At 46.9% G+C, this 140,039-nt stretch overlaps 7 protein-coding genes across 8 annotated transcripts in view; 2 read left to right on the top strand and 5 right to left on the bottom strand.

Moving 5' to 3' along the window:
* Nucleotides 1-4,900: 4,900 nt before the first annotated feature.
* Nucleotides 4,901-8,534, top strand: ARF6 (ADP ribosylation factor 6). Its single transcript, XM_039698103.1, has one exon. The coding sequence runs from the start codon at nucleotides 5,057-5,059 to the stop codon at nucleotides 5,582-5,584; it is 528 nt and encodes a 175-aa protein (XP_039554037.1). The 5' UTR covers nucleotides 4,901-5,056; the 3' UTR covers nucleotides 5,585-8,534.
* Nucleotides 8,535-26,586: 18,052 nt separating this feature from the next.
* On the bottom strand, nucleotides 26,587-33,264 carry VCPKMT (valosin containing protein lysine methyltransferase). Its single transcript, XM_039698111.1, has 7 exons — nucleotides 33,222-33,264; nucleotides 30,713-31,016; nucleotides 30,469-30,579; nucleotides 29,934-30,006; nucleotides 28,903-29,022; nucleotides 27,571-27,675; nucleotides 26,587-26,944 (listed from the first exon to the last, which is right to left on the bottom strand). The coding sequence occupies exons 1-7, from the start codon at nucleotides 33,262-33,264 to the stop codon at nucleotides 26,930-26,932; spliced, it is 771 nt and encodes a 256-aa protein (XP_039554045.1). The 3' UTR covers nucleotides 26,587-26,929.
* On the bottom strand, nucleotides 32,653-80,188 carry SOS2 (SOS Ras/Rho guanine nucleotide exchange factor 2). Its single transcript, XM_039698100.1, has 23 exons — nucleotides 80,048-80,188; nucleotides 68,528-68,653; nucleotides 66,009-66,140; nucleotides 64,516-64,680; nucleotides 63,555-63,758; nucleotides 62,206-62,349; nucleotides 57,390-57,500; nucleotides 56,135-56,233; nucleotides 52,099-52,226; nucleotides 50,663-51,318; nucleotides 49,156-49,237; nucleotides 48,064-48,186; nucleotides 45,624-45,727; nucleotides 44,083-44,302; nucleotides 42,126-42,245; nucleotides 41,708-41,870; nucleotides 41,137-41,254; nucleotides 40,882-41,054; nucleotides 40,504-40,620; nucleotides 36,862-37,123; nucleotides 36,001-36,042; nucleotides 35,028-35,137; nucleotides 32,653-34,409 (listed from the first exon to the last, which is right to left on the bottom strand). Exons 1-23 carry the CDS (start codon nucleotides 80,132-80,134, stop codon nucleotides 33,900-33,902), a joined length of 3,996 nt encoding a protein of 1,331 aa, XP_039554034.1. The 5' UTR covers nucleotides 80,135-80,188; the 3' UTR covers nucleotides 32,653-33,899.
* A 5,050-nt stretch (nucleotides 80,189-85,238) lies between these two features.
* Nucleotides 85,239-96,428, bottom strand: L2HGDH (L-2-hydroxyglutarate dehydrogenase). The gene is made up of 10 exons (XM_039698101.1): nucleotides 96,297-96,428; nucleotides 95,202-95,317; nucleotides 93,534-93,685; nucleotides 91,624-91,755; nucleotides 90,846-91,008; nucleotides 90,282-90,316; nucleotides 89,036-89,203; nucleotides 87,386-87,543; nucleotides 86,373-86,504; nucleotides 85,239-85,667 (listed from the first exon to the last, which is right to left on the bottom strand). Exons 1-10 carry the CDS (start codon nucleotides 96,365-96,367, stop codon nucleotides 85,472-85,474), a joined length of 1,323 nt encoding a protein of 440 aa, XP_039554035.1. The 5' UTR covers nucleotides 96,368-96,428; the 3' UTR covers nucleotides 85,239-85,471.
* Nucleotides 96,429-96,454: 26 nt separating this feature from the next.
* On the top strand, nucleotides 96,455-99,477 carry DMAC2L (distal membrane arm assembly component 2 like). The gene is made up of 5 exons (XM_039698102.1): nucleotides 96,455-96,506; nucleotides 96,677-96,774; nucleotides 97,328-97,536; nucleotides 98,295-98,466; nucleotides 98,917-99,477. The coding sequence occupies exons 2-5, from the start codon at nucleotides 96,683-96,685 to the stop codon at nucleotides 99,029-99,031; spliced, it is 588 nt and encodes a 195-aa protein (XP_039554036.1). The 5' UTR covers nucleotides 96,455-96,506; nucleotides 96,677-96,682; the 3' UTR covers nucleotides 99,032-99,477.
* Nucleotides 99,478-100,632: 1,155 nt separating this feature from the next.
* CDKL1 (cyclin dependent kinase like 1) lies at nucleotides 100,633-112,439 on the bottom strand. 2 transcript variants are annotated; one of them, XM_039698133.1, is made up of 9 exons: nucleotides 112,176-112,439; nucleotides 109,835-109,956; nucleotides 107,996-108,068; nucleotides 105,793-105,883; nucleotides 104,913-105,113; nucleotides 103,347-103,429; nucleotides 102,925-102,981; nucleotides 102,274-102,429; nucleotides 100,633-101,456 (listed from the first exon to the last, which is right to left on the bottom strand). In XM_039698133.1, the coding sequence occupies exons 1-9, from the start codon at nucleotides 112,341-112,343 to the stop codon at nucleotides 101,349-101,351; spliced, it is 1,059 nt and encodes a 352-aa protein (XP_039554067.1). In that variant the 5' UTR covers nucleotides 112,344-112,439; the 3' UTR covers nucleotides 100,633-101,348. The 2 variants fall into 2 exon arrangements, with proteins under 2 accessions (XP_039554067.1, XP_039554068.1); XM_039698134.1 differs by having other exon boundaries at nucleotides 103,374-103,429.
* A 1,430-nt stretch (nucleotides 112,440-113,869) lies between these two features.
* The window catches only part of MAP4K5 (mitogen-activated protein kinase kinase kinase kinase 5), a 63,405-nt gene continuing 37,235 nt past the window's right edge, over nucleotides 113,870-140,039 (bottom strand). The window contains exons 10-35 of the mRNA XM_039698084.1: nucleotides 139,428-139,559; nucleotides 138,119-138,181; nucleotides 137,567-137,648; nucleotides 136,837-136,953; nucleotides 136,613-136,691; nucleotides 135,926-135,984; nucleotides 135,461-135,522; nucleotides 132,841-132,885; nucleotides 131,909-131,951; nucleotides 131,152-131,362; nucleotides 130,565-130,662; nucleotides 130,426-130,467; nucleotides 129,656-129,740; nucleotides 129,453-129,532; nucleotides 128,180-128,240; nucleotides 127,281-127,283; nucleotides 127,075-127,189; nucleotides 126,884-126,942; nucleotides 125,443-125,546; nucleotides 121,664-121,752; nucleotides 121,153-121,241; nucleotides 119,810-119,878; nucleotides 119,305-119,397; nucleotides 118,673-118,743; nucleotides 118,331-118,386; nucleotides 113,870-116,934 (exon numbers count right to left, since the gene is read on the bottom strand). Coding sequence (XP_039554018.1) covers nucleotides 116,847-116,934; nucleotides 118,331-118,386; nucleotides 118,673-118,743; nucleotides 119,305-119,397; nucleotides 119,810-119,878; nucleotides 121,153-121,241; nucleotides 121,664-121,752; nucleotides 125,443-125,546; nucleotides 126,884-126,942; nucleotides 127,075-127,189; nucleotides 127,281-127,283; nucleotides 128,180-128,240; nucleotides 129,453-129,532; nucleotides 129,656-129,740; nucleotides 130,426-130,467; nucleotides 130,565-130,662; nucleotides 131,152-131,362; nucleotides 131,909-131,951; nucleotides 132,841-132,885; nucleotides 135,461-135,522; nucleotides 135,926-135,984; nucleotides 136,613-136,691; nucleotides 136,837-136,953; nucleotides 137,567-137,648; nucleotides 138,119-138,181; nucleotides 139,428-139,559 — 2,095 coding nt within the window. The 3' untranslated portion in view covers nucleotides 113,870-116,846. The remainder of the gene's footprint in view (nucleotides 116,935-118,330; nucleotides 118,387-118,672; nucleotides 118,744-119,304; nucleotides 119,398-119,809; nucleotides 119,879-121,152; nucleotides 121,242-121,663; nucleotides 121,753-125,442; nucleotides 125,547-126,883; nucleotides 126,943-127,074; nucleotides 127,190-127,280; nucleotides 127,284-128,179; nucleotides 128,241-129,452; nucleotides 129,533-129,655; nucleotides 129,741-130,425; nucleotides 130,468-130,564; nucleotides 130,663-131,151; nucleotides 131,363-131,908; nucleotides 131,952-132,840; nucleotides 132,886-135,460; nucleotides 135,523-135,925; nucleotides 135,985-136,612; nucleotides 136,692-136,836; nucleotides 136,954-137,566; nucleotides 137,649-138,118; nucleotides 138,182-139,427; nucleotides 139,560-140,039) is intronic.

Genomic DNA, 140,039 nt, shown 5'->3' with positions numbered 1-140,039 from the left:
CACCTCACTTCTGAAACATTCAACTGGCTTTTGAAACATTTAACTCACTTTTACAACACTCACCTCACTTTTAAAATGTTCACGTCACTTTTAAAAAAGTTCAGCTTACTTTTAAAACATTTAACTCACTTTTAAAACATTCAACTTACTTCCCAGTCCCTCTGCAGCTCTCCTGGAGCCCCTTCAGGCCCTGCCAGGGGCTCTGAGGATCTCTTCCTCACTCCCACAGGGGGCTGGAGACCAGGACAGGGCTTTTTCCTGATACCTGTGGGATTTTGTTGATTCTTCAGGATCCTCAAGGCATCGTTTCAGCACACTTGGTTCACAGAGACCTGTTGCAGCCAGGATATTTTTTGCTCAAATTTCATCTGTGATGACAAATTTCCACCTCACAGTGGCTTAAGTTGCTCTCTTAAAAATAAGGGCCTGTCTTTCCAAACCAATTCCCATATTCTCCAAAACCCCTTCCCACCTCCACTCCTCAACAGGATGGGAAGATCCAGGGATGCCTCTGATGCCACTGCCTGTAGCACAAACACCTTTGGAGGTTTCAGGTTCAGCTTCCTGCCAATCCCGGCTGCTGCTGCATCCAAAATCACAGGAAACAGGGCTGAGACATCCATGGGAGCCATCCCCAGCCCTCCCTGCCCGCAGGGAGGCAGGAGCAGGGCCAAGTGCTCTGGGAAAGGCTCCTCTCCCTGACTCACCCCAGCACAGGACACTTGGCCCATTGTGTCAGATATCTCCATGACAAATCTGCCCCTGGAATGCCATTGTTGTATCGAGGATGTAATTTGTTTTCACAACAGGAGAATTTATCTAACACAGATACTAAAGCCAGAGCTGTTATTATATTCCCTTTTCCTTCCTTGGAAAGCCACAAAGGTCTTTGAAGGATCAGTGAACAAAGGCTTTTCCCATCTCTGTCAAGAGGGCAGCAGGGAAAGATGGGCTGCACCCCATCAAAACAGGTTTGGCCTGATGGTCCACAGCGACTGGAATTTGATTTATATTCAAACAGATAAAAATGCTGTGATTGATGAGCATCAGTTCCCTCGAGGCTTGGTTAATTTGGTGTTTCAGTTGCTGTGACAGCACCTGGACCTCTGGTGGAGGGCAGAACATGGAACCCATGGAAAACAATAAATGCAAACCTTGGTACCTGCACTGCCCAGGGGCTCCTCCTGGATAAGGGAAGATAAGGAATGATAAGAAAGATAAGGAGCAGCCAGGCCCAGCTGAGCCACACAAGGTGCCACAGGTATCTGCTGCCCTTCTCCCCAGGCTGTAAGCCCTAATCACTTTATAACCATGATTGCTTTTTACCCTCTGGGCTGTAAATCCCCATCCACTGACACAGCATCGCACAGTGCTGGCTTCTAAAACACTCACCTCACTTCTGAAACATTCAACTGGCTTTTGAAACATTTAACTCACTTTTACAACACTCACCTCACTTTTAAAATGTTCACGTCACTTTTAAAAATGTTCAGCTTACTTTTAAAACATTTAACTCACTTTTAAAACATTCAACTTACTTTTGAAACATTTAACTCACTTTTAAAATATTTAACTCACTTTTAAAATATTTAACTCCTGCAGGCTACCCAGTAACTCACTAGGGGTTGCCAAGGACCTGAGAAGGGTTTTAATTCTCAAGCAGGTGTGTGAAACTGAACTAAGAGCTCACATTTTTCAGGTAATTTAGGATATATTTGGGTATTTTGGGTGCTGGTTTGGGGGGCATTTTACCTTGAAAATCAGTCAGCAGTGTAAGGCTGAGCTATATGGAGTAGCCAGTGCCCAGAGGTGCATTTATTTCCCTGAGGATGTAATTTATATTCATCCTGAGGTGAAGAACCTGCTTTGCTCAGACCCTCACACTTCATCTGTGGTGACAAATTTCCACCCCACAGCACCTCTGGTCTCTCTCTTAAAAATAAGGGCCAGTCTTTCCAAACGAATTCCCATTCCAAAGGCTGTGCTCTCCCAGGGACTGGGATCCCTCAGACAGCAAAGCCTTTTTTTGCTTTATAACTGAAGTTATTTCCATTTGCTTCCTGTTTACCCTCCTTCCTGTGCACTCACGGAAACCAACAGGACTCTCCACTGAAATGTTCCAAAAGTAGGTGGTGCTCTCCCTCCAGCTTTCCCCCCATTCTCCAGGGACTGGGAAACGTGAGCTGCCAGGGCTGACTGCACTGCGTTCATTAGTGACTAATTTGAGATCTTAACTACCCAAAGTGCTGAGTGCTCAAATGCCTCCCTGCTATCTATCCTCCTCCAGAGCAGGAATACTTCCTTTAAAAGCACAGCCAGGCCGTGGCAAACCTTCCCCGGGTGAGGCTGGGAAGTTTTCCTGAAGAGCAGGGAGGATCCTTGGGAATAAAGCCCAGCACAGGTGGAAAAGCATTTGAGTGAATCCCATTTCTCTTCTGAGGAAGAGCTTGTTACTGTGCAGCGAGCAGGCGCTGGAGCAGATTGCCCAGAGAGGAGTCTCCAGTGCTGGAGGCATTCCAGAAGCAGCTGGACAGGATCCTGTGCCCTGTGCTGGCCCTGCTCAGCACGGAGGTGGCACCAGGTGACCCCACTGTGGTCCCTTCCAACCCGAGCTGCCCAGGGCAAGGAACCACATCCCCCCTTCAGTCTGGGGGTTCTGTGGGAAGAAGTGCAGCTCATCATTCCCCTCCGGTGGGTTTTGGGCTGTGGATGATCGTGGGAAGATCAGTTTTGGGTGCTCTCAGTGTCACCCAGAGGCAGAAGCTGCAACCACAGCCCAGAGCAGCTCAACTCAGCCATGAGCCCTGCCAGGGATCCAGGGAAAGGAAAGATGCCTTGAGAAGCTGTCCTAGAGCAGAGGGATAACAGGGATTGGAGCAGGGGGCACTGGGAGGGCTCATCTCCACAGGGCTCCAGTGCAGGAGCAGCTCAGAGAAACTCTGGCAGGCGTTGCACTGGTCCCATCACTTTTCCAGGAGGGAAAGGACAGAAGGAGTTCAGAAAAGCTGTTTGCCAGGTGAAATGGGCAAAGCCAATCCCCAGGGATGACGGACAATGCAGTCTCCAACAAAGCAAACAAAAGCCAGACACCCGAGGAACAGCATGGCTGGGTGCAAAGCGGGGAGCAGATAATGGAAAGGGCACTTCCCCACCCTGCAGGTGCCCATTCCGTGGGGTTTCATGGTCCCCAGAGCGGGGTGACACAACCCTGAGCATCCCATGCTCCACCTCCTGTGCTTTATTCTCCCCTAATCCCTGAGATCCACGCTCCTCACCTGTGGGAAATGGGAGAAAGCCCCACAGGAGCCCCTCAGCTCTTACAAAGGAAAGCAGAACAACCTCAGCACGGTCACACCCTCTCCTCAACGCTTTGCACTGTCAGAACAAAAGCACCAAAAGTCATTTCCTGACAGCACAAAAAGCTGCTCCAGGGAGAGGGAAGAACAACAGATTCCGGCTCATGGGCAAAGGAAGGATCTCAAAGCTCCTGGCATCACCTTTCTGTGCTGCTGTGAACACTCGTGGGCTCGTGCTGCCTGACTGAATGAACTCAGCAGCATGGAAATGCTCACAGCGAGCAGAGCCAAGTGAAAACCCACCAACATCCACAGCCTGAGGTTAATTTTAGCCCTGCAAATATTTAGCTCTGTTTAGATAAATATCCCATGCTAGTGAGAGCAGAGACTGAGCCAGCTGCATCCAGCGGGAGCAGGGCTTGCTGGAAATCCCCATGCAGTGTGCTAATTAGCAGCATTATCTGCTGGTTTAATCAGCAGAGCGTGAACCCGGCCAGGCAGGGACACTGCTGAGCCCCGGGGTCAGCAGGACGTGCCCTGGCACAGCCTCTCACCAGGAGAGGCCGTGTTTGCCTGGCATCCTCCCTCCCGGCTCGCTGCAGGAGAGAGCAAAGCCTTGCTCCAAACCCCTCCTGACATCACAGAGCCGTGGAAGGTCCTGAGCTGGAAGGGACGCCCAGGGACCGTGGATCCAACCCCTGGCCCTGCAGAAGAACCTTTCCCTGTCTCCGAGCCAAAGCTCCCTGCACAGCTCCAGCTGTTCCTGTCCCTGTCACCAGAGGGAAGAGCTGATCCTTTATTCATTCTGCAGCCTAGGAGACCTCCCGTTCTCCTAAAGACACCAAAGCTTCCCCTGGCAGCTCCAAGAGATCGCTTTCCACGTGCCAGGCCATCAGCCACAGAAATCAACGCACAGCTTGGTGTTTCTGAAGGGAATGGGAAGGTACAGTTCACAACATCCTACACAACCCCAAGGGACAGCAGAGGACCCCAAAGCCACCAAGTGCATCCCGTGGGAGGTGTCCCTGCCATGCAGGGCTGGAAGGAGATGGATCTGAGGTCCCTCTCAACCCGCACCACTCCGGGATTCCACGGTTTTGTGGGATTTGTGCTCCAGGTGCCGCTCCCCCCGTTCAAACCACGAGCTCGGAGCAGCCACCGGCACAGGCTGGCTCCCACGGGCCCGGCAGCGTTCCCGGGTCCCGCTGTCCCGGCACGGCCCGGCGTGTGCGTGCAGGAGCCCGCGGAGCTGGGCGTGCCGGGGCACGGCTCCGGGCACAGGGCAGGGCCGCGCCCCGAGCGCTGATCCGCGCAGTTTCACCCGCCCCGCTCGCGGGGAGTGCCCCGGGACAGCGCGGAGTCACACGGCCCGTGATGCAGCGCTGAATCACGGCCGGCCCGCTGGCAGCGACACCTCCCGCTGCGCCCAGCCTGGCCTGGGACACCGCCAGGAGCCCGGGGCGGCCGCAGCCCTGCAGGGTCGCGCACTGGGGCCGGGCCCATCGCTCGTTCCGGGCTCGCTCCCCGCGGGTGCTGCCCCTTTAAGGCGCGCCCCGCGCTGACGCGCCATCGCGTGGCGCCGCGCGCCGCCCCGCCCCGCCCAATCAGCGGCGAGGCCCCGCCCCTCCGCGGAGAGCCCCCCCCCCGTGGGGCGGGGAGCCGCCTCCCCGGCGCCCCATGCGCGGCCCGCGCTGAGCCCCGCCCGCCCTTCCCCGCCGGGCCGGCGCTCGCCCTCTCGCCCTCCCTTGGATGCCGCCGAGATGGGCAAGGTGCTGTCCAAGATCTTCGGGAACAAGGAGATGCGGATCCTGATGCTGGGGCTGGACGCGGCCGGCAAGACCACGATCCTGTACAAGCTGAAGCTGGGCCAGTCGGTGACCACCATCCCCACCGTGGGCTTCAACGTGGAGACCGTCACCTACAAGAACGTCAAGTTCAACGTGTGGGACGTGGGCGGCCAGGACAAGATCCGGCCGCTGTGGCGGCACTACTACACGGGCACGCAGGGGCTCATCTTCGTGGTGGACTGCGCCGACCGCGACCGCATCGACGAGGCGCGGCAGGAGCTGCACCGCATCATCAACGACCGGGAGATGCGGGACGCCATCATCCTCATCTTCGCCAACAAGCAGGACCTGCCCGACGCCATGAAACCCCACGAGATCCAGGAGAAACTGGGCCTGACCCGGATCAGGGATAGGAATTGGTATGTGCAGCCCTCCTGTGCCACCACGGGGGACGGACTCTACGAAGGGCTGACGTGGTTAACGTCCAATTATAAATCCTAATGGGAGAGGAACTATTTAGTCTACAAAGAATTAAAGAAATAAAACAAAAAAAAATTTAAACAAATTTAAAAAAAGATACAAAAAAAATTAAAATAACCCACGTGGCTTTCCAGAAGAATGATTCTCTACTGAAAAGTAAAACCAGAACCGCATCCATAGGATTATGATCACCTTTCTCCAGTGGCCACCCTTTCCTCCTGCACCCTTGGCTGGATTCCGGTTCTAACTCCTCCTGCTTGGCGTTAGGATGCTCTAACCTCCGACTGTGACACGAACACAGGCACTAGATGCTATGGCAGACTTCCAGCAAACAGGGGAAGGACACATTATAGACTTGCTAAGTAACTTTTTTTTGGTTTTTTTTTCCCTTTTTCCTCTCGTTAGCCCTTTGCTGGTTTGATTATTTTGGGGGATGTTGGGGGAGGGGGTCCATTTTCAGTGTATGCTTTCTGGGTCTACTTTTTTGATTATATATATTTTTTTCTCTCTCTTCTCTCACTTTGCTGTAGATTGCTACTTTTTTGCATTCTTGCAGGATATGTTGCTAGGTCGACTTCATCTAGTAAACTGAAAATTGTTGCTTAAAATCAAACTGCAGTCTGTCTTTTTATATTAAGGACTTTTTTTTTTTTGAAAAAAAAAAGTTCTGTTAATCTGTAACTAAACAGTGACTCAGTCTCGGCTCCACGGCTCAGGCTAACGAGGGGAATTCTTGCCTGCAGTGGCAGAGAGTGGGAATTCCACTGTAACGCGTTCAGAGTGCGTGTCGGGCGCTGGGAAATGTAAGAACTGCTTTGGAATGTCAGCTGGGAACTTCTGCCCCATACATCATGCATGAGCAGGGATGCAAAACCAGCTCCCCACACCACACGGCAAACAAGGCATGGCCACGCTGCAGTTCCAGGGCAGGCACTGGGCAGGTTTTTTGACTTCAGTGAGGTTTAGTTGCTGTTTTTTACTCCTTGGTGTCGGTGCTCGGGCCGAGGCTCTCTCCAGCAGATGCAGCAATAAAATGTTGCAATGAGTTTGACTTTAAATCAGATGTTTTGGCAAAAGTCCAGCTCTGACTTGCCTCCCGCTCCCATCTCAAGGCAGCTGGAGACACCTAAACCTGGAAAGGATTCCTGTTTCTCTCCAACAGCCAGAAGGAAATTGTTGTTATTATTGTTAATTACTGTTATTCCTGTTCTTTTTCCATGCTGGAGCCTGGCGAGGGGGCGAGTCCCGCGCCCAGCTCTGCTCGAGCCCGGCGTTTCTGGCCTCAGGAATGGCCATTTTGAGGAAATCACTGCTCGCTTTGGTTTCCCGAGGCCGGCCTGGGCGGCTGGAGCCTCCTCCCGTGCCCCGGGGCTGCTGCAGTCCTGCGGGACAGGGAACCGTGCTGGGCGCCCGAGCCCACTGAGGAGCTGCTCTGAGAGCGGCAGGGCCGAGAGGGAGAATCGACGCTGAATGTAAACTTCCATAATTAGTTCTTAAAGGGCAAAGCAGCTCGTTAGCCATGTCACAGCCTGTAGCTGGACTGGCCAATCAAAAACCCCACCCAGAGCAAGTATTTGCATAAAAACTCAATCAAGTATTAATTAACGCTGGGTGCACAAACTGTTAAAGCAGCTGGTTCTTATTCAGCCTTAAGGATTAACTTCAGATTTCCTCAAGGAGTTAAAACTCCCTTGGGGAATTCTAGGAATGTATGCTACAAAACCAGAAGAAAATGGCTTTTATTTTCCTTTTTTTCCTTAATTGTTTTCTCTTTTCAAGAATCTAAGTTTTACATGGAATTAGGGGCATTACACTACATTGCTGCAGTGGTGACTCTGCATGCTGAGTACCTTGTACATGGAGCTCTTACCAAAGATGTATGGGAAGATGAAAGTCCTGAATTCACTTCTGAAATCCAATGCTTTGGAGCACTTCAAAGTCCTTGTAGAGTATGGTTCCAAAAAAAAAAAAGACTTTTCTGGATGTGGGTTGCAAATGGGACTGGATGGGTTCTTGGTGCTAGATGATAGAGCATTGATGGACTTTGTGAATTTGAGAGTCTGCAGAAGCTTAATGTAGAAACAACCGTTCCATCTCAGCCCTAAAGAAGAGGAAGTGAGATTAGTTTATTTTAATCCAAGGCTTTTTGCCATTGGAATATCATTGCTCTATTTTCTAGCTTTTCTTTTTCTTTTCCTGTTGCTGTAACTTAATGAACAGTGTGGTGGTATAAAAACTTAAAATCACAACAATATGGTTACTGTTTTCTTCTGGAGCATCAATAAAATAGCCAAGCACAAAGTAAATGCCTAAACTGGAAAACTTGAAGCTCTATTAATGGTTCTTGAACTTTCTTAAAGCTATTCTCAGTCAACATGAAAACTTCAACACCTTCATTTTTTGTCTGAGTTGTTTTCCTGTGTTTCCAAGCGCTGGGGCAGCCTTTGCATTAAGTTGACTTCGCAATTTTGTATCCCCTTAGAAGTAACTTTGTAATTCTGTTTTGTAGGTGAAAGGAAATCGCTTTTGCTTCTGGATTTTTAAATTTTTTTTTTTCGGGGGTGGGGGGGGAGTGGGGAGGAAGAGATGGGGGAGAAAAAAGTTACTGGAACGTGTGGCAGAGCCGTCAGAAATAAACGGCTGCGGCCGCCGAACAAAAACCCACAGGTTTCACTTCCAACACGTCCTTTCCAGGCTGTAGCTGGACCTCAGCACGAGGGAGTGGCTGTCCGTAGGATAAAGTGGGAATTCTGTACCAAACCAACCAGTCTGGAATTCCAAGTGCATCGATTTGTGTTCGTGTGAATTTATGGAGTAAGTTTTGAATGGCGTTCAATCGTGTCCGACCAAGTGACTGAGTTTGTGGCCTGTGATCTCCCTGACTGAAGTACCCAGGAATTTTGTGTTCTCAATATGGCTGTAGTGTTGGTAAAGAACTAATAAGCAGAAAATAAAGCAATTATACAGTGGAGCTCTCCTGGTATGTTGCTTGTATTGAACGATGAGAGAAGCAGAAAGGGGCAATCTGGTGCCGGACTCGGGCGTTGTGCTGGCATAAAGAGGGCTCTGTTCTGGATCTCCCAGACTGGAAGCCTGGCTGTAATTCCTTTGAGAATTAGATGAGAGACTGTAAGTGGAAAAGGAGGATGCTGCTTTAATATTGCCACTTGAGCAAACTTTATTGCCAGGGTTCTCCAGCCTCGGTGCCAGCCCCACCTAACTCGGGAAGGTGAGGGCAGGGAGGGGCTGTCCCTGCCGTGTTCCAGGGAGGGAATTCCCTGGAAAGGGCAGCACGAGGCCGCTGTGAACACGCAGGGATGGACAAAGGGGCTGATGAGTGACTAGGGGTGCTTGTGGAGTGACAGATGTGACGTTGGTGCCTGAGCAGGACTCGAGTGAGCTGACAAAAGGACTTGGGCAGGTGCTGGGGCTGCGGGGGGCTGGGGAGCAGCGGGACATGGATCCTGTGACAGCTGCCATCCCCTGGGACAGGCAGCAGGGTCACAGCCGGAGCTCTGCTGGCAGAGGGCACGGCCGGGGCTCCGCTCCGAGGCTGCTCCCACAGCTGCAGGTGCTAGGCCAGGTGTCAGCCCTGGAACTGCCTCCTTGCTGCAAAGCTTTGGGAATGCTCAGGAGCCTCAGTACCTGCTCTAGTGGGCAGCATCCCTGCCCATGGAACGAGCTGGGCTTTGAGGTCCCTTCCCACCCAAACCATTCCTTGATTCCATGAATATCCAGCCAGGTGGGTGCAGGAGCCTTCCCCTTCCAGGGTGTTCAGGCTCTGCCTGGCTGTCAGGCCAGGGTGTGGCTGTGTAAATGAACTTACTCTGACTTAATTAAACTCCTCGGAGCTGGGAGACAAGCAGGGGAACCGGTGTCTCTGTGGCTGCAGCAGTGAGTCACATTTCAAAATGCCGGCGCTTATCGCGTCCCATCGGAGCCCCGAGCACGCCGTGACTCAGCCCCAGCACCCAGCAGGGCTCTGCCCCCCGCCACAGGGCCTGTCCTCATGGGCAGCCTTGGAAAAACTCCCCACCATTCCTAATTGGAAGTTATCCCTGTTAGTGCAAGTCCTCCCAAAGCAATGTGTCTCGCTTTAAAAGTGTTGTCAGAGCAGCTGGCGCAAGGGCTGGGGAGCTGAGGTGATCCTCAGGTTTGGGGATGGGACAAACCCTCCTCAGGTTTGGGGATGGGACAAAAGGGACTGCCAGGAGCAGAGAACTTGCTGTGGATGTGGAAGCAGCCTCGGTGTGAGCTCTGTGACTCGGACTTCCCTCAAACACACGGCCGTGCTTTTATCTTGGATTTGCTTCTAATATCTGTCCAAGCTGACAGCTCGGTGTGGGCAGTCTGAAATCCCCTCGGCTCTGGTGCTTTCTGGAAGTTCAAATAAAAACTTTCCCCTGCTCTCGTGGGGAAGCATCGGCTCGCAGGGGCTGTTGGTGAGCGATGTCAGCCCTGCTGACTGCTCAGTTCCCCTTCTGAGGTCCTGCGCGCCCGTGTTTCGGAATTACGTCTGAGCAAAGGCTTTGGGGGCTTCAGGCCCAGCTGGAGCCCCACAATCCATCTCCCTTTCAGGAGTGGGAGCACCCAAGGGTGTCGTTTCACCCTGTGTCAGCTCTGGAAGGCGCAGGGTGAGTCAGAGGCTGGAGGGTGGTTTGTACAGGCGGGAAATGGGGTGTGCTGGGGGTTGTCCAGGAAGTGGCTCTGCTCTTGCTTAAGAACAGGTATCTCTGGCCTCCTTAAGAAAGGAGGGGAAAAAAGTCAAGATGTGAGTCACTGCTGAGTCTCACAGTGGTTTAACAGGCTCTGGGCCCTGCTTTGCCTCAAGTGTTCCCTTCCAGAGGCTGCACTTCGCTCCTCTGTTCCTGGTTTCTTCAGTTGCATCTTCCAAGACAGTTTTAGTTAGGAAAAATGCTTCAGCGGGGTTTCATGGGTGTCCTGTGAGATGGAACTTGGTGATGCTTGGAAATTGGTAACACTTAGAACACTTTGTTTTCCTTAGGAGTTTTCAGGTGAGAGCAGCCCTCAGGGGTGCCACCAACAGCTCCTGGATCCGTACAGGATCCTGGTGCTCCAGCTGCCTTTCAGTGGGTGAAAACTCCCTTGGTGCTTAAACAGAGGAGAGGAGGGAGCCAAGGTGTGGAAAAGAGCCTGAATTCCTGGCTGGGAGGGTGGGCAGGCCCTGGCACAGGGTGCCCAGAGCAGCTGTGGCTGCCCCTGGATCCCTGGGAGAGCCCAAGGCTGGATGGGGCTTGGAGCCTGGGATGGTGGAAGGTGTCCCTGCCATGGCAGGGGTGGCACTGGATGGGCTTTAAGGTCCTTGCTCAAACCATTCTGGGATTTTATGATGCTGTGAACTCCTAAAATTATCCCCATGCTTGTGCCTAGAATGGATTCCTTGTTTGATTTTCCACTGCATGGACCAGGCACTGGCTTCATCTGAAGTTTCTGATGCAGCAGGAGGGGAGGTTTTCTCTCTCATCAATGCAAGGCATAAAAACCTGTGGAAAGCTGCAGCAAACGCTGCACTGCATCCAGTGATTCTTGAGCTGTTGTGTGAGATTGCACTTTTATTTCACATTTTGGGGGGAAAAGGGGAAAACCTCAAGCAGCCTCTGTAGTTACAGGAGAGTAGGACACAGGGTGGGTTGGATGGGAGACCTCAGAAGCAAGGGAAACTATTTCCCAGGATTACCCTGGATTTTTGAGAAGACCACATTGCTTTTTTCGTGGCTGAGCTCCAGCAATTCTCATCCCACGAGGGTCCCTCAGAGCATGCCTGCATCATCACTGCAGGGGACAGAGAGGAGCAGAGGGAAGCACCCAGTGCCAATCCTGCCCCAAAACACCTCTGCCATTCCTGCAAAGCTGCTGTAGGGGAAGGAGCTCATTCCATGAAGGCTGGGAGTTGCAGGTGCCTGGTGCTGACAGCTCCTCACTGGCAGCACTGCTGGCTCCGTGTGCCTGCTCCAAGGGAGACTTTGCACTTTGGGAGTGGAACGTGGGATTGCAAAGTCCCTGGGCTGCTGATATTTGTTATTTTTGCCCTGAGGAGCATTGTACATTTTCCCCTAGGAAGGAAGGGGCTCCTGTGGAGCAGCAGGACCCCGTGGCCGGGCACTTCCCACCACGACGTGCCGTTGGAGCGGGATGTGCCCACAGTTATCCCATTAGCTCAGCATCTGCCAGGATGCCTTTCCCCACGGGGGCTGGATTAGGCTGGAACTCACCCAGCTCTCCAGGAAGCTTTTCCTATCAAGTTTTTGTGGCTTTCAGGCTGTAACCAAGCCCAGCACCCGCCTCACACCGCCAAGAGGGAGCTTTGGCAGGCCAGCAGGGAGCTGGCTTTACCTTTGCCTCCCAAGAATGTCTGTTTAAGTGTTCAAATTCCATCCTGTATATTCTGGAGCTGCTCATATTTTCAATATAACGAGTTTTTTGGGCTGTGATGACTCAGAATGGCCCAGGTTTCACATTAGCACTGAAAATAGAAGCATTTGGGAAGGGAGGTGAGGGGCTGCAGCAGGACAGACACTGCTGGTGTGCTCGGTGGCTCCTTGCTGCCTGACACAAAGGTTTGGGATGATCTTCCCTGGCATCTGCTGGCTGGAAGAAGAGCCAAGCTCAGCAAGGGCTGCTGTGGAAGCCGCTGGCCCCTGGTGCTGTGGAAGGAGCTGGATGGCTGCCAACGAGCTGTCCCTGGATCTCTGGCTCATCTTACAGCCTTGGACCCGTTAATGAATCCAAATCCTCCAGCCCTTGCCTCCAAACATTTTGAGTGTGTGGCATTTGAGAGTGGGTCACCATCCAGGCTGGGCTCTGGTGATGCTCCTGGGCTGCTCCTGCTGCTCTCCTGCAGCTCTGCTTTGGATCTGCTCCTGGCCACGCTGGCTGCAGTGCTCTGGCCTTTCCAGGGTCACCATCCAAGCTGGCCCTGGTGATGCTCCTGGGCTGCTCCTGCTGCTCTCCTGCAGCTCTGCTTTGGATCTGCTCCTGGCCACGCTGGCTGCAGTGCTCTGGCCTTTTGGGGAGGGCTGGGAATGTTGCAGGGAGTAGGGCAGAGGTCTGTTCTCCTTTAAGGAACAGTCCTGCAATCTCAGGATCTGCTCCTGCCCTGCCTGTTTGGCTGATGCCTCATGGAGAAATCCTGCTCTGTGTTTTCCCCTGGATGTGAGGTTCCACTTTTAACCACAGCACCAGAACTTGCCAGCTTTTCATGTCATCATGGCCATCGTGATGATTTTTGGCAGGGGATGCATCTCCCCACCAGGATGAGCTGCAGTTTTTCCACCTTGTTTGGAGTGACCTGTGGGTTACCCTGACCCAAGGCCTCCAGGTCAAAGCCTGGAACCTCCTGCTCTAGTGCCACACTCACTTTTTCACTCCTCACCCTTCCAGTGTCCCCCAGCCCCGCTCTGCTGTGGGATAGAAGGGGCTCCACAGCTCCTCCTCGCCCTCTCCAGGCTCTCCAGCTCCCGGAAACGTTCCCAGTAGTGAAACTGGTTAATCACGTTGTCACCGGAGGAGTGCTGGCACCCGAGAGGGATCTGTGGATTAACTGGTTCCGGTGTTTGCCAATTTCTCGGCAGCCTGATGCATTATTCAGCAGCGGGGCTTTTGGGCCTTCGGAAAATCTGGAGCTTCCCAACACTTGCGGGTTTATGAATTGACGTCTCTCCTTGCAGCTTCCTCCTCCCTTGGACTGCCAATTAACCGCGGGCAATTAAACACCAGACCCGGAGTGTTTTGCCGCCGGTTCCGCAGCCTGCAGAGGAGGCTGGGGGCACCCGCAGCTTCCTCCTGGGCTCTGTCCCACCTCCCAGCACCCGCCCCGGGACACCAGGTGCTATTTGAGGCATGGCATCGGTGGACTCGTTTAACATCTGCCAACTCCCCGGCATTCCCAGGTTGCCAAAAACGTGCACGGCGAGGGCTCGGGGACAGGCGCAGCTGCGGCTCCGGAGCAGCCCTGTCCCGAAGCTGCCGTGCAGGCCGGAGCACTTGCAGATGGCAGACAGGGAGGGAGAGGTGACTCACGGAGATTAAATATCCTCGTGGGCAGCGACGGCTCAACGCACCAACGGCACTCACAGCCGGCCCCGCCATTCCCGCTTTTCTTTTGCCTCCAGGTAGAGGGGAAAAGTGGAAAAAGTGGGAAAGGAAGAAACTGGGATGGCCCTGGGGGAGGCAGGGGGTGGAGGATGAAGGGACAAGAGGACAGAGAGGCAGAGCAGCGCCGGGGGGAGGCTCGTTCTTCCTCAAACACCTTTATATCCATTGGTTTCGATGGCAAAGCCCGGCTGCCGCATCCTTTCCCACACCGCGATCCCGCCGCTGACTCGGTGCCAGCAGAAGGCACTTGCGGGGCCATCGGGTCCGGGACAACTATTTTCCATCTTCTCTGATTGTTCGAGGCACTGCAGAGTTGTCAGAGCCTGTTCCCCTTTTGGAAATATAATTGGAATTATGCAAATTCCGGTGCGGCACCGGTGAGTGACTGACGCGCTCTTCGCCCGCAGCTGGGCTGCTGGAGCAGGGAAGGCCGGGTCCATCCCGGGGCAACCGGGGGCTCAGCCCCGCTCCTGCACAGCTCCTGAGCATCCCAGCCCACTCCTGCACAGCTCCTGAGCACCCCAGCCTGCTCCTGCACAGCTCCCGAGCATCCCAGCCCGCTCCTGCACAGCTCCTGAGCATCCCAGCACTCTCAGCCCCACTCCTGTCACACTGGGGCAAAGCACAGAGATCGCTCCTGCCCGAATATTCCATGCTTGGACACCATTGCTCGGCCATGCTGGTGTTGCCAAAATTCCTGATGGTTGAGTGCTGGAGATGTTTTTGGGATGCTGAGCTTCCCAATGGCAGCTTTGGTGGGAGCAGAGTGGGATTTGGAACACAAGGCTTGAGGGACTGAGCAAGACTCCTTGTGAGGGTTGGGACTCTGCTGCTCTCCAGACACGGTGTAGGAGCATGGGGATGGCGCCTGGATCCAGCTGCAATTCTCTCCTGGAATGTGCTTTGGGCATTGCCCCGCTGCCTGGGAGCAAGCTGGGGGGGAGCTGCTCTCGGGCTCTCTGTGGCTCGGTCCCGGGCCCAGCCCGGGCTCCTGGGAGCGGGATCCTGGGAGGGGCTCGGCCTCACGGACAGGGCTCGTGCTGCACACAGCCCTCCCGTGAGGAGATCTGCGTGAGGAAAGAGGGATTTTGCCAAAATAACAGCACTTCCCCCCCACACCCATCTCAGCCTTTCCATCCGCGCGTCCCGCAGCAGTTCCTCTTTTAGCACCACGTCTCCTAAAAAAAAAAGTGTTGACTGCAGCTTTTCTGGAGGCTGCAGCGCTCCCGCCCCGCTGACTGCACAGCTCTTCCCAGCCTCCTTCCCGCTGCGGCTCCCGGGCTGAAGGCAATCTTTTCCGGTCTGATCGCATGGCCAAGGAATGTACGTGCACACACAGCGTGTCTGGAGTCAGTTAAGTGCCAGCAGCCAGGCTTTTGGGAGCAGCAGCAGGAAAAACGATGCCCAAGCTGCTGCTTCCCCGGGTCCCTGTGGGTTTGGGACGTTGCTCCGGCTGCCCCGACCTCGGTGTCTCTGCCCGTGCTGTGGGGGTGTGGCAGCGATTTCTGCCTCTGCACGGTCTATAAAGTCTTGGCCAAGTGGAACAAAAATATTCAATCCTGTTAGTTTGGAAGGTAATTCCAGCTAATAAATAAACGGGGTTGGGAAAAAAACCCCGGTGATCCGGCGTGGCCAACAAGCGCAGCATCGGCGCTCCCCCAGAGACGCTGCCAGGGGGATGAGGGTAATTAACAAAGCAATTAATGCAAGATATGAAGCTGCTTCCCAAACACACAAGGAAATCCAGACTCCAGCTGTGCTGGCATTGCTTGTGCTGGCAAAGGCCTTGTCTGGGCTGGAAGGGGGATGCACGTGGCGTGTTGGTTTGCAGGATCCATTACCCAGGAGAAGCAGCAGGTTGGGGATTTGGAATCCTCCAGCAGGTCCCAAACCTCTCCTTGAGCTTTGGTGGGATCTGTGCTGCTCCCTCAAAATGAAGCTGGAAAAGGCCAACTGGAGCAGGAGGACCAGCAGCTCTTCCCAGCTGCCAGGGCTGGGTGATCCAGGGCTGGAGCTCCCTGAGCATCTTTCCAGGCCAGCTGCTTTGTCAGCTTGGAGCTCTTGGAAAGAAGAATGGGATGATGTTTCTGCAGCACAGCCAACATCCAACACGCTCAGCTTGGCTGCAGTCCATGCGTGGGGCCGTGCTCAGGCCTGGAGCTGGATGGAAATGCCTTTAAATGTGGATCTAAATTGGCTCTAAATCTATTTCTGTGCTGGGGGTGAGCTCAGGGAAAGGGGGAAAAACCCCAAAGACTGCTACTGGCTCCAATTGCAAAGATTCATATGTATTTACATATATATAAATAAATGGAAAAGTTTATCTCCATTCATGTAGAACGAATCCCAGATTTTTATGGATCAGATAAACCCGATGACACCACACGTTACAGATTCCCAGAATGGTTTGGTTTTGAAGGAAATTCAAAGCTCATCAGTTCCACCTTCCACCATCCCAGGCTGCTCCAAACCCTGTCCACAGCGGTCTTGGACCCTTCCAAGGATCCAGGGGCAGCCACAGCTTCCCTGGGCTGCAGGGGGCTCATGGCAAGGAAAAGAAGGCTCTGATGTGGCCCTGAGTGCTGCCATGTGATTTTTGGGCAGACACACCATCCTCTTTTGGTTTGTGGGAGACGCAGGAAGTGGATCTGGGCATTTCTGCCCTTTCTTTACACAAGTGTGAAGCTCTGGGAGCACCTCCCCACCATGTGTTCCCGGCACCAACTCCCCTCTTCCCAAAATATCCCTTCCACAAAGCTCTCACAGCTCAGGCTGCCCCAGCAGCATTTTCAGGGCGTTGCCTGCGGGCCTTCCCACTGAATTATATATAACACTTGGGTTTGGGGTGGGATTTTTGGGAAGGAAATCTGTTGCCAAGCAATGGAGCTGTGGCCTGGCTCTCTCCTCCCAAACTGAGACTTAGAAGTGTGTGTAAAATATCTGAGACATCTCAAGTGGGGTTGCAGGAGGCTGGATCACGGGAATGTGGTGGAAAAGCTGCTGCTGGGGTTGGGAGAAGGTTTTCCTTTCACTTTCCAGAGCCAAAGCTGGAAGTGGAGAGTTGTTTGATCCCAGAGGCAACAAGAGATATGGGGGATCATGAGAAATCCCCCAAGGGTCCTGTGGGGAGCTCTCCCCATGGATTTACACCCAGGACAGCATGTATAAAAAACATTGGGTTTTCTCCCCAAAAGGAAGGTGGGATCAGCCCCAGCACGGAGACGTTGGGGGCTCAACCTCAGCACCACAAACTGCAGCATGAACTTCAGAACCCACTCATCAATCCATGGCACCCACAGTGGGTGTGGATGAATCAGAGGGTCAATACTGACCCACATCCCGCAGCTGGGGGGTTGGCAGTGCCCGTTGGCCTCCCTGGGAAAGCTCCAGTGGGAATGGCAGTGCCAGTCCAGGGACTGACTTCATCCCCATGCCCAGGAGCATCGCCCACGCCGCAGCCCCACGTGGGAGCCCCTGGTTTGCTCCAGGCCAGGAGCAGCCCACAGGAGGGTGTCAGCTGACAGCAATCCACAGGGATACAAAGTTTTCCTGATGTTTTCCCCAGCTGCTCAGCTTGGGAGGGAAATCCCACCGGCGTGCTTTCCTCATTAACCGCTGTCACATTTTCCAGGCAGAGCCTCGGTGTGCCAGGCGCTGATTTGCATCACCAGATCACAAGGATGTGACCTAATTAAATTTCAGCTCTTTTCAATATGATTTTCATACTCACACAGGGGTTTTTTTTGGGACCTGTGGAACCAGCTGTCTCGGCAGGGATGTTTCAGGCTTGGAGTGGAAGTGGAGAAAACATCTAATTTCCCACTGGGAGCAGCTGCGGAGGCGAGCTCTGGGGTCTCTCCAAAGCCTTTCCCTGCTCCCAAAGTTTGATTCACAAGAGTGAGTTGTGTTATTTTTTTTTTAGGGCAGATTGTTTTATTATTATTTATGCAGAGGGGAACATGTTAGTCCCACCCCTCTTCCCAGGCAGATGGATTTAGGTCACGCTGGGAAGTGGGGTGGGAGAAGCTGGAGTGAACCACATCCCTCCTGGAACAAACAACCTTCCCAGGGCTCAGCACTGCATCTTGAAGATGCCTCCAGTCAAGACAGGTCCCATCAAACCCCACCAAGGCCCCTCAGCACAAGGCAAATCCAACCATTAAAAGACTCCCCAGGAGTCTTTTAATCCCAAAAAAATATTATTTGGAGTCTTCATTTTCCCTGTGAAGGGCGTGTTCAGCAGTGAGGGTAACACCGGAGGGTATCCCGGCTGCTTTTTTGGCTGAATGAGCAGAATCCCCTGAGTTTTCCCGTTGCTATGGCAAGGGGGAGAGCCGGGATTTTTGTGCATGGGTTGGTAAATCTGGCCCGTTCTGCACGGCTGATTTGCCCTCCAATTAATTAAGGGCATTCTTCACTTCCCCTCGCAATTAACATAAAGAAAACCCAATTAACTCCTGCACGGTGGACGCTGAGCTCTGCCTTGGGCGGTGTGAAACCTCCCTGCTCTCCTGCAGGAGAAACCAAAGACTGTCAGGCTGACCACAGACCCACAGCAGAGCCTGTCCTGCTGCCATCCCACCCCTATGGAATCACCCGGTTTTCCCCGAGTGAAATCACATTCCTGGCTTTGCCAGACCTGTTGATATTTGTTGTGAGCTGGGAATTGGGGTGGAAAAGGAGATTTGGCTGGAAAAGGAGATTTGGCTGGAAAAGGAGATTTCTGGCCACCCTCAGGCAGGCTGGTGCCTCTTCCCACAGCTCCTGGGCTGTGATGGTACAAAGGGCACTTCTCCTGATCCCTTGGTCACTCATCCTCTTTTTTTTATGGCTGAAGCCACGAGTCCGGGAGCAGTCTGGGAGCAGAGTCTGGGAGCAGAGTCTGGGAGCAGAGTCTCAATCCGTGGCATCCACGCCCCCTGGCCACGCCCGTAGTCCCTGCCAGGAGGTGCAGCAGGTATTTCCTGCTCCCGGGCTGCCCCAACCTGCCCCGAGCAGCTCCCGGCGCTCCCAGGTGGATCTGGGTCCTGCAGAGCAGCGTGGCTGCAAGGACGAGCCGTGCTCTCCCCAGTTTCCCAAAATAAATATGGGAGGAGGGAGGGGATGGCAGTGCCCTGCCAAGATAAAGGGTGACACTGTCTGAGCTGGCTCCTGCTGCCTCACCAAGTCCTCAGGATTTGACCCCCGGGGTTGCCTCTGGAATTCCCACGCTGCCACAACATGAATTTGTCTCATCCAGGGGATGCCTGATGAGCAGGGAGGTGACTTGGTGCCTTCCATCTACTGTCCTACGTTGCTTCCTCACTGACACTGGCTTCTGAATTTTGGGTTGGTTGGATAAACCATGCTCTGGCTGGTTTATCAGCTCCCAGATGGCCTGGAGCAGATCCAGTGTCCTCCCCAAGCTGGGAATTGCCAAAAATCCCAAGTGCTGGCACCACCGAGCTTTTTATTTTTCTTTTTTTTTTTTCTTCTAGTTTAACACTTTTCCAGTGTTTGTGTCCAGTGCATTGGGCAAGCCTGGGTTTGGATGAGGACAGAGCAGCCTCCTTCCCACAAAGGAAGCATCCTTCATTTCCAGCACCGAGCTCTGATCCTGAGGACAGCTGCAGGTTTGTCCACGGAGGGGGTCAAGCCCATGTCCCCCACACCCTGCCCAGGGCCACCCACGGTGCTGTGACAAAGCCACCACACCAACCACCACCACACGACTGCAATTCCTGAACATCCAGCCCCGTCCTCTGCCCCTGCCAATAATCCCCGGGGACAAAAGACCCCGCGGGCAGCTCCCGCCCCCGCCGGTAATTCCTCCCCTTCTCCCTAATCCCCGGCCCTTCTGTCGCAGCGGCCAAATCCAATTAACCGCGCCAGGATCGGCTCCAAGGAGCCCGCGGGGCGGCAGCGCTGGGGCTGGAGGAGCCACCCCTGCCTTGAGCGGGGTTTATTCCCCCCAAAAAGACCCGAGAGAGAGCAGGGAGCTGTGTCCGGCCAAGGAGTGAGGGAGGGGAGGTGGTCTGGAGCTCGTGGCCATCGCTCTGCTGGGAATGACTCTTTTTTCCCAGGTTCCCAGTTGGCTTGGTTGTGGTACCAGCCTCCAAACACCCTGTGGGTCCCACTCGGCCTCCAAGACTTAATTTCCACTTGCTCAGGGTTTGCCATGAGCCTCTGAGCTCTGTTTCATGTCTGGCTGCAGAGGAAGATGCTCTAGTCCAAATCCAACCTGGCATGGAGGATGGCTGGGGATTGGAAGGATGTTCTCCAACCTGGCCACGCTCCCAAAGGTCCCAAGTTTTTTTCCCATGATCTTGTTTGCCAAGAAGAAAAAAAGACTCATGGAGGTAGCACAAATTCAGGATGGTCCCAGTGAACCCCCACCAGAACCAGAGTGAAGAAAAAGAAAAAACAAAGAAAAAGCCAACAGTTTGCATTTTCAGCTTTTGCCAGGCTGAACTCAAGCTGCAGTTGGGATGAGAAATCAGATAATTTTGGGATGGCGAAGCTCCTGGGATAGAAAGGGGACCTGGAGAGTGCACAGGCAGCAGAACAATGAGGAAGGGCTTTGGTGGGGGCACAGAGGATGTGCCAGGGAGATGCTGCTTTTCCAGGCACAGATTGAGTAATTGGTGAATAAATGATGGTTGGCCCCAGGGGCTGCAGAAGGACCAGGCTGGGCCTTAAATGAGGTGGAGAAACACAGGGAAACAGAGGCTGAGTGCCAGGGGACGAGGTCCAGCCAGCCAGGGGAGGCTGCGGGCGGCACACTGACCACTGGCTGCTGCTCCCACACCTGAGCTAATGTTTAGCTTTGGACTTTGCCAAGTTGTCCAAGGGGCAAAGGAGGAGGAGGAGGATGAGGGCAGGTGACCTGAGAGGGGCTGAGGATGGCTGTGAGCTGGGCCAGTGCCTAGGGCTGTGACTCCTGCATGAGCTCCAGCTCAGAGGGAGCCACTTCTGGGTGTAGTTCCTGCTGGTTTGGTCCTGGTTCAGCAGGACATTCCCTGACAGGGCCTTGCTGAGCTCCTCCATTTAGCTCAGCCCTTCCTGATGCATTTTATTCCCAACACATTGGGCTCCAGACAGCACTTGCAAGGCCTGCACTGATGGGACATTGTCGTGGACAGGGCGAGGAGCCTGGTGCCACCACTGACAAGGCTGCAAACGTGTCCCCAGCACTGGCCCAGGGCTGAGCACGTCCCGTTGGCCTGGATAACCCACCCTGGCAGGTGCCTCATCTCTATTTAAACCCCCTCTCCTGGGATGTAATTAAGGACATGCCTATTAATTGCTGTGTCACAGCAGCACGGATCGTCCCTGTCACCACCGGTGCTCCCGGGGCAGCTCCCCCTGGACCACTGCCATGTGTCTCCTCTCCATCCCCACCACCTCAACCCTGCAGCTTCCCAAAGTGACATTTTGAGTTCTACCTTCCAGCAATATTCTCCAATCCCAGATTATTCTAATGACACCGTGGAAGAGCCAAAAATAGCAGCAAGGCATTTTGTGCCTCTCCCCCAGCAGCCGCTGTCGGGAGCGCGGGGACGGCAGCAGGAGCCTCTGAGGTGTTTGCAGGGAGCGTTTGGAGAGTATCACACCTCCCCTTTCCCTTCCCAGCCCTGCATCTTTAAATATCTGGCCCAAATCCACACAAGCCTGTAGCTGCTTAACTCTTTCCTTGCTCTCCAATCCAAGGAAATTGGGCACCTGGATGGGATGGAGGCCATGGGGTGGTGGGTGGAAAACACTCCCGAGTGTGCCAGACCTGCAGGAGTGACTCAGCCCTGGTGTGGGTGGTGGGATCCTCCTGGCTTCCCTGGGCACCTCCTGGCTCCAGTGGGAGCCTTCCAGCTCCTGTGGGATTCACAGAGCCCACCTGTTCCATCCCACTTCACTTCCTCTCCTCTCAGGGCTCCTGGATGTCTCAGGGTCCCGCATGTGCCAGAAAATGCTGTGGGAAGCAACACCCAAATCCATGCTGCTCTCCCTAAAATGAGCATCCCAGAATCGATGTACTCACCCAAAAATGGTGCATTCCCCAAAAAAGTGCTGCCCTGTCCCCAAACCAGCCATGCTGGATTTAGCACCTGAACATGCTTGGCAGGGTGAAGCAGCAGCCTGGGGGCAGCTGTTCCAGGTTATTTCTGGTTTTTATTTGGGTTTTTTTATTATTTAAGGCATCCTATGGGATCCTGAACTCAGCAAGGGTGGCTGGAGTTTGGGAATCCACAGGGAAGTGTGGACAACATTCCTCCACACAGCCCTGCCAGCCCTCAGAGCCCACCAGGTATCAGCTGGGCTGGGCAGAGGGAGCAAAACCCACAGAAACTGTCACCAACTTCATCCATAGCTTGAGAGCAGACTCCCAGAGCCTGCACTGGGAATGGCTCCGGGCACCACTGTGGGCACGGATGTGTGCGGAGAGGCAGGGAGCAGGCAGGGAGACACGCAGCCCCGGCACGGGCACAGCGGCACCGTTTGCCCTAGGGATGCAGAGCCAGACCGGAGGGGTTTGGACGCAGGGATGCACAGCAGGGCAGAGCCCCGCTCCGAGGGCGGCAGGCCCGGGCTGCGCTGAGGCGGAGCGGGAGGCGCCCGGGCAGAGCGGAGCGCAGCAGAAGCGGCCGATGGCTGCCCCCCAGGGGGACACGGACGCCGTGAGCCGCTGGCTGCGCTGGAGCGGAGCAGACACGGATGAGCCAGGGGATTCGGGCACAATGGGAAGCGCGGGCTCAGCACGGCCGGGGACACGCAGGGACAGGGACATGCCGGGATGGGGCACCACGGCTGCCAGCGCTGCATCACCCTGAGCAAACGCTCTCCAGAGGGAGAAACGTGGCTTTTTTTCCTCTTGGTCGCAGGGAGAGGAGGGAAGTGGGTGAACTCATGGCAGCGTGCAGAGGGCTCTGCCACGCGTCCTCCCCTCCTGCTGGCAGCTGGGCACGGGGCTGTCCTGCACTTCCAGTGGGGCTGGCAGGGTACCAGGGACCACATCCCAGCCCGGCTGCTCCCCCGGGGCACCCCCACTTCCCTCCTGCCCACCGCTGCCTTCTCACTTCCACAGCCTTTCCTGTTTTATAGATTTCCTTACTTTATAAACCCAAAAAAGCAAATCCAGGAGCACAAGAGGATTAAGAAACAGCCACACCAAAGCAGGAGCCCTGTTTCACCTCCTGATCCCAGTCACCCCAATAAGGCCTTGGCTGCTCCCACATTCCTCAGGGGAGCTGGTGAGGGCAGGAATAACAGGCACAGGATAATTACAGGGCTGAAGATGGAGGTGCTGCCCAGGCACGAGGTCCCAAAGCTCTCAGGGATGGGAAAAACCTCCCATGGCAAATCTGGGCTGGACCCAGACAACCATCCCACAGGGGAATTTGGGAAACATCCTCCAGAAATGTCTCCACAGGCCAAAACAGTTTGTCAGAATTTCAGTCACTTTCTCTGCTCCTTGTCATCCTTCTTCCACTTCACACGGGGTGGGTGCTGGGAGAAGCTGATCCTCAGAAGAAGACACTAAACTTGGACACAAACGTGTGCCCCCATCACCCTGGAGGTCCTGGTCACTCCCTGGGGCTCAGGGCTGGAAACCACAGCCCTGGCTGCCCACGGCTGCAGGAACAGGAGCTCCCAGGCCCCTGTGCTGCACAAACCTCATGGTTTGCATGGCCTCAGAAAAGAAACATTCTTTTTTTTTGTTTCAGGATGTGAAAGGAGACCACAAGACTGCGGTCCCACGGCTTCCCCACCCCGGGATGACAGGACACTGCAGCAGCAGCAAGCAGATCAAACTGACACCATTTCAGGAGAGGAAGGCTGGGATCCCTCTCCTGGCACGCCCTACAGGCACTCGTGGGGCAGTGCCAGGCCATGGAGCCACATCCACACCACCACTGTCACCAAGGAGTGTCCCCATCCCCCAGGCTGGGCTGCCAAAACACCTGGGGTTTGAAATCATGAAATTCCTGAATGGTTTGGGGAGGAAGGGACCTCAAAGCTCATCTTGTTCCACTCCCAGACATGGGCAGGGCAACTTCCACTACCCCAGGGTGCTCCAAGCCCTGTCCAAGCTGGCCTTGGACACTTCCAGGGATCCAGGGGCAGCCACAGCTGCTCTGGGCACCCTGTGCCAGGGCCTCCCCACCCTCACAACCAAAAATTTCTCTCTAATATCCAGTCTAACCCTGGCCTCTGGCAGTGGGAAGCCATTCCTCCTGGTCCAAGCCCTCCATGCACTGCCCACCTCCCAGGGCCCCATGAGGTGGGGGCAGGTGCAGCAGGGATGGGAGAGCCCCTGGATGTGACCTCCTGCCACTGAGCTGCTGAGTGACTGTCACCTGCCATTGTCACTGTGCCGTCTGCTCCTTGGCTGGGGCTCAGGAAGTGGCACAACAGCAGCAGCAGCCACACCATGAACCAAGGCACCGTTTAACGGACCGGGAGCCCACTGCAGCTGGGGGGAGCGAGAGCAGATCCACAGGAATAAAAACCCTCTTCCTCAATGCTGCACGCAAGAAGTGCCATTTTCTAAGAGGAGAATCCATTTGTCCAGGACCACATACCATGGCAAACGATTACACAGCTGGGGAGGACATTTTCCCAAGCAAAGCCACCAGCCCTGTGGGATGTGTGGGAGCAGGTCCCAGCCTCACACAGTCCCAGGGGCTCTGCAGCAGCACCAGGAATCACTCATGGACGGCCAGATCTGGACACCAGCACTCCTCCTGGCAGCTACCCTGCATCTCCTGCTTGTCCTAGAAAAGGGAAAAATACCCCTGGAGCATTGAGGGTCCTGCAGTTTGTGACTGACACCATGACAAGAAGCCATCAGTGACTGATGTGGCTGGTGCTGAGCTGGCATTGCACACTGTGCTCCCTCCTGGACAGCGTGCCCTTGATCCAAGTGGAGCTGGAACAACTCCACTGGCTGCCACAGCCAGGAGTGAGCAGCCCTGGAGAGGCACCACAGGATGGTGGCACTGCCACTGCTGTCACCAGAGGGACAGGGCAGGGCTGTGGGCTGAGGCAGCACAGGAGCACCACGGCTCTCCCAGGAAAATCACCCATGACCTTGCACCCACAGCCCACACAGTTTCCCATGGCTTGGGCTGGTGTTGAAACCATGCCAGAAAATTATCCACAATTTAAGCATGACTTTAGGCAAACTCCCAAATGTGACACTAAAGCAGCTCCCACAGCAGCAGCACGGGGAGGTTTCTGCTCTGTCTTGTGAGGACACAACCAAATCTCAGCAAAGTGAGGCACAGGGTGGGTACCCAGCTGGGATGTGGTGGATTTGGTGCTGCTGGTTCCCACCACAGCCAGCCTGGAGGCAGTGCCCAGCGTGAGCTCTCTCACATGGAGAGCTGGGACAGATTTGGGCTGGCATGGCAGGAGGAACTGCCAGGGATACGAGTTCTCCAGAGCACCTGCTATGCCCCAGAGGCTGGGCAGAGCCTGACTCTCTTACAGCCAGACTTCTCCAAAGAGCCTGTGTTTAATGGAAGAGGCACCAAAACACTCTCCAAGGAATCAGGACAAGTCCAACTGGGACAAACAGGACAGGTGAGAGAACAGAGAGGTTGGCAAGAGGCAGGATCACCACCTCCCTCGCATCCCATTTTCCATGAGGGCTCCACACCCTCTCCTGGCTCAGAGGAGGCAGCCTCCCAGACACAGTGCAGCTGAGCCCCAGTAGGATCTCATCCCCTTTCCCAAAGCCCTTTTTTCTCCCCAAAAAGCAGCCGTTTCACGTGGTGGCCCTGGGGACAGGGGGCCCCGCCCTGCTGCCCTGGTTAGCGGCGTTTCCTCTCGCAGCTGCAGAGCAGCAGCAGCAGCTGGGTCCTACATGCCCTCGCCGGGTGCAGCCGGTGACAGGAGGTGACGCAGGGGGTGACACGACCCAGCCCCCTCCCACGAGGCCCCTGTCACTCAGGGACAGCCACAGCCTGGGTGACGCAGGCCCAAAGCTGAGGACACAGCAGAGCAGCAGGGAAGAAAAAGCACAACTTCTTCCCTTTTTCTTCTGAAGAAGAGATCCGAGCCCTGTGCAAAAGGAAGTGCTGATACCACATATCCTGTAGATAAAACTCAGTTATTCCATCAGCTCCAAACCCTTGGGAAAGGCTGCTCCCCTCTGCATCTCCCCCACCACCAAGCAGGGTGCCAGAGTGTCCCAGTGTGACATCATCCCTTTGTGCTTTGGGACATCATCCCCACCACTGCTGAGATTTGGGGATCTTTTCCTCATTTTTCTGGAATAAGAGCTTCCACTTGGGAAGCCACATTGGTATAAACATTCCAGTAAATCCCTTCCTGCAGGCCACTGGGTAATTAAGGAGCTCTTTTCATAACGAGGTAACAAATAACACGTGTGGTTTGACAAATTAGGTTCTCGCGCTCGCTAATCATCGCCGCCGCGCTCGGCAAGCCAGGACAGTGTTTTAGGATGTGGGAACTTTGCAAGGAATTCTTACTGGAGATAAAGAGAGCCTGAACTCAGGGCAGGTGCAGGAAACTCCTGGGAGCCTGCAAACAAAGCTCTTCCCAATCCAGCAGCTTCTTAGAGAAAACTCAGCCACAGTAACTCGTGACTCTGTCACAGACCCAACTTCCACAGCTGCTTCCACCACAGAAGAGTGAGAATTCCTGCAAAAATTCCCCCTCTAAGCCACCACTGAGCTCCAAGAGGCAGAAACACCAACAGCCACAAGGAACCCGCTCACCAGAATAACCTGAAGGTGTCAAACCTGAACACTGCAGATCTCTGCACCGGAAAAGCACAGGTGAGAACAGAAGGCAGAACGATTTTGCACAGGCACGTTTTATCTGTGCAGGAACCACCACACGACAGCAACGAGCCTCCCAGGAGGGAATGACACAGGAGGCACAGGACGAACGAACAACCCACCATGTGAAACCCAACTCCCGCGCCACAGTTTTATTGCCCGGCCGCTGCAGCCGCTCCCAGCCTTGCCCTCCCGGCGGTGTCAGCGCGGTTTCCTCGGTGAGCGCTCGGCAACGCCGCTCCCGCAGCCCAGCAGAGGCACCAGCGCCGGCCCCGCGCCGCTCCGGCTCCATTCCCCGCCTCCCCGGGCACACACACGGCCAGCCCACAGCTGTACTGCCGAGCCGGCCAGCCAGGAGCTGCTCGGCGCAGATGAGTCACAACCACACCGCAGACAGTCCCTCTGTGGTGCCATCCCATCCCCGCTTGTCCAGAGCTCTGCCAGGGGACAGATCCCGTGCTCAAAGATCTCACGATGGCAAATTCTGTCAAAGAGATTTTCACAAAGATGACAGGTTTTTAAGCGGCCTGGTTTTGTTCAAGAGCTGAGCCCGCACGTTGTGTCAGCACAATATGCAAAGTATTTTCTTCACGCTTCATCAGTTAACCCCAAAATGATCAAAGCAATCCTGGCAGCTGCTGAGTATCACATCTAGAACCTGGTTCTGGGGAGAGGGTGGCACTGCAGAGCCCACGGTGCCAAAAGCAGCACCAGGCATTTTATTTTTATCACTTTGGTGCCTCTAAACTCCAGTTTGGAGATCCCACCCCACCAGTGCATGGAAGCAGAAGTGTGAAGCTCAGAGGTAGTGCTGAAAAGGAAGGCTGGCACCTGGAGCACCAGGTTTGGGAACAAAGAAGCTCCTTTGTACAGCAGGGCTGTGCTTCCACAGGGTCCCAAATTCCACAGTCAGTCTGGAGCTCCACCCCTGGAGTGCTCACGCTGTGCCAAGGAAACAGCAGCTCTGGCAATTCCTGGCAGCGGTTGCTGTGCTGGTGCCATGAACCATCCCAGTGGAAGGTGTCCCTGCCCATGGCAGGGGGTGGAATGAGATGAGCTTTAAGGTCCCTTCCCAACAACCCAAAGCATCCTGGGATTCTGTGCACCTACCACTTGCTTCCTGTGGATGCTCACGATGTGGATGTCCTCGCTCCGATACTCCTCGTCGTGCCGATCCAGGGGAATCTTCTCCAGCTCAAAGTCCCTCTGAAGCAGCTGTTCCACAAAGATCAGTTCCACAAAGATCAGCTCCACAAAGATCAGTTCCACAAAGAACAGCTCCACAACCACTCCAGACATGCCCCCTGCAGCACTTCACCCCCATTTAAACTGAGTGTTTCCACAAGGATCAGCTCCACAAGGATCAGCTCCACAACCACCCCAGACATGCCCCTGCAGCACTTCACCCCCATTTAAACTGAGTGTGGTGGGTTCAGTGCTGGCCAATCTCCAGTGCACTCACTGGGAGCCCAGGAACCAGGACACTGCTCCAGCACCAACCTAAAGCTACAGACTCCAAAAATACTCCAGAATACCCCAGAAAAATCTATTCAAACTTGTGGTAAAACACTCCTGGAGGGATTTAAAAGATGTATGGATGTGGCACTTGGGGACACGGCTTAGTGGTGGCCTTGGCAGTGCTTGAGGGATGGTTGAACTTGATGATCTCAGAGGACTTTTCCAGCCTAAATTATTCTGTGAATCCATGATTCTACTTCTATCCCTAAAATGCTAAACCAAACCACAGCACGTGCCTGTCTGCCAACCTCTTAACTGGTTGGGAGAGGAGAGAAAAAAAGTCTCAAATCCCTCAGCATCAGCTCTGGGGGCTTTTAGATTCTAAAATCCCCCAGCATCAGCTCTGGGCTGTGCTCAGATTGCCTGGGCTGAACCTGGCAAACAAGGAAATAAATCACAAAAATCCACAGAAATCAGCCAGAAACACCAACCCCTGTTGAGTTTATGGTGGGAGCAGCACCCAGCAGAGCTGAGCACAGCCCTCCTCACTGCCAGGGCCCCACAAGAGTGTGAGGCACTAATTACCAAACAGGTACTTTAATTAACACCCATCAATCCCCTGGAATTCTCACCCCTTCCCTTTCTTGCAGTATTATAATTATTATACATAATCCTGCACAAGATCTGCTGCTCAGCAGCCACCACAGGTGCAGAGTTAAACCTGCACTGACCATCATCCCCCCCTCAGGTGTTCCCTGTGTTGCTTTTCCTCATCTGCACACAAAGCACAGCTGGAACAATTAAACACTTATTTATTTATTCAATTAAAACACTTATTAATGGGCTCTCATTAGAGAGAAGGATTTTTTTCAGAAGCACCTCTATCACTCAGGAGAGAGTTTTGAGTTCCTGAGCAAAACTTTGTAGTTTCCCTCTGCTTTCAATGGAACAGCCTAAAAGAAAATGTACTTAAAACTCACTTACTTCAAAGTATTTTCTCTCAATTTCAGGGTTCTTCCCCACAGTCCTCTGTTCATAGCAGCACAGGACACAAGTGTCAGGGCCCGTCAGGTCCTTCAGGGTCTTCAGCAAGGGCTCCAAGGACTGCCCAAAAAAGGTTAAACATTTCCCACGTGGATTTCAAGTTCACTTCACTCTAGCTGAAGTCTTCACCCAAGAGAGAACCTCCCAGTCTCACTTTTCAGGGAGTTATTTTTAGTGCTTTAACTGGGACAAGAAGAATATGGGGGAAAAGCTGGGAAGCAGAGGAGAAAAGGGGACCCACAGGAGAACAATTTCCCAGAGTGACCAAGAAAACTGAACTGGAATCCAAGCCAGAAACATCCCACACCGCTGAGTGGGCACTTCCTTGAGGCACACAGCGATGAGTATTCCTCAGTGTGTTTAAAATGAGAGTTCTCTCAATTATTCCTGGAGGATGGCTCAGATCCAGACCACAATGAGGGGAAATGGGACCAAGAGGCCGGGACACAATGCCAGGGGCTGGTAAAGCCATTGGAAGGGCACTGGGACATGGGGTTTGTCAGGATATTTCCCTTTTCCTGCAGCTTCCCTCAGCTCTCTGTGCACATCCTACACGCTCCAGCTGAGGACACGAGGCAGACAACAACAACCACTGAGCTGTGGCAGGATTTCTCCTCTTGCCTTCCCAAGGAAAGTGTGAGGAGAACCCAAACAGCAGATGTAGCACTCTTAAATTTCATTTACCAATGATTTCAACAGTCCACATTTTGCTTCACCCCTCCCAATGTTAATAAAAAAGGATGGGGGGAGGCACAAATATTCAATTTGGGATTTTAGTCTCCAGTTCTACGTCAAATGGCCTCATATCTATCAAAAATGCCTTTTCCAGTTTTGTTCTACATATTCCTATAAACCACAGGGACCATGACACGAGCACAATATTTATCTGAACACCTCTCATACTGAACACACTGATCCCACCCCCTTCCCAAGAAACCTTCCTGCAGGGGTTTAGCAAAGTCCTCGTTTACCTCCTCATAGTAAATGCAATCAGCCATGAGTATATAATCGGGGGGAGGCTGAAATTCTGTTACATCTTCACCCCTAAAAACAACAAACAAGAAAATAAAACACCAACAAAATATGAAAACAAGTTTTAGTAATAACACATACTAAAGGACTGAGCACGAAGTTAACAACTGTGTTTTCACATTAAGCTTCCCTCTCACAGCGGTGTTTTGAAGTTATTTAGCAATTTAAGAAGCCAGTGCAGAATCACAGGATCCCAAACTGGTTTGGGTGGGAAGGGAACTTAAATCCCATCCCATTCCTCCCCCTGCCATGGGGGACACCTCTCACTGTCCCAGGCTGCTCCAAGCCCTGTCCAGCCTTGGACACTTCCAGGGGCAGCCACAGCTGCCCTGGGCACTTGTGCCAGGATCTTCCCATCCTCCCAGCCAGGAATTCCCAATTCCCAACATCCCCTCTAAACCGACTCTTTTTCAACCTGAACCCAGAATCCCCGTTAAAGCTGAACAGAGACATTAAATAAAGGCTCATACAAACCATTTCAGTACCTTGGCTCGGACGGACCCTGTGACCAGGTGCTTGTTATTCTCAATATTGACCATCAACAGCTCCTGCAGCTCCTCCAGGTCTGTGACCGTCACGTTCGCCCTGTAACACACACACGCGGTAGAGAGTAACGCGATGGCAGGGGGCACTCCGCACAGCACAGCAAATCTAAAGGGTTTAAAGGAGTCGCGAGGGTCTGAGGGAGCAGACAGCGCCGGGCAGGGAATCCGCTCACCCCAGCGTGGCTGCCATGATGCCGACGGCGCCGGTGCCCGCGCCCAGCTCCAGGACGTGGCGGCGGGCGAGAGGACAAGCGCCGGTCTCCAGGAACTTGGCGAGCACCAGCGCAGCGTCCCACACCACGCAGCCCACGCCGCCGGCCGCCCGCTGCTCCAGGCGCAGCGCCGGCCCGGCCCGCCGCTCCAGCTCCCTCCGCCCCGCCGCTCCAGCTCCCTCACGAAGCCCGCCATGGCCGCGGCTCGGAGGCGGCGCGGCCCCGCCCCGCCAGGAAATGGCGGGCGGGCCGTGAGGGGACGGCGCTGGGCGGCGGGAGAGGCTGTGATCGGTGGGCACGGAGGCTTTTCCAGCCGGAATGGTTCCAGGATTCCGGCAGCCCTGTCCAGCCGGAATGGTTCCAGGATTCCGGCAGCCGCGGCCATGAGGGAGCGCGGAGCCCTCAGGAGCCGCTCCCTCGTCCCTCCTGACCCGCTCCAGCCTGAGCCCTCCTGAAGGTTCTGTTACAAACCGCCCTCACGCAACTTGAAAAAGGTCTTACAAGCCTACAAAAAAGGTCTTAATAAGCTTACAAAAAAGTTTTAATAGACCTACAAAAGTCTTAGTAAGTTTACAAAAAAGGTCTTAATAAATGTACAAAAAGGCTTTGATAAACTTAAAAAAGGTCTTAATAAATGTACAAAACCTCTTAGTAAACCTACAAAAAGGTTCATAAACCTATGAAAAAAGTCTTCATAAACCTGTGAAAAAGGTCTTCATAAACCTACCAAAAAGGACTGAGCTTACAAAAAGGTCTTAACAAACCTACGAAAAGGTTTTAGTAAACTCACAAAAAAGGTTTTAATCAAGCAACTGAATATGAGTTGATTCTGCGTTGACATCTTGAAATGCGAATGTTTTAGATTTCTTTCTTGGATATGTGGAATAAAGATTTTTACTACTTTATTTCTCCATTTCTTTTAGACCAATGGGAGGCCTCTTGGTGGTCGGCAGATTCCCCTTTGGAAGGCATTTTCTGAAGGAATTGCCTTTTCCCACATGAACCAACTTCAAACCCAAATGTCACATTTTTCCACTCCAGCAGTTTTTTTGTTGTTCTTTTTACCTACCCCTCTAATTATGAAGTAACTGAAATGTTATTTATTGCTCTCCTGAGCCATGCTGGTGGGAATCTCACTGCCTTTGACCACTTTCCATGGCCATATTATGATATATTTTACTGTGGAATATTCAAAAGGGTTCTGGCATAAGCACTTGTACAGGAAGGCATAAAGCTGACATCTGTATATTCTAAAATGCGGGAGAGATTTTTTTCCTCTTCATCAACACACAAAAGTCTGAAAAAATATTATTCTTGTTTAGCAATAGCTGCTGGTGGGGACTTCAAAAAAGTTAATGCAAAGAACCTAAGAAAGAATTCCACTTTTCCAAGTCATTCTTCATTTCCTACCTGCACTCCCAGTCTGTGCATCTCAAATTTGGGACTTTTTGTACCTTATTTTAGCAAAATGAAGCAGCTCTCCTATAAAAAGTGTGGATGGATTCCAACTCTCTATTCTTCCTCAAGGAAGGAGCATGGAGGGGACAGGCAGTAAAAAAAGTGTTCAAGAGACAGATGGAAAAATACATCTTCCCAGGAAAAAATGGGGGGTTCTTGTTATGATCCTGTACAGGGCCAGGAGTTGGACTCCTGATGGATCCGTTCCAAGACAAGGTATTTCTAATTAATATCCCTCTTCAGTCATATCTCCTTTCCAAAAAGGGGAATTTTCCAAAAGGAATGCCCAAGACAATGGGAGCAGCTTAGGCAGCCTGATGAGAGGCCAGAGTGCAATTTGGAAGCCTGGGATGAGACAAAGCATGGAAAATTGGGCCATTTTGTACTGTCAAAAATGCAATTCCCAACCTTGTCCTTGCAAGGAACACGCACTGCTCAAGCTCTTAAAAATTAAGACTGGGGTGATTTATTAATCTTGTTAAGAACTCTGATACAAAGCACAGTAAAAGGCCACAAACCAGTAAATAAAATGTGGCTTGTGAAGGCCACTTTATAAATGCTGCTACAGAACTACCAGTAAAACAGACTCACTCTCACACCAGTTCAAACACGGGCGTTTGACTGGCAAAGAAAAGTTCCATTCGCTTATCAGTTTAAAAGGTTTAATAAAGCTTTAAGTGTTTGCTGGTTTAAATGCTACCAATTTCCAAAGTGGATCCACGAGTTAAGTGTAGCTCTAGAGGAAGTTATTAGGTCTGGAAGGCAGGACTGTCCCCAGGCCAGAGGAAACGCTGCTGGCCGGACCCAATCCCAGGAGTAGCAGACTGTGTTATAGGCCTCCAAGTCAACTTCAATTTATACATGTCATTAGCATATCTGTAAATATACAATATAAACAATTGTACAGGCGCATAGCTTTGTTCTCCACAACAGCAGACAAACTCTTTAGCTTAAGACACCTTCGCCTACCAAAACAAAAAAGGCACATCTGAACAGGATGCACGTGAAGTACTCGGGATCCTCCCCGGTATCCCAGACGGGTACTCCTCCTTCATCCTTTCTCCAAAGAACCAAGACCAAAGGAATATTTTGGTATTTAGATTTCAACCTATTTTTTTCTTTGTCTTCAGCAGCAAATCAATGGCAATTAAGACATGGCATGAGAATATTCCAGAACAGGAGCTGTCACTCAGGAACCTCAAGGCAAGTGGTCAGAGGTTTCAAATCTGTGACGCTCTGTATCCTCATGTTGTTTGATCATCCCATTGCTGGGTTTCCTTAATTAAAAGAAAAGGCCACTAGTGCTCAAATTTAAAAAAAAAATTTCCACAGACGCACCTTTTTTTGGCTCAGTGCAATTAAATGATGTCAGTTTAAATTCACTTAGTGTAGTTTACAGTGCAAAAGGTCTATTTTGTGTCCTGGCAGAATGGTCGGCACTGAGGATGTGAACCAAGGCAATGCTGCTGCTCACCTGAGGGTAATGCTGTCCAACCACACAGGCTGGAATGTGTGTAGGCTGAAATTTTTTTCCAATTTAAACCTTTTTTTTTTTTGATCAGCAGCACTTTAAGAGCATAATTTGTGAAAATACTAAAATACACTGCCTTTTTTTTTTTTGAATAAATTAAAAAAAAAAAGAGGAACTTTACAAACAGTATTCCAGTGTCAATGACTACTATGGCTAAGGTCATTGAGGAGTTTCTGCATTTTCTAGCAAAGACAGTCTGTGCAAAGGAGGGTGGGAGAGCTCCCTTTTGTAAGTCTTTGGCGGCAGTTTTGGTAGCTGGGGGCTGGAGTTGTGCCGGGGCGGCACGGGGGGCACGGGCGGCTGTGCCAGGTTGTTGTGGCTGGCGCTGAGGACGCAGCAGCGGCGCAGCACCCGCGGGGAAGGGGTGCTGGGAGGGGTGCCCGGGGAGCTGGGGCCCGAGCCCGCCTCCCGCAGCCGCTCGGGCTCCCGGGGGAGGCGGCCCAGCGGCGGCGGCTGCAGGCTCAGCGGGCAGTTGATGAAGTGCTCGGGCGGCCGCAGCGGCACCGGCGGCGGCGTGTCGGGGACGGGGTCCCGCGGGGGAGGAGGAGGAGGGCTGTGCAGGGGCTGCTCCAGGGGAGCGCTGTAAGCAGGAACGCGGGGCTGGATCTTTGGAGGCGGCGGCTGCCGAGGTGGGATGGCTGGAGGATCGTCATCCGGCTTGGAATTTCCCTGCGGCGTCGAGGAGACAAGGGAGGTGTGAGAAATGGAGAGCACGGAATCCCAGAGCGGTTTGGGTGGGAAGGGAACTTAAATCCCATCCCATTCCTCCTCCTGCCATGGGCAGGGACACCTCCCACTGTCCCAAGCTGCTCCCTCCAAGCCCTGTCCAGCCTGGCCTTGGACACTGCCAGGGGCAGCCACAGTTTCTCCAGGCGTGCTGTGCCAAGGCTCCCCACCCTCCCAGCCAGGAATTCCCAATTCCCATCTAAACCTACTCTCCTTCAGTTCAAAGCCATTTCCCCTGTCCAAATGTTTGGATAAAGAGCAGTCTTCATTCAGATGAGGAATTCTGACCTCTGCTAGTGGTGCTGTCAGAAGCACAGCAGCTGTACCCTTGATGGGAATGTGAACATTTTGTTCCTGAAATTCCTAGCAGGGTTTGGACACTGGGAATCCAAAACTTAAAAACAGAAAGCTGGAGCTCTGCATCTCAATGTCTTGTAGACTGACAGAGCCCTGTTTGGATCAATGGCTGAACCTGATAATCTTCAAGGTCTTTTCCAAGAGAAATTATTCTAGATATTCCCCAATTTATCACCAAAATTATTCAATCCAGGACAGCAATACCTTAGCATTGGAAGCATCCTGATCCATCTTTTTTCGTGGAGGAAGTGGAGGAGGGTTCTGAGGCTCATCACTCAGTTTAGGGAAGCTCCCCCAAGAGCTGAAGAAAGTCTCTGGAGAGGGAAAAGCAGATCTTTTACTCCTTGTGCAATATCTGAGGAACATATTCTGGAATATCAAGCCAAACTCAAAGCAACTCAAGTAAGGTCTTTGTGCTCCACAGCAACATGAACCAGTAACTGCAGCAGCACAAAATCCTTTAATTCACTGCTTCAATCAGATCTTGGCCTCACAAAGTGTTCTCCTATGTCCAGTATCAAAAAAAGGCATCAGCAGTCAGCAGGCAATGTGAGAGACAGGAAAATAAATCCAGGGAACTTCAAGTGAGTTCTTACAGAGGGAGGAAAAAAACCCTCAAATTAAGACACAACACAACCCCTGACTTGTACTGGTGATTTCTGTCACACCTTTGCTTTTCCTCTTAAGAGTGCGCTGAGCTCTGTGTCTACATCATGCCTGTGCTCTCCAGCTGAAAATCAAATTATTCATATTTTAAAAAATGTATGTGGAATAAATAAAAAGAACAGCTGAAAACACAGGTGAATGCAGGATAGCCCTCACAGGTGTGGCACAAAATGTGTCTCTTCCTTCCCAGCAACAGAGCAGTTGTTTTCACCATGTGGAATTAGGAAATTATCAAGTTGCTTTATTGGTAGCTTTAGTCAGACAAAACAATCATCAAGGACATTCAAAATAGAAGGAAAATCCTGTGAGAGCCTGGAGATAAAAACCCAACCCAAACGAAACCAGCAGTTTAAGTTTTAGGCTTTACATTCTTTACTGGACATCTGATCTGAAAGAAGCCCTTCTGAATGCAGCCCACATTCTCATCCCAGATCTCAGATTTTAATCCCCACCGAGCTCTCCTGAACCCAGGGAAGGCAGAGTTAAAATTTAACAGAGTTCCAACACTCACTCGACTGAGGCAAGTTCACAGGAGCGAAGATGCTGTTGTTACCTGGGAAATAAAAAAAATCCATTAAACCATTTCCAGACAGAAGCACTGCACTGCAGCACGTAACAAATGCTGAAATAACCTGAGAGATCAGAAAAAACCAAGTTTACCTACTGCAAACGTGAATGAGAATTTCCTGTGTAAGACCTTCCTGAACTGGAGAATTTAACTCACTCTGGGAATTAAATGCTGTAGCCATGATATTTTATGAAAAATCCTTTCCTAGGATTTTTCCCATCCTGAGGAGCTGAGAGCCTCAGGAAAGAAATGTAAACAATAACTGTGTGCTGCTGTGGAATGCCACAGGTGCATCTTCCATTGGTCCATGTGGATTGTTTTCAATTAGTGACCAATCACAGCCAATTGTGCCAAGGCTCTGAGCAGTCACAAGATTTTGTTGTGCATTCTATTCTATTCTATTCTATTCTATTCTATTCTATTCTATTCTATTCTATTCTATTCTATTCTATTTCATTCTATTCTATTCTATTCTATTCTATTCTATTCTATTCTATTCTATTCTATTCTATTCTATTCTATTCTATTCTATTCTAATGTCTTTGTAGCCTTCTGATCCTTCCTCTCTCTGTTCTTTTAGTAGAGTTTTAATGTAGTATTTTAGTATAATATATAACATAATAAATCAGCCTTCTGAGCAAATGGAGTCAAGCCTCATGTCCCCACACCTGGAGCATCCACCGCAACAAACTACTTCACGTTTTGCAATTGATTTTTTTAAATCCTGGCACACACCCCCAGCACACGTGGGAAGCCTGAGGGACAGCACCAACCATTATCAGCCCACAGTGAGTTCTTCCTTACCGTAGGAGCTGTTGAGGTCGATGTCCAAGAAGACGCTGAACTCCGAGGAGGCCGACACGGGCGGCGTGGAGGGCGTGTTGGGGGAGGTGGGCGCCGAGGCCGCCGCCTCCTGCTCGGCCTCGGTGATCCTGCTGAAGCTGATCTTGCTGGGCTCCTTCTCCAGGGGCAGCGGGTGGCTCCTCAGCGTGCCCGACGTGGAGCCGTGCCTGCCCGTGTTGGGCCGAATCCCGGGGGATTTCAGGGGATACGTTGTTTTCCTGGGCTGGAGACAGGGCAGCTGTTAGCACTGCAAGGTTCCACACTGCAACCTTCCCAACACTGCAACGTTCCAAGCTGCAACATGATCCCAACACTGCCACGTTCCCAACACCGCAACCTTCCCAACACTGCCACGTTCCATACTGCAACATGGTCCCAACACTGCCACGTTCCCAACACTGCAACATTCCCAACACTGCTGTGTTCCACACTACAACCTTCCCAACAATGCAACAACGTTCCATACTGCAACATCGTCCCAACACTGCCTCGTTCCATACTGCAACATGATCCCAACACTGCCACGTTCCCAACACTGCAGCATTCCACACTGCAACCAACGTTCCCAACAATGCAACATTCCATAATGCAACATAGACACAACACTGCCACATTCCCAACACTGCAGTGTTCCACACTGCAACGTTCCCAACAATGCAATGTTCCACACTGTGACATGGTCCCAGCACTGCAACATGGTCCTAACACTGCAGCATTCCACACTGCAACCAACGTTCCCAACAATGCAACATTCCATAATGCAACATAGACACAACACTGCCACATTCCCAACACTGCAGCATTCCACACCACAACATTCCCAACACCGCAGTGTTCCACACTGCAACATTCCCAACACTGCCACGTTCCCAACACTGCAGCATTCCACACCACAACATTCCCAACACCGCAGTGTTCCACACTGCAACATTCCCAACACTGCCACGTTCCCAACACTGCAACATTCCCAACACTGCTGTGTTCCACACTGCAACGTTCCCAACAATGCAACGTTCCATACTGCAACATGCTACCAACACTGCAACGTTCCCAACACTGCAGCATTCCACACTGCAACATTCCACACTGCAATGTTCCCAACAATGCAACAACGTTCCATACTGCAACATGCTACCAACACTGCAACGTTCCCAACACTGCGGCATTCCACACTGCAGCATTCCCAACAATGCAACATTCCATACTGCAACATAGACACTGCCACATTCCCAACACTGCAGTGTTCCACACCACAACATTCCCAACAATGCAATGTTCCATACTGCAACATCGTCCCAACACTGCAACGTTCCCAACACTGCGGCATTCCACACTGCAGCATTCCCAACAATGCAACATTCCATAATGCAACATGGTCCCAACACTGCAGCATTCCACACTGCAACTTCCCAACACTGCAGCATTCCACACTGCAATTCTATCAAAACGGCAACATTCTCAACTCTGCAATATTCCCAACACTGCAACATTCCCAACACTGCAAGGGTTCCAGGCACTGCACATTCCCAACACTGCAATGTTCCACACTTTTTTTTTAAATCTGCAGCATTCCCAACACTGCTGCCATTCCCCACTGCAGCATTCCCAACACCGCAACATTCCCCACTGCAGCATTCCCAACACTGCTGCCATTCCCCACTGCAGCATTCTCCACACTGCTGCCATTCCCCACTGCAGCATTCCCAACACCGCAACATTCCCCACTGCAGCATTCCCAACACTGCTGCCATTCCCCACTGCAGAAATACCAAACACTGCTGCCATTCCCCACTGCAGCATTCCCAACACGGCTGCCATTCCCCACTGCAGCATTGCCAACACTGCTGCCATTCCCCACTGCAGCATTCCCAACACGGCTGCCATTCCCCACTGCAGAAATCCCAAACACTGCTGCCATTCCCCACTGCAGCATTCCCAACACTGCTGCCATTCCCCACTGCAGCATTGCCAACACTGCTGCCATTCCCCACTGCAGCATTCCCAACACTGCTGCCATTCCCCACTGCAGAAATCCCAAACACTGCTGCCATTCCCCACTGCAGCATTGCCAACACTGCTGCCATTCCCCACTGCAGCATTCCCAACACTGCTGCCATTCCCCACTGCAGCATTCCCAAACACTGCTGCCATTCCCCACTGCAGCATTCCCAAGGCTCTGTGGGGTATTTTTGAAGCATTTCTCAAGGAGCAGCACGGGGGTACACCTGATGGGAGGTGCAGTGTTATTTACACAGCAGGAGTTTGCTGGCAAGTTGTGGATGCAGTTGAAGAAATCTTTTTTTTCCCCACAAGCATGAGGAATGAAGAGTCCAGGTTCTGCTGCCAACCAGGACAAAACACTGGGAAAAACAGCCTTGGGAAATAGAAATGGACTTCAAGAGCCCCTCAGAGCTGCAGCAGAGCCCCAGAGCAACACCACAGTCACAGCAAAAGCACAGAGGGTCACCGGCCCTGCACACATCCAGGACCAGGGACACACTTGGAAACACGTTGTCCCTGCCCTCCAGTTTGTCCAGGACAAAATTCCTGCGCCAGGTCACCGTGTGGACAAACCCAGCCTGGTTAGGCCTGGGTGGAATCCAGCACAGATCAAAGCTCAGCCTTGCACAGTGAATTATGTCCCCATCTTTCAGTGGTGTCCAGCACATCACAGCACCCACAACTGGATTTTCCTGAAATTCCAGTAAGATTCTCTCTGGGGAAATCATGAGCTGTAAAGAATTCCTGCCCAGCTGACTGGACTCCTATTTTTAGATGAGATTTTAATAAAAATACTGTCAAAAGCATTTTTGCAACAGCAATTTCTCGTGTTTTCTTGCCACATTTGTAACATCATCTTACTCATTCCTCTAAAAAGAGATGGCAAAAATGATTTATAGCTCTCCCAAAAAATTAGACATGCCTCCAGTTCCTCAGGCAATTACAACATATACATAAAAGTGCTCTAAATTGTGATTTTCATGCTTAAAAAAGAACCCTGAGCTCCAGGAGCTGGGTTTTTTAAACCCAAAATTGCTACTTCCTTTAAATGGAACTGTATTTTCTTCAGCAAAAAGGGTTGCACCTGGTAAGGTCTGCAGTTTTTGCAATAATATCAAATATTCAGAAAAAACAAAAATAGAAATTATCTTAAAGAAAACTTATAATATTATGTATAAAAGTAATACTTTAATTAGTATTAATATAAGCCTTCTTGGTATTGTGAAATGAAAAATATTACTCCACATTTTATCATATGACTGTATGATAAATACAAATTTAACAGCAATATTTCAAGTTTTGGGTGGAAAAAGTGAGTTTTAAAATCAGAGAAAGGTAATATATTTTAATAGTGACAAACATCAGGAGTAGAAGTATTTTTAAGTCAAGTTTAGTTGGAAAATCAGTTCAGGATAAGGAATTCTGAAGAAAGTAGATCCAGCTTATTGAGGTAATTGTGTGTTATTTTAATAGGGGTCAGTGAATTTTAGCTATTTAATTTTAATTACATATTAAATTTAATTAAATATTGCAGGAATTGGACTCGATGATCCCTGTGGTTCCCTTCCAACTCTGATCCCATGAAATGTCAGAAAAACTCACAAATCGAGGTGGTTGCTTGCAGTTCCGAGGTTCAATCTCCAAGGACTTGTTGAACAGATAATCTGTAAACTCTTTTTCTGGTATCTTCCCCATGGGATTGAGATTTTCAAAGAATTTCTGAATGAAACAAGTGGCAAGAATATTTTAAAAATAAGCACACAGAGAAAATTTTAATGAAATACTCTTAATTCAGTGATTCAAAATGTCATTTTTCACCACTTTTGGCTGCTCCTTTGTGTGGTTCTTTGTTGTCTACCACCCACTGCTCCCCCCTCGTTTGATAATCACTATTCATGCAAAATTAGGTCCAGTGCTAGAAGATTATTTGGCATTTTTCCCCCTCCCCAGTCCCCAGAGAGATATTTCATGGCTGCTTACCCGGATTTCTGGCTCAACCCGTAAGCAGTAGGGCTGGTTTTGATACTGCTGAATTTCTCCTGTAATTTCAGCCACTTTTCTCCTCTTACTGAAGTTAATTAATTCTTTCCCTTGTCTTTTAAGGAAGTCAGGATTCCCTTCTTCTGTCTTCAAGATATTTGTTAGGTATATTCCTGATTAAAAAAAATTCAGTTTTAAACCTGCAGCAAACTCAACTTCACAGTGACACCACACAAAAAATTTGATGTCACTTACCAAAAAAAGGCACACAGGGAGGGTTGATTGACTTGAGCTTAGCTAAATACTTCTTAAAATGATCTTGGCTTAATTCTACTGCTTCATCCAAAACTCTTTTTTTCCTTTCCTGGAGTGCCTGAATTGTCAAAATAAAAATAAAAAATAGGGATGGAAATGCTCTCAACAGCATGGTTAGCAAAGGCAAGGCAATTCCCTGGCTCTCTGAGCAAAATTTGGGAATTGAAATGAAGGTTTCAAAGAAGCTTTTGTGGCAATGGTTTGCTCTGGATTACAGCCCCCAACAATTCAGTCATGTGGGTCCTGAAGAAAAGATTCCAGATTACTGAAAACAGATTGTTACTTTAATTTTAAAAATGTGGTCTTCAATAAAAATTAAACATTTGATTTTAACTTCAAGGCCTTGTGCTGCCTTTCAGAGCCATACAAAATTCAAATTATTTTATTCACATTCTTCTTTTTCTGTTTCACTCCAGGGAGGCTTTGCTGCCAATAATGGATTTCACTCCAGAACCTGTGGGACTCAGCTCTGGATTCTTATTTCATTTCCTTTTCTGTGCCCTAAACTCACCTCAAATGTGTGATCCAGCCTGTAGACAGAGACAGAGTTCACAGCACTCACAATCTCCAGAACACCATTGAAATTGTTGAGGTCTTGGAAAACCTGCAGGATTTCTATGATCCTGCTCAGCACAGCCACTCTCTCCTCAAAGTTCTCTGTTTCCACGATGCACCTGATAAAAGATGGCATTTGAGAAACACTGAGAAATAAAACCTGACACTTTCTGAGTTATTAAATCAAATTTTTCCATGAAAACCCATCCAGCATGCAGATTTTGGCTCTCTCTCCAGAATCTCAAGTATGTATTTATGCAATCACATCTTACACATGCTCGAGTTGGAAAGTCAAGGGAGGATTTGCAGAAATAAACCAGCAAACCCCAAGCACATCCAGGTCAAAGTGGCTAATGGCACTGCACTGCACTCACTTCTCAAACCACAGGGTGAGATTTGTCGTGTGACGAATCATTTTCAAGAGATTTGGGGAGTTCATTTCCTTATCTTCCTTCGTCCACACGCTGCCCACGAGCTCAGAAGGCTGCACAGCCCTGGCAATGACAAACAGGAGGCAAAATGCTCAGTACCAAGAAGAACTGTAATTTCTGTCTTTCAATTAAAAGATTATTTCTCCTATTAATCACGACCTGATTTTTCACAAATCCAATCCCACCTCATCTACTACAAACAACAACTTTTTGAGTGCTTGAGTACAGAAGGAAATACATTTTTATCTTAATTGAAATTGGATAATTCTGAAGAAACATTTTCAGATAAGGAAATTACAAAGGAGTGAAATTTTCTGAAAGGCCAAGAAAACAACTTCAAAAGAGTTAAAAACTGAAAACAGAAAGGTGAAGCACTTGCAGCAAGTGGTTGGTTTCAACACAAAACCTCCTGTCACTGAAGCAGGAATGGGATTTTATAATTTGAATTTTGTAAGACTCCTGAATTATCCCCCCTGCATTTCTGTTGTCACAACTCTGATATGGCCATAAAAACTTTTTTTTTCACTCCTTTGCATATTTTAACATAGAGCACACAGCAAAGAAACCCCTTCCTGTAGATTCTGGGAGTCACAGGGCATTTTTGACTGATGGTGTGAATGAGGAGCATTTTTTTGGGTGAAATAATGACAAAAAAGGTGTGAGAGTGCTGGAACCCTGGATGCTGAGAATTTTAGACTTTCTGTGTTGAAAGACACTGACCCCCAAACAAACACAACATTTAACCTGAAGCTGTAGAGAAGGCTCCCAAAATTATACAATAGCACTAAGATTATGAGTGCAGAGTTTAAATAGAAGTGTGTAATATCACATAGCAGAAAATTTGAAGTTTTAAAAGATAAAAATACATATAAGCAAGATAGAAGTTTTAAAGTGGTAGTTAATTCTTCTCCTTCATGAGTTTAAGTAGTATTGTATAATTAGAAAAATTCATGTTTCAATACAAAAATAATTAGTTATTAAGTTAAAAGTAAAAATAATTTAAGTGTCGTTTCTTAATTAAACAGTTTACCCTTAAAAAACCTTGTAGAAAGAGCTAAACAAAGCTAGTGTGTAAATTATTAGTGAAGTACTATAAAACTCAAGACTTGTAACACCATAATGTAAATAAAATAATAAACACTTAAGCCCAAACACAAAAAATACCATCTCAATCACTTTTAATCCCAACCCTAACACAAAAAAAAAAGCGAAAAAATAATTTAAAAAAAGTGTCTTAGGTTGGAAAAGGGGGTGTGTATTCCATTCCTATCTGATGGGGCAGTTCTCTCTGTCCATGGGGCAGTTTTTTCTTTATCTCTCCCACAGCCAATCCTCCCTCCAGGAGCCCCTTAATTTCAAAATTACAACAGTTTGGAGGGAGGGTGTGGCATTCACATTCTCTGCAAAATCCCTTCGCCCAGGATTTCTCTCCTGGGAAGCTGAGAAGCCTCAGAGAAAAAGAAAAACCATTCTTATCTCATTTGCTTCTCCTGTGTTGTGCTCACATGTGGAATGTGGTTGGAGATTGTTTACCCACAGGTGATTGTTTCAGTGGATTGTGCTGAGTTGTTTTCACTCATTGGCCAGTTAGGGCCAAGCTGTGTCGAGACTCTGGAGAGCGTCACGAGTTTTCATTATTATCTTTTTAGCATTGTCTAAGTATCCTTTCTGTATTATCTGGTATAGTTTAGTATAGTATTCTTTAATATAATATAGATCATAAAATAATAAATTAGCCTTCTGAGAACACGGAGTCACATTCACCATTCCTCCCTTCACTGGGGCACCCCGCAAACACAACGTTTTACATTTTCCCTTCCAGGGGACGCTCCTCCCTTCCTGAGCAGCCCCCTGAGTTTCCCAACCCAGCCAGGAGCCAAGCAGAGTGGGGTGGGCGTGCCTGTAGAGGTCGGACTCGAGCAGGGTGAGCTGCCGGGCGATCTCGATGGGGTGCAGCGTCATCAGCTCCAGCGCCTCGCTGTGCCCCACGCGCCACAGGTGCCACTCCAGGGGCGGCGGGGGGCTCTCGAAGGTGATGTTGTGGCTGACCCCGTCTGCCTGCGCCTTCTTCCTCTTGATGATTTTAGCAATGGACTCCACCCACTTCTTCATGGATTTTCCTGCAGAAGAGAAATCATTAAAAAAAGCCCCCCGTACACAAGTTTTTTAATGCTGCTGTAGGTGCGGCTTTCAACTGACAGAGGGTTGCAAGTCCAAGAGAGGGGAAAAGTGCATTGATCTTGCTACAAGTGTTGCTTTTTAATAAATTCATGTTCTTTCATAAATGTTGATGTTATAGAGCAATCTCTGGGGAGAGAATATTTTGAGTTTGTAAATAAATATATTTGGGAACCGGAGCTCAGGCTGGAGGGATTTGGACAAGGGATGGAGGGACAGGCCAGGGGGAAATGGATTCAAACTGCCAGAGGGCAGGGTTAGGTGGGATATTGGGAATTGGGATTCCTGGATGGGAGAGTGGGGAGGCCCTGGCACAGGGTGCCCAGAGAAGCTGTGGATCCTTGGCAGTGCCCAAGGCCAGGCTGGACAGGGTTTGGAGCAGCCTGGGACATTGGGAGGTGTCCCTGCCATGGCAGGGGGGGAACTGGATGGGCTTTAAGCTCCCTTCAACCCAAACCATTTTGGGAACCTCTGATTTTAAAGAACTTTTGATAATTTAGTGAAATCAACTCCCAAAAATTTGAATGTACACTCAGAATTCTGCATTTCTGCATGTAAATTAATCAGCTTTGTATTTCTCTATTTTTTCCTTATGGGTTTTTGCACCTGTATCAGCTGACAAATAAACACATGTGAAACCAGTTCTATTTAACCACATCCTCTGACAGTTTAGGTGTGGAAAAAAAGTGACCCCGTGTCCAGGGTCTTTTAATTGTCTCAGAATTATGTTGCCCAATATAAGACCTGGCACTCTGAAAATGAAAACCTGGAATTGCCAGGATAAGGATTAAACATGCCAACACTGCTGCCCTCCACAGAGGCTGCCAGAAAGATCTAGTTCATAAAGAAGAGATACCAAATGGGCCCAATCTCCTCTTCTAAAAGATTAATGATTTTCAGTTGGAACTTTATACAAATAGGAAAAATTAGAATGGAAAAACTCAGTAACCTAAAGAGAAGGAATTCTCTGTGGAGAAGGGGAAGGTGACAGCCTGAATTACAGAGTCAGGCAAGGATGACCATCCTGTCCAGAAGGAAATATATTTGAAGTGTTATTATCCTAATTCTTGAAATCATTTTTAGGAGCTGCTTAGGCTGCAGGCCAAAGCTTCCTCATGTAAAGGGGAGACTCATAAACAGCTCAATTAACGGCATTAAAATTACTCATGTGTGTACAGGGATTCTCAGGCCTAAAATCCACCAGGATCAGACTGGGAAGTTGTACAAAACATAGAAAGGGAGCAGAACCCCCCCTTACTGCACCTCTGACACTGGAAATGAAGGTCTCCAGCCTCTCCAGCAGCTCCAGATCCCTCTCAAAATCATAAAAATGGTGCTCGACCCAGTGCCGGAAAACATTCAATATTCTGAGGAAAGAGGAAAAAATATTAAGTTTCTCTTAAAGAACTTACATGGCTTATCCCATAAAAATGAACCACAATCCCACAAAACTCAAGTTCCAGATTCATGTAGTTGGTGACTCTCAAAAAACACATGGACAAAGGAGCAGAGCAAAGACTGAGCTTGGCAGGGGTTTAAAACCAAATTTATAGGTTTTAAAGAATAGTTTTAGCATAAATATAGCTTGGTGCTGTTTTCAAATCTAATATAAAAATGCTAATATTGAGATGGTTTCAGAAGAGGAAGAAACTTAGTAAAATCAGATAAAATTGGTATTTCTAATTTTCCTTGCAACTCCTTTTTTTTCTTGGTGTGGATGAAAAAGCTAATTAGGATCTCCCACTCATTAAGAAGCAAATTTGTCATTCTTTCTTTTCTACACACCAATTTCAGCTTCTAAGTTGTTGTTATTGCCCTGCTTATACAATTTTTAATGACCCAAAAGGCCTGATTAGATCCAGTACATACTTTAAGGATAACACTAAACTTCCTCTTGATTTTTCTCTACTTTTTCTTAGACAAATCACTATTAAATCAGTCTCTAAAAGTGAACTCCAGCTGCTTTTCAGCCTTCTGCACTCAGGATAAATCAGAATAAAAAACTGGTTTGTCTCTTCTTCAGGTAAACAAGCTGAGCTCACACCTTCAACACTTTGATTTATCCAGGTGCAATTTATCAGCCCTACATTGAGGACAAATGAAGGACACATGGAAAATTCCTGAACTCTCCTCTTCCCAGTGTGCAAGGTAAAAAATAAGGTTTATCCCATAAAAGAATTGCTGCCCAAACAGATCATTCAGGCTGGAAATCAATGCCACATTCCAAGAGGCAAAGTTTTAATCCAAGTTTCATGTAACAGGATCTTATCTAATCCATCTCTGCCCTTGAGATCCCGTGGTGAAAACTCTGGGAAAGCCAGAGAGTGTTTGGATCTGCTGACTGCACTTCCAGCTGAGCTCCTCCTCGTTCCCATCCCCTCACAGTTGTGTCCAAGCCCTTTCCCTGCCTGGGCACTGCATTTTCTACAAGATGGAGAGTGCAGGGAAGCAGGGAAGGAAGGGATAAACACCTTCAATTCTCCACCTTCTTCCCAAACTGCAGTCTCTGAAGCAGAGGTCAATGCTGTTAACAACACTGGAATGCACAAAGTGCTGAGTTTATCCACCAACAGCTCACAGTCACTCATTTGCAGCTGTAAAACAGCTTCAAGCTACTGGAAATACACAGCAAGGATCAGAAACAGCTCCCAGCAAACAGCAAAACCAGGGAAAGCACGAGCTGAGAGGCAGCTCTCCCAGGAACTGATAACTGTGGAGACTTCTGGTGCTGCTGAACCCCCAGGAGCTGATAAAGTGGGAACACCAAGGGCCTGATAAGCTGCCCAAGGCCAGCAGCATGCAGGGGAATCAAGGTTACACTGAGGTTGTGTGCCTTGGATCATGTTCAAGAAGGTGGTGGCAGCTCTGTGTCGAGGAAAACTACAGGGTTACCCACAGAATTATCTTTTTAATCTTTTTTATATATATATGTATGTGCACATGGGTGTCTGATAAAAATGGGACCCCTGAGTGACTTTCTGAACACCTTGGATGTACTGGCATGCCAGTGTGTCCCTTTGAGTCAACTGCTGTTGCTCCAACAGAAATGTGTGGTAGCAGAGTAACTGAGGGTTCTCTGTGTGTGTAATTAATAGTAATAATTACTATTAGTAAAATTAATGTGCTGTTAATAGGAACATCTTGATGTTACTCATCAGTGTAATGACTGAAAGTTGCTCAAGCAAACACTGCTTGTGATCTGTGTCTCCTCCTGTCTCGATCCCCAATCAGGGCAACAATTACTTTCATTCATGCTAGAAACGCTTAATTGTTCCCCAAATTAGCTTGGTCAGCAAGACCTTGAAGATTCCCTGCAGCCCACTGCAATGTGCAGCACAGACAAGAGTCTCCCTGTCTGTGAGCAAACCCATCCACGGGGCTGGGAAAGGGAGTGAAACACCAGCAGGGCTGGAAAACTGGGAACAGAGGAATTATCTTCCCAGGGCCTGGGAACAAGGAATGCTTTGAGAGCGTGGCCAGCCCCGCTCTGAGCTCCACATCCCTCAGCCACAGGCGCCGTGGGTGGGGATCCCAGCTGGGCCAGCTCCAGCTCCGGCAGTTGCTGGGATAATCAGGACACCATTTGGGATATTATGCTGGCAGCCGTGGCTCGAGTCTGCAGCAGGGATTAGAGCGTGCAGGGGCTGTGGCAGCAGGGCAGCCCAGGCTGGCAGTGCCAGGGCAGGGCTGGGGGCACACCCACCTGAGCTGCACGGGCTGCACGTACTCCTTGCGGAAGCGCTTCAGGTCGGCGCCGATGGGCTGCTCGCCCTTCTCCATGGCCTGCCTGTCTGCCTCCGTGGGCTCGGGCTCAGGGATCTCAAACCTGGGGGAAACACCACACAGGGATGGGAACAGGGCAGGACACAACCCCTCCGTGCACACGGTGCAGTTCAGAGAAATGTTATTTACAGAAATTCAGAGTGGGGAGAAGCAGGTGCTTCTCTGCCGTCCGGTTTGCCCGGAATTCCCTCCTCCCCAGCTCCACACCCTGCTAATTCTCTGCTTCTCTGCTCATCACACCATGTCTAGACTGGGATAGAAGGTTTTTAAGGATCTGCTGGCATGATTAAGGGAAGATTAGATGAGAGCTTAAGAGCAGCTTTACCACGCTGCATTAAAATGCTGTTTACCTTAATTCTGTGCCTTCAAACAAACTGCCTGGAACATTTCTGTCCTTATTTCCATCGTGCACTCAACTCTCTCATGAGCAAATTCAGCAGTTCACAGCATCACCACCCACAGCCCAGGCACACCAGGTGCTCCAGCTCCTACCTCATTCAGGTAACTCATTTTAACTGGGAAAAGGAAGCTTGCACTGAAAACCTGGATCGTTGTTTTAAAGTTCCTGGTTTATAAACTTCACTAGAACACTGAAATTTGACACTGGGATCCTGAGCAGGAAAGGAGCACTTGGAATCTCTGATTTTTGTGGGTCCCTTCCAACTTGGGATGTTCTATGATTCCAAATATACAAAACTCATCAGAAACTGGGGTGACAGGACAAGGGGAAAGGCTTCAAACTGACAGAGAGGAGGCTTAGATGGGCTTTGAGGAAGAAATTCCTGGCTGTGAGGGTGGGGAGGCCCTGGAATAGAATTCTCAGAGAAACTGTGACTGCTCCAACCCTGGAAGAATCCAAGGCCAGGTTGGGAAGGGCTTGGAGCAGCCTGGGATAGTGCAAGTGTCCCTGCTCATGGATGGGGTTTTAAGGTCCTTTCTCAAACCATCCTGGGATTTTATTCTGTGATTCCAAACCTTTTCCATGCCTTCAGAAAGGGGGATCACTGCTCACCTTTCTATCAGCAGACTCAGCAGCTCCTGGGGCTTGCAAAAGGAGCGGTAGGTGGTCAGGAAAGTCCGGACAAAATTGGGATCTGTAAGGATTGAGTAAGGAAATGACAGCAGTGGGTTTTATCCAGTTGCAAAAGATCAGAAATAAAATACAAAGAGAAAGTTCAATGTGCAGAAAAGACACTGAGGTTGTAAGGCAAGCATCTGTATTTGAAAAACACCAGAAATGACAGGGCTTGGGAAATTTTCACTCAATTATTCAGTGCATTTCCCTGAAAAATAGTGAACTGCACATCCAGTATTCTTTTAAAACCTCTGTCTCAGCCTCCCCTGAGGAATGACCCTCTCTGATCAGCTATTGGGGAAATTTAACAAGTGAGACCCAGCGTTTTCCTTGGCATCAGCACTTCATGGAACTCCTTCCAGCTTTCACTTCTGAGCCTTCCAGACACTGAAAGGCTGAAAAATGCTGATGGTGACTGGCATCACTTCAACCCAGATACTTCCCAGAGTGGTGGACTGAATGTAATAAATATAAAAAATACGGTATATATAATAAATATAATCTTCAACCCAGATACTTCACAAAGTGGAGGACTGAATGTAATAAATATAAAAAATACAGCAAAATAAAAAATTAAAAAAATATATAACCTTCAACCCAGATATTTCACAAAGTAGTGGGCTGAATGTAATAAATATAAAAAATACAGTAAATATAATAAATATAACCTCCAACACAGATACTTCACAGAGTGGTGGGCTGAATGTAATAAATATAAAAAATACAGCTAAATAAAAAATAAAATAAAATAAATTTTAAAATTAAAATAAATATAATAAATATAACCTTCAACTCAGATACTTCACAGAGTGGTAGGCTGAATATAATAAATATTAAAAATACAGTAAATATACTAAATATAACCTTCAACCAAGATACTTCACAAAGTGGTGGACTGAATATAATAAATATAAAAAATACAGCTAAATTAAAAAAAAATAAAATAAAGAAAATAAATATAATAAATATAACCTTCAACTCATATACTTCACAGAGTGGCAGGCTGAATGTAATAAATATAAAAAATACAGCAAGATAAAATAAATAATGAAATAAAAAAGAAAATTAAAATAAATATAATAAATATAATCTTCAACTCAGATACTTCACAGAGTGGTAGCTGAATACAATAAATATAAAAAATACAGCAAAAAACCCAAAAACCAAAAAAAAAAAACCCCAAAATGTTCAACTCTTTTCTTCCTTCACAGAGCCTCAGCTGTAACAGCTCCATTGCTTTGACCATGATGAAACATGGAAACATATTTTTGTGGTTTTTTTAGGGGACGAAAGGTTTGCATACCCAGAATTTTCTTACAGCTTTGCCTGCAAAGCCAGGTGACTTAATGACGTATTTTTACTCCCTGCAGATGTTATTTTACATTTCATTACAAGCAGAAAAAACCCTAAAGATAAAAGCATTACAAAACAAAGCTCGGGATACCTGCATACATATGGTAGGTCAGCCTCTCGATGAGCTTCACCACCGTGCCCCCTTTGATGATGGGAATCCCATTCCTGCTCTGCAAGTTGTCCTCAAAAACGATGTTCTCCTCGGAGTCCTCCACCACGAAGCGGTAGACGCTGGGGCTGGGCAGCCTCAGGGGCTGCTCGTTCTCCTCCTGCAGCAGCACCGAGTCCAGCATCCTGTCCAGGGTGCTGCGGTACTGCAGCGAGATCAGCGCCGCCATCCACGTGCTCTTCTCCTCGGCCGACCTGGCGGCGAACAGGACGCTGCTGTCGTCCTTGGACACCAGCTCGAAGGCGTGCTTGTACTCTGCGGTGTCCTCCTTGTCCACCACCTGCATCTTCCTCATGACGATCTTCTCCTTGAGCCTGTACTCGGCGCTGCTGTAGCCGGGCAGCCGCGACTGCCCGTGGTTGGTTTTGCAGCTGATGAGCAAACCGTCGAAGAGGAAGATGTGGCGCTCGTGCTTGGCCCCGATTTTGGTCAGCCCTCCTTCCATGATGAACTCGTTGCAGCACTGCCCGATGTCTTTGCCCTCCCAGCCGTCGATGTTTTTCTGGATTTCGTTCATTTTCTTGATGGCCAAGTGTTTGCTTCTGATCTGCCGGTGATAGAAGCGACACACCGGCTCCCTGCAAGGGGGGACAGAAAAGGTCACAATGGGCACCTTCCAGATTTGCCATCCCAAGAGACTAAAAATAATCAACTGAATTAATTGCTTAAATAATTATTTTTTTCCCTCAAAATGCCCTAATCAAGTTCCAAATAAGCCACATGCACTGCTTTGGCTGGGCAGGAGTAGAATATTGTCCTGGGTTGTAAGATGTGGACACACCGGCTCCCTGCAAGGGGGGACAGAAAAGGTCACAATGGGCACCTTCCAGATTTGCCATCCCAAGAGACTAAAATAATCAACTGAACTAATTGCTAAAATCGTGATTTTTTGCCCTCAAAATGCCCTAATCAAGTTCCAAATAAGCCACATGCACTGCTTTGGCTGGGCAGGAGTAGAATATTGTCCTGGGTTGTAAGATGTGGTTTAGGGGTGTGTGTTCTGTCCCATCTGTCAGAGCTGGGCAGTTCTCTCTGTCCATGGGGCAGTTTTTTCTTTATCTCTCCCACAGCCAATCCTCCCTCCAGGAGATCTCTGCTGTCCATGGCCACTGAGTGTCCCTGCAGGGCTGATCGAGCAGGAGTTTACATTTTCCAATTCAGGAGAGACTCCTCCCTTCCCTAACACACACCTGTCTTTTCAAACCAAGACAAATATTCACATTATTCTTACAAGTGGGTAAGATTTTGAGCTGCTGCTCCATCTACAAAGAAAACTGGCAACAAGACATGCCTTGAAAAGGAAATACAGAGATTTTCTAGCAGGAGAAGGGGAGTGCTCTCCCTCCCTGGCAGCTTACCCAGGCCGGCGCCGCGGGGAGTGCTTGCTGTAAATGCGCTCCATGCTGCACTGCAGGTTCAGCAGGGCAGTGATGGCCTGCTTCAGGCACTCCCTGTCCTCTTCATCCTCACTGCATTCCTGCAATTGCTGGCACACAACAAACATTGATTTCTTTTTAGAGTTGCCTCATTTCTAGCAGGGTAAGAAGACTGAAAGATCTTCTCACGTGGTGTTATCAGCAGCACTCGGTGAAATTTTGGTGATTTCAAGTCTGACTTTTTACAGAGCCCCAACTCAAAGTAGATGTGCATGAAATTAAATATATTTGTCAGAGGTTCAGGAAAAATCACTGGATATTCACCAAGTTTAGAAACCTCTACCCTTTAATTACCCACGCTTTGCCCTTTAATGTTAATTGTCAGGTGTTATTTTGCCTGTTGCCTCATCAACAATCTCCTTTTTCAAACTGGTTTGATTCAAGAGTTTCAAGGTTTGAAATAGCCAAGGATTCAGAGCTGGTTTATGGAACTCTGTCTGGCTTCCTTCCATGAGTCCACCTCAACAATTCAAACTTAAGACAAGAAGGAGCAAGATTCTTTGCTTCTTCTCATCCTGAATTCTGCCACCTTCTGCAAACTCAAGAATTTTGCACAGAGCAAACAGTGAAAGCAAGTCTGAAATTCAAGATTTGCTACTACAGAAAAATGTAAAGACAGTGAGAACAAATGTATTGCCTTTGTATAAAGGCTAAATCCATCTCCAGCACTCAGCAGAAACTTCCTGAATTAGGGAATTCCACAGATTTTCATATAATCTCTTTTCATATAATTATATAATTCATATAATCATCCACCTGGTAGCAACATACTTTGAGCAAAACCTAAAAGTTCTTCTTTTTGGTTCTTTGAGGTGGTACCTAAAAAATCTGAAAAATCTGAAAAAATAAAAGATTTTTCTTTTTAGCCCTTTTCACATCCAAGATCATCTGAACTGCCCAGGGCAGGGGCTGGAATGTGATGGATTTTAAGGTCCCTTCCAACACAAACCAGTCTGGGATTCTGTGAATTTTTTAAAGGAAAACTCAAGCTCATAAACTGATGGGCAAAATTATGACAACTCGCCATGCAGTTTGGGATAAACTGTGTTTCACCTCCAGACTTGTACAGAAGTTTTCCTTACACTGACTGGCATGGCAGAATCCTTCTTTTCCTTTCCCCACTACATTCCCTCAGCTGGGATCCCTCAGTTTATTCTAAAACGAACTGAGAAAACAGGATTTGTTTAAATGACTGAATTTTTAGTTTTCCATGCCCAAACAACCTCCATATTCAAGAAAGGAAGAGTTTTGTGGCTCAACATTTCTGGGAAGCTGAGGAAGGCACAGGGAAAGGAAAAATCAGTTGTCTACCTCTAGAAATTCTACTTTTCCTTGCTGCCAGCCATGGAAATGCAAAGAACATGGAAAGGGTGTGAAATGCAGAATCATGAAGGTGAGAGATAATTTCAGCTGAGGGATAACTTCAGATGTTGCTGGATGAATCATGAGCAGCAGCCAGGGATAATCCTGTGCCTGTGGGAAGGAAGGATTCCACCAGGACCTTGAGCCCTTTGCTCAGCAAGAGGAGGCTCTGATGCAGACCCTGAAGGGCTTTCCACCAAGGAGGAAAAGTTCTACAGCTTGAAAGAATTTTCAGGCTTCTCACGCTTTAATTTTATTCATTTCAGTTTAGCTGTTTTGCAAAAAAAGCAAATATTTAGGGCTGTGTTTGTGTAAATCATTATTTTATCCACCTCCCAGTTCAGAAGGGGTTTTTGGTAACTTTCTCAAGCAGTAAAAGTCTCAATCTGAGCTTTTCTCCCTGCTGAATCTGTGAAAATGTGAGTGCTTTGTTGCTTTTTTGCTTTCATTTTGGTCTTCTTCAGCCATAATCCCTATAGGCAAATGCAATGGTAACAGAGAAGTTTTTAATGTTATGTATTAATAACAGTTCTATTATTATTATTATATTGTACATATTACATAATTATATAAATAACAGTTTTTAATGTTATATATTGTATTAATATAAATATGTTATGTAATTAATATAACATGTAATAATAATGTAATATAAGAGTATATTATTGTAATAATATATTGGAATTGTTGAATAAATACATTTTTATCCCCAAAACCTCTCTGTTTTCTATAAATCCCTGCTGTAAATTCAGGATTTTTTCAAAGTACAATATAAAACGCAAATTAGAAACCTGTAACTAATGGGACCACAACAAAATACTCTGGACTGACCATTTCTCCAGGGTGATATTTCAGATTTCTGTTCTGTGCTCACAAGGCTGTGAGACAGCCAAGTGTCAGATTCTACTCAGAAATCTCATACACTGTGGATAAAGGTCAAATTTAAATGTTTTCACTGTTAAAATTACCATCTTCCATGCTGTATGATCCTTTAAAATAAATAAAAACACAACAAAATGATTTTGCCAGGCTTCATTTATCAAAAACAGGAGAAAAACTCTGCTCTTTAGGGCACCTGTGGTAATGTTTCCCTAAAAAGGGGAAAACCACAATATATTTTACACTTGTAAAACCAGCTCCAGGCTCAGAATCCCCCAGAGCTGTGGCAGCACGTGATTTAATCCTTAAATTTCATCCTTAAATTTCATCCTGATGCACGTTCCCAGCTCTGAGACACAACAGGGCATTAATTAGCCTGACCTGCAGCACCAGGCAGGTCCCTGCCCAATTCTGGCTTTTCAACCTGGAAGATTTCACAATTTCCACAGAATTATCCCATGCAGGTGATGATCAAGGAGAGGGAAGTTCCATTATTTTGAAACGGACATTTCTGATAAAGAAATTTTCCCTGATATCCAATTTAAACCTCCCCTGGCAGAGCTTGACTCTCCTGTCTCCCACCCTCCTGTCAGGAAGTTGTAAAAAAATTTTAATTGTTTGGGTTTTATAAAGTTTCTTTGAGCAGTTTTCTAAACTGACTATCACTAGAAATGCTTAATAGTTGAAAATGTACTGCAATCACACATATTTAAGTGTATTGGAAGGTGTCCCTGTCCATGGCAGAGGAACCAGATGATTTTTAAGGTCCCTTCCAACCCAAACCATTCTGCAATTTCAACTTTTCTGCAAAATGTTGGCAATCCATTCATTGGGGATAGGTAAAAAAAATTATCCCTTGTTTTTACTTATTTAAATCAGGATATGCAAAAAATCACAGCAAACATGAGGAAAACAAGAGTGAAATTAAGTAGAAATAAAAAAAAAGGAGCTTGTGTTAAATATTGATTACAGACCTGGTATTAACACAACTCCTAGAAATATTTAGGCTGGATTATAGATAAATTCTATTTTTCCCCTTCATACAAGTAAATCCCTTAAAACACAAAGGAAATCCCTGTACTGACCTGCACAGCATCAGGTTTTACACTGAGAACCTCCAAGAGTAATTTCTGTGCTATTTCCAAATGTCAGCTGTAGCCACAGGGTGTTTTACCCATTTAATTGAAGTTCATCCCTGTTAGTTAATAATTCATCTACCCTTAAAGCATTACAAACCTTCCCCACACAACGGGGCAAACAGAACCTTTTTTACATTATCCTCAGCTAATTCCAGCTAGGACTCAGGACAAGTGGTTGAATATTAAGAATGGATTATTCTGAAATAATAAACTGAGCTGCAGCTGAGTGTGAGCTGAGACTGAGAATTCAGACTGAATCCTGCTTAGCTTCTGAATGGACAAAAAATTCAGAACTCACAGAAAGAAGAAAATAGATTTGTGTATTAAATTTTAAACTATATTAGAACTCAGGTTCAATAAGGATTTGTTTAATAAAATGTAGTTTAAATGTTCATAAGAGAGCAACAGATGCTTTTTAAGATTTTTAATATGTTTTTACTTTTCAGAAACCAAGTAACAGTGTCAAATAATTTTAATTTTCAGAGGGAGTAAGTAAAATATAACCAGCTATTTAAAAGCTCAGTTTTTCCACATTACTAATTATTTTCAGTCAGAAATGAGAGTGTGGCTCCATTTACCTGCAGCAACTCAAAGTAGTGCAAGCAGTGATAGACTGGGATCAGCATGAGGCGAGGCAGGACATACTGGACAGCCTCCTTAAATCCTTCAGCTGTGGACTGGAAAGGAAGAAAACAGGATTATTTACACTGAAATACTCAGAATATTCACTGTGCTCCCATCATGTCCAATATCCCACAGAAACATGGAGGCCTCATTCTGTTGTACTGCACTAAATAGTTTATTCAGTTGTTGTTTTGCACTGGGTGATTAGAGATTCTCATTGGGTACTGAAGAAATCAGTATCACCCTCAGAAACTGAGAATCACTGGTTTATCACTTAAAAAAATGAGAAATATTTTCCATTCCCAGAAGTTACTAAGGCAGTAATTCAGGGTGTGAGATGAGAAGAGATTTTTCCAACCAGTGGTGAAATTCCTGCCACCTTCCATCTGAGGAGAAACTGAATTACCTCAGGGACAGAAAGGAGGCCAGATTCACCACCTGACTGAAATATCAACTTAATCTGGAATAAAAGAATTCAATTCCAGCTTTGAGCTTTAAATTTTGGAGGGCAGGAGGCCAAGAGCCTTCCTTAAGGAATACTGAAGAGTGAGATGATCCAGCTCAGCAAGGAGCTGCAGAGGAAACACCCCTGAAGGAAGGGCTCAGAGGGATCTCGCCCTGCAGAGATGTCCCAGTACCACTAAACTGGGCTTAACTGGGAGCACCAGTGCTCCATCACCTGCTCAGCAGCTTCTCTAAGGGCATTTCTGAACACCAAGCCAGCCTGAGCAGCATTTTTAATTAATAAATCTGCTACCAAGGCAGAAAGAAGCAATAAACCAATAAAAGAATCACAGATATCCTGCTGGCCAGCAGTGACTAAGGAATTACTGCAGAATTATTCCAGAAAAAGAAGCAGTCACAGCCTCAGGGCTGAAGGAGGCCTTGGATATGCACAGGAGAAAATGAAAATATGGTGTTTGTGTGCCTGTGCTTGGCTTTAAAAGGTAAAATCAAAGTGGCAGTGTGAGAATTCACCCTCTGTTCTCATTCAGGACGTGAGGAGGAAAAAACCTGCAGAACACCCATGGTTGGGTGAGAGCTGTGCCCTGTTCTTACAGCAAGAGGCAAAGTCAAAATATCCCACTCTGAAGGAGGGAAAGGATCTTGAGGATTTCTTCCTTAGTTGGAAGCAAAGAATTACTGACAGAATTCCAACCTTTGAAATGTGAGAATTAAAGCCACTCAGTATTTCTCATTTGCACTCACCTGGAAATGGAGAGCCACAGCAGGTTTGGCCATTAAGTTGTTAAAATGCTCATGAAATTGTGGAGAGAGAATATCCTGGGACAAGGTTTCATATGGATCAAAGGCTTGCTCCTAAATAAAAACAGAATTAAGCAGAAGTGAAGGATCCAAGCTATTTCTGTGCCAGCTGCTACAATAATTTCCTTTAATAAACTGATGGAACTTCTCAAGAAAATATTGATTTTACAAAATAAATACTGAGTAAACCACAACTTTATTTCACTTCCAGCTTTTAAATGCCCATAATTTTCTTGGAACTCCTCAACCTCCCCATCTTTATGGACAACACAAACTTTGTTGTACTGAAGCAGTGGGAACCAAAAGAAGTTTTTGCTTTTCACACCATTTCACATGGAATGGCAATTTTACCTCCCCTCTCTCCATAAAGATGGACATTGTGGAAAATTGGGACACTTTTCCAGGGAAAATCTAATCTGGGACAAAGCAACCGGTCCCAGGGGAAAGTCTTCAAGTGCCACCAAGGGTTTGGATGCAAAAATTATGGTTTTGTTTGGAGTGTGACTCCAGAGCATCAGCTACAGCAGGATGGGAGGGAAACCTGGGGGCACAGGGATCATTTCTGATTGCAGGAATCATTCCTGGCTGTACAGGGATCATTTCTGATTGCAGGAATCATTCCTGGCTGTACAGGGATCATTTCTGGTTGCAGGAATCATTCCTGGCTGTACAGGGATCATTTCTGATTGCAGGAATCATTCCTGGCTGTACAGGGATCATTTCTGGTTGCAGGAATCATTCGAATCATTCCTGGCTGTACTGGGATACCACAGGAATCATTCCTGGCTGTACAGGGATCATTTCTGGTTGCAGGAATCATTCCTGGCTGTACAGGGATCATTTCTGGTTGCAGGAATCATTCCTGGCTGTATCATTTCTGGCTGCACAGGAATCCCACAGGAGTCACTTCTGGTTGTAGGAATCCCACAGGAATCATTCCTGGCTGTACAGGAATCCCACAGGAATCATTCCTGGCTGTACAGGAATCCCACAGGAATAATTTCTGGTTGCAGGAAGAAAATCTGGTTGCAGGGATCATTTCTGGCTGCAGGAATCCCTGCAGGAATAATTTCTGGTTGCAGGGATCATTTCTGGTTGCAGGGATCCCTGCAGGGATCATTTCTGGTTGCAGGGATAATTTCTGGTTGCAGGGATCATTTCTGGTTGCAGGGATCATTTCTGGTTGCAGGGATCATTTCTGGCTGCAGGAATCCCTGCAGGGATCATTTCTGGCTGCAGGAATCCCTGCAGGGATCATTTCTGGCTGCAGGAATCCCTGCAGGGATCATTTCTGGTTGCAGGGATCATTTCTGGTTGCAGGGATCATTTCTGGCTCCCAGCTGGGCTGTGCCAGGACATGTCAGGCTGATCCCAGTCCCTGCAGGGACTGATTCACTCCTGAGTCACTGCTGGGCTCAGCACATCCCTCTTTTCACCCCAGTGCTTGCCAGGCTGCTGGATTTGGGAATGCCAACCCCACAAAAGGCTTGTTTGAACATTGGTGAAGTCTCAAGTCACAGTGGAATCCACAGTGCAAACCCACTGCAGGAACCAGCCCAGTATTTCCTAACTCTGTGCTGTCTTCTGGAATTATTTTATATTTTTACTGCATTTACAAGTGCTTTTAGTTTCTTCCACTTAGACTTCAATCAGTGTTTCTATGTTTTGGGTTTGTTTTATGAACATGAGATTAAAATGAACTGCATTAGGGATCTTCCCAAAGAGATTAATTATTTAAAAAGGGTTTTCTGCTTGCAATGCTGCAAAAGTGACTGAAATATGGAATTTTGGAATATTGAAATGGATGGCTTTTGGCTGAGGGAGGGCAGGGTTAGATGGGATATTGGGAATTGTTCCCTGGGAGGGTGGGGAAGGGCTGGGCTGGCATTGCCAGAGCAGCTGTGGCTGCCCCTGGATCCCTGGCAGTGCCCAAGGCCAGGCTGGACACTGGGACACCCTGGGACAGTGGGAGGTGTCCCTGCCATGGCAGGGCTGGCACTGGGTGGCATTTAAGGTCCCTTCCAACCCAAAGCTGGGATTCTATGGAAGCATCACCCTGATGTCCCTGTAAAGGATCCCAGTGCAGGATATGGCCCTGGACTGGGGTTTGCCCATTGCACCCCTTGCTCTGTGCACTGCTTCCCACCTGCATTCCCCTGTGGATACTCCAAACTCCTCTCATGGCAACACAAACACCAGGAAACAAATTTACAATCCACTGACAATCCCCTTGCTTTACCAGCTGCCCTGTGAGGATCCCTTCAGAAACCCTCTGCCCTGTTCTCAACCATCCACCTCCCACTTCTGGGTGTCAGTTTCTGAATTTCCTCCACAGCAGCAAAAAATATTTTATTTTCCCCATACACAAAATTAGTGTTTTATTTCCCCCACACTTCCTAATCTCAAAACCACGACAATATTTATGTTTTTAAACCTTCCAGGGAGCTGATGCAGAAACAAACAGACAAAGCAGGAAGATTCCAGCTTGCAAGGGTTGTTTGGTTTTCATTATCCTTCCCAAGAAGCTGCAGGACCTTTTTCATGGAAACACTAAACGAACAAGGCTGGCAGTGAGATAAGCAGAGCAAATAAACACTTCACTTTCCTATCTCCCTTAAATGATTCCTCTTGCAAACACTGACACAAAGATGATCTCACCCCGGGAGATGATCAAATCAACAGCTCACTTATTAAGCAGGTCTTGCCCCATATTAACTGAATTCATAAATTCAAATATATTACCTTCATTAAAAGCTTGGGAAAATAATCTGGACTTCATTTCCTCTTCAAGTTTTTCAGTGAATGAAAAATCAGATGAGATTTTCACTCATTGAAAAGGATTTGTTTCCATTAAAGCACTGGATGATTCAGAGCAGCTTTTGCAATAAAATCTGATTTTTTTTCCCAGGATAATGCTGCTATTTCAAATTTAAGGGCTTTTTTTTTCAGTTTCAATATATAACTACTTTAATCCATTGATCAAACACTTCTCCTTATCATTATAAAGCAATTATGCTTCAATAATTGCTAAGACTTGGTCAGCTGGACTTTCCTACATGAGTGGTTTATTGAAGCAATGCCAAGAAAACTTTATGGTCTATTCCTAAATGAGTGGCACCTGTGCCCAAAATTCACTATTTTTTATAGCCACAAAAATGTAATAATTCTTCAGGTGGTGCTGGGCTGTTCATGCAATCCTCAGATCTTAAAAATGGAAGATATATAAAAGTAAAATTAAAAGTTAATGTATAAAATTTTTTAATTAATATAAACATATAAAATTATATAAATATAAAAAATATATAAATATATAAATTATCTATAAATGAGAAGTCTGATTTTTTAAATAAACACCATAATTTTAAGATAAAAGCAAAAATTTGCCATTCACCACGGGGTTCACCTGATACATTCTCTGTCAGCTCAGAACAATTAATTTCCTCTCTAACAGGTGTTTATTTATATGACTGCTCTCATGTTTTAGGGCCAAAAACTGGGATTAATACACATCCCAAAGAGAAGCAGATTCCATTTAAACCATGTCCAAGGACAGCAAAACTTCCATCCCTACCTTGGTCATTCACTCCAAGAGTTTCCTCTCCAGACAATTAAAATTCTGTGGTTTATTCTAAGCTGAACTGTTCTCTTGCCCTGTGCAGCTCCCTGCTGAATTCCAGAGTCATTCTGCACCTATTTTCAGGAATTCTGACTCAACTGAGCTCTATCCCTCTTCAGCTTTGAGACTCCCTTCTCAAAGTATTTCAGAATAGAAATATTTAAGAATAATATTAATATTAAATAAAATATATAAAAGTATATTAAATATATAATATACTAATATAGTATTATTAATAAATGTGATTATTTTAAAGAATTAATATTGCTAATATAGTATGTATTAAATATATTATTATATTTTCATACATTAAAATATATTAAAATATAATAATATTTAAGAATATTTAATAGACTAATTTTAATATGGAGTATTTGAGAATTCAAAAAAAGTTCCTAACAATATTTCAGTGCCCATTCAAAACAAATTGAGAAAATAATGAATAACCTTCCAGTAGGAGCCACACCCAATCCCAGTGCAGTGTTTTTCCTTATTCCTGCTCTTTAATACCCACTTTAGAGCTCAGGGAATCAGCAGCACTTCTGCTACAATCCTGAGCCATGAATTGCTGCTCTGATTTTCATTCCCTCCTGGAGTCCCTGAAGATGTTTCCCATTCCAGATGGGAATTTGGAATGAAAACCCTGGGTCGTGGCTTTGCATGGGAGGCATTCAGGGAAGTGATGCAAAGCTCCCAAAGTGAACTGAAGAAAAGATTATTCTAGAGGTGGGACACTGACTGAAATTTTAGGTTTTGTTTGTTTACATTGTCAGTGGGAAAGAAAAGGTTGTGGGGGGAGGAGAAGTGTTCTGAAGGTTTTGTTCTGATTCTTATTACTCTTTCTTTTAGTTACTGTTAATAACTGTTTAGTTGAACTGTTTCTTCACTGTTAATAGAATGTTTTCTTTATACCCTTTAAGGTTCTGAGCTGTGCCTTTCTCCTCATCCTCCCTCCCAGCAGGAAATGGGTGCTGGGGAAGGGCCAGCACTGAACCCTCCACACTCCTTGGTGCACTGGCTGGGAAATCTCAAAACTGGCCAAACCTCAAACTGGTGAACCAAAACCCCTACACCCTGCTTTGAGTGATTTCATAAAAACAAACATAAAGAGCCCCCCTAAACCAACCAAATGAAACACCAAACCTCTGCCAGGTCCTCAAAGCAGCTGCCAGCCAGAGGGTGAGGGCTGCTCTCATCTGTCATTTCCACAGTGTCCTCAATCAGTCCCAACAGCTTCACTGTCAGCTCGTGGATGTCTGAAATGTTGCTGAATATCACATCAATGTCCTGCAAACACAAGACAGGGCTCAGTCCTGCCTGGGAGGATTTATTTGGAGCATGTAAATATTGGAGTGGCCTTTGTCTGAACCAGGAGGTAAAATAGTTCTTATCCATGTCACAGTCTCACAAGCAGCCTTCACCCTAAAACTTCCATCTTGCTTTATATTATTACTCTATTCTAAACCCTTAAACTCTGAGTTTTCCACCCTGTGGTATCACACACTTCTATCCAAACTCCACACCCACAATCCCAGTTCTGTCATTCCATTCTGGAAGCTTCTCCACAGGCTCAGGTCAGTGCAGAGTTCTCTTGGGGGTCAGAGCTGTAGATTTTCAATTCCCCACACTCAGTGAGGGAGCTCCTTCCCCAGTTCAGTGTCCTGGACTCCCCCTCTGAATTCCCTGCTCAGAAGATTCTCTGCCTCAACCTCCCACTGAGCTCCTGCAGTGCCCAGAGCATGGCAACCCTCTTGTGGGAACATGAAATCCTGAAATTCCCCCTACCCATTCCCAAAAGAACATTCCTCAGCTCTCAAACATGGTTCTCTTCTCCTCCCATCATCTTCACTGGAATTCTACCCCCACATCTGCACAATTCCATCAGCTCCTGAGGTGTCCCACACCCAGCTGGGATGGGAATGGCTCCTGCTGCCTCTTTTGAACATGCTGGTACCACCCAGAAATCCCAGTTCGGGTTCTGCTGGCCTGTCCCCTTCTCCCTGCCCACGGGAAGGATCCACCAATCCTTCCTCACTCCTCCTGAGAACAGAATTTGCCACAAGGACAATCTCAATCAAATATTTCAATCATTTCTCAAACAGAGGTTCCCTTCACAGTTAAGAGAATCCACAGCCAAAGGCTGTTTTAATTGGAATTTCTAAAGATAAGGGGTAGCCTGTAAATGTCAGTTAAAGCATTCACTGCACATGCAGATAGATTATTTGATTTTTTTTCTTAAGCAAAAGTGAAACTGTTACCTAAATGACCAAAATAATCCAGCTACTGCTGGCATCTGACAGGGAATTGTGTCCATTAAGCTCCATTCCCATTAATGGCAATTCCCCCACTGGATTTCACACACAGACAACACTCATTATTCACTGACAGACAATAAATCTAATTAGATTTCATCTCCAACACAGTTAATGCAAAATGGGTAAGTTCGGGCTGCTAATGGAGCAATTAGCACTGCTGATCAATACAGGACTCACATGAGGTGTGAAGAGTCTCCTGTTGGACAGAAAAGCCTCCCGAAATACTTTGATGATCAGGTTGAGCTCCCTCAGGTACTGCCTTTCCTCTGCAATCTCATTTCTCACCAGGTCGTAGTAGTTGAGCTCCCCAGAAGACGAGGGCTCATCCTCACACAGAGAAACCAACCCAATCTCATCCTGATCAAACATATCCATCAAAACCTGCCAAAGAAATCCAGAGAATTACACCCAGCCAGACCTTCACACGTGGCTCCAGCTCAGCTATTTCAATGTGTTCAGAGAAATCCTTGGAGTTTTTAATACAATCCTTGCTGTGTTCACTTTCACAAGGGAGTAATATTTCAACTTTGGCAGCAGGAGGCTGCAGCAGTTGCCAAAGCCATTTTCCCCCTTGGAAGTGAGCACGACCTAGAAAACAAGTTACAATTCATGCAGAATCAACTTGGAAAACAAGGAATCTTGCATAAGCCTTGGACAAAACCTCCTGCTGAAGATAAAACTGAACAAAAATGTTTCTCATTTTAATGGGCATGAAAACTAAAGGTCTTTTCTGTGTTAGGAAGGAGAGCTGCCATGACAAAGTGACATCAGGAGGGTGTGACAGCAGAGAAATGAAGGACAACATCATTTTCTGGCCTTACAGTGCTTGTAAAGGCTCCTGCTGTTCCAAAATTTATGCAGGCTCAACTTAAATTTCTGCTGTGACAGATCTGCCATGAACAAGGAGAGAAGCTTTGCTTTTGACTTAAATTTTTGCTGTGACAGGTCTGCCATGAACAGGGAGAGAAGCTTTGCTTTTGACTTAAATTTTTGCTGTGACAGGTCTGCCATGAACAGGGAGAGAAGCTCTGCCTTTGAGCAAAACCAGGCTCCCCCTCTGATCCTCCTCTACACACCTCCCAGATCAAATGAAATTGAACAAATCACTCTAAATACTGCTTTAATCCCAACCCCTCACCTTATCAGCACACATTGATACTTTAATGTCCTGCTGGGAGATCTCAAAGTGTCGGATATTGAAAACATAATTTCCAGCCAGCTTTAAAATGTCAGCTGAGATGTATTCCAAGACAGCCACGATATAGAGAGAGACATGGTAATCCACCTTGTAGCCCAGGACCTCCTGCAAAGTGAAAACAAGAGAAAACAAATGGGTTTTATTCCAGAAATTCATCTAGAATGACAATAAACACATTGAATTTTCCACTGAAATAGATTTTGTCTGTGGTGGTAATTTACAGTAATGGAACACCCAGGGCTAAGGCCATCAAATGGAAATTGGAACATCTGCCTGGAAGGAGATGCTTGTAAATACTTGTGTTATTTTGCAGTATTTTAAGAGAAGAAAAGCTACAGAACTTGAAATAATCCCTCCTCTAAAAATGACAGTCCTAAAAATAGAAATCATTTAAGGAAGGGACTTCGGTGGAATTACTCCTGTACTTAAATTTCCATCTCTGTGCTTATTGCAGGACTCTGACCCTAATGTGGACTCTTGAAAACAGAATAGGTTTCACTTTCAAGGAATCTTGGAATGGTCTGGGTGGGAAGGGACCTTAAAGATCATCTCTTCCACCCCCTGCCATGCCAACTGAGCACTCCATAAAATAATGGAACTTTACTAATGAGAGTCTGAAGAGACAAAACCAGGATGAATGTAGCACGTTATCCCTGGGAACATGCTCCATGTCCTGCACAGCTTGCACCACACAGCCTTTCACCTGCCAGTAAATGCAGGTGGCTTTGTGCATTTGAGTAAGGCAGACTTGTTCTCATTATGTGCTGCTGCATCCTCTAAAAATCAGATTCTGGGCCTGTTTTCACACTTCTAACCAGATTTCACCACAGAACATCACTGGTGTTTAGGAAGATCTTATTTAATGCTGTTTCCTCTGTTGACATCCCTCCCCTCTCACTACCCCTCAGGAACTGAGATGTGTATGTGAACACAACAAGGAGACCTAAAAAAGTGCTTTCATTTCTGCTTATGTGCCAGTAAAGTTTTCTCAACAGCTGGAAACACCTCTGCAGATCTCTTGATTTTTAAACCTGAGGCAGCAGTGACATTCAGCAGTGACTGAAAGGACACTGACACATCTTGGTTGACAGTACACAAGGAACAGGATCTGCTGTTCCCTCTTCTGTTTTGGCTTCTGCAGCATTTTGAAACAAATAAAGGCATCAAAGCAGTGCTGCTGAAGTAGGGAAGGTATTTCAGTTTTGTTTATGTTAAAAACTAACTAATCCTATTTCAAAGTAGAGTAATGGATTAACACACTGAAGTCTTGAAGGTGATGAATTGAAGAGTTTACTTTTACTGCACACTGCAGTAAATTCAGCTTTGTGGTGATTCTTTACCCCCTCTGCCAAGAAGAAAAACTTCTTAAATTTCATAGAAATTAAAGAAATACATTCAAGGTCATGCTAGGGGGCAGGAAAGGTGAGAGGTACCTTCAGCAAGGGATGGATTTTGTCCACAGGGAGCAGGAGGGGGTTCCTTCTTTTCCTCTTCTCGATGGCCGACTGAGCATCAGCGATGGCCCACTTGTCTATGGGGTGGGGAAACGTCTTCTGAACCCGCTCCTGCCCAACACACACAGCTCTGAGCACCCACAGCCACCAGGGAGGTTTAATGAAACAGCACAGCAAATTACTTCCCCTCCAGGACAGGCAATTATCCTCCTCCTCAGTGTTTGCAACACGTTTTCCTAATTGTTCTCTGCTTACTCAACTCGACTTCTCTCCTTTCAGCAATTCTGAGCAAGCTCCCTTCCCTGAGCAGCAAGAACTCTTTCAAATCTCCTAAAATCTATGATCTTTGCACGAGCAGCAAGGAGGTTTCAGTCTCCACTTCCAGTGGAAGATGTTCCTGCCATGGTAAGGAGTTGGATATGGATGGTCTTTCAGATCCCTTCCAACCCAGATTATTCTGTGAGACCAGGATCCCAAAATATAAACACTATCAGGAAGTAATGAACAGTTTACAGCCTACAAAAAAAACACCCCTCAAGCTGATATTGTTCCTATTTGAGAAAAGAGTGCAACTTGCCCTACATCAGATCAAGTTGATGGCAGGAATGAAAAGCTGAAGGATGAGCTGGAAAAAAATGATGAAATATTTGTGTCGCTTTGATTAAAAGATTTTTGCACATATTCCAAGAGCTAACAGGAGGCCCTAACAGAGAAGCAGATTTTCTTAGAGACAGCTTTTAAACCTTTGCAGTGGCCATTTAATGCCCAGCTTTGTGACCAGCTCCCAGGCTAACACAGGGTGACATTCCCTCCTGGAGAGCAGCCCCCAAATGTCCCTTCCTTGGGATCCCACCAGGAGATGCTCCCAGAAAGGGAGCTAAGGTGGCATTCAGCCATCCTGCAGCTTAGAACCATGGAGTTCCACACTGGTTTGGGTTGGAAGGGACTTCAGTCCCATCCAGTGCCACCCCTGCCATGGCAGGGACACCTCCCACTGTCCCAGGCTCTGGGAATTCCATCCCAGCCAGGAATTCCTCATTCCCAATATCCAACCTAACACAAGCCTCCTGTGCTCCAGCACTGCTTCCCACTGTTTCCTTCAGGAACAATTTGAAGGGCTGCTTCTATTTACAAAATATTTTTGAGATTTTTAGACCTTGATCCTGTAAATACTTAAGGAACAACATCCTGGACCAACAGTTCCATTAGCTCCAGGCTGTTATGTAAATATGACAAACTTCAGAGATCACAGCTCTCATGTTGTCCCTTTCCAGCTAGAAACAGCTGAGGAACACATCCAATCCCAGGAGCTATTAAGGAACTATTAAATTTTGCTTTTAATTTAGTGATACAATAATCTTCATGCATCAGTATTAAAAAATCCCCATAAATTAATAATTAATGTTGAATAAAGGACATCTAATAAAAATCTAAAACCCTTTGGGCAATACACACACACACACACACACACACATATATATATACACACACACATATCTATATACATATAAAAATTATTTATACATATAAAAAATATATAATTAACAAAAATATATACATATATATTATATTCAAATATATAATTATATACATTTACCTGTATATAAAATTTTCTTTCATTTCCATGATGCACATATATAATTTATATTAATATAGACATATAATAATTGTAACACACACATAATTTATAATGTGTAACATATATATGTTTTATATACATATTTATGTAATTCTTTTATTTTCCACAACAGACATAGAGAAGTTATCCCATACAAAGACATCATTCTGGATGAGGCTGAAAATCCTGGACCTACAGATTGATGTAAAATTAATGTTCTACAAAGCTCTATTGGGGCACAGCCACGTGGAAGCATTTTCTTCCTCCAGACTCCATTAAACCCTCATTTTGGAATGATGACACAAAAACTGACAGCTGCAATAATACAAGAGCCTCAGTGAGCCCAATAAAGTCCCAGGAACATCCAACTCTATTCCCTCAGCTGCACAATCCAGGCCTGATAGCACTAACCTTTCATTGAAATATTTAATTTTTTTTCTTGCATATTGATGCAAAAAAAGTAGGAAAAATTCTTAAATTCATTGTGCATTCAACAGCAGAAAATCCTTGGAAGCATTTTCCATTTATTAAAATATTACTGAAAGGAAAAATTCCCACAATTTCTATCCTGAAGCACTGGGTAAAAAAAAAAGTGCTTCCAGTTAAATTACTTTTAAAAATCTAAATATAATCAGAGAATCCCAGAATAGTTTGGGTTGGAAGGAGCCTTAAAGCTCATCCAGCTCCAATCCCTGCCACGGGACACCTTCCACTATCCCAGGCTGCTCCAAACCCATCCAGCCCGGCCTTGGGCACTTCCAGGGATCCAAGGACAGCCACAAAGTGCTGTCAGGAAGCTCTGGGCTTCCAGCCTGCCCAAAACACCCCAAACAAAGTCAGGAATTGCAGAGCAAAGGCTGTTTCTGCAGCCCCACGGTACCTCCACGTCCTGCACGGTGCGCGGCTGGGCGATGCACAGCTTGTGCAGCAGCTGCAGGATCAGCTCCTCTATGTAGTACAGGGAATCCTCCTTTGCTGACAGGTTGGGGTGAACCTGCTGCTGCACCTGGCCAATGGAATGCAAAAAAATTAGAATTTTTTTTTCACTAAAAAGGAATCCCAGCAAAAGCAGGATAGCTGTGGATTGCAGTGCTGCAAACCCACACGCTTTTCATATTTGTCACAAGTGTTCCTCTGGAGTGAAGGTGGTAATTCCTATTCCTGCCAAGCCAGGGCACCTCCGTGGAACTCCAAACTCTGTTTTGCCATTGTGGTGGGGAGGAGTGTCAAGCCAAGGCAGATTTCTGCCAGCCCTGCAGTGAAACCACCCCTGTGGGTACCTGGAGTTACTCATGCCCTGGATGAGTAAGGGCACACCATGAGTGAGGGATGGAGCCACTGCTGCAGCAGCAGCTCTGCCTGAGGGCAGCACACAGCCACCAGGGAACAGCAAGGAAAAGCTGCCTCCCACCTCTCTCCAAGGCAAGGCAGGATAATTCCTTTTATCTCACCTCATGGAGATGAATCCCAGCTTTGGTTTCCCTGGCTAAACTAGACCAGACAACCCAACACAGGCAAACTCAGCATGTGCCCACACAGAAAGGGCTACAATTAACTCATCCTGGGTCAGCAGGGCTCTTTTGCTACTAAAAATCCCCCCAGTCAAACCACCCCATCTTAAAAAGAAAAAAAAAGCACTCAGGGGTTGGTCTCCATACTCAGTTTTCCCTGGCAGCCTCTCAATCAGGAAAGTGCTCACTAGATCTCAAACTATAGCCAAAAGATTTGTAAGGAAGACAATCCAGGGAAATTCCCTCCTCTCCCCATATAAATTCCATGCAAATCACCTCCAAAATGTCATATGACAGATTCACATTGGTATTCACAGGACAAATGGGGTGGCAGCTCCTTGGGACAAGATAGAAACATCTTTTTTGAGGTTGAATTCTGATGCTCTGAAAAAAAGGTACATCCCCTTCCAAAGCTCAGGGAGCAGATCCCAAACACTGGGGGGTTCTGAGGGCTTCCTCCAAATTAAGGAGAATCCCAGAATGGTCTGGGTTTGAAAGACCTTCAAGTTCTCCTGTCCTGGGCAGGGACAACTTCCACTATCCCAGGCTGCTGCAAGCCCTGTCCAGCCTGGCCTTGGACACTTCAGGGATCCAGGGACAGCCACAGCTTCTCTGGGAATTCCCTTCCAGGGTCTCCCCATCCTCCCAGCCAAGAATTCCCAATTTCCCATCTAACCCTGTCCTCTGTGAGCTTGAATCCAGCTGCCCAGTATTGTTATAAAGTTTTTTTTATAGCCCTGTAAATGTAATTTTCCCTTCTGTGCCTCAAACACGAATCTCTGCTTTACACAACTGACACTAGAGCCTGAAAGAAAGAAAAAATCCTCAAGAAAACCAAACCCACTCCTTGAAAACTCCTCCTTAAGACAGCAGGTTTTCAACAATAGCCAGGGCATTCAGTGTTCTTCCTGAGCATGAGAGTTTAATTCCCAAAACAATGGCAAAGCAGGAAGTGCTGGGTTAAGGTCCTGCCACGTGTCTCAGAGAGCAGCACTGCAGCAAGAGCAGCACCCAGCAAGGAAATGCAGTGAATTCTGTGGCCCTGCAGTGAACCCTTAACGATGCTCCAGAGAACTGACAAGAACAGGAACAGGCAGGAGAGGAGGAAGATCAGGAGAAGATGGGAACTCCCATTCCCTGATCAGACTGCACAGTTCTCCTCCCTCCACTCACTTGTTTCAGACTTCACTGCACAAAAAATGATTTGATTTGTACCTGACTTCAGATCCCAGGCCTGAACAGCTCATGCCACACTCCCCTAAACGTTCTTGGGAGCACATGGATGTCCAGCAAGGCTGAGGAGCAGCAGAGGAGCACAAAGCCCCCTTACACAGTGACAGGGAATCTCAGCTGCATTTCAGGAACACAAATCATGGAATTCTGGAATGGCCTGGATTAGAAGGGACCTTTAACACCATCCCATCCCAGCCCTGCCAGGGGCTCTGAGCTCTCCCTGGAGCCTTCTCCTCCAGGATGAGCATCCCAAACACCCCCAGCCTTCCCCCATTTCTGTTCCATCCCCCAAATCACCTCTGGGGCCCTCTCTAAGACCTGGAGTCAATTTTCCTTCAAAAGGAGCAAAACCAACAACAAAGCCCAACATCTCCTGGTTGAGACAACTCTCCCCAGAGGATTTAGAAGCTCAGCTGCTTCTTGAAATGAGTCTGCAGCATCCTGAAAGGTCCCAGACGTGCTTCTGCAATCCCTGGCTTTCAGAGAAGTCATTTTGACATAAATGCTGAGAAGGAAAACCAATTTCATTTCAAGACAGTGCTTTGCAGAGCAAAACAAAAACGCTGTAATAAAAGCTGTGCACCAGCTGATCCAATCAGATGCCACTGGATCAAGGAGACAACATTTATTCTTTAGAGAACTCCCCAAACCCTGACTGAGAGGACTGGAAAAGCAAGGAGAGCCTGATCAACACTCAATGGATGGAAAAAAGCAGGAGGAGTTCCTGGGGATGGCACTCACAGAAGGGACATTCACTGAGCTCTGCTTCACACTGAAATATCCGAGCACAATTACACAAACTGCCATGGAACAAACCAGAGCTACCCAGGCTGAATTCTGTCTGGTAATTGCTTCTTTTAAGGGTCAAAATACTCTTTAAAACCCACAAGGTGCTGCACTGAGGAGCCAGAGCTCTGCTGCACAAAGCTGAGCAGAAGGGAGCACAGCAAACAGATTTTTTACCTATTTTACCTGTGAAACAGCAGAGTGTCTGGAGTCATTAAAGGGAGATTAGGATTAGCAGAACTAACTAATTTTTAGTGTCATTTACACAGGTTTAGTCCAAGTTGTTCCAATGAAAAGAAATTAAACAACAGGTGCAAGAGTGGCATTTAAACTTGGCCTTAAGGCCTTTCTGGGGGACATAATTTTATTTTACATTCAAATTCCTAAACTGCTCCTTCTCTTGCTCCTCAGCTTTTCCCTGTTCTCCCACCCTTCCAATGTGCATTTGATGAAAATCCTCAAAAGCTTCTCCTCAAAATTCCTTCTCAGTGAGATATTAATCCTCAGAGCAAGGAGTCTGTTCAGAAAAGATGAGGATGAAAACTTTTCATGGAGATAAATGGTATTAAAACTAGAAACAAAATTATCTCATTTACTATTTTTTAACCAACATAATGGCAGGATTAATACTGAATTCAGGACTGAATTCAGGATTTTGAATTCACAGGAATTCTGGATCTCAGACTTGAAGAAATCCAGAAGTCCAGAGCAGAAAAGAAATCATCCCAAAGGGTTCCATTTGAAATGACAAAAAACTGAGGGAAAAAATAGAGAAAAACAGAGACCTGCAAGGAAGTTCTTTTCAGCCTTTCTTGAGACAAACCAACAGCTTGGCTACAACACCTAAATATATATTTTACTTAGATTATTTTGACAGTTGAAACACATCCAGAAAGCTCCAGCTGTTCCACACTGAGTACATGAGCAAAACAAGAGATTTTTCATTTTAAAAACCCCCAAGAACAGAAAATTCCCAAATCCATGACGTGCACATCGAGACTGCAGGCAGCACATTCCACCACAAAAAACATGGATTCATATTCCTGAAATATCTGGTAAAAATATCTCAGTTTTGTACTCATATTCAAAACTACATTTTCAGAAAATGGAATTCTACTATTAACTGAGATTTCAGAACAGGAAGTTTCGAATTTAAATTTTTTAATTTTTTTTTAATTTAAAAATCAGCGTTTTTATTCCTTTTTATCTTTTCTCTCCTAAGGATAACTCTGACCATGAGAAACACAAAACATCTGCTCCAAAGGCATTTTTAATCCCTCATCTGTTTGATGCTCCAGAGGAAGAAGGGAACCAAATGGAGCAACTTAAAGGCTCCATTATTCATTGAAAGGGGACAGCAGTGATATTCCCAATTTTCAAGCATTATACTTTAGAAAGAATCACAAAGATTTAATACTTGAAGAGAAATCCCCAATAAAAATGCACTGTTGACTTTTAAAAATAACCACACTGATTTCTTATTTTATTTCCAGTACAGCAATTTCTGGCTGGCCTGTCTTTCTTAAATCAGACTAAAACGTGCTGAGAGAGGAACAGCATGAAGCAGCCTCTTAAGTAAAAGAATTTTTATCTACATACAGCATTTGGCTTTTTTTACTGTAAAAAATTGGAAGCATGGTTAGCAAAATAAAATTATCCCTCCACTGACTGTACAGGGGTATTAAAAAATCATCTTACACCACCACCTTGGTTAAATGTGATTTTTTTCCATCTTTAGCTATTTAAATAATCTTCTCATACAGTATATTCTAGTTGAGGGGAGGGTGAATTGAAGCAGGAATGATGGGTGCTACAGACAGGATCTGACTCTGAAACAGCATCAAAGACTGTCCTAAAATCTCCTGGGAAAACTGCTTGGTGCCTACAGAAAAAACAAAAAACAAACAAAAAAAAATTAATAATGACACAAATACACACAAATTATTCTTTCTCCAATTAATTTTTGTTTTCTTTCATACAGAGTCAAGGAGAAGCTAAAAGTGGGTTTGTTCACATGTTCACAAATTATATATATACATTTTGATCTTCCAACTTGATGGAAAACGAAGTGTTGGGATTTGATCCATCCATAAAATGCTTTGTTGAAATTGAGATGATGCCTGAGGGAGCCCAGCACAGCCTCTGGCTGTGACAGGCGAGGGAAACACCACGAGGTGGCTGTGCCCTCACCTGAATCAACACTTAGGGGGATTTCTGAGGAGTTCTGAATGAGTTAGAGATGGGACCTCTGAGTTTTTTAGATGATGTGGTTTATTTTCTTATCTTGTACAGGAAGGGTGAGTTCAGCTCACATCTGCACTGCACGGCTCAGAAGGTCACAAGACCCTCAGTTACAAGACTTTTTAAGGACTTATTGATAATAAAACACTGCCAACAAGGATATTTACGTTTTTCGCCCAAGGATATTTATGTTTTTCACCCAATCCTTAAATATTTCATCACCAATGCTACAGTGTGAGCTTCCTTAGCCACTCATGTTACGGCACACAAACCCTATGGAGCCATGCTACAATGTGAGCTTCCTTAGCCACTCATGTTATGGCTCACAAACCCACAGTGCTGCATTCTAAACTCCTTGTTCACCTCTGGAACTACTTTTATTTCTGTATCTTAAACTCGAAAACTCTAAACTTTTTCTTCTTAATGTGTCTGTGCTTTAAATCCACATTCTCCCTTCTGGCACCTCAGTTTGGGAGCCTTTTCCAAAGTCTCAGATCAAATCCTGGGTTTAATTCTGAGCTTTGTCTCACAGGCCCAAAGCTCTGGGAGTTCCCTGCATTTCAGACTCCAGGGAATGCTGACAGCTCCCAGGTCTCCCAGAACTCTTCCACAGGGAGCTGAGAGCTGCTCTGGGCTCTGAATTCAGCATTTAGGGAGTCCCTCTCCCCACTTTTTACATCCCACCCTTCCCAAGGAGCACGGTTCAGTGAGGCAGATTGAATTATTCCAACCTGCAATTTGAATCCCAGGATGGTTTGGGCTGGAAAGGAGCTCAAATCCCATCTCATTCCAACCCTGTGCCATGGCAGGGACACCTTCCACCATCCCAGGCTGCTCCCAGCCCTGCCCAGCCTGGCCTTGGGCACTGCCAGGGATCCAGGGGCAGCCCCAGCTGCTCTGGGCACCTGTGCCAGGGCCTGCCCACCCTCACAGCCAGGAATTCCTACAATGTGGAGACAGGGAAGGCCCTCAGAGTCATCTCCCCATGAAGCCAGTGGTCATTGAGATGACATGAAAACTCAGGAGAGCAGGCACATGGATCCAGGAAAGGCAGGTTTTCCACATGAGTAACCCTCAGGAAGCACTGATGGGAAAGGCTGGCACAGAGGCAATCCGTGAGGTAATTAGAAAAGCAAATCCCAGACTCCACAGCTCCTCTGGAACTGATTAGATAAGGGCTGCACTGTGCAAAGACAGAGCTGGAACCCAGGGGGAGCAGGAGGAGCTGGACAGGAGGCACTGCAGGAGGTGAGGTGGGAGGAGAAGATGGGAACAGCACACACCATTGGGATTGGGATTGGAGCCCAAAGGCTCCGCACTGAGGTGAATCACAGCAGCCAACAGCTCTGGTGGTTTTTAATTCCTGAGCCTGCTCCCCAAGCCAAGGCAAACACTAATTCCCATTTCCACTCGAACAACACAGGTAGGAAGTGTTCCTTCTGCTGGAGCTGCCAAATGAAATCCCAGAGTTCCACTGAACACCTGGGATCTAAAATCCACCTTCAGCTCACAACTCTCCTGTTGCTGTTTGCCAACCACAGATTCCTGTGTCAGGAACTCTGTTAAAATGAAAAAAACCCATGAAAATAATGAGATTAAAATAAAAGGGTCAGCCCCCTTTGGTTCCAGCGTGACGCATCCATGGAATCCCAGACTGGTTTGGGATGGAATGGATCTTCAAACCCATCAAATTCCAAATCCCTGCCATGGGCAGGGACACCTTCCACTAGCCCAGGTCACTCAAATTCATGTTTGGAGCAACTGCAGGTCTGCAAAGGTCCAGGCTTCTGAGCTCAAGTAAATGTATTTCTGAGAAGCTAAATGACCTGAGAGATTTCAAACCTAAATGTAACTATTTATTTTAAAACTTCATAACAAGCAACTTTCCTGTTGGAATTATAATGTATTAAATAATAATGGATGCTAATGAAATTAGACTGCTTTAAATAATAATCTATTCCAATGAGGCTAAAATACATTAAATAATTGTAACCCAAGGGGAGCCTGATCCTGCCATGGCAAACATGCATGGAATAAAGCTGGACACCCCTGCATCTCCTGACCTCAACCCCAACCTCACACATCACAACAGAGAAACTCCCACATGTTTGAAAATACAGAAGCACTGAACTAATGTAAACTCAAAAAAAGTCCTCAAAATGGTCCTTTATATCTGTCTATGCAACATTTGCTAAGAATAAACCCTTTAGTCATGCTCTAGAAATCTGATGAGTGGTCCAGAGCAATGGTGGAATTGTTTTAGAAAATGCAAATAGTGCCCAGAGCCAGGATTATCCCAACATGTGGTGCCTGCAGAGCTGTGGCTTTAACTGTGTGTGGATCACAGAGAAAACCCAAAAGGAGAATCCCTGGGAGACCTCCTGAACTTTGTTTAGAAAAATCAAAGAGCAAAGCAGCTGAACACACAGCTCTTGTTTACAGAAATGCATTTTGAATTGGCCAGTGGACACAAATCCTAATTATGGAATCCTGGAACGCTTTGGGTTGGATTTAAACCCAGCCAGTGCCACCCTGCCATGGCAGGGACATTTCCACTGTCCCAGGCTGCTCCAGCCCCAGTGTCCAACCTGGCCTTGGGCACTGCCAGGGATCCAGGGGCAGCCACAGCTGCTCTGGCAATTCCAGCCCAAATTCCCAATTCCCAATCTCCCACCCATCCCTGCCCTCTGGCAGTGGGAGCCATTCCCTGGCTCCTGTCCCTTGTAAAATATAAGCTCAGGACAAACTATAATATTTTAAGGTGAATAAATCCACAGCTATAAATTCCTCACACTCCTCACTATTTTCAAAAATACACTCTAATTCTATGGGGTCACCTATGGGGTTTATTTTAAAAACCTGTTCCAAAGGAATCTTTTTGCAGATGCACCTCACATTTGGGCAGATGCTGGTTGGTGTTAAGGGGCTGCTTCAGGTCAGATTGCAGAGAGATCAGGAAAAGAAAATAAAAGGAACAGAAATTTATTCCAGGTACCAATGGAAGGTATTTGGTACAAGTGAATTTTTCAACTACAATTCCCAAAAACCTTTTATGCAACTCACATCCAGGATATTAAAACTGGGACCTCCAGTGGGCTGGAGGGAGTGACACACTCAGCTGCTGCCTCTGGAATTCCCACAGGACTGGAATCCCATCCAATAATGCACACAGAACTGGAATCCCACTCAGTAATTCCCACAGGACTGGAATCCCATCCAATAATTCACACAGGACTGGAATCCCAGTCTCAAACTGCAAAATAATTTCCACAGGACCGGAATCCCATTCAGTAATTCCCACAGGACTGAAATCCCAGTCTCAACCTGTAAAATAATTCACCTCTGGGAAGTTCCACCTGGAATTCAGCAAGAACAAGCGGTGGCACTGGATCTGTGCTAGGAAATGTGGTCCCAAACCCAAAATGCAGCTTTAGAAAAGGGTTTCACCATTTGACATCTCCCCCAACAAAGGCCAAACAAAGCAAAACCAACCCAAACACCAAAAAACAAACAAGAAAACAAAAAAATAAACCCAAAACCAAACCCCAAAGCCAGCTGCCAGGTTAAAAGCCTTTATCAGGATCTGTTTGAGGTGATTTACCTGCTCCAAACAGCAGCTCAAGTCACTGAACCTCAGTGATCACACCAAAGTAATGTTTTCTTCTGATTCATTTACTTTGAAAGGATTTTATATTGAATTACCCTCACTCCCTGCTTACATTCCCAGCACAGCAACAGAAAATAAAGTGTTTCAGAGCAAGGATGTGCTTGTCCATCTCCCAGCTGGAACAGAGGCAAACACACCAAACTGCTTCTACTTTTCCAACCTACAAGATCCCCAGGTGCCAGTGCTAAGGAATGCGAGCATATAAATATATAAAATCTGGTTTAAAGATGTTTTACCATTTAGCTTTGGGTTTCTCCTAAAAAGACTCCCACCCTAAGGTAAAATTTGGCGCTCTCTACTAATCTTAAAGACTATAAATGCATATAAGTATTGCTCAAAAGACAGACTCTCATCTTTTTTCATGTATTAAAGTAAGAACTGATGTGTTTTACCATTTTTTAAGTGTCCACTGCATAGAATTAAAGTAAAGCAAGAATTTAAAAGTGGTTTGATAAAAAGAAGTTACCTTAAACTTGCTGAGTGCATAATAAAGAGACTGGAGCTCTTTAAAGCATGTTCTGGACTTAAAACCCAAGCAATAAAATATTCTTTATTGCTGGTGAACTGCATGGGCCCCTTATGCAGCTCCACATCTTTGTGCATTTTAGAATTAAATCTTTTTCACACTTTAATGTGCACAAAGAGAACCAGAATTTATCTTCTTTTTCTGCTTCTGCTTTCTGTTTCTCTCCTTCAAGAAGTGCTCATTTAAAGGAAAAGCTTCAGGAATGGGAAATAATGCCCAGGATATTAAAAACATAACTTAAGAGTTAGAAAAACCCCTCCATTCCAGGTGTTTAACTAAAAAAATACTAAACTTTCTTTAGAGATTTCATCACAAAGCAACCTGCTGGGAAAAATCACATCTCACCTGGCCAACAGGTGGATTTTGAACTATCTGCAAACAGCAGCGATGATGTTTCATGAATTGGGAAATTAACAGAAAATTTGAGGTTTTCACACCCTGGATTCAATGCCAGTTCTTCAGCTCCCCTAGAAATAATGGAATAGTTGTTTTGGATAATTTCCTGCTCATTTTAAGATCTCCAGGGCTGGTTTTAAAGAGGATCTTTTGAACGTGTTAACACTGAGAGCGCTTCCCCAGCAGGCTGACAATGATACAATTTTGGGTTGACTCACTGATACTGTGAGTTCACACCAGAAATGCACATTACAGCCAGATTGCCTCATGCTCCAGGGTGGGTCCTGCACACAAGGAACTTTCCCAGGGAGAAAAAACCTGGCTATAAGCAAACACACATTTTTACAGGCACTCACTGCCATCACAACTCCATTTCCTCTGCTTCAGAAAGCTGAAATTGTTGCTTTTTTCACCAAAATCAAATGCACAAATTGAAATAATCGGTAAAGCAGCCCAACAACTTTTGCTGCATTTGTGTTTTAGGATGATGAAAGCACCTCTAATTTTAAGGGAATCTTTCTGCAGCTGCACCTCACGTTTGGGCAGATGCTGTTGGTGTTCAGGGCTGCTTCAGGTCAGGTTGCAGAGATCAGGAAAAGAACAGCCTGGCCTTCTCTAAGACACTGGAAAGCAGCTTCCATGAGCAGATTTTAGGGTAAAGAGCACAAAATCCATGACTCTTCACACAGGCAATTAGTGGTTTCTATGCCAGCCACAAGACCACTTAGGCACCCCAAACAAATGCAAATCTTTTATGCTATTTAAAAAAAAATAACGGGGAATCATTATCCAACAGCATCACTACATCTCTTATCAGGAGAAAAAGAGACAAATACTTCATCATTGCCTGAAGTATTTGTATGGCAGCACCAGGGATGCAGATCAGCAGACAGTGATGGTCAGAATCATGGAATAATCCTCACCTTTCGGAAATGACACCCAGCAGGGCACTGCTCCCTCCAGCCTCAATTTATCCTTTCTTTACACCACTGGGGGTGGAAAGGGGGGTGGGCTGGAGCTTCCCTGCTGTGCAAACACATCCCAAAAGCAGGGATTCGCCTCCTGTGGGTTTCCCTGTCTCGGCTGTGCAGGGCAGATGTGTCACAGGGTGGCTGCTCCCTGCACCACAGGCGGCTGCTGCCACAGGCGTCACCTGAGCACAGGGAACAGCGCGGAAGGAATGCACTCGGGAAAGAGCCTGGGGAGGCGGCAGGAGAAACCATGGGAGGGGGAGAAGGAGAGATGAAGGAAGAGATAAAGGAAGGGGTGAGGGAGACATGAAGGAAAGGATGAAGAAAGGGATAAAGGAAAGGGTGAAGGAAGGGATGAAAGGATGAAGGACGGGATAAAGGAAGGGGTGAAGGAAAGCATGAAGGAAGGGGTGAAGGAGGCGATGAAGGAAGGGATAAAGGAAGGAGATGAAGGGTGGGTGAAGGAAGGGGTGAAGGAAGGGGTGAAGGAAAGGGACGAAGGAAGGGGATGGAGGAGGCGATAAAGGAAGGCATAAAGGAAGGGATGAAGGAAGGGGTGAAGGAAAGCATGAAGGAAGGGATGAAGGAGGGGATGAAGGAAGGGGATGAAGGAAAGGGATGAAGGAAGGGGTCATGGAAAGCATGAAGGAAGGGGTGAAGGAAGAGATGAAGGATGCCATTCCCCTGCACATCAGCAATGCTATCAGGGTGCCCAGAGCAGCTGTGGCTGCCCTGGATCCCTGGCAGTGCCCAAGGCCAGGCTGGACAGGACTTGGAGCAGCCTGGGACAGTGGAAGGTGTCCCTGCCACGGCAGGCAGTTGTAAGGAGATGACATTTACGACCCCCTCCAAGCCAATCCAGCCTGGGACACCACCCCCTGGAAGCGAGAGCCGCGGTTACAGCGGAGAGCGAAGTGCAGCGAGCGCAGGTGCCGGAGCAGCGGCGCCGGTGCGGATCCCGCTCCCGCTCCTGAGGGAGCCGCGGGGCTCGGGGCCTGCCGGGGCCGCACCTGCCCGGAGCGCGGGGCCCGGCCGCGAGCAGGTGCCGCCGCTCGGCGCCGGGACTGACCTTGCGCAGGGCGGGCACGAAGAGGCCGCGCCATTTCGGGCCGTTCTCCTCGCCCAGGAACTCGTAGGGCTGCGGCGGCGGCTGCATGGCGGCCGCTCCGCATCGGCGCCGGCCGGGCCGCCGCGGGGTCGCTGCTCACCCGCCCGGGAGAGATGCTGAACTGGATGAGAATTCCTTATCTAGGGGAGAGATCCTGAACCGGGGAGAGATTCTCAACCGGGAGAGAATTCCTGAACAGGGAGAGATCCTGGACTGGGGGAGAAGTCCTGAACTGGGGTAGATTTGCTTAATAGGGATAATTCCGTACCCAGGGATGTTTCCTTACCTAGGGGATAATTCCTCACCTGGGGAGAGGAGATTTCCCTGCCCGGAGGAGAGTATTCCTGAACCGGGAGAGATCCTGGGCTGGGGGAGAATTCCTGAACCGGGAAGAGAGATCCTGAACTGAGGGAGATGCTGAACTGGGGGAGAGATCCTGAACCGGGGAAGAATTCACGAAGTGGGGGAGAGAATTCCTGAACCGGGGCAGAGATCCTGAACTGGGGTAGATTTGCTTAATAGGGATAATTCCGTACCCAGGGATGTTTCCTTACCTAGGGGATAATTCCTCACCTGGGGAGAGGAGATTTCCCTGCCCGGAGGAGAGTTCCTAAACTGGAGGAAGTTTCCTTACCGAGGGGATAATTCCTTACCTAGGGGATGTTTCCCTACCCAGGGGACATTACCTATGCGAGATTTCATTACTGAGGGGAGATTTCCTTACCCAGGGGATAATTCCTGCCCAGGGGAGATTTCCCTGCCTGGGGGATATATCCTTACCTAGGGAATATTTCCTTACCGAGGGGATAATTCCTTACCTAGGGGATGTTTCCCTACCCAGGGGACATTACCTATGCGAGATTTCATTACTGAGGGGAGATTTCCTTACCCAGGGGATGTTTCCCCTGCCCAGGGGAGATTTCCCTGCCTGGGGGATATATCCTTACCTAGGGAATATTTCCTTACCGAGGGGATGTTTCTTTACCTAGAGGAGATTTCCTTACCTAGGGAGGAGATTTCCTTACCTAGGGAATATTTCCTTGCCAAGAGGAGATTTCCTTACCTGAATTCCTGCCCAGGGGAGATTTCCCTGCCTGGGGGATATTTCCTTACCTAGGGAATATTTCCTTGCCAAGAGGAGATTTCCTTACCTGGAGGATATTTCCCTGCCCAAATGATATTTCCTTACCTGGGGGATATTTCCCTACCTAGAGGTGATTTCCCTGCCCAGAGGATATTTCCCTGCCCAAATGATAGTTCTCCACCTAGAGATTTTCCTGCCCAGAGGATATTTCCTTACCTAGAGGATATTTCCCTGCCCAAATGATAATTCCCTACCTGGAGGATATTTCCCTTCCTAAAGGATATTTCCCTTCCTAAAGGATATTTCCCTCCCAGAGGATATTTCCCTGCCTGGAAGCAGTTTTTCTGACAGCTCTTCCCCTCCCTCCCAGGAGCTGTTCTCCCTCCCTGGATGCATTTCCCTGCCTGCAGGCTGTGTTTTACCCTGCCTGGAGGCAGATTTCCTCCCCACCTGGAGGATGTGGCTCCCCTTACCTGGAGCCTCCTGGGGACCTGTGCCTCTTCCCATCCTTATCTGAATCCTCTTCTGCTCCCTGCTTGGAGACTCTTTTCTTACCTGGAAGGGATTTCTCTCCTTGCTTGGAGGCTTTTCTTCTCCCTGCTTGGAGCCTGTTTTCTGCAAACTCTTCTCCCCACCCCGAGGCAATTTTTCTCTCAGCCTGGAGCCTGTTTTCCTCCCCAGCTGGAGGATGTTTTTCTCCCAGCCTCGAGGCAGTTTTCCCCCTCTCTGGAGGATGTTTTCCTACCTGCCAGCAGTTTCTCTCCATACCTGGAAGGAGTTTCTCTCCCTCTCTGGAGGCAGTTTTCCCCCCTGCTCCAGAGAACACCATTCCCTTCACCCACTCATCACCCAAATCCAGATAAATTTCCCCTCATTTCCCTCCTGACAGCACAATATTCAAATCTCACACTTTACATTCCCTCCACTCCCCATTTGAAGACTTGTCCACAGAGGGAATGGATAAATTAAACCAAAAGGGAAAAAATGTGCCTTCCTGCCAGTGAAACGGTGATCCTTCTTTGTAAGATTTCCCGGAGGAGCTGATGCTTCCAGAGGCACAAACTGCTCCTTCTGCTCATGGCTTGATCCTCCTGCCCCACCAGAGCAGCTGGGAGGTTCCCAACAAAATATTTCTATATGTATCTAATGTATATGTGTTATAATACATCTGTAATGTATGTATAAACATAAGTCATGTATGTATATATATGTATTTATATGTATTTATAGCTATTCTATCTATATATTTAAATTATCTATTTCTGTACTTATATTCTTTCTATTCATTTCTATTTCTATTTTATACTTGTTCCTCAAACCCAAACTGAGCAAAAAGGAAAAGTAATGATGGGATGATGGTGGCACAACCCACGGAGCCACAGTTCCTCCTCCTTCCAGAGTCCAGGGCTGACCTTGCTGGGCACTGCTGGGATGGAATATTGGGAAGGAATTCCCTGTGAGTGTCCCAGCCCAGCTGGAGAGAGCTTGGAGCAGCCTGGGACAGTGGAAAGGGTGGGATGGGATGAGATTTAAGGTCCTTTCCAACCCAAACCAGCCTGGGCTTCTCTTCTGTAACACTTCTGGGGAACACACGCTGTTTGTCCAAGTATTTATTCAGAGTTTCAGGAATTCTCATCCCACCTGTCCCAACAGGCCCAGATCAGCCTGAGGAGCAGTCCTGTCGAGTGAGGAAGAGCTGTGAGCAGCAGCACAGATAAGATAATTTAGGAGGACAAGTCTGGTCATGAGTCCCCCTCCTGGAGTGATTTCTGTTTCACAGAGTGATACCCTGCCTAATTCAGCTGAGAATTAACAAACTCCAGTGACACTTTTCTCTGACTCAGGACAAAGACACAGATTTTGCAGCATTAAAAAAAAACCCCACCACTCATTTTAATCATAAAAGGCACATTTATGAAATCATCAAAGTGAGGCTTATTTGGAAAATAAATTAATACATTTTCACACTTTGTGAGCAACAAGATTGATGCCTGAAACCCTGGTATCATAATCTCTGAACTTACTTTTATAACAAAAGTGTAAAACTTCTATCTCTGAAAATATTTCTATTTCACAGAATGCCACATCAAGGCTCATAATTTAATTTTCTAATAAACTTTACCCCCAGTCAATCATCACCTGAGAGGAAAAAGCAGTGCACAGGCAAATGCTGATTCAGGACTCCCCCTGGTCTTTGTCTGCTTTGCATTTTAATGTTCTTTATTCTGTTAATACATGTCAGGGCCACACCCCACGTGGGAGGAAGTGGCTTTTGCAATCATTTTTTAGGATTTGCTGTTGATAGGCAACACTTCTGGCAGGGAGGGAAGACAGGATGGTTCCACTGTGGGAAGTTTTCCACAGCCCTGTGGCACTGGAAGAGCTGGAACAGCTGAATCTCTGCCTGAAGTGACCAAAACTTTGCTCTGAAAGGGTTGGTATTGGATTTCCAGCAGTCAATTTGCTGGTAAAGTAGATGTTACCAGGGGAAAAAAAAAAAAAAAAAAAGGAAAAATAATAATAATAAAAAAAGGCAGATTAAGCCCTTTTTCCCCTCAAAAAAGTGTCTCCAATCCATACAGTTAAATCAGCCTCAGAGCTGCCCTCCTGTGCTAGCTCCCATCAGAGGAGCTCAGAAAAGAACTTTTAAAGGAAAAATGAATGTCCAATTTTCTGGTTCAAACTCCCCACAATTATCTGTGCTACCCAGAGCTGTTATTAAATCCTCAATACTTTGTCCCTGAGGCCACAAAATTCTGCTTGACAGCAATTCTGCAGGACACTCCCAGGTGCTCAGCACTGAGTTTCCCTCACCTCTCCCTGCACACAGACTCCTCCAGGTGTGTCTCTGATAAAAATTGGGTATCCAGGGAGTTCAGAGCAGTCACCAGCACTGTCTGAGCCCCCCTGTGCTCAGGGAAAATGGAAAACCTTCCTGACTCATCCCTGCTTGGGCTCCAAGGGAAGCAACAGCAAACATGACTCCAGGCAGGTGAGGTGCCCTCCCTTCACGTTTCCTGCTCCAAAGACCATTTTCCCTGGATTGCTCAACTGGCTGGACAAAGATCAGCTCCTTTTGCATCATCAGCATTCCAAGGAAGAAACCCAAATGCACTGATGAAGGTTCTGATCAGTGCTGACTTCCCAGCTGTAAATGAAATGAAAAGTGATTGTTTGTACCCATATTTTGATTTCTGCTCTATTAAAAAATACAGACAGTGATCAGAGTATCTGAATTGCAGATCTGAATTGACTTGGGTTTGGTAACCCTCTTTAAGCTTATTTTTCTGTGAAATACTCTACATTCATGTCGAAGGCTCTGAATATTGTTCTCAGTCTCTGACAAAGCCCTGAATTCCACATCACCAGGGACCTTCAGCAGGGCTCATCCTTCTGTTTCATCACTTCCATGTCATCCAGAGGGCTGCACACTCCAACTCCAGTGGAATCAGAGCCCTCACAGAGCCACCCCACACTCGTGGCTTTTCAGATCCCTCTGAGGAAGCAGCACTGAGCACAGGGACAGCAAATCCAGGGGGAAAACCCCACACAGAGGGATCCACGTGCTCTGCACAGCAAATCCAGGTGGAAAACCCCACACAGAGAGATCCACCCTGCTCTCCACAGCAAATCCAGGTGGAAAACCCCACACAGAGAGATCCACGTGCTCTGCACAGCAAATCCAGGTGGAAAACCCCACACAGAGGGATCCACCCTGCCCAGCACAGCAAATCCAAGTGGAAAACCCCACACAGAGGGATCCACCCTGCCCAGCACAGCAAATCCAGGTGAAAACCCCACACAGAGGGATCCACGTGCTCTGCACAGCAAATCCATGTGGAAAACCCCTCACAGAGGGATCCACCCTGCTCTGCCTGGCAAATCCAGGTGGAAAACCCCACACAGAGGGATCCATGTGCTCTGCCTGGCAAATCCAGGTGGAAAACCCCACAGACAGGGATCCATGTGCTCTGGACAGCAAAGCCAGGTGGAAAACCCCTCACAGAGGGATCCATGTGCTCTGCACAGCAAATCCAGGTGGAAAACCCCACACAGAGGGATCCACCCTGCTCTGCACAGCAAATCCAGGTGGAAAACCCCACACAGAGGGCTCTGCCATGGCTGCTCCTGCTCTGGCCAAACCCTCCCCACGGTGCCGCCCCAGGAGCCGTGGGCACAGCACGCTGCCAGGGCTGCTGGGGCACTGCCTGCTGCTCTGTGTGCTTCGGGAGGAGTGCCAGGCTGCGGAGGGGCAGCAGGCAGGGCTCCCGGCGGGATTCCCGGCGGGACTCCCGGAGGGCTCAGAGCTGGAAGCGGCGCTGGGCCTCGTCGGCGATGGCGGCGGCGATGGCCAGCGAGGAGGTGGCGGCGGGGGAAGGAGCGTTCCTGACGTGCAGGATCCTGCTGCCCACGGCCCCCGAGCCCCCGTCGAACACAAAGTCATCCACCAGGTTGCCCTCACTGTCCAGGGCCTGGGCTCTCACACCAGAGGGACCCCTGGAAAGCAAGGGGGAGCAGAAGGAAAATGTTATCCTGAGTCAGGGAAGGAATTCCCTGAGGTGTCCAGGGAGACAGTGAGGAGGGCAGGCAGTGGAGACAAAGTTTGGGAGTTTTAACACTCAGGAGGCAGAGTGGGGGTATCTGACAGTCATGGGATCATTGAGGTGGCCAACCTGTGAGCTTAAACCCCACCCAGTGCCACCCCTGCCATGGCAGGGACACCTCCCACTGTCCCAGGCTGCTCCAAGCCCTGTCCAGCCTGGCCTTGGGCACTTCCAGGGATCCAGGGGCAGCCACAGCTGCTCTGGGCACCCTGTGCCAGGGCCTGCCTGCCCTCACAGCCAGGAATTCCTTCCCAATATCCCATCTAACCCTGCCCTCTGTCAGTTTGAGGCCATTCCCCCTTGTCCTGCCCCTCCAAGGCTCTGTAAATAATCCCTCTCCATCTTTCTGTGGGTTCTCCTCGAGTACTGCAAGGCCACAGTGAGGTCATCCCAAGATTCTCTTCTCCAGGCTGAACAATCCCAAAATTCTCAGCCTTTCCTGCATCCCCCTGATCATCCTGGTGCCTCCTCTGGACTGAGGAGCTCCAGGCAGCTCCAAGGTTCTGTGTCATATTTTGGTGGAGGAAGGGACTAAGCCCCTGCCACGTTTTCTGCTGCTCAAACAGGAGATGTCCCAAGCAGAAGAAGTTTCCCTTACCTGAGAACATCGTTGGTGGTGACCTCAGGGATGAACTTCTGCAGCTGCCTCACCTGGGCACTGAGGGAAAAGGCTCTGTACAGCTCCCCCAGCCCGTAGGACACGTTCCTCAGCACCAGCTTCCACAGCCCACTGCAAGGGGAGAAACAGCTGCACGGGGGGAAAATCTGCCTCAAAATGCACCAGGTGCAGCTGCTGCAGAAGGCAGCAAATGCAATTGCAGGGCACAAGTCCCCATTCCCAAAATCAGGAACCACATCATGCTTTGTATTTGAGAAATGCATGTTTGTCCTGCTCTGCTTCAGCAAACCTTGCTCACAGAGCTGTGCCATTGAATTAATTCTGAATTCCAGGCCTGGAAATGTTCCAGGACTTGATGAGCTTGGAGCAACCTGGGCAGGGATCCCTCCCACTATCCCAGATTGCTCCAAGCCCTGTCCAACCTGGCCCTGGGCACTGCCAGGGATCCAGGGCAGCCACAGCTGCTCTGGCAATTCCCAGTTCCCAATCTCCCACCCATCCCTGCCCTCTGGCAGTGGGAGCCATTCCCTGGCTCCTGTCCCTCCATGCCTTGTCCCCAGTCCCTCTGCAGCTCTCCTGGAGCCCCTTCAGGCCCTGCCAGGGGCTCTGAGCTCTCCCTGGAGCCTTCTCCTCTCCAGGGAACATTCCCAGCTCTCTCTCCCAGCCTTTCTCTGCTCCCAGCACCCTCTGCAGGTATTTAATGATGCTGTCAGAGTTAATTAAGTGATCACAGTGCAAACCAAGCCTGGAATGGCTCCACCAGCACCTTCCAGGGAGCAGCCACATTCCCAGACTGGCTGAGACATGTCCTGGTAGCAAATTCAAGTATGAGACCACACGAAGTCAAATATCCTGGGGAAGTCCACCCTTATCAGCACAAGTGTCTTTAAACACACCAAAAACGTGGGAAAAGCAGGATTTTGGGCAGGAAGTGGCTGCCATGGCTCACGTTTCAACAGGAGCAGGCAGCAGACACAAACACAAGGCATTACCTGTAGGTCACAGCATCCAAGAAGTCTCCAGGGCTGAAGTCCAAGAGTTTGTAGCCCTCTCTCTTAAAGGCCAGCACTGCATTAGGGCCAAGCCAGACACTGCCATCCATCCTGGGAGTGAAATGGAATCCCAGGAATGGGAAACGAGGGTTGGGGACCTGAAATGGGGCACAGCAGTGAGCAGAGCTCTTACAAACAGCAAATTTGCCATTTCATTTCCAACCACAGCAGCAAAACTCTGAGTCACAGAACCTCAGCATTGGCTCTGAGCTGGTTTTGTTGCTTGTTAATTGTGCAGTTGTGGCATGTCATTAATTAAACCACTGGAGAACAGAGCAGGGCCAGGTATAGCTGAATTTTAGAGAAAATGAAAACAAATAACAGGGGAAAAAAAGTCCACATGATTTCTCAGGACATAAGGCAGTGACACCCTGATTTATTCACCAGCAGCAATTAAACTGCAGTGTCATTAATTAAACCGCTGCAGAACAGAGCAGGGCCAGGTAAAGCTGAATTTTAGAGAAAAGGAAAACAAATAACGTGGAAAAAAAGTCCACATGATTTCTCAGGACATAAGGCAGTGACACCCTGATTTATTCACCAGCAGCAATTAAACTGCAATAAAATAGAATACAACATATTAGGAAACCCTTACTGTGTGTACAAACCAGCCTGAACTTAGCAGGCCTGGTTAATGCTAATAATAATGCTAATAATAATAAATCTGCATGTTCTTTTTTTGTTCCACTCCCTCCCATCCCAAGACAGGATCCTGAATCATTCCCAGGTGAGAGCAGACAAACAGCAATGCCCAGTATTCCAATTTTCCTAAAGTTCCAGTCTTTAGCAGGCAAAGCTAATCTCATATTCAGAAAATCAGTATTCAAATGGACAGAATTAGCTAAAATGCTGCCCTAGGAATTCTCTCCACTTGCTCTGTAATTACATTTTCTCTCTGGGATTGCTGCTCTCCATCCCATTATTTGTCTATATCAGGTGGTAGAAAGGTTGTTCCCTTTTCTCCCACGTCTGTTTTTAATGACAAAATCAGCTAATTCAAAAATAAGGTTGAGAGGAGAATACCTAAATCTGAGTGTTGGGTATTAGCACAAAAGATTCAATCCTTTATCAACAGTTTATCAAAGAATCCCAGGATCACTGAGGTTGGAAAAAACCTCCAGTGTCATCTGTGAATTTCCTGAGGGTACAGTCAACCCCTTTGTCCAGATTATCAATAAAGAGATTAAACAGGACTGTTATAACTATTTAAATGATAATTTACTGTCATCTCTCCCTGACTTCTGAATCCTGCCTACAGATTCATTTTAGGAAATACAGAAATAATTTAGAGTTTTCTGGATATGTGGCAATGTGGTATTCCATCTTTTCTCTATTAAGTAAAAAACCCTCAAAACTAAAACCATAAACAAAAGAACTGGCAATAACTTCCCACGTGGTACTTCCATGTTTTCCTCAATCAACCAAAAAAAATTAACAAAAAAATAAACAAAATCCAAGCTGCCCTGCCCCAAACCAACCAAATCTCCACCCACGTGTGTGCCTGACAGAAACAACCGTGGAATTTTTCCTTTTTTCTGCATTTTAGCAGCTCTTAGGGCACCTGGGACACACAAACCAGGGGGTACTTACAGGATAAATATTTCCCTTGACCAAGTAAGACTTCTCTGGCTTTAGCAGCAGGTAGTCCCCCCGGAAGGGGACGATCCTGGGCTCGGGGCTGCAGCCGCTGATCCCGGCCAGGCGGTCGGAGTGAAGCCCTGCACAGGTCACAACGTGCCCACAGGAGACCTCCTCCCCCTGGGGGACCAAAACCACAGCAAAAGCCTGTTTATCTGCTAAAAAAACCACCCTGAAAAACCCCACAGCCACTGATTTAAATAAATACAATTTATGTAACTTATTAAATTATTAAAAATTAAATAAAATATTTCAAAACTTACTTAAAATAATTTTAATTAACTTATTTTTAAAATCAAATTTATTATTGAAAAAGAAATTAAAAATTTATTTTAAATAATTTTTAAAAATATTTTTGAAATAATTAACTTAATTAAGTTAAATAATGATGTTCATTGATTTGACCCCACAGGGTGGGAGCAGCTACACAAATTGACAGCACACAGGTATGGAGAGCTGCTAAATATTAAAACACTTTTACCATCTAAATAAAGAAATAAATAAAAATCAAAAACTATTATCTATCTTTTTAGATTAGTATCTGCTTTTAAATATTATTCTTTTTTTCCAATTGAAAAACATTTGCAGTATTTGGTGGAAAATAAATCTTAACAGATTTTGGAAGCTACTTTTTAATGAAAGAGCAAAAAAATAGGAGATAAAAAGCAGCAGAACTAAATTTAAAAATGACCAGAGGTGTTTTTGTTCAGATATTCCCTCCTGAAGGTGAACCACAGTTCCTGACTTGCAGGAACAGCAGCTGTCATGCACCTGTTTCACTGAAGCAGTTTGATGATAAAATGATAATAAAATGATGCTAAAAGCCTCCTTATCATTTTATGGATGCCAGAGCCCAAAAGTAAACATGAGAATTGGTGTTTGTCACCAGATGAACAAGTCATAAAGGAGGTCTTGCAAGCACAAGCATCAGATGTGCAAATAAAGCAGATAAAGGATGGTAAATGTTAGGCAGCAGAAAGATACAGTTTAATAATTTACATCATTATTATTATTATTTATTTATCTGAACATCCTCATTTTTAAGAACTGATTGCAGTTGTTCTATCAAACTGATCATGTTGCTGAACAGCAACTTTTTAACCTTTTTTTTGGATATTATTAATTCACCAGGGAAAAAAAATTAAGAAAAGGAGAAGCAGCTTCCTGGAGGGAATGAAGAGTTCTTTTTCACCCTTACCTTTTTGCTCCTAACAATGATGGGGTATTTCAGCCCTGAAATGGAATTAGACAAGAGAAGGAATTACTAGAACAAGCAAAAGAGAGCTGACAGAATAAACAGCTTGTCACCAGGAAGGAATTTCCCTCTGGAATATCTTCCAAGCTATGTAAGAACTACTCTTGTCATAATTAATGTTGTTGGACATGACTGTATTTATTAATTAATAGGGGTTTTTATTCTTCCCTCTGTGTGCCAGCACAGATCCAACCTGCCTTCAGGACAAGGAAAATCACTATCACAAGAATAAACATGCAAGATTCAGATAAATCTGATTTTAAGAGGAGAGAACAACTTTATTTCTCCATTTTACTCTCACTTTCTTGCATCAGTTTTAAATGTTTCAGCTGAAGGGTGACCTGCCTGCATAAAAACCCCAAGTGATTTTGCTGAATACTCTCACCAAGACAATTTTGCCTTTTTTCTCATTCCTAGGAGACAAAAAAAATCAGAAATGTCATTTCAGTTAAAACAACTGTGTTTTAACTGAAGTTAAAATGGAGGGCAAAAACCATCCAGCCTTACCATCCTCACTTTCTGCAGAACTTTCTCTGGCCATCTCCATGTTTGTGACTTCAAAACCAGTCAGGATTGTCCCACCTGCTTCCTGGAAGTCCCTGGCATAGGACTGGGCCACTTGCTTGTAATCCACAATGCCAGTGTAGGGAGAATCAAGGGCCATCAGTCCCTGCAAGGGTTGGGAGACAAGAGAAGGGTGAAGGTTGGAATATTTCACCTGGAATATTGCACTGCCCTGAGAAGGGAGTGCTGCTCCCTCCCCGTGTGCTCAGCTGGATCTGGAACACTCAAAGGATGTTTTAGCAGCCTGAGACTACAAGTCTGCATGTGAGAGAATTTGAAGAGCAGATCCAAAATGTTTACAGGGAAAATAAAAATATTGAAGAAGATTCTTTTCCAGAAAATTTCTGTCTGTACCTAGAGCCACTCCTAAGTGACACAGCTGCACCAGAGCAAGCTGCCAGATGACACAGGGAATTCATATCCAGCTTTTCCTTTCAAACAAACACAGACTGATCAGTAACAAATCTGGGTTCCACAAACACCACACATTCCTCCTGCTGTGAAAATAAACAGAACAACCACACCAACTGCACTGAAATGGGCTTGATCCAAATCCACTTTTATGGATGGGAAGGAATTTTCAGGCTCTTCTGAACTTGAACCTCAAGGCCGGAAAAGTATTTGTGTTAAATTAAAAGATGTTTTCATCTGAGAAACAGCTCTTACAATTAGATTTAAAAGCTCTTACAATTAGCTAATTAGAAGCATGGCAAATCCTTACCCTGCAGAAGGGCTCCTTCTCCTGGATTTCCTTGGCTCCAATGAGTTTCAGCCCTGGAACGTTGTTCTGCAGCCCCCTCTCATACAGAGCTTTGAGCCTTGGAATTTCATCCTGTTCCACAGCCACAATCAGCTTTGGGAAAGGAAAAAAAGGCACAGCAGTGAGCAAAACAAACAGGGCAGGTTTGGCACCAAGCACAAGCAGTAGGGAATGAGTGAACAATGAATCCAGGGGGTGAAAAATGGTTGGTGCCATTAATTGCACAGAATTCTGTTGATGAGGAAGCAGTAACATGTCACAGAGAATTCAAAAATAAATGCTAAACTGTAGTTTGAGTTACAATCAATTGACAATATTTGGCAGAAGCAGCCTGAGACTACAAGTCTGCATGTGAGAGAATTTGAAGAACCACTGGGATGCCTTCAGAAGCAAAACTGACTCAACCCAAAAATCACAAACCTCCAAGAGCTCTGATAAGAGAGTGAGGACATGTTCTGACATGGCCTGAGTGGAATTGTACCAGTTTCACTTAACCAAGGACAGTCCACAGCTATCACAGGAGATAAATGCAGACAGAATTACCTGGGCCAGCTTTGCACAGACCATGATCCTCCCAGCCAGCTCAGCTCTGGCACCTCACAGGCGTGAAGCTCTCCAAGCTCTAGGGAAAGTTGGTGAAGTTTCACCATTATCTTCCCTGGAATGAACACTGCCAGGGGAGTGTCATGGAATCATGGAATTGTTGAGGCTGGAAAAGCTCTCTAAGAGTCCAACTGATCCTTCAGCACTGCCAAGGCCACCGCTGCTCCGTGTCCCCAAGAGCCACATCCACAGGGATTTTAAATCCCTGCAGGGATGGTGAGTCCAGCACTGTCCTGGGCAGCTCTGCCAGGGCTGGACAGCCCTTTCAGGAAGGAATTTTCCCCAGTATCAAATCTAAAGCTTCATGGTGCAACCTGAGGCCGTTCCCTCTGCTCCTGTCCCTGTTCCCTGGAGCACAGCCCGACCCCCCGGCTGTCCCCTCCTGGCAGGAGCTGTGCAGAGCCACAAGGGCCCCTGAGCCTCCTTTGCTCCAGGCTCAGCCCCTTCCCAGCTCCCTCAGGAATTCTCCAGCCCTTCCCAGCTCCCTCAGCCTCTCCTGGAGCTGCAGACCCTTTCCCAGCTCCATTCCCTGCTGGGGACACACTCCAGCCCCTCCTGTGGCTTTGCTGTGAGGGGCCCAGAGCTGTCCCCAGGGCTGGAGGTGGCCCAGCAGTGCCAGCACAGGGGACAGGCACTGCCCTGCTCCTGCTGTTGGTACAAAAACACAAATCCAGCTTGCCCAGGCTCCAGCTGACCCCCTCAGCACAGGAGCTTTGAGCAGGCTGTCCCCTCAGGAGTGCTGCTGCACAGATCCACAGTGCCACCCTGTGCCCAGCGTGGCAGCAGAGGGAGCACAGCTCCGAGAAAAACCATGGAATTCCAATTTATCCCTCAGGGCCAAAACCTTGGGGTGAGGATTGAGAGTCCTGTGGAAACAGCAGCTCAATGAGAGGTGGAAAACCTGAACTGAGTGCTAGGAACACCTGGGACATGGATACAGGACTCTGTTTCACTGAGCCTGAGCACACCTGCAATGCCCTGCCCAGCCCTGGTTCTCACCTTGCACCAAAGACACACTGAACTAAAAATGGTTCAGAGCATGAAGACAGGCTGGGGAGATCATGAAAAACCTTCTCTCAAACTGAGACACATCAGCAGGAAGGGATGATTTGGGGGCAGGAGGGGATTATGTACATTATACACATATTTTTGTATAGATTATGTGCAACTTGGAGAGTGTGGAGAAAAAGCCTATGCCACATGTGGTACCACACATCACACAGCCTCAGCTTCCAAGGTAAAGCAGGGAATCCCAGGAATTGCTGTACCTTCCCACACTGCTTGTAGGGGATCCCCTTCTGGTCACAGTATTTGTAGCACAGGGCTGCCCCCTGCACGCAGAGCTTGGCCTTCAGGGAGCCAGGGGTGTAGTAAATCCCACTGTGGATCACACCACTGTTGTGGCCACTCTGGTGATGGGCTAAAGAGAAAGAAAAACACATTGTTAGAACTCATTTGTTCCCACTTCATCACTTCTGCTGTCAGAAAAACGAGTTAATTGAGGTCCTGCCTTAAATCAGTGTTATAAGAGATGATCAAGTGAGAGAACTGCACAATTAATTCCTCCCCTGGCCTCAAAAGGTTAGAGAAACACTGACAGAGCCAGCCCTGGTTAATGACAATCCATCACAGCCTGCATTGTGCTGGATCAACAGGGAAAAAACCCAAAAACCACAAATTTTTCCTTCAACAACAAACCAATCAATCAAAACAGGCTAAAATTAAATTGAAAAATCCAATTTTTACAATGAAATGCACCCCTTATGGCCTCATCTATCATAGTACCTGTCCAAGCCACAATTCCTTTGGACATGCTAGCAGGCCTGGGAGGGTTTTTCAGTATTTGTGAACTGGATTAGGCTGCTATTTCCCCTTTGCAAATAGATAAAATAGAGGTGGAAGATACCACAAACATTTTTACTGAAGTAATTTGGTCAGGTTCTTCTTCCTCTTTAAGGTGTGGGTGCCCAAAGGTCATTCCAGCTTGGCACTCACACAGCTGTGTGTCTTGGGGATAAAAAATCATTTTGTATCATTCATGGAACATCTCAAGAGCAATTTATAGCCAGGCTGATGGAGCTATTTCAGACAAGATTTTGGGCTCACAGGTCCTGTTTGGGGTTAATCACTGATGTCTGTCCCTTGGGATTCTGGCAGCTCCATGCAGGACCTGCCTGTGCCCTCCCACAAGCTGCACTATTCCTTATCCTGGATATTCACCCTCCTTGCCCTCCGTCCTGCCATTCCCAGCCCCAGCAGTCACACTGCAGCTTGCACCAGCAACACCCAGCAGCTTTGTAACTTAAAATTCCCAATCTGCAGTCCCAGCAGAGAAGCACAGACTGGTGACAACCGCGCTGAAGGACACGTCCTTGGGACAAGGGTGGAAGAAATCCCTGTTAGGGGAGAGTCCTGGCACTGACATGCAGTCTCAAGCTGTGCCAAGGGAGATGTAGGTTGGATTTTAGGAGAAGATTTTTCATGGAAAGGATGGTAAAGTTCTGGAATGGCTGCCCGGGGAGGTGGTGCAGTCCCCATCCCTGGGTGTGTTTAACAAAGCCTGGATGTGGCACTGGGGGCCAGGGTTGAGTTGAGCTGTTGGGGCTGAGTTGGACTCCGTGATCCTGAAGGCCTCTCCCAACCCAGGGATTCTGTGAGAGTCATCACAGAATTCCAGGATGGTTTGGGATGAAAGGGACTTTGAGATCACCTCGTTCCACCCCCTGCCACGCTCAGGGACACCTTCCACCATCCCAGGCTGCTCCAAGCTGTGTCCAGCCCGTCCTGGGAATGGGAAATCCATCACCCACTTCAACAACAAGGGCAGCTGCTCCCCCACGGCCGATCCCTGCACACAGGTATCCGTGGGATGCTCAGGCAGCGTGTCCTGGGCAGCGTGTCCCCTGCCGTGGGTCCCGGTCCCGGTCCCTCCGTACCCGGCTCCGGCTCCTTCTCCAGCACGGCGAAGGCCAGCGAGGGATGGCGCTGGAGGAGCTCCCGCGCCGCGGCCAGGCCCACGATGCCCGCGCCCACCACGGCCACGTCGAACGAGCTGCGGGCACATGGCATCGGGAACGGGACACGGACAGGGAAAGGGTGGAAGGGACAGATGGGAAAGGGGATATAAGGAATATAGGGGATACAGGGGAGAAGAAAATGGGATAGAGGAAAACAGGACAGAGGAAAGGGCGGCATCGGCACCGGGAACGGGTGGAAGGGACGGACGGGAGAGGGGATGTAAGGGAAGGGGATATAAGGAATATAGGGGATATAGGGGAGAAGAAAATGGGATAGAGGAAAACAGGACAGAGGAAAGGGGATAGGGGTGATTAATAACATAAAGGGAAAAAGGATAGGGATGGCAGACAAAGCATATATAGGAAGTGGATACAGAGAATATATGGGATATAGGAGAGAGGAAAAGGGGATAGGATAGGGAGAGGGGATATAAAGCAAGGGGATATAAGGGAGAGGAAAATGGAATAAAGGAAAACGGGATAGGGGTGATTAATAATGTAAAGAGAAAAAGGATAGGGATAGCAGACAAAGCATATATAGGAAGTGGATACAGAGAATATATGGGATATAGGAGAGAGAAAGGAGATAGGATAGGGAGAGGGGATATAAAGGAAGGGGATATAAGGGAGAGGAAAACGGGATAGAGGAAAACAGGACAGAGGAAAGGGGGTAGGGGTGATTAATAATGTAAAGGGGGAAAGGATAGAGATGGCAGATAAAGGATATAGGGGAAGTGGCTATAGAGAATATAGGGGACAGAGGAGAGAGGAAAAAGGGACAGGGAAAGGTATGATATAGCAAACATAGAGGATACAAGAGAGAGGGACAGGGCATAGGGGAAGGGGGAAAGGATAGGGGAGAATTATACGGAAAGGAATAGGGGAAGTAGATGAGTAAAGTTAAGGACAGAGGGGCAGGGGTGAGAGGACAGGGATGAGGTTACGGAGACCAGGACAGGGGAAGAGCCAGGGCTGGGGGAAGGTGCGGTGCCCGCCCCGCTGCCCCGGCCTCACCTGCGCCGCCGGCTCTGCAGCCGCCACAGCGCCGCGGCCGGGCCCGCGCGGGCCCTCAGCGCCGACGCCATCTTGGGGGCGGAGGGAGCGCCGCGCGTCCTCCTCTCCTCCCCTCCTCCTCCTCTTCTCCTCCTCCTTTCCTCCTCCCGCTGCTGCCCCTGTCCCTGCCCCTCCTCCCGCTGCCCCTCCTGCTGCGCTCGGCCGGGCAAGGTGCGGCCGCTCGGTCGCGGGCAGCCCGGGGGCGGTGACGGCCCCCCTGCCGCCGCGGGCCCCGCCGGGCTCACCGCCCCGCTCGGGCCCTGAGGGCGGCGCGGCCTCCCCTTGCCCCGGTGCTGCTGGCGCTGCAATAACGCCTTCCTTTCCCCTCTGCCGACTGCAAGGAGCTGATGATGGCGTTGGGGACGCTCGTGAGGAAGCCGCCGCTGCCGCCGGGCGGTTGTAGAGCCTTCTGGGGATGGCTGAATGCCGTGTTCAACAAGTAAGAGTGAGTCGCTGGTTAATAATTAACTTTCAGATGCCTCAAATTCTCTGCGCTGTTTGTGAAGCGGAACAATCAAGTCCCTACGCCGCAGACAAGGTTTTCTGCCATTAATGCTCCTCTTTCTCCCCAGATTGCACGTTGGGTGTTGACAAGGGGTCATTCCATATCTGCTTCCCCTTCCAAAGCCGTGACCTTCCAGAGGGAGGTGTGGAAGGTGGAATGGCCAAGACGAGCTGGCCACATGGATCCCATTCCTCGATCCTGCTCTTCTTTGACCCCAAAACTCAACCAGTAGCACAGTTTTCTTTCCCTACAAGACATGGAAGGAAACAGAATTAAGTCCAGTTGTGTTTGTATTGTTTTTTTTTACTAAAAAGCGTCTGCCCCTTAAGTTAAAAAACCTCAGGACAGGCTGAGAACCGCACGACCCAAAAGCGACCCATAACCCATTCCTAGTAAATCCCGTCCCTACTCCCCTGACCGTGCACAAAAGACAGAACGCCTTTTAACCGCGGGCGGGATGGCTGTGGGTGCTCTCTGTGTCCCGCAGGGTGGACCACGAGCGCATCCGGGCCGTGGGGCCGGACCGGGCGGCCTCGGAGTGGCTGCTGCGCTGCGGGGCCCTGGTCCGGTACCAGGGCTCGCCCAAGTGGCAGCAGGACTACAACGGGCTCCCCACGGGGCCCCTGGGCCGGTACAAGATCGAGGCCATCAACGCCACCGACTCCTGCATCATGTACAGAGGCTTTGACTATCTGGGTAATGTACCCGCGTGGTTGTTCTCGATGGGTTTCTTTTTAGCTGCATCAAAATAGGGATGATGCTGTCATACTGATAAATAATTTGTGGGGTTTTTCCCCCTTTGCAAATATGTATCAGTCCCCAGGGTTTTGCTGGAGGTGTGGTGTAAAGTGCAAAGACATTGGGAATTTCAGCTTTTACCCAAAGTGGCCGTAGCACTAAGGAGGTGCCACAAATTTGTATGTGTTCGTAGCAAAAAGCACTATAAATATTATTTTTCTTCTGCACCAAGGGATGATTTTGGTGTCTCTGAAGTTGTAATTCTGCTCGTTCTCCAGGCATTTATGATGTCTTTTGTCTTTATTTGTCTAAAGACAAATAAAAAGCATTCTCTTAAAACTAAGAGATTAAACAAATGTTTCAGGTGGTCTTTAAATACCAGAAAACAAAATGGGAACAGGCTGTATTATTTATTTCATAGCAAGGGACCCTGAATGTCTGACCGTAGCACTTTTTTATGTCAGAGTCATTGTTCATTACCCAAAATGGTGTGGGTTTTTTGTTACTTGCCCATTTCAAAGCTCTTGCAATCTTACCAAAACAATTCAAACCCCGAGGTTTTCCTAAACCTGAAGTACCACAGAGGGTTTTGGAGATTCACTGTGTGTTACAGCCCCACTTCACAAAGGAATGTGTTGCTGGGTGGTGTTAGGGCAGTTGTTAAACTGAGCATTTAGCCTGGGACTGGGAGCAGATCCTCACTTGTGCCCGTGCAGATGGCCTGGAGCACGTGACGGACATCAGGCTGGAGAAGTGCATGTACATCCAGGACCAGTGTCTGCAGAGGCTCGGCGACACCAGCAACCTGCAGAAGAGCTTGCAGCAGCTGAAGATCATTTCCTGTGGGAACGTCACAGACAAAGGCATCCTTGCACTCCACAAGCTGACGTACGTGAGGCACTGGGTGCTTCCACAGCTCCCAGCTCTGGGACTGGGATTGTGCTGCACTCTGGCTGTGTCAGGGCTGTGGGGTGCTGGGGTGGGCTTGAGGACAATTAATTCATGATCAGCTTGGTGCTGCTCCTGAGCCTCTCCTGCAGCAGCTCTGTTTGACACTGAGCTGTGTCCTGCAGCTTTCAGTGCTTCTCCACCTCACAGCTTCCTGTCACACCTCTCGTGCCCCAGGATCTGGGACAGACCTGGGTGCTCAGGAACAGGATTGCAGTTGGATACTGCAGCTAAAAACCCCAAACACCCACTTCAGGAACTACCACTTAAAATACCAAAAATTCCAGTCACCATTTGAAATACTCAAAACAACTGCAGTAGAATAATTTCCCCAATTTCTCTGTCAGCAATTGAATAGTAGTTGCCCGTTTTCTTTTTGAATATTTACAGGAACCTGGAATATTTGTATCTGAGTGACCTTCCTGGGATCAAAGAAAAAGAAAAAACCTTCCGTGTCCTTCAGCAGGCACTGCCCAACCTGGAGCTGGAGCTGGATTTGGAATAAACACAGCAGCACATAACTGAGATATATGTGATTTCCTAGGATTTATTTTATGTTGCATAGATGAAGTTTATGCAGTATGAAGTTTATGAAGTAGACACCACTGTACTTGCAGTAAGCCCAGCTCTCCCAGTCCAGCCTCAAAGGTGTGTGTGACCTTTGAAGAAATCACGCAATTCATTTTTATTAAGCTTAAACTCGGTGGTGGATCAACAACAGACAGGGCAGGCCTCTGCACGTAGGCATCTGTTTCCTGTTTTTCTAGGAAGCTCTGAATACCTCAGTCAGAAGTTTTCAGTATTTTATTGCACAGAAGCAGAGTGGCAGTGGGGGGAATGTTGGTGTGTGTGGTTGGTGCCTGGTGTTGGTGCTGTTCCCTCTGGGAGAATCTCACTCAGTAGGTGGGTGCTGATTAATAAAAGAGGTTCTGGGTCTTTTTGTGTTCTTCACACTTGGAGTTTTGTCTGGTTGAATGATTTCAGGCAGGCAGGGTCAGCCCCTCAGGAGCACTGAGCTGCTGAAGGGATGTGGCTCTTTGAGCAGGAGCAGCAGCTCTGGGACAGCCTTGAGCACGTTTTTGCTGTGCTGATGGACTGCAGCAGTTCTGTGCAGCCCTGCAGTTGCATCTCATCTCTCCTGATAAATAAGAGTCATTGGGAATTGCTGAGGTTGGAAAAGTCCTCTGAGATCATGGGAGTCCAGGTGTTCCCCCAGCACTGCCAAGGTCATCAGTGACCCCTGTCCCCAAGTGCCACATCCAGGAGGCTTTTAAATCCCTGCAGAGATGGTGAGTCCAGGAGTCCAGTGACCCCAAGTGTGTCCCCAGGTGCCACATCCAGGAGGCTTTTAAATCCCTGCAGAGATGGTGAGTCCAGGAGTGTCCTGGGCAGCTCTGCCAGGGCTGGACAAACCTTTCCATGAAAATATTTTCCCTAATATCCAGCCTAAACCTCTCCTGGCCCAGCCTGAGGCCGTTCCCTCTGCTCCTGTCCCTGTTCCCTGGAGCACAGCCCGACCCCCCGGCTGTGCCCTCCTGGCAGGAGCTGTGCAGAGCCACAAGGGCCCCCCTGAGCCTCCTTTGCTCCAGGCTCAGCCCCTTCCCAGCTCCCTCAGGAATTCTCCAGCCCCTTCCCAGCTCCCTCAGGAATTCTCCAGCCCTTCCCAGCTCCCTCAGGAATTCTCCAGCCCCTTCCCAGCTCTGTGCCCTTCCCTGGACCCAGTCCAGCCCCTCAATGCCTTTGTTGTGAGACTCAGAACTGCCCCAGGATTGGCGGTGAAGCCTCACCGGTGCCAGCACGGTGGGAACAGCTCATCCTCAGGGACAGCACAGCATTTTCACCCAAATCCTGGGTGCTGGGCTAGGGAAGGGCAGAAGGCAGCAACTCCAAGCAGTCAGATGCATGGTGCTGTCTCAGAGATGGTTTTCCATGTGCAAGGAAACAGAAGGCCAAAAGGCACACACAGGACATAGCATCTGTCCCACTGAAAGGGCTTTTACTGCTGTGGAACACAAAAGGTATTGACAAAACATCTTTGCTCTAAGTGTCAGTAAAAAGAGGATGTTCTTGCCCATAGTAAAGTTTTATATAGCAAAACACCTCCAGTAAATTGGAAAAAAAAAGCTACATTTCTTTTATTCAAAATCATTACTGTATAATATTCTGAGATTCCATAAACCCCAGTCGTTCTAATACAAACACTTAGGTAGAATTCCTGCCTGTGTCTGGCCATTGTTATAAATTATATTCATGATTAGTTTTTAATTTTTGTAACTACAAGTGAGTGCCCTCACTCTTGTCAGAAGCAGAATTCAAGGATGAAACTTGCAGGAGAAGCTCTGGAAAGACTAAAGAAACAGCAGGGATGTTGCTCTGCTCTCCTGGTGCCTGTGGAGCCCGGGGCAGCTCTGGAGCTGAGCCCTCCCAGCCTGGGCTGCAGCACAGTCTGCCAGCCCTTCACAGCAGGGGCTCAGCCCAGCCTAAAGCAGGAGGGACCCGTCTATGTGGCAAGGTGGAGTTCTCCTGCCAATCTGAAATGCAGGGACAGAGTTTTAAATTTCATACTGTGAGCACTGGGTTGGGGTAATCCTGAACCAGGAGGCAGTCAGGAATTAAAGCAGAATGCATTTGCCTGTGTACACAGAACACTAAGATGAGCTTGGAGTTCTTTCTGCATCACTTCCTCTCCAACAGTGACCCAGAGTAGAGGACAGATCACTCTGTGCATGCCATAACTTTTAGTAATTGAGTTTTCCACTGTGTATCCTCCATCTATAGATCCTGGATGACTCTGAAGAACTGAATTTTCATCTGCCACCTGGTCAGATGTTTGGGAAGTGGTACTTTGATTTCCTTGTTTTGCAGCAGTTCTTCTTGCTGTCCAAAGCTGGGAGAACTTTGCTGCAGGTCAGCTGAGGCAGGTGCTGTAACTAAAGGAAAAGTTACACCATGTGTACTTGTTTGGAATGGGAATAAAGCACACGTGGAATCAATTTTCACATGGAATATGAGCTATAAAACTATTCCTACTGTAATCTTCTACTTTCCAAGCTAAGATGCTGGGGTTTTATGACTGGACTCATTAAAAAATTCCATTAGGCAAGAAAAATATCCAAGATCATAGAAATGGAAGAGGCCAATCAGTCTGACCTAGAATTGACACCCTGTAGCAGTTCTCCATCCCTCACCTCCAATTTCCCTACTTGTTCCCAGCTCAGCCTTAGAGCTGCCATGGGGAATACAGAACTGTGGAATGAGTTGCATTGTGAGGCTGGATTTGGGGACTTGGGATGGCATCTGGAAAAGCCAGAGCAGCAGGGAGACATTTGCTTGGCAGCTCCAGCTGCAGAAACACCCAGTGTGTGGGGTAACGTGGAACTGTTACAAACAGAAGTGGTGGTTATTCCATCTCCACAATTCAGGATTAAAAAGCACCAGAGTACTCAAAATTGAACCAGCCATGTGAGTGTGTCCAGTTTGTCCAGCCCTCCTGCTGCTCTTTGTCAGGAATGCCCTTTCCTGGATGAACCCTACCGTGCCAGGGCTGAGCTGTTTATCCCCAGCGCCCCATGGAGCCGCAGTGCAAAATCCAGTTTGTACGGAGTTACTCTTTAGCCAGGGGGCTGTTTTCTCCTCAGGACAGAACCAAGAGCAGCCCAACACCCTCACCTGCCAGCACAGCCCACCCTGGGAGCCAGCAGAACAGCCCCTCCTGAGGGTGGAATACTAAACACATGGAAAGCTTACCCCTGGCATGTGCTTCCGAGGCAGCCTGGCTGGCCTGCGAGCGCCCTTCTCGTCTTCTCTGCCCAGCTCTGCTGCCTCCCTGAAGCTGTCAAAATAGGGGTGCTGCAGCAGCTGCTCACAGCTCTGCCTCTCTGCAGGGTCCATCCGAAGGCAGCCCTTCCAAAAGATGGAGGATCACTCAAACACTCCTTACACAGCCCTGCACAATTCCAGCTGCTCCCCACAGCCAACGAGTATTCCCACAGGTACACGTTAGTAATTTTTTAATGGATTCTAAGAATGGCTTTTCAGAGTCAGCATGAAGCTTGAGGAGCAGCTAATTATCCAGCAATGACAAGAATTAATCATGGAATGGTTTGGGTTGGAAGGGTCCTTAAAGATTATCTTGTTCCAACCCCTTAACCTGGGTAGGGACACCTTCCCCTGTCCCAGGCTGCTCCAAGCCCTGTTCAGCCTCGCCTTGGACACTTCCAGGGATGGAGAATCCACAACTGTAGTAGGAATTGTGGCTTAAGGAACAGCTGCAATCCCATGGAGCAGCAAACCAGGTCTGTTTTTCAGTGAATCTCTGATAACTCAGTCCCAGACTCTCACACCAGATGATTTGTTTATCCCAGTGCTGGGTTCCTCCACAACCTGGAGTTTCCTCACCTTCATGAGAGCCAGTGCAGAGTATGAAACATTGGGGAATTTCACTTCCAATGGCTCCTGCAGGGAAAAAAACAGTGAATGCACTCATATTAGCAAACTTTTCATTCATCAGGGTACCAAAACCCAGCTTTCCACAGGAACACGACCTGTTCCTCACAAAATGCCTCCATCACTCCATGTGCTCAGAGGCCTGGCAGCACTGAGGATGTGCCACAGAAATAGGGCAGAGCAGCAGAGATTAAACATTTCTGGACTGCTTTTACACAGGCTGTAAGTTAAAATGTCATGAGAGGTTCAGCCACCTCCAAATAATATTCTGGTGCACACTGGCAAAGCAGAGGACAAAGCTTCTGGACAGGGACAAAACACTGCACAGCAAAGGACAGGGAAGGGAGGGAAGTGCAGCTGGAGGCAGCTCTTACCATGCTCTCTGGGTCTGGAATTCTTACCCCACTGAAGAACTGGTTGGTGCTGAACACTTGCTGGTGCCTGGGAATGAGATCCCCTTTGACCAAGAATTTAAAAAAGAAAAAAGAAAAAGGAGTAATTTACATAATTTTACAGTGCCTGCATTGAACATGGCTGTATCCTCTAACAAGGCTGATGCCATCCAAGACAGCATCTGAAGAGGTGGAATACCACCAAGTGAGCCAAGGCAATGTTCTTTTGTGACAATTAATGTCATCAGTGAGCCCACACCCACATGACTGTGCTGAAGGAAAGGCAGGGCCACAAGTGTTCCAGCTTCAGGAGAATTTAACTCCTTTTGGGTGAAATTCTCTTTGGACACTCCTGAGGGTGCTGTACAGGACAGAGCTGGAACACAGCCCCACCTGAACCTGCTGCAGCTTTTCCCCAAGCCAGAGTTTTTGAAGCTCAGAGCACCCCAGAGCGAGGAAAATGTTAAAATCAAATCCATAGCAAAGGAGCCAGTACAATGCCAAGCCCATAATGGCACAGCTTCAATCAAGGAGCTTTGCTTTGTGAGCACTGCCTCACTCCAGCACCTGGATCCAACAATCAATGGGAATCTCCTCTGGCTGAAACCCTGCAATTAAAAATAAATTATATCTGCCTAACACTGGCATTAATGAATTCTGGAGGATCAAGCAATCAGTGATGAACTATTTTTCTATCTGTTTAAAGCCATTAGTCACCTTTGTAGTTTTATAAACTGCTCAGTTAAAATTACAACTCTCTATTCATTCCAACAAAATTCAGTGAAAAGTGGGGGGTTGTTCGTTGTCACCCAAGAAATCAGATGTTACACACCAAAACTGAAAAGAATCAATGGGACTGGATTATTTTAAGTGTTATGGGGGATAATGGCTCTTTTATTTAACAAACAAATACGGAGTGGCTCCTAAATTAATTGATGAACAACGAGAAACACGAGGAACAGACAAGCTGTGAAGTCCACACTCCCCTTCCCAGGCACACAGCCATTAACAGGCTCTGACAACACTTCTGAGACCTCCAAAGCTGGGATGAATTGAATCCAGCTGTTCACAGACCACTGTGTTTGATACCAAACTCTGAAAACCACCTGGATCTTGTAAACCTTTATGCAAAACTTCCCTGGTCCTTTCTGATACAGGCACCTCATGTTTTTGCCCATGTGGAGACAGCTGAAGTTGCTGTGCTCCCCCACCCCAGCAGGGGTGGCATCCAGTGGTCACCAAACACATCCCACATCTTTCCTAATCTGCCCTGCACCAGACCCAGCTTCCCAGAGGGCGAGGAGAGTGGAGGGATGGTTCCAGGCAGTCTGCAGGCAGTGATCCCGATTCTCAAGCCTGTTAGCACATGCACACAATGCCAGGAACACCCAGCTCCCTCTTAAGGACATGAGCCCCTCAAATAAAGCAGCACCTTCTGAAGGGAGAGATCCGCTGGGTGAATTCCCCCCTGGCCACTCCCCATTCCAGCACAGAGGGGTCGCTCCCGGGCAAGCCCCAGCGGGGGCTGTGTGTGCCGGGGACACTCACCCAGGGTCCTGCGGATCAGGTACAGCTGGTCCGCGTCCGACCTGCCCGGCCACAGGGGCAGCCCCGAGAGCAGCTCGGCGAACACGCAGCCGATGGCCCACACGTCCACGGCGGGGCCGTACTGGGTGTCCCCCACCAGCAGCTCCGGGCAGCGGTACCACCTGGTGGCCACGTAGTCCGTGTAGTAGTCACTGGGACCAGCTGGCTCGGGAGAGACACCAACACAGGAAGGCGGGATCAGAGCCACGCAGAGGAGCCATGGTCACTTGGTACATTTTGGGGCACCTCCTGGGCAGGCCAGAGCTGCAGGAGTCACTGGGTGAGTCACGGGCCACCAGCAGAACCCAGCTTTGGAAACACTGAGGATCTGGTAAAAATCAAGACCGTGTTTTCCTCCAAATGAAAATATGCAGAGCTTCACAGCAGGGCCCTGCAGCAACCAGTGGGCAGTTCTCAGAACCCATGTGATTTGTCTGAAGAGGAGCTAAAAACCCCCAGATTATTAGGGGGTTTATTTACAACGGAAAAATGTGAAGCCATTGTTTGCAGAGGCAGCCAGAGGGGCTTTTCCTGCCAGGGAGCTCCAGCTGTGTCTCCAGCCCTGCACAAACAGCGGCTGGGCAGCCTGGAGACGCCCAAGGCCGACTCCCATCTCCCCCAGCAGGGAGCTCAGTTTGTTTACAGATGTCACCGCGGTGTCTGGGCTCCCTCCCTGCACGGTTCAGGAATCTCTACCCAGCCTTCAGCAGAGCTTCCCTGGGAAAGCACACAGCTACCATACAGGAGGATCTGCAGTGCATCAGACACAGACAAGTGAGGGTTGGCATGGCTCATCCCACACTGCCAGCACATAAAGAGGGTAGGTGAGTTCAGCACTCACTCAGTATGCGAGCAAATCCGAAGTCACAGAGCTTGATGACCGAGTGCTTTGTTATCAGGATGTTCTCTGGCTTCACATCCCGGTGGATGCACTGGAAGAAGAAGCAAGGTTAGAAGTGTTTAACCTGGCCCTCAGATAAATTCAGCCACAGCCCACTGTGCCAGGCAGTTCTTCCTGCTGAGAGGGAAGCTGGAATGATTTCTGGGCAGCAGGACAATGACCTGTCCGTAGCCCACCCTTGGGGAGAGGCACTGCAGGCTCCCAGCTCTGTATCCCCCGGGCAGCACGGAGGCAGCTCCCTGAACACCCTGGGAAGCTCCAAATGCCAAATGGTTTTGCTGCCAAAGCTCAGCAAGAGCTCTGCCCACCACAGGTGAGACACATCCAGAGCTGTGTCCAGCTTGGGACCCTCCAGAGAGGGAAGACGTGGCTCCAGTGCCACTGGAATTTACAGGACTGGGGTGTCTGACATCCAAGGAGAGGATGAGGGAGCTGGGACCACCAAGGAAAGGCTCCGGGTGAAACTCTTCAATGTGCATGAAACACCTGATGGGAAGGAGTAAAGGAGACTGAGCCAGGCTGTTCTTGGTGGTGCACTGAAAGGACACAGACCATGGGCACAAACTGAACACCCATTTAAATTCCATTTAAACCTGACCAATCTATTTTATCTTTTTTACTGATGGCACAGCCAGATACCCAAACAGGTTGTCCAGAGAGTCTGTGGAGACTCCAGCCTTGGAGATACTGAGATCCTGACTGGAAAAGTTTCTGAACAGCCTGTTCCAGCTGAGCCAGACTGACTGGAAGGGTTAGATTAGATCTCCAGAGCCCCCTTCCAATATCAGCAATTCTGTGATTCTTTAGAGGTGACCTTGTCCTTCACAACTGAATTTAGGCTTGGCAAAGAATTTCTGCTGATCCAACTAACCTTTATTTCTTTTGTTCTACTCAACTCACTGGGGTCTCACTCACGTTGTCCCTCTCCCATCATCACCTCAGAGCAAACACCTTGGACTTTCCTTGCCAAGCTGGTGGTAAATTATTGTGTCTCCTCCTGAGGACTGAAATGTTGCTTATTAAACCACAAAAAGGGCAGCTACATAAAACCTCATTACCTGTGATCTACAGCAGCTCAGGCTGCAGCATCTCATTGTTCCCTCTGCTCTCAAACTCCACTAAATCTTCCAGACTGAGCAGGGGAACAGAAAAAAGACTCAAACCAACAAATCTTGGAAGCAGGAGAGACCTGTGGCCAAGTTCCTGTGGCTCAGCTGGACGTAATTCTCTCAGCAAAGACAAAACACCCATTCCAGAGCCTGCTTATTAAACCACTGTCACAGAGCTCCAAAAAGGGCAGCTGCATAAAACCTCATTACCTGTGACCTACAGCAGCTCAGGCTGCAGCATCTCATTGTTCCCTCTGCTCTCAAACTCCACTAAATCTTCCAGACTGAGCAGGGGAACAGAAAAAAGACTCAAACCAACAAATCTTGGAAGCAGGAGAGACCTGTGGCCAAGTTCCTGTGGCTCAACTGGATGTAACTCTCTCAGCAAAGACAAAACACCCATTCCAGAGCCATCTCCTGCCCACTCTTAAATCTCAAATGTTGGCAGATGAACAAAAATAAAGACAATTAGAGCTAAGTTTGGCTAAAGATCTTCTCCAAAAGGCTCCTTCTCCTTCCCTGCTTCTTAAAATGTTCCCACTGACGTGTCTGACATGCACAGAGCTCGTGTCTCCCACCAGTGAGCAGAGGAGGGAGTAAAAAGGGTTTACTCTGTCTAAGTTTTGAATCTTTTCACTGGTGCCATAATTCAACCCCGTGCCAGTCAAGTGAAGGACTTTCTGTGAAATCAGCAGCAGTTTGCTCAGGTCCCAGCTGATGAGCTGGTAGGGCAGGTTCCTGAAGGGCAGCAGTAGTGCAGGGCCCAGGGAATCACACAAGGATCATCCCCACTCCCCTGGAGGCTTGTCTAAGGTCATTAGAGCAAATCATTCCCTGACAGCCAAGCCAAGGGGCCTGTGTGACAGCTGGTGTGGGTATACACCAATATTTCAGATGTGTTTCCTGTTCAAAACAGGAGATTCCACCTGACTCCATCCCATGAAAGCTCTGGAATCAGGAAAATGCCAGCAGAACCCCCCTCTCTGCTCCAAGGCCACGTTCCAGCAATCATTGGTGCAGCTCAGGGGACTCACATTGTGTTTATGGCAGAAGTTCACAGCCTGCAGGGTCTGCCAGGTTATGCTCTTCACCAGGTACTCTGGCACCCTGTTGGAAAAAAACCCACAGTTTTATTTTGGCCATTAATAATGAATTCACTATTTCAGGGGAAATGAGTGCTGACATTGCACAGGGATCTCTGAGCAAAACCATCAGGGAAGTCAGGAAACACCTCCAAAGCCAGTCAGTGCAACCAGGATTTATGTCTGGCACCACTGTCACAGCCAGCACGGGCTGCCACTGTGACACACAGCAAAGTGAGCCCATCTCAGGCCCTGTCCTGGGATTGCTGGCAGTCCTGAAGTGCCAGCAGGAATTTCTGCCTCAGCACCTCTCAGGCTGGAACTGCTGGAGTATCCATGGTACAGATACATGGAATGCTGCCATGGCAGAGTGGAGAGGTGAAAAATGGGCCAGGGAAGGGTGCTCAGACCAGAGTACACAGCTCTGCTGTGGTTTGGATCCCCTCCTTCCCTCCCACAGCCAGCAAACACTTCCCAGCCCCCTCTCCTTTCTTTCAGTTACTGGGCAACAGTTCTTGAACTTCCTTGGCTGTCTGTAATGATCTTCAACAACCCCAGGAAAGGCAGAAGTGACAATCTTGGCATTTTCCAACTCAAGCACACTTTTATTTCACATGTTCAGTGCTGAAAAGCTTCTGATTCATAATAAAGAAAAAAACTACCCAAAACTAAATCAAAACAATGCAAGCCTGAGTTTTTCTTTCGAGCTTGGCTCTCACTTTGTGCTCTCAGTGGGTCAGTGACACTGTGCTGACACTGTGAGTAGAGATTCCTTCCAGAAACATCCCAAAATGATGGGAGTGCTGCTGTGACAGCTTGAAAAGGGGATGGAGTTGGTCAAATGAGCTGGAAGCAGCACGTGCCCACCCATCTTAACCTGACCACGAATGACTTGACCACCAGCCAGATGTTACATGTTCCTTGACACTGGAGTTGCTCTGATGAACAGTCAGCAATTGGGAAGCACTTCCTTCAGGAGAGTTATCCATCCCCTCTTCAGATTCCAGGGAAAAGGTTCAAAGGCTGCTGGGCAGCTCACGAAGCTGTCAGCTTTGTCACATGCTCCTTTCTCCCCGGTGTTCCTCACCGAGGAGAAAGGGAGTGAATAACAAGCTCTTGTTTACTCAACCCCCCGTGCTGCAGGCAAATTCACAGCCCCAGGCCTGTGGAACGATTCATGGCCTTGTGCTTAGCATTTCCCAGCACCAAGGCACCTGGATAATTAGGGACAATGGAGTGGCGTTTGCAAGGTGTGGACAGAACAAGCCCCGTGCGGAGCTACACTTGGCGCAAGCACCAGTTTGAAGAGGAGTTCTGCAGAGAGGTGCAGGCACAGCTCTTAGGAATTACTCCTCACTCAAAGCGTTCAAAAGTGTGCATGTGGCACCTGGGGACAATTGTTTAGTGGTGAACATGGCAGTGCTGCATTAACAGCTGGACTCGATGGTCCAGGAAGCTTTTCCAACCTAAGTGATTCTGCAGGTCCTCGATTCTGTGTTTGGGTGCCCACAGTGACGGGAGCCGTGGAAGGAGCAGGAAAGCTCTCCCGAGCCGCGGTTCGCTGCTCCCCGGCAGCAGAGCTCTCCCAAATGCTCACTCGGCGCTCCCGTCTCCGTGGCGAGCGGGGCCGTGCGGGAACGCGGCTCCCACGCCGCTCCTGTGCCAAACCACAGACAACAGAGCGGGCACCGGGCTGAGAGACCTCTCCTGTGATGAATGACATTCCCCTGGCAAGCCGCGGGGCAGCAGCACGGGCAGCCGCGCCCGGAGCTCCGGGAGAGGGGCACTCACCCGCGGGGGTGCTTGTGCAGCTCCTGCAGCACGGTGTGCTCGCAGTACTCGAACACCAGGTGCAGCCGCCGCTTCCTCCGGAACACCTCCAGCAGCCTCACCAGGTTGGGGTGCTTGAGTTGCTGCAACACACAGGGGGTGGGCTGCTCAGGAGCTGCACAGGGTGAAGGTGTGCGGCACAGGTTTGTCCTGCAGGGTCACAGTTCCTTAAGCTGAACCCTTTCTACAGGCACAGCTCAGCCTCTTATTTTGTACTTATTTCAGGAGCTGACCTCAATGGGTGGGCAACAAGCTCTGCCCAGGGTTCAGCCCTGCCCTTTTGCACTGGAGAGCCCCAATGTCTCCCTTTTCCTTGGATATTGGGAAGGAATTCCTGGCTAGGAGGGTGGGCAGGCCCTGGCACAGGTGCCCAGAGCAGCTGTGGCTGCCCCTGGATCCCTGGCAGTGCCCAAGGCCAGGCTGGGCAGGGCTGGGAGCAGCCTGGGACAGTGGGAGGTGTCCCTGCCATGGCAGGGGTGGAACTGGATGAGCTTTGGAATTCCTTCCAACCCAAACCATCCTGGGATTCTACGGTTTCAAGAGTCTGCAAACTCCCACTCCACGTCCCTTGGCTCCTGGCCACAAAAGTCCCTTGGTCTGCAAGGTGTTCACTGGGCAGAAAAATGATTTATCAGGCCCATAATTTTCTACTGATGAAACACAATCTCACTCCATCTCTGACAAACAGGAGCTGCCTAAGCAAGGAAGTGCCTCAACAGCAAGTACACAAACAGTCACTATTTGCAGAGAAAAAGCTGAAAAGAGTCAAGCAGGTCTGCACTTGTTAAAGTCAACAGTGATCCACACAGATCCTGCTGTGCCTGGCTGCAGTAGCTTTGGATCCTTAAGGATGATGCAGCTCCCAGCTGCTTTACAAGGGACTTCTGCCATGATTATTTTCCTTTTCAGATGTTTAAGATCATTTAAATCTTAACGTAAATCTAGCATTATTCACTGAAATAATATAGCTACATGTCCTGTGTTTGCTTTGGATAGGAGAAAACTTTGGCTGCTTCTTCCAAAATGTAACAGAAAAATAATTATGCTTTTTCCTAGATGATTGTTTTGCTAATCCTAGCAGGTGTGCAAATCATGAGCCCCCTGGAAAAAGTGCAAAGGTGACACTTCCCATTTCTTGGAACACAAAGCTGAGGGTACTGTGTGCCATCACCCAGCAGCAAGTTTGTAACAAAGAAAAGGAAATTTTTTTTTTTTTTCACACAACACATTCCTAAAGCCTCAGGACACTATGGAGACCGAATGAACACAGGAGCTCCAAAGAGATGGGACAGAGTCCCAAAAGCCTGCAGATGGATGAAGCAACAGGCACAGCCTTTGCTGCAGAATCCTTGCCCAGGAGCTGGGAGTGTGGAAGGAAACCTTTACCCAATCCTCTCTTTTCTCCCAGATTTCTCCTCATTTCTGCATGCTGGATAGACCTGGGGTGTGACTGCAGATGCTCCCGTGCTTTTATTTCATGGGGAAATAAAGCCAGAGGCTGAAGGAGTAGCCCATTTCTGAAGGAGTAGCCCGTTTCTGAAGGAGTAGCCCATTTCTGTGTGAGGATGAGCACTCACAGAGAGGTCAGGAGAGGATCAGCAAGGACAAGGCTCACTGGTGCCAGTTCTGCTGTCACTTCATGTGGAATACCCGACCCTGCACAGCCCCTGGCATTCAATCCTGCACAACCAGCGGCTCAGAAAGGGCGTTTGAAGGAGCTGGGGCAGATTTAGCAATTCTGGAGCAGGGAGAGCTGTGTCCCCTGGCTGTCCCCCCCTCATGCTGCCGAACCTTTTTGCCCATTTGTTTTATAGTAGCTCCAGCTATTCTGGGGAATCTCCTGGGGGTCTGTGACACACGCCAGGGCAGAGCTGTGCCCACAGCGGCCAGGACATGGCTGCTCCGAGGGGACAGAGCCGGGCTCACTGCTCTGTGCAGGGCACACCGTGGCTGCGCTGCGGCTCCTGCGCTGCTCATGGCCGTGCCTCAGCTCCCGCCTGGGCTGGCCAGCACCACCCGCCATTCCCTGGCACCGGCTTCTCCCAGAGGAACTTACTAAACTGGGCACTTCATGGCGCTCCTTCACACCCGTCTCTTTGCCTTCCCCATCACCTCACAGATGCCCTCATGCCCCGTCTCTTCACGGCTGCCCTCGCACCCCGTCCCCTCAAGACACTGTCCCCTCCTCGCCGTCCTCACACCTTGCAGCCTCACGATGTCCCTTCATGGATTCCTCACTCCCTGGCCCCTCACGACCGTCCCCGGCAGCTCCCTCAGGCTCCGTCCCGCCGCGCCCGCCCACCTTGAGCACGCGGATCTCCCTCAGGGCGATCTTCCGGATCACCGGGTCCTCCTCGGACTCCAGGAACTTCTTGATGGCCACAATCTGCCCCGTGTCCTTGTTGCGGCACTTGAAGACGACGCCGTAGGAGCCCTCCCCGACCTTGCCCAGCTTCTCGTAGCGCTCCATGGCCGGGCGGCCCCGCCGCGCTCCGCCGCCGCCTCAGCGCGGAGCCGGGGCGGGCCCCGGGCGGGGGAGCCTCCCCGGCGGGCACGGCCCCCGGAGCCGCCCCGGGGACACCGCCACGGCCGGGGCGGTCCCGGGGGAGGGAGGGACAGCGGGGATCCCCATGGCCTCTGCCGGGGACATGCACCGACTCCGCGCCTCACGGTCCCCCCGGGCTTCATGCCCCGCAGCGCCGCGTTCGTGGAGTCACAGAAGCACTCATGGACTGGGTCGGAAGGGACCTTAAAGACCACCCAGCTCCAACCATCCTGCCATAGTCACGTTGTTTTTACACCTCTCTGCCTTTCCAGACTCCGTTTTCCTGCAGGGCTGTAAGAGGAACATCTTTCCACAGGGTCTCACTTCCCTCGGGCACTGGAGGTTTCCCTGGAACATCTTCCCACTGCACGGTTCTGGTATCTCAGGTCTCTGTCTCCTGGGCTCCTGCCAGCAGCCAGACCCTTCCTTCAGTCGAGTTTTCCATCCCTGACCATCCTGTTCTCTTTCCTGGCGCACCCACCTGGGTCCCTGGATCCTCATCCCTCTCCTCATCCCCTGGCCAAGGTGGCCTTTTGTGGTGGTAATTGCTTTCAGTATTAGATCTGAATATGAGTGTGGGCACCCCACTCCATCTCATGCCTCCTCCCTCCCCAATCCCTTCCTGAGGTGCTTCCCAACTCAGAACAAAGATCCACTAATTACTTTTCTTCCCAGGCCACATTCATCAGGGATGTACAGCCCTCATATTCCAGCTGCTGAGACTGACCCCCCCAGAGTTAACCATCTCCTGCAGAGGAGGAATATTGCTGTACATTTATTTATAAATATAACTGCCAGAAACTGGCAGTTGTGTTGTCCAAAGCCACATTCATGACATTATTTTTTCAGCCTCCTTTTCCCTCTGCCTCAGGAGATCCCTGGGATACAGGTACAGCACCTGCAGCAAACAGCCGAAGTGTGAGGACAGAGTAAACTGCTCTAGATCCTGAGCCGTGTTTCCCTGCTCCGAGCAGCCCTTTGAAGCCCACCAGCCCCTGCTCTCTTCCCAGGTACAAGGCAGCCAGCCCCTGCTTTTCCACCCAAACAGCTCCTGAGTGGTTCCTGTACCTCAGCAGATCCCTGCAGATCTGGGATACAGGTACAGCCGAAGTGTGAGGACAGAGTAAACTGCTCTAGATCCTGAGCCGTGTTTCCCTGCTCCGAGCAGCCCTTTGAAGCCCACCAGCCCCTGCTCTCTTCCCAGGTACAAGGCAGCCAGCCCCTGCTTTTCCACCCAAACAGCTCCTGAGTGGTTCCTCGGTGCTCCCAGGTGACTGGGCCAGGAATAATTTGTCCCTGCTGCTGTGACTTCTCCCTCCTGTGCTGTCCCCGGGAGCTGCTGCTGGCTCCCCGCAGGCTGCAGGGCAGGGAACAGCAGCCACCAAACCTGGAGCTGGCTGGATCCTCCCCAGAGCCCTCTGACAAGGTATTGTTCCCAGCGAGTCACCAGGCACAGAGCAAATAAAGCAGTTTATTTGGCATAGACTGAACTGCAACAGAAATTCCCGTGGAACAAAGCCTGGTTACACAAACTGAACGAGTGCAGTTATGAGTCTCAGTTACACCTAACGACTAAACAAGGTAAAAAAAAAGCACATTTCAGAGTCTCCCAGTCTTGTCCTTTCCATCCAGAGACACCGTGGCTCCCCGATGAGTTGTACCTTTCTTCTTTACAGAGATGTCAGCACAATTCCAGCTGTATTTTTCACTTGCAAGCAATTTGGTTAGGAAATCCAAAGAGATTAATCCACAGACTGCTCTTCCCATGCTGTCTGTACTTCCAAGAGCTCTGGGAGCCTGTTTTAAGGCTTTCAAGTCGGGTACATGACCTCGTGCATCCAATAATTAAAATTTTGATAAATGTTGAGCGAGGAAGGAGGGGCTGAGCAAGCTTTTGTTTGATCACCCCCAAGCTCCCCGTTAGGCTTTCTCAAGCCTGGTTTGAATTCCACAAAAACAAAGGTACAGACAATACCAGACTAAATTAAACAGTCAAACACAAATTATACTGATCAGAGTCACTGAGGCTGGCTGGAACACACAGATCTGCTCTGTGGTAGGGAACAAAAGTGAGGTTTTACACTAGGAACCAGCATCTTGCAGATCATGCCAAAAATGCCACTGTCTATGAAACCAGCACTAAGCATTTCACAACATGCCATTAGAAATGCTTCAACAGCTAAAAAAGGTTTGATTAAAAGGACTTTCCTAAGTTTATTCTTTATGATCCAGCAAAACATCAGCAATTCGTGTCAAAGAAAAATACCTTCAGCTTGTTATTTCTGCATGACAGTGTCATGACCTAAGAGTTATTTACTCCAGTTATTCCCCATAAATATCCAGATTTTATTTACAGGTTTCTCTAGTCTTTTAGAGATCTCCTTTAAGTGTTTTCAAAGATGAAGCTGAAATTACCTTCTGTAGTGAATGAGGTAAATTAAGAAGTGTTTGCTCTACAATATCTACACCTGGTGCTTCACTTCACCTTCATTTTTGTTTTAAAGACCAGGAGAGGCACCATTTGAGGTTAATCACCAGTCGCTGTTACCTGTGGAGAAGTAATTTCAATACTAGAGAACTCCTTTAAAAGACAAAAATCACACGTCCTGCTTTTAATATTGCTGAGCCAATTCCAGCTGACCACCCCTGAAGCACATTTTTCATGCTCTGTGATCTATAAATTTCATCTGTACACAGTACTTTTTAAGCTTTGACAGAGTGTCAGAACTGAAGAGCTTGACTTGATTTGGATGTCAAGTCAGCAAGAATTCGTTTTGAATGACAGTGGCTATAAAATGCTGAATGTGTGCAGGGCTGTTTTCCCCTCTGGACCTTCCCTGAGCCATCACGTGAGCCCAGACAATTCCCTCCCTGTTAAATTATGGATCACGGATGCCAACACAGCACCAAAGCACTCCCAGCTCTCACACACCTTTCCTGCTCTGCTCAAATGAGCTGGGAATTCCAGCTCTCCTTCCTAGGCAGCAGATCTCAGGAGCTGAACAGGCATTTAATTAAAAACCCCTTCAATTCCAATGTTTCTGAGCACTGAAATTCTGCACCTGCCCGAGGAGTGTTCACATCAAAGCCAGCAGGGTAATGTGAGGTAGTAAAACCAGATGCTCTCCTGGAGTCAGTCTATATTTAATGGTACCTCAAGAATTTTAATTAATGAGGAAGACAAAAGGAACCGATGCGACTCTTCAATGGAGAAAGAGAAAGGAAAAAAAAAATGCAGGTGACCAAGAAGTGATCAAAGCTTGGATACAGAATACTGGTTCTTATCATGTTTATTTATACTCACAGCTGGGGCAGCAGCCATCCCCAAAGCACAGCAGCTGCAATGCTGCTCAGGCTCAGCTGTGGCTCCAGGCTCCCCGCTGCAACAGCATAAATAAACCACACGTCGTGGGCAGTTGGATACATGATACTTTCATTCATTAAGGATGATGACCTGCTACAATTTCCACTTCATGTCACAAGGCTTATCCCTAATTTATGAAAATAAAGCATATATGTTTTGTACATTTTTATATATATATGTATAAATATATATATAAAATATACACACTGCCAGGCAACTTCACACACATGCACACGCACACACACATGGATATTGTACACAGCCACCCAGGAGCAACAAGTCTGATATCAATATTCTACTTTGTGTACACACACCCTACGTCTAGGAAGTAAGAAAATCCCTTTTATGGCAATTCTGCAGGCAGAAAAATCAGTACAAAATACTTTGTTGTACAAAACTGCATTTTTTTTTACATGATCACCCAACACGGTAACACACCCCTCAGTAATGCACTACATCCCTACAAGGAAAAAGAATAATCAAATCTTTATACAATTGTAAAAAAAAAAAAAAAAGAAAGCTGCTCTGCAACCTTCCTTTGCTAAAAGTTAGACATTACCCCATCCTAGCAGCAGATTAATAAATAAGGATTAAATAGTCTATTATACAAAGCCATACCCAATGGCAGATTTAAAACCAAAAAGCTCTGCAGATACTTTCACTTCCTACACAAATCTTTGTTTTATTAAGAATAAGACTCAGTATAAAACAGGGCAACAGCCAGCACTAGATCTGTATCTACAGAATAAAAGGAAAACCCAAGGGAAGGGAAATATTTAACAGTTTATGGCACCTTTACTGCAGAACATGTTTCAAGGCTCTGTTTCCCTAGAACTAACGAGTAAAGGGCTCTTTATCTCAGCTTTTATTAAGCAAACTCGACATAACCAACCACACAGTGGCAAGAGACAGAACCAGCTGTTCCCAGCTGCAAAAATGGATTGATTCCACCCTAAACCCCAACACAGCTCGGGTGTCAGACGGGAAGCGGCCAAGTCCTGGCTCCCTGCAGCTCCTGGGTCCCAGCGTGGCCAATTCCCTCTGCTGCTTGGTGTGGGTGCTGCTCAGTAGCTGTTCTCATGTCCAGCCAGGATGTAGAGGTTGCTGTGAGCTGTGGGGTTTTCTGTGGGCCTGCTCTCCAGCACAACCACTCTGCAACCAAACACAAACGGGATCCGCAGTTAGGAGCAAAGAAACAGAACAACTCCAGAGGAGGAAACTCAGGGGGTTCTACAGATTGGACATAGAGGCTCTCCCAAATGTCTTGGGTGTTTCATTCTTTAACCAGTTCCCTCATTTTCCAGCATCACTTGTGATAAAAACACTCAAGATATAGTAGAAGGGTTGGAACTGGATGATTTTTAAGGTCCCTTCCAACCCAATCCATTCAGTAATTCCATGATCCCATCATGGAATGTTTATCCCTCCTACATCTTCTGATAAGCAACCTCAACAATTCTCCTCCCTCCTAAATATTTATCACCTCATGGGTTCACAGGGATCACTGAACCCCATCCCTGCCTTTGTCCTGCTGGATCACGTTCCTGTGGGCCCCTCTGGAAAATGATTCTGTTCCTGTCTTGGCACACTGACCATGGCTGGACCTTGACCATCAGCTGGTGTGGTTGGGCCTTTGAGCTCCCCACTCCCTCCCAAATGCTGAGCTTTCCTCTGCACCAGTTCCTGGTGTTTTTAGGATTAATCTTGTCTCTGCTTTTTGTTTTCTCAAAGAGTTTCCAAATGAAGTCTCTGAACAGCCTCTGTCCCTGATCCCCACCTCTGCACCCAAGCAGTTCTGGAGTGATCCGAGGTAAAAAGGGGATCCACATCTCACTGGGATGGCAGGAAAACTCCTGCTCCATTTGTACAGAGATGGAAAATACAAACCAAAGGGTTTGGCAGTTCCCAGGCCAGATGAGGGAGCAGAGGATCAGGGATTGAAGAGCAGGAGGTGTTCAAGGCTCTGAGCCACCTGGGCTAGTGGAAGGTGGCCCTGCCCAGAAGTGGAACAGAAGAGCTTCAGGGTCCCTTCCAACCCACACCAGTGTGGAATTCTGTGGCTGAAGTGATTGCTGGACTCATCCCTGTCCATTCCTACATTCATCCCTCTGGCTGCCTGAGAATCCACAAGTGAAGGTGTCCAGCCTGGAGCCTGGGGCAGCTTCTGCTCAGCCTGCAGACCTGGGGACAGCTGCACCTCTCCCCACCTCTGCAGCTGGAAGGGATCAGCTGGATCTTATGGAAAATGTGTGGATTTGGATCACTGGGACTAAAACCTGAGTGAGTTCTGGTTTGCTATTTCCAGACCAGCCAGGGTTGTTTTTAACTGCCTGCTGCCAAGGTAATTCCCAGCTCACCAGGACACTCCAAAACCAGGAGCAGGCTTTTCCACAAGTGCCCTGGGCACCCTGCAAGCCCAGAGCATCTCTCCTCTCTCCCTGACACTTGGTGCCCACAGACAGAGCTGGGCTGGAAGCCAGGCCCAGCTGGGAACTAGAAAAGCTGGTTTGAATAAAACAAAAGGTTTCTGTTTCTGCAGGGGGATTACCTGTCTGAGCCCAGCAGGCGGAAAACCCTGGTTTCATCAGATATCTCCTGGGTCACCTGCAGAAAAATGCAGATATTCAGATCCACTTCAGCAGCAAAATGAAATTTATTGGTCTGAGTTAGAAGGAAAGAAACATTCAAATGCAATTTAATGCAAAGAACAGGACTGAAATGGATACATTGATGTTAAGCATTGTGGAATGTGAGCATTCTCACTTGGGAAGAGAGATGATGCCTCAGGTTTGAGCCTCTGCTCCAGGGCAGTCTCAAGGGATCAGAGAGGGAAGCCAAAAGATCCAGTGGTAAATAAGGAACAGGAGGAATTAAACTGGAGATCACTTACTTCATCTGACTTGAAGCTCTTGCCCTGCATGCCGTGCTTCCAGAAGGCCAGCACGCTGTCCTGAAGGCACACTGCAAAGGAGGGACACATCACACCCCATTCCCTGCATCCTTGTTTTCCCAGTGCCTCTGGAGAACCCCTCAGGAAGTGTAACAACAAACAGTGCCAAGCAAAGCACTGTGGGCTGCTGGAAATGACACATCACCTGAATTATTACAGTTACTTCAAAACAGATGGATGATGGAAAATGGGAGTTTTCCAGTCAGGGATGGAGAGAGCACAGAGCTGCCAGCTCTGAGTGATTTAAATCTGTAATTCTGGGAGTTTATTACAGCAGCAATTCTTGTTTGACAGCTACAATTCAAGTTTTAAAAAAACTCCTGTGCCAGTCTAAAGTCAGCAGCTTGACAATTTGATTCAAATATTATTCCCTGACTATTAAAAAATGGACGTGCTATTACTTGAAATAAAATCTTAACTTTCAGAAGACTAACACAGATTTATGTATTACTAAACCACTTTTTCCTGCCCAAATTTTGTTGTCATTGCCATGGAAATGGCCAGAAACCAGTCAGGCTTTCAACAGTGAGTTCTTAAAGCCCTGAGGGACAGCAGAGCAGCAAATCACTCACCCACTGACTCGATGCAGAAATCAAAGCTCAGCTCAGAAGCCAATTTCTTGCTTGACTTCAATTTCCCTTGTAAATTCACTATTTTCACAAATTCTCAAGAGAAAGAGAAAAATCAGCGTTAAAACCCACTGCTGAAAAGGATTTAAATGTAAAATACAAATTTCATCTTTTAGGAACAAAGAAATACCCAAATTTAACATCTACAGCATTTGCTAGATTGAACCCAAGAGCAACTTCCTCTCAAAATAAATACAGAAAACTTTGTACCCCTTGGGGTGGCTTTACACTGACAGAGTGATGCACACATCAAGAGGGAAAGTGGAATTACAAAAGCCAGAATGGAATCCCACTTATCCAAATTTTCTTTTTGGAAATATTACAACACAAATTAATAATTCAGGGAGAAAAAAACCAAACTCGTGGTGAAGTTCAGATCAACAACAGTGGCAACCCAAGTTTTGCACGAGGTGTGGTGAGTTATGCAAGGGATTTTTGTGTTACTCACTGTCCAGGCAGACCAGGACAGTGTCTCTCTCCAGCTGTGTCACGTGAATGGCATCCAACTGCTGATTGCCTGGGGAAAAAACAGATTATTTTATATTTTATGTCCCATCAAGAGACTCTGCTCTCCCCCCAAGCTCTTGTCACTCTGCTCTTGTCACTCTGACTTTTTTTTTTTTGTTTATTCTGATTTTTAAAGGCTGTAAGATCCCAGAATGTTCTGGGAGAAGCACAAACCTCCCTGTTCAAAGCAGGTATTTAATAGGAAAACACAACTTTTAATGGAAAAAACACATTTTATGCTATGGTTCAGCACAGCTTCCTCCACAGAGAGGCACCACAACAAACAAAAGGACTTTTAATTCCTAAAAACCCACTCTTTTCCCATAAATCCACATCTGGAAAGATTTTTGTGATGACAATGAACAGTTTAAGAGGTTTTTTTTCCTAGTTTTTACTAATGAAGTTGTTCTTACAGCTGCTAAAAAGCAGTATTTAAAGGCAAAAATGTACATCCAACAAAGGCAAAGGAGAAAAGCAGCTGCAAAATATCAACCAGGTCGTAAAAATAATCCAAATCTTTGCTTTTTAAGAGCCAGCTGAAGATAACAACCCTCCCCCAGGGCTGGAGGATGGACAAGAATCCATTTCTGGGAGTTCTTATGCAGGAAAGGAGGGCAAAGAGCAGGATCCCAGGAAAGAGCATGGAACCACAAAGGAGAACCCAACCAGCAGGGTCTGATTGATGTTTAAAGGAATTTAGAAAATAAAAGGTTTTTTGTAAGGACAGTTTGTACTGATGTGGGGCAGGTCAGCACAACAGAGAATCAGGGAATCACAGAATCATTGGGATTGGAAATTACCTTGAATCCCAGCCAGTGCCAGCCCTGCCATGGCAGGGACACCTCCCACTGTCCCAGGGTGTCCCAGTGTCCAGCCCGGCCCTGGGCACTGCCAGGGATCCAGGGGCAGCCACAGCTGCTCTGGCAATTCCAGCCCAGCCAGCAATTCCCAGTTCCCAATCTCCCACCCATCCCTGCCCTCTGGCAGTGGGAGCCATTCCCTGGCTCCTGTCCCTCCACGTCCCCAGTCCCTCTCCATGTGGGATCAGCTCCACCTGCTCCAGGCAGAGCAGCTGCCAATCCCAAGGCTCTCCAAAGCAGAATCAGAATCACAGAATTTCTAGGTTGGAAGGGACCTTGAGGATCATCGAGTCCAACCCATGCTCTAACACCTCAACTAGGTCATGGCACCAAGTGCCACATGCAGGGAGGGTGACTCCACCACCTCCCTGGCAGATGATCCAGTGTTTGACCACTCCTTCTGCGGGGCAGGAACGAGCCTCACCTGCGCCGATCTCGGTGAACCAGGAGGAGGCCGAGTTGAGGTTGATGGTCTCGAAGTGCACCACCTGGCCGGGCTGGCAGCCGCGGGAGATGGCCACGCACACCATGGGGTACTCCTGCTCGGGGATCACCAGCAGCTCGAACACGTGCAGGGGGCTGGGCAGCGGGAAGTCAAAGTGCTGCAGCACACAATGCAGAACGGGTTGGGTTTGGTACCGGAACCGCGCTGCAGCAGCACGCAGCACAGCACAGCGCACACAGCGTGGCTGCAGGCACAGCACTGGGCACATTTATAGTCATCAAATGGGTAATGAACAGAGGTAATAAAATGTATTGATATCGTTATAGAAATAAAATGGGTAATAAACAGAGTTAATAAAATGTATTGATATATTTATAGAAATAAAATGGGTAATAAACAGAGTTAATAAAATGTATTGATATATTTATAGTCATCAAATGGGTAATAAACAGAGGTAATAAAATCCTGGCCGGGCTGGCAGCCGCGGGAGATGGCCACGCACACCATGGGGTACTCCTGCTCGGGGATCACCAGCAGCTCGAACACGTGCAGGGGGCTGGGCAGCGGGAAGTCAAAGTGCTGCAGCACACAACGCAAAACGGGTTGGGTTTGGTATTGGAATGGTGCTGCAGCAGCGCGCACGCAGCACAGCACAGCACAGCACAGCGCACACAGCGTGGCTGCAGGCACAGCACTGGGCACATTTATAGTCATCAAATGGGGAATGAACAGAGGGATTAAAATGAATTTAAATCTTTATAGAAATAAAAGTAAATACACAGTATGTTTGTATTAATAATAGGTATATACACAGTATGTTTAATGGGTAATAAGCAGAGTTAATAAAATATATAGGATATCTTTATAGAAATAAAATGGGTAATAAACAGAGTTAATAAAATATATTCATATATTTATAGAAATAAAATGCGTAATAAATATAGTTAATAAAATATATTGATATATTTATAGAAATAAAATGGGTAATAAATAGAGTTAATAAAATATATTGATATCTTTATAGAAATAAAATGGGTAATAAACAGAGTTAATAAAACGTATTGATATCTTTATAGAAATAAAATGCGTAATAAATAGAGTTAATAAAATATATTTAATATTTTAATTATAGTGTATATACACAGTAAATACACAGTATGTTTGTATTAATAACATATATATTTATATTAATAAAATGCATAACAAATATATTTAATAAAACAAATGGAATATTTTAATTATACTGTATATACACAGTAAATACACAGTATGTTTGTATTAATATCATTGAGTATATTTATATTAACAGAATGCATAATAAATATATTTCATAAAATATATTGAATATTTTAATTATACTGTATATACACAGTATGTTTCCATTAATAAAAATATACACAGTATGTTTATATGAATATCATTGAAATTAGAATATTTATATAAATAAAACGCATAACAAATATATTTAATAAAATATATGAAATATTTTAATTATACTGTATATACACAGTAAATACACAGTATGTTTGTATTAATAGCATTAAAATTAGTATATTTATATTCATAAAATGTGTAATAAGTATAGTTAATAAAATAGACTGATATATATTCATATTAATAAAATGCGTAATAAGTATAGTTAATAAAATATATGTAATATTTTCATTATAGTGTATATACACAGTAAATACACAGTACGTTTGCATTCATAGCATATATATTTATTAATATAAATATATAATAATATATTTATATTAATAAAATGCATAATAAATATATTTAATAAAATATATTGATTATTTTAATTATTCTGTATATACACAGTAAATACACAGTATGATTCTATTAATAAAAAATATACACAGTATGTTTGCATTAATAGCATTAAAATGAATATATTTACATTCACAAAATGTGTAATAAGTATAGTTAATAAAATATATTTAATATTTTAATTATACAGTATATACACAGTATGTTTATATTATTATACAGTATGTTTGTATTAACAGCATTAAAATGAGTATATTTATATTAATAAAATGCACAATAAATATATTTAATAAAATATATGTAATATTTTAATTATACTGGATATACACAGTAAATACAAAGTATGTTTGCATTAATAGCATTAAAATTAGTATATTTATATTCATAAAATGTGTAATAAATATAGTTAATAAAATATATTGATATATTTATATTCATAAAATGCGTAATAAATATAGTTAATAAAATATGTTCAATATTTTAATTATACTGTATATACACAGTATGTTTATATTAATAAAAATATACACAGTATCTTTATATTAATATCATTAAAATGAGTACCTTTATATTAATAAAATGCACAATAAATATATTTAATAAAATATATTGAATATTTTAATTATAGTTTATATGTAATACTTATATATTTATTATATTTATCATATGTAATCTAGTTATTTATGAATAAATTTATTTCTATTTTATGAAATAGAGAAAATACAATATATATTATTAATAAAATAATATTTATAGTAACTATTTATTAATAATATAATTAATATATTTAATAAATATATTTAAATGTGTTATATATTATATATTATATACATTATATACAGTATATAATGTATATTTATATATAATATATCATTAATTTCTTAAATATATTTCATTAAATATGTTTTATATATAAAGTTTATATTTATTTTTAGCTATAATATATAATATTACATTAATAATATATTATTAATTGGCATATATAATTATATAATTATGTTAATAGCATACTAAATATATTGTATATTATATAATAAATATAATATTATAGATGTTATAGTGTATATTATATATTTATAAATACATTTATTTATATTTAGTAAAATATATAAAATAGAAGTACGTTTGCATTCATAGCATATATATTTATTAATATAAATATATAATAATATATTTATATTAATAAAATGCATAATAAATATATTTAATAAAATATATTGATTATTTTAATTATTCTGTATATACACAGTAAATACACAGTATGATTCTATTAATAAAAAATATACACAGTATGTTTGCATTAATAGCATTAAAATGAATATATTTACATTCACAAAATGTGTAATAAGTATAGTTAATAAAATATATTTAATATTTTAATTATACAGTATATACACAGTATGTTTATATTATTATACAGTATGTTTGTATTAACAGCATTAAAATGAGTATATTTATATTAATAAAATGCACAATAAATATATTTAATAAAATATATTGAATATTTTAATTATAGTTTATATGTAATACTTATATATTTATTATATTTATCATATGTAATCTAGTTATTTATGAATAAATTTATTTCTATTTTATGAAATAGAGAAAATACAATATATATTATTAATAAAATAATATTTATAGTAACTATTTATTAATAATATAATTAATATATTTAATAAATATATTTAAACGTGTTATATATTATATATTATATACATTATATACAGTATATAATGTATATTTAGATATAATATATCATTAATTTCTTAAATATATTTCATTAAATATGTTTTAAATATAAAGTTTATATTTATTTTTAGCTATAATATATAATATTACATTAATAATATATTATTAATTGGCATATATAATTATATAATTATGTTAATAGCATACTAAATATATTGTATATTATATAATAAATATAATATTATAGATGTTATAGTGTATATTATATATTTATAAATACATTTATTTATATTTAGTAAAATATATAAAATAGAAAATATATTTATATTTATATTATCTATTTTAAAATGCAGTGTATATTTATAAATATTGCATATTACTGTATTATTTTTATTGTATATTACTGTGTTATTGTCTATTACTGTATATTTATAAATAGTATATTTCTACTCTGTATACAGAGCAGAAATGTTGTATATATTGTGTATTATAAATGATTGTATTATTGTGTACTACTGTGCATTTATAAATTGTATTAATATACAGAATTTCCACTGCTTTTGAAGCTGGGCAGAGGTGGATCATGGTGCGTTATTGCCAGTGCTGGCCTTGATCCAGACTGAAATGACTTTTCTGTCACTTAAATCACTTCAGTCACGAGATTTTCTGAGTCAAAATGTGTCCAGGCAGACTTTCAGGTGCTCCCAACCCACAGACGGCACCATTCCCGGGTGCATTTCCACCCCAGACTCTGCAAAGGTTATTTTATGAAATGATTCAACTCAGCTAAGAGGAACTGCTTACCTTAATTAACATGAATTTCTGCATTGGCTCATACCACTGGAGCAGAACAATTCCAGACTGCAGTGCACCACACAGGTACTTGTGGCCTGTGTAGGGGTTTCGTACTACATACAACAAAAACCCCAAAAAACCAGAAATTTTAAAGCCCTGCAAGTTCAATTCAGACTCAAAAAAACCCCAAACCAACCCTAGAGCTATGTTTACAAAGGAGTTAAGAAACAGCATTATAAAATCACATCATGGCAGGACTGGGCTTGGAAGGGACCTCAAAGCCCATCTTGTTCCACCACTTTCCCACTTGTTGCCTTCTGCCCTCCCATTCCAGCACCCACAGTGATTCACACCGTGCCACGTCCCAGATAAATTCCATTACAGCTTTAATTAACAACCAGTTGCATTCCTGGAGTGCCAGTTCAGAGGCTGAGTGGGCAGAAAAGCTGCAGTGCCCCCCCTGGGGCTGGGGGGTCAGCCTGGACCAGAACCAATTCCCAGGCAGGGAAGGCGGGAAACTCCTGGGGAGCTCATGAAATACAAGAGACAGGGCTTGGGGGTGGCTTTTTAAGCTCAGCTGGACACAGGAGCAGCCTGATTTCAGGAATTATTTGTAAATGTGGCTGCTGTGGGCACTTCAGATGAGCTGAACAGGATCTCCAAGCGTGCAGCTTTATATTGATATATATATTGACAATATTTATATTTTAAAATAGACTATATATATTATAGAATATTTTATAATGCATTTTATATTTGTATTTACAATATTAATATTTCTATTTTAGGGGTGCAAAGGTACAATCTGCAGGTGTGGCACTTGGGGATGTGGTTAATGCTGGGCTGGGGGAATGGATGGAAGATCTCAGAGGGCTTTTGCAGCCTTGACAATTCCAGGATTCTGATTTCACACAGCACCAGGGAAAGGAAAGGACAAATCCACAACTTCCCAAGCTTTAACTCTTTCTGTGCCCTTCAAACTGCACCTATGGCTCTGCCCTCCCCAGGCTGCCTGAATTTTTATTCCTACTGATCCTTTCTTGGTGGAAAATATTCAAGCTTTCCTCACTAAAATTGGACCTGGGTCACACCTTGAGCCAAGGTGACAAGGCAGAAATGCTGTTTGTGGGTGTGCCAGGGGTGTGGGAGGATTTAATCCCAAAATTCCATCCATCCCTGCCCTCTGGCAGTGGGAAGCCATCCCCTTGGCCTGGCACTCCCTCCCTTATCAACAGTTTCTCTCCATCTTTCCTGTAGCTCCTTTAGGCACTGAAATGCCCCAGTTAGGTCACTCTGGAACATCTCCAGGCTGAACCATCCCAATTTTCCCTCAGCCTTTTTTCTGAACAAAGAACTCTTGAGTTTATTAAAAAGAAATGAGTTTCAGACATGCCATGTCCAGGGACAAAGGGCAGGGGAACAAATGGCAAAGCTGGATTTGTCTGCTCACCTATACAGCATTTGTGGCATCCTTTTGTGTCAGGGATCTTGGTTGTTAAGGCAAATTTCCTGGAATAATAATCACCAAAAAGTGCATCAATAACAGATGTCAGGGCCCTTCACACACCAACTCAACAGCACCAACACAATTTATGGCTATTTTCACTTATTCATAATTATGTATAAGTGAAAGGTTTGTACCTTGGTAGTATTTTGTCAGGAAATCTGTGGGTTTGAATATGAGCAGCTAATCCTGTTTTTTTGGCTTGTTCAAACAATGCTATTAAATTATGGGAGTAGAGCTGGAATGTTTTCCCTGCAAGAGAGAAAAGCACAGTTGACATCTCAGCCACTCCTCCAGCAGAGATCTGCAATGTTCAGGAAAATGCAAGGATGGAACAAATTACCTTCTGCAAACAGGTGTCAGGTAGGCCAAGTCCAGATATGAAGGGAAACAAACCAAGATAAAAATAATAATGAATATAGAGAAGATCAGAGCTCATTTAATTACAGTTAGTTTTCTGCAAACATTTTTAAAGGCTGTAATTACAAAATTACAATAAATTACAGTAAATAAATAATATATAGTGTATAGTATAATATAGTATATAATAATATAGTAAATAAAGAATATATTTATATTATTAATTATATTTAAAAATATTTAAGATATTTTCTTATTGATAAACCAAGACAAGTGCTATATAAATCCTGTATATTTAAAGGCACAGTCCCACCATCAGCCTCCATGGCAGTGCCTCATTCCTGTCTGGAATGTTCTATTCCAGCACAACTGACTGCCCAGGAATCAGGAAAACTGCTGGATCAGCAGTACTTGAAAGCCACCTCATCCTCCTTCAAAGGGACACAGGTTTTGTTTTAGGATCACAGAATTCCACAGTCTGGGCTGGAAGGGACATTAAATCCCACCCAGTGCCAGCCCTGCCATGGCAGGGACACCTCCCACTGTCCCAGGGTGTCCCAGCCTGGCCTTGGGCACTGCCAGGGATCCAGGGGCAGCCACAGCTGCTCTGGCAATTCCAGCCCAGCCAGCAATTCCCAGTTCCCAATCTCCCACCCATCCCTGCCCTCTGGCAGTGGGAGCCATTCCCTGGCTCCTGTCCCTCCATGCCTTGTCCCCAGTCCCTCTGCAGCTCTCCTGGAGCCCCTTCAGGCCCTGCCAGGGGCTCTGAGCTCTCCCTGGAGCCTTCCCTTCCCCAGACTGACCCCATACACTGCATCCACCCATGGTTTAAATGTTCCTGTTTATTTATGGCTGCAATCATTTCCCTGCACTGACACTCACCTGACAGGGACATTAAGGTGTTGTTGATAACGTACAGCCAGGTGCACTTCCGAGGAAATAACTGGGAAAAAATAATTCCATTAATAGAAACCTACAGGAATTTTTAACTGTGAAAATCCCACCTTCCTGTTTCTTCCCTGTTTTGGACCCTTACTTAGCCCTGCACAGACAGACAATGGAATATTGGAATAAGTGTCCAAGGCCAGGCTGGACAGGGCTTGGAGCAGCCTGGGACAGTGGAAGGTGTCCCTGCCCAGGGCAGGGGTGGCACTGGGTGGGATTTAAGTCCCTTCCTTCCATCCCAAACCATTCCATCATTCTAGAACACTTTGTCCCATGTGCCATTCCCATGTGCAAAGTAAGAAAATAGGTGTAGGAGAAAGAGTGGAAAGAAAAGATCCAACTGGTTGGACACAAACCCTGAGCATCTCCCAGCAATTTTCTGTTTAATAGAATAGCTCTGGGTTTATTCAGTGTTTCCACTGAAAAACTACAAATGGAATAAAAAAGATTCTCCTGGAACTGGGAGATGTTAACCCTGGACAGACAGGAAGCACTCGGGAAGATGCAACCAGAGTTGGAGAAACAGTTCAGAATGTGCATTTGGAGGGGAGAAATCAGCAAATGGATAAAAGGAAATGTGGGAAGAAGTGGTGTGGCAGAAACCTGTGGGGTTTCAGGTGGTCACACCTGACCTCTGCCAGCTGGGAATGCTCTCATGGAAAAGGAAACTTTGTTTGAAGTGCACTGAATGTTCTCCCTACCCACCACTGGCATAACCAACCCTTCCTTGGGACATAAAAAGCACATGGAAAAGCCCAGAGAGGACTGTTACATGAAATAATTGATGAAAACACACAAGGAAGGAGATTCCAAGAACATCATGATCAGAAACACCAGATTTAAGACCACGACTGCAGGACATGGCTTTGGAAAGGGTTAGAAAGCCCAGGAAAAGCTTCTTGGGGATAACAGCAGCAGCAGCTGAATGAAATGATTGAGGGCTTTGCATCAAGGAGCTGCAATGTGCCATCTAGTGGGGATGGAATGCAGGGAGAAGGGGCAGGGAATTGTCCTCCAAGGAGATGGAAGATTTGACAAAGTAAAAAATACAGGTAGGTCAGGGAACAAATAATTTTCAGGTTTTCCTTATTGGCTTTGATGGGAATCTCTAAGCCCCAGAGCCTGGTATCCACTTCTCCCTCCAGTGCCAAAGTTCATTCTCCATAACATCCCCAAACCTGTTCTGTGTGTTCAGCCCTCCAGAACTCACCTGCTCCATGGTTGCTTCGTGAAGTTCATTCAGATTCAGAGTGTAGATCCCTTCTTCTGTGCCAAAGATGATGTACTGATCTGAAAAATCAATGGAAAAGGATTATTCCCTTCCCACTTGGGGAAGTTTCAAATGCAAACCTAAAATAACTTCACAAATTGTTTTCTATCCCAAGCCCATCACCAAACCTAACAGAACTTTACCTTTAGTATCTGGATGTATCCATGAAGTTGCACAATTAATCTTCAAAGGACAGCCATCAAAGACTTTGGAAAAACAGGCTCCCATCTGAAAGACACCAAAACTGAAACCTGAAACAAATTTAGAGTGTCAAGAGCTGATTTCCTGGCCACTCACATACAGCTGAACACACACACAGCCTTTCACACCCTTTAATTTGAATTTATGGACATTCAAAAATGCAAAGAGGGCTCAAAATGGTATCAACAACTTTAGGTACCTACTGGTACCTAAATACATCCTGGAGGGATTTAAAATCCGTGTGGATGTGGCACCTGGGGACATGGCTCAGTGGTGGCCTTGGCAGTGTTGGGGGAATGGTTGGACTCACTCATCTTATAGAGCTTTTCCAATCTGAATTAACCTATATTATCTGAATATTGACTATTATTTATTGAATATAAAAATCATATGAATATTGAGTGCTTATAAAATGGCACATGAAGGGAGAACAGTCAAAACCCTGCCATCACTACAACCTTTTCCCATTTATTTCTCTGCCTAAGCAGGGGCTGCCACTGGAGATCACAACTCAGGGAGCCAGAGAAGCCTCCAAGCCTTCACATCCACACTGAACAGTGACAGGAAGGTTTTAAAAAATGGAAACAAGTATTATGGATCCAGCACTGGAAAAGCAGCTGGCTGTGAGATGCAGAAAATCCCCCAAGTGAGCTGGTGCCTTATTCCACACCAGAGAGGTTTCCATAACTCCCAGTGCACGTGGATTTCTTACCAGCACCTTCGGAGTGGGAGGCAAACCATTGATTGCTGGTTTCTGTGGGAAGAAAGAAAAAAGATCATAAAACCCCTCCTGTGCACTGATCAGCTCGAGGACATGACAGTGAGAGCAGCCCCAGAGTCCCAACACCTACAGGGAAATCTCTCTTCTCCTTTTTCCGTGGCAGCTGAGGGATTTGTCCAGGTCCTTCTGCATTCTCCTCGATGTGTTTCAGCATCCCATTCCCATTGCCTGAAAAGGAGCCCAGACAAGGTTTGCAGCTTATTTGACACAGTGAAATAGAAAATCTCTTCTCCCCTGTGCTGAGCTGGAGTGGAGGAGTGAGCTCTGACATTGCATAGCCACATCTCAGGGAGCTGAACCCTTCCCAGCACTGAGCTGCACACTTCCCATTACCCAAACAGTCCCTGGGACAAATCCCACTGAGAGTAAAGCTGTGGCAAGCTCCTGCCCACACATTCATTGTTTTTCTCCTGTGGCAAGGTCCTCCCCACACATTCATTGTTTTTCTCCTGTTCCTGCAGGCAACACTGACTGGCCGAGTGTCCTTGTTTTGGGAAGAACATTCCCACCATGGCTCTAATAAGAACCACACATGGAAAAAGGAAAACTTCACCTCGTGACCAGCTTGTTTTAAAATGTTATCTACTGGGAACAGCTGGCTCTGGAAACAATTCCTTTCCAAGGTGCCAGGCAGCTTTGGACAGGTGAGGCATTTACCCAGGTCGCTGTATCTGGCTGTGAGCAGTCCAGGGCTGCTGATGCTGCTGGTCATCCCCATGGGGCAGGAATCTGCCTGGGGCCCACAAACTGGGATGCTCTGTCTCCTGTGGGCTGCTGGGGCTCTGCTCTGGGACTCTGGGAAGTGTTTTATTGTCTGGCATCTGTTGTCATCAGGGAGGTTCTCCTCGGGGTAATTGTTCATCCTTGGCTGCAAGGAACCAAAGAGGGGAAATGTGAGGAACTGGGAATGGCACCTGGGAAGAACAAACCTCAGACAAGTTTAATTTCAGTCAGATGCTGCTACATAAAAATGTATCAGCCTTTGAAATGTGTGTGTGATTTTGGGCACCACAATGTAAGAAAGATAAGTTCCCTGGAGAGCAGGGACAGGACCCAGGGAATGATTTGAGCTGTGCCAGGGCAGGTTTGGGTTGGATTTCAGGAAAGGCTCTTCCCCAGAGGGTGCTGGCAGTGCCCAGGCTCCCCAGGAATGGGCACAGCCCCGAGGCTGCCAGAGCTCCAGGAGCTGCCAGGGATGCCAGGGTGGGGTTGTTGGGGTCTGGGCAGGGCCTGGAGCTGCCCTAGCTGATCCCTGTGGGTCCTTTCCAGTCCAGGAGATGTGTGGTTCCATGAAAATAAAACATCTGACAGCAGAATCATTTCAGAGCTTCCTCTCTGATGGAGTATCACAGGCAGAATAAGAACAAGAGGCCATCCCAGTCTGGCTGAATCCCTTAAATCCCACATTTCTCACCTTGGGAGGCAGTGGGGGTGGCCCAGCTCGCTTTAGTGTTGATCTGCAATGAAAAGGGCAGCAGTTGTGTGAGTTACACCAAAGCCAGAACTCCTTGAGGACTGGGAATAAGACAAACCAGAGGCACAGAAAAGGCAGAGCAGAGCTTTGCACACACAGGGTTAAACTAGAAATGCAGGAGCAGGGAAGAAGCTCATTAATCTCGTTAGAAGTGTTGGTTTTTAATGAACTCCTGTTCTTTCATAAATACCAGTGTTACAGAGCAATCTGTGGGGAAGGATATTTGAAGTTTGTAAAATCAATTCAGGGACTGGATCTCAGGCTGGAGGGACTTTAGAGAAGGGCCTGGAGTGCCAGAACAAGGGGGGGATGGTTTTAAGCTGGAAAAGGGTGGATTTGAGTGAGATATTGGGAAGAAAATCTTCCCTGTGAGGGTGGTGAGGCCCTGGCACAGGTGCCCAGAGCAGCTGTGGCTGCCCCTGGATCCCTGGAAGTGTCCAAGGCCAGGCTGGACAGGGCTGGGAGCAAGCCTGGGATGGGGGAAGATGTCCCTGCCATGGCAGGGAGTGGAACAAGATGATTTTTAATGTTCCTTCCAACCAAACCATTCTGGGATTCTGGGATTCCAGTTTGCAGCCTTGCTTTGGGATCAGACAAACACTGGGACACCCGAGCTGTGCAGGATCATCCTGTCCCAGCCAGGCCTTGCTCATGATGGATTCTTCATAAAATCTGCTTTTAGGGGTCAGGGACTAAGATAACTCAAGGAGGAGAGCAGGGGAGGAAGCAGAGCTTTGGGATTTCTCCTGAGGATCAGGGAAGGAGCCAAGAGAGCAGCCAGCCCTCAGTGGGTGAGTGGCAAAGCCTCCTGCAGCATTTTGAGGGAAGAGCTTTTGGAGCAGAGCAAGTGTACAGGAAGGAGATCCACTCACTCTTCAACATCTTCACTCCCATCTCCAAATTTTGTGAGCAGTCCCCTAAGGCAGAATGTTTATAAAATTAAGAGCTCAGCTCTGAGGTCGACACGTGCAACTCAACCCATCCCTGATGTCACTGAGTTTCACAACAAACATCTCCCAGCCCTTTCCAAAACAAATAATTCTCTGCACTAAGTTCCACTCTTTAAGGTCCTTTCCCTCTCCTTACACCCTAAACATCACTGGATTCTCTTCCACACCATCAGCTTTCACTTCCCTACCTGGCATTTCAAATATTGTTGAAATGTCTAACAACAGTATAATAAAAAAAGAGAGAAAAAAGAACAGAGGAAGTTACTTGGAGACAAATGGAGAAAAGCCTTTAAAGGGAAGTTTCCTTATTTATACATATACACTAAAGACCCAGACTGTTTCCCAATACAGTTAGAATTTTTGTTTCAAAGCCACTCCAGGGACAAAAAAAAAAAAAAAAATTGTGACTAGAGGATCAAAGCAGCACTGAAAATATAACCTTGAAGAAAAAAAAATAAACAACTTGATAAAATTTTGCAAAATGGCAATTTTCAAGCTCTGTCTTTCAAGGGCAATGACCAGGAAAACCCAGCCAATTTTGGATTAATGTGAAATATCTCTGCAAGTCACTTCTGAGGGAGAGCAGCAGACAGTTACCAACAGGAATTACTACAAAATTTAAAGGAGAAAAAGTTTTTCTTTTTGAAAGGTTCTTGTTGCCCAGAGCAGCTGTGGCTGCCCCTGGATCCCTGGAAGTGTCCCAGGCCAGGCTGGACAGGGCTTGGAGCAACCTGGGATGGTACAAGGTGTCCCTGCCATGGCAGAGGGTGGAATTAGATGGGCTTTAATGTCCCTTCCAACCCAAACCTTTCTGGGATTCTATGAAAACCATCAACAAAAACCACCTCTATAATGCAGGACATTTTTACAGAAGTAATTTTAAAATGAAGGAACCAGTTCAATCACATATTCTGCTATTCCCCTTCCCAGACAAATAATTCCTCAGTCAAAGATAGCCCTCAGCATCTACTCTGATAAAAGCCAGAGGCCATGAAAAGCAAGGACCCCAGCATACATCCTCTGCACATCCCAGGATTACTCACAACTGCTGGGACAGAGGAGTTATGCATTTCCTGTTTATCTTTCCAACTGGTCAAATAATTCCTCAAAGATAGCCCTCAGCATCCACTCTGATAAAAGCCAGAGGCCATGAAAAGCAAGGACCCCAGCATACATCCTCTGCACATCCCAGGATTACTCACAACTGCTGGGACAGAGGAGTTATGCATTTCCTGTTTATCTTTCCAACTGGAAGTGGTTTCCAAGTGAGCAGCACGGATCTGCCATCCAGGACTGCTGTCCCTGCCCTCCTTCCCAATGAATCTGTACCTATTTATTGATTTACAGCCCTGGGAATGCTTGCTGCAGCTTTAGCACAGCCTGCTGCAGACAGAGCCACAGGACAGGATCAAATCCCTGAGGCCCTGTGCCAGGAGGAGCTTCCCTCCCTCAGACCCCACAGATTCCAGCTGTCTGCAGAAAATCCAGCAAGGCTTCAATCCACAGCTCAGCAGGGTCACACAAACAAACCCAGGGCACAGGGAGGGGAGGGAAACAGGCAGGGGAGAGCCAGAGCCCCCCAGAGCTCAGCCCCAGAGCCCCCAAACTCCTGCTCCAACGAGACTGGGAGCAGGAGAACCAGGATGCTTAAAAAGCATCAAATCCTGGCAATCTCGCCCAGCTTTCCAGGGGGCTGTAATGTCAGCTGACAGCTTATGCAAGACTTTTATCTGCAGCAAAAAAAGCCAGAGAAATCCACTGTCTGCTGCCCAGTTCCAAATAAAGTTGGGAAACAGGCTCTTTGAGCTGAGCAATGGTTTGAGCCCAGATATCTTTTTCTACATCTGAAGCTCCACACTCCTGACTGAAAACCCTTTAAAGGCAGAATGCACTTTTTAGCAGCAAAAAGAAGGTACACACCTAAAAAAAAATCAGTCCTAACTTGGAGGGAGTTGTGCTCCTGTACCTCAGGCCTGCTTTGTCCCACAGAAACCACCTACAAACACATCTTTCCCTCAAACATTTCACCCCAAAACACTCCATGGCTGGGTTATAAATTCCCCCAGAGCAGGAGGAGTGGTGCAGTGTTACTGAGCTTGGCAAAAGTCAACATTCAGAACTGGTTTCTCCTTCCCCTTCTCGAGTTCAGGGCTGGGCTCAGGCCTTGTCACAGGATGTCACAACCACAGCCACAGCTCAGAAGAGAAGTGTGAGGCCAGAGCAGGATCCTGAACCCAGCTCTGCTGCAGGAAATTCACTGTGGCTGTGTTATGTCACTGTCCTGGCCGTGCATTTACACTTCACTTCCCACCTACCAACTTCAAACAAGCTGCTGGTGGTGGTTAAAAGAGATTAAAAGTCACTCTACAAGAGAACTGACCAAGCACCTGCAGAAGGAGGGCTGCACACTGGGTAATATCTCCTTAATTTATCAATATTAAAGTGGATCAGGGCTTATGGTTTGATTTTTTTAACATATCTCATTTTTCTTTCAGTTTCATAATAAGTCACAGAAATAAAAGCTGGTTTTATCTGTACTTACTTGTTGCTTCCATCAACAAAAGGATTCCAATGTGAAGCAAAGTCACTGCCAGCTGCCACAACCTGAAGATGCAGAAATTGTCATTTTATTTTCCCCTGTCCAACTAAAGTATCTTAAATTACCTAATCCACCACACACAAAGAGGCCTGAGGCGTTTCCAGCCCTGCAGGACAATCCACAAACAGTAAAATCAAATTCCGAAGAGAAATAACATCTTACAATCTATACATTTATATATTCTTCTTAAGGGTTAAAAGCAGCACCAGGAAATGGTGTAATGTCCCGATCAAGCAGCAATAAATAACAGGAAAACAAAAATTGATGGTGACAAATCCAGTGAGGGTCACTTAGGGAACTTTAAAAACGTTTTTCCAGCAAGCTGCTAAGGGTTGAACCACAAAATATTGAAGATAATGTGATTTTGTTAAATAAAACTTATTTTATTTATACCAAACTTGTCCTTACCATTTCATCCCGAGCTTCTGTTTCTTTCCGTAGAGGGGGCTCAAACTGCAGCTTATCAACTAGAAAATGTAAGAATTTCACAATTAATACACACAATCTTGCACTGGGATCCTTGCAGTGCTCACTACAGTGAAACGCAGGTAGGAACAGATGTAAATCTTGTGTACACAACTCTGAATTTGCCTCTCAAAGGAGCAGCATTTCACTATCAGCCTCATTGTCTGAGTGCCTGAATTTGCAAATATGAAACCCACAAGAAAGGCCAAAAGCAAATACCAAGTCACAGAACTGTAAGTATTTAACCACTTGTCACTGTGAAATGCATGTGAAAGAGGAGAAAAAGGCTCTTCAAGAGCAAATTTCCCAGAGTGTGATGGAGCTGCCACTATTGGTGCTACCAAAGGCTTTTGACCAAACCTCCAGATAAAACCATTTCTACCCTCAGCATTTTAGCTTAGATCCATCAAAGTAAATAAATAGTAAAAATAAATAAATAAAGTAACTATGTAAATAAACAACTATCAGCGTCGTTTATTAATATTAATGTTAAATTTAGTTTTGATAATTATCGTCGAAGATTGACATGCTGCTTCTCCAGGGTTTGCTTCCCAAATGGAAAAAGATTTTTGGGAAATGACCCTAGAGGCAAAGGACCCCCAGAAAAGGGGAAGGCAGAGCAGAACTCACAGTTGATCTCTGACGCTGTCCTCTCTGCCCGGATGTTCCTGTTGGTGGAGCGGATGGTGTGGCGGATGACGGAGTGAGGCTGCAGGGACAGCAGGCACACGTGAGGCAAAGACCAACAGCAGCAGGAGCAGCTCCTGTCTGAGCTCCAATTTTAGATTCCCAAAGCAAAGCTATTTAAAGAGCCACTTTTAACAAAAGGCAGAGAATAAAAAAGATGTTCTCACCTCAAAGTCGTCGTCGTCCACTTCTCCGTAGTGGGTGTGGTTCTCAGGGTTGTTGACTTTGTCCAACAGCTCAACTGCTAAAGACCTGGAGAGACCAGGCTGCCCCACAAAGCTGTGCTGTAACCACAGGAAAGAACACAAAAAATGAAGTTTTAACATGCAATTAATACGATAATTTCAGTAATAAACATTCAGTAGAGTTACTGATTTATTTTTTGTGCTTTCACTGTTATTTTAGTGACTCCTTAATGCTGGATTTTCTAAGAACATCAATAGGGAAACACCATGTTCTGAGCCACTTGCAAATTAAACTTGAGTCAAACAAATAATTACACCTGAACTTTATTTCTTATATCAGTAGTTCAGAGCTTGGGAAAGCACAGATACATCAAGAGCTGCTGAAATTTTTGGGAGTCAGGAAAGTCCAACTTTGTCTGAGTGCCTGAATTTGCAAATATTCCACAGCTCCAAGGCAGCCCCTTGCAGGAAGGCCAAGGTTGAGAACATGAAGCCAATTTCTGTAATTGGCCAAAAAATGTATAAAACTGTGTAAAAATACTGAACAAAATCCACTTGCTAACAGCTGAGCAACATGTTTTTCCTTCAGATTTCACCACCTGAGTTATAAGATTAAAAAAAATTGGTTTCCCTTTGGTTTCCTACTGATCTGTTCCTCATTTTGAAGCAAAAGATCCCTTCCTGAGGTCACCAAAGGTCCCAAGTCACTTACAGAAAGAAGTCTGTCTGCTGTTGGTCTCTTCTTTGGATTTTTTGTAAGTGCTATTTTCACAAAATTATGGAATGTTGCTGACCTTAAAGGAAAAGAGGGTTTATATTGAATTTTTCAAGGTATTATTGATTTTAAGACAGCTGCTAAGCAGATTACAAGAGGGTGTGATAAAGTAGAACACTGTGCAGGTATCTCACCTCAGGTTTGAAAAATTAAATTTCCAAGTTAACAAAATAAGGAAAAAAATCCATTTGATTCATGGAACTTGCATGGAAAACATTTTGGTACAGAAAACAAACCAAGAATGGCACCAGGAATTTCTGACAGGGTAAAGAAACGAGGAAAGGATTAAACCATTCAGGAATCAAGGGGAAAGAATAAAGATTTTTCTTTTAGAACACATAAAGAACACCAAAGAAGTGTCTCTTCTTCAATAATGACAAATATTTTTGCTCTTTATCTATAAAATCTTAGAATGGTTTGGGTTGGAAGGGATCTTAAGGATTATGAAATTCCAATAAAATATAGATCAAAGGAAGGATCTCCACCTACCATTTTGCTTTTTCCTTTAGCTTTGGTGGTTGAAAATTACTTTTTGACATTAAAAACAGAGCCCTAAAGGGAAAGAAAGAATATAATGATATAATGTGATAAAAAATAATTAATTTCATTCTAAAATCCAAATACTTTAACACATTATGGTGAGAATCATATCAGTGAAAATGGTTGCACGGGGCTAAAGGAGAGATACAGGGAATCTGTTGATTTTATCTTTAAATATTTTTAGTACCATAATCCTGTTAAATATTGGGGTATGGCTTCTATAGTGGTTTCCTATCAGCAGTAAATCTGTCTCTGTTCTTCATCAGATTCTTGATTCTGGAATCCCAGAATAGTTTGGGCTGGAAGGAACCTTAAATCCCATTTCACTCCAACCTCTTGCCAGGAGCAAGGACACCTTCCACTAGGCCAGGTGCCTCCAAAAATGTAACAGCTTCAAGATTTTGCTTCTAATTTCCATTCTGCCTTAGGCTTGGAATGGGGCTGTGTGTTCTGTCCCATCTGTCAGAGCTGGGGCAGTTCTCTCTGTCCGTGGGACAGTTTTTTCTTTATCTCTCCCACAGCCAATCCTCCCTCCAGGAGATCTCTGCTGTCCATGGCCACTGAGTGTCCCTGCAGGGCTGATCAAATTCCAGCATCCCATGGGGAGATGCTCCGCCCAGGGGAGGAGCCAAGCATTCCTACCTGGATACAATCTGAGCCTGGAACAGCACAGCAGCCTCTGCCCCCTGCATTCCCAGAGGAGCAGCTTTCTCCTGCCCTGCATTCCCACAGGAGCAGCTTTCTCCTGCCCTGCATTCCCACAGGAGCACCAGGCCCATCTCCAGCAGCCCTGGAGCTGCAGAGGAAAACTCCCCCCTTGTGCAGGATCCCTGCTCCAGCAGAAGCACAGCTGGCACTGCAGGAGGGCTGAGCCCCCATGGGATGGGACTGTGCCACCACCCTGAAACACAGGGGGCCAGGGCATGTTCTTCCTATTCCCATATCTTTGCCTGAGAGCCCCTTAATTTCAAAATTCTAATAATTCAGAGGGAGGGGGTTTGCATTCTCCATTTCAGGGGAGCCTCCTGCCTTCCTCAGCAGACACCTGGCTTTCCAAACCCAGACACATTCCAAATGCACGATTTCAGCAGGCTGATGCCTTGAAGACAGCCATGGAAACAGCCACTGAGTGAAGGAATCTCAGTTTGAGTTTCTCCTCCTGAGCTCCAGAGAAGCTTCAGCTGAATCCCCACATTCAGCTGAATTCCAGCAGGGATTCAGGGAGCTGTGGAGGCAGAGGAGCCCCCCGGGCACAAACCTCATGGGGTGCAGGTCGAACATGGGTGGCTGCAGCTCTGCCAGCTCGATGGCAGTGATGCCCACGGCCCAGATGTCGCACAGCTGGTTGTACCCCCCGTTCTTCTCCACCGCCGCCACCTCGGGGGCCATCCTGCAAAACCAACACCTCCCTCAGGCTCTGCTCACTAGGAGAGCTACACAACTGGGCATGTGCATTAAAATATGCATTAAATATTAATAAAATAAAATATTATTTTATTTTTTTTTCATAAAATATTAATTAAATTAAATTAAATTCACAGAATCACTGGTTTAGAAGAGACCTCCAAGATCACCAAGTCCAACCCAGCCCCAACAGCTCAACCCAGCCCTGGCCCCCAGTGCCACATCCAGGCTTTGTTAAACACACCCAGGGATGGGGACTGCACCACCTCCCCGGGCAGCCATTCCAGAGCTTTATCACTCTTTCTGTAAAAATACTTCTTCCTGATATCCAACCTTTATTTCCACATACATACATATAAATAAAATAAGAAATAAATAAAATATTATACATATTTTTATGTGCACATACTGGATGTCTGTGACAGTGATTTGTAATTTAAAGTAACTCATATTGCCCCCCAAGAAA

Source organism: Passer montanus, unplaced genomic scaffold, assembly GCF_014805655.1.
Source record: "Passer montanus isolate IOZ18808 unplaced genomic scaffold, ASM1480565v1 scaffold120, whole genome shotgun sequence".
Classification (NCBI taxonomy): domain Eukaryota; kingdom Metazoa; phylum Chordata; class Aves; order Passeriformes; family Passeridae; genus Passer; species Passer montanus.
This window is presented reverse-complemented; position numbering and strand designations above follow the sequence as displayed.

Bases quoted from the DNA above. Each gene is read 5' to 3' on its own strand.
- VCPKMT (XM_039698111.1), bottom strand. From the start codon at position 33,264: ATGAAGGAGGAGTACCCGTCTGGGATACCGGGGAGGATCCCGA. The intron at 30,580-30,712 runs GTGAGCGGATTC...TGTGTGTTACAG, and splicing joins ATCATGGCAGCCACGCTGGG to GGCGAACGTGACGGTCACAG. The intron at 30,007-30,468 runs GTTTGTATGAGC...TGTTGTTTTTAG, and splicing joins CGAGCCAAGGTACTGAAATG to GGGTGAAGATGTAACAGAAT.
- ARF6 (XM_039698103.1), top strand. From the start codon at position 5,057: ATGGGCAAGGTGCTGTCCAAGATCTTCGGGAACAAGGAGATGCGGATC.
- CDKL1 (XM_039698133.1), bottom strand. From the start codon at position 112,343: ATGGAGCGCTACGAGAAGCTGGGCAAGGTCGGGGAGGGCTCCTACGGC. The intron at 108,069-109,834 runs GTGAGTGCCCCT...TTTTTCCAACAG, and splicing joins CTGCACAAGCACCCCCGCGG to GGTGCCAGAGTACCTGGTGA. The intron at 102,430-102,924 runs GTGAGGAAACTC...ATCTTTTGGAAG, and splicing joins CTGCACTGGCTCTCATGAAG to GGCTGCCTTCGGATGGACCC.
- DMAC2L (XM_039698102.1), top strand. From the start codon at position 96,683: ATGATGGCGTTGGGGACGCTCGTGAGGAAGCCGCCGCTGCCGCCGGGC. The intron at 97,537-98,294 runs GTAATGTACCCG...GTGCCCGTGCAG, and splicing joins CAGAGGCTTTGACTATCTGG to ATGGCCTGGAGCACGTGACG. The intron at 98,467-98,916 runs GTACGTGAGGCA...GAATATTTACAG, and splicing joins CTTGCACTCCACAAGCTGAC to GAACCTGGAATATTTGTATC.
- SOS2 (XM_039698100.1), bottom strand. From the start codon at position 80,134: ATGCAGCCGCCGCCGCAGCCCTACGAGTTCCTGGGCGAGGAGAACGGC. The intron at 63,759-64,515 runs GTGAGGGGTTGG...TTTCTTTGGCAG, and splicing joins TATCAATGTGTGCTGATAAG to GTTTTGATGGATATGTTTGA. The intron at 34,410-35,027 runs GTATTGCTGTCC...TCGACGCCGCAG, and splicing joins AGGATGCTTCCAATGCTAAG to GGAAATTCCAAGCCGGATGA.
- L2HGDH (XM_039698101.1), bottom strand. From the start codon at position 96,367: ATGGCGTCGGCGCTGAGGGCCCGCGCGGGCCCGGCCGCGGCGCTGTGG. The intron at 91,756-93,533 runs GTACAGCAATTC...CCTTTCCCAAAG, and splicing joins CCTACAAGCAGTGTGGGAAG to CTGATTGTGGCTGTGGAACA. The intron at 91,009-91,623 runs GTAAGGATTTGC...CAACCCTTGCAG, and splicing joins AGAAGGAGCCCTTCTGCAGG to GGACTGATGGCCCTTGATTC.